This window comes from Bufo bufo, chromosome 11 (assembly GCF_905171765.1).
Source record: "Bufo bufo chromosome 11, aBufBuf1.1, whole genome shotgun sequence".
In the NCBI taxonomy this organism is placed as follows: domain Eukaryota; kingdom Metazoa; phylum Chordata; class Amphibia; order Anura; family Bufonidae; genus Bufo; species Bufo bufo.
In genome coordinates, this window is record NC_053399.1 from 78,159,692 (window position 1) to 78,303,870 (window position 144,179).

A 144,179-nucleotide genomic window follows, 5' to 3' on the forward strand; every position below is an offset into this window, starting at 1 on the left:
AGTTCACCTATGCAGAAGCAGGAACACCTAAGTTTCTAGAGCCTGAGGAAGCTGAGAGAGAGACAGAGGCATGTCAAGGAAGGCAGGAGGTGCTCGGGACAACAGAGGAGGTACTTGATGGAGATAAAACCAAGGATATACGCCAGAGCTAGGGCATTGGACCTTGGGGGAAGAGTTTCTATATTCCAGGATCAGTCAGGAATAGAGTGCAAGCTGCCTGTACTGCAAGTCCTGTGTTTAACACTCTGAAGTCACCTTGCTATACATATATTGCCTGCATCAACTGTATTGAAAATCAACTGTCTGCAAAGGAACTGCGTTTCCGTTATTGTCCCTATATGATGACTACTAAAGTTTGAGTTCTGCTTTAACATCACGTGGTTCCTCAGTTATTCCTGCTATCAGTAAACGGCGTGCCACCATTTAATTGGCACTGGCGTCACAAACATTTCTCATCATCACCTGCCCTTGCAGAGAGTCAGCCGTCTCAGGTTAGTATCTATTGCACTACAACACCCAGGAACATTTCTACACCTAACTTGAGTACGCTGCACCTTCTCTTTTGGCGTCACGAACAGGATACGCACGCTTTCTAGTGCAAGAAGCGTGAACTTTGTGCCTTATACAGTTGCCCTGTGACCAAAGTGACAAATTGCCTGTTTTATTAAAGTGGACTTTGTGGACTGAAAATCCTACCCAAAGTGTACCTAAAACCTCCAAAAAGCGCTGTGCAGTGTTGCGCTATCAAGAGGAAGGAAATCGCCACATCGGAGTGTGGTTTTGTGGACTTTTCATCATCCTGCTTGCTGTCAGTGAATAGATGGCGCTTCTACCAAAGATGGCCGCTGAGGCTACTGAAATAGCTGCTGCGTCATCTTCATCCCGAAAAGGCGGGAAAAATTGGCGCCTTTTTGAGGAAGTTGCGGGAAGGAGTTCAAGGTCAGGCGCCACTGCTTATCTGGACATTTGCATGTCGGCCAGCATGGACTCCGCCTTCCATATACTGGAATACCTGGGGGGCGGCCTCCCAGTGCAATGGGAGGAGCTGGCTGATCTTATTGGCGCCACCCTATCGCTCTCCAGAGAAGGATCGAGCATGTTGGAGAGTGAGCACCGCTTTGCTGCAACGTCCGCGCCTGAAATACCAAAGATGACTGATATTGGTGTAGAGCCAGAGGAGGCTCCACCGACCTACTCTCCGGGACCGGAGAAACCCGCCTGCCCGCCACGGGAGAAAGAACCGGAGCCCTGCTATGGCTCCTGGAGAGACTTCTTTCAGCCCTCTTTCAAGTGGTCTTCACTAATGGCAGAGATCCGGGAGGCCGCTATAAAGCGGAATACAAAGACTAAAATCTATTATGAGGAATTGACCAAGACTATCCATGAACGACACACCGACACCCAACCCCGCCTGGAAAGGAGAAAGGGGTTGGTGGTGTCCTTTGACAAAACCCGTGGCTACGGGTTTATCCAAGATTATCTAACTGGCAGAGACTTATATGTTAACAGAAGATCTGTCAAGAGAGACTACCTCCCTTCCTATCAGCACAGCCTCCGCGAGGGAGAGGAAGTGGAGTTCACCCCTGCCGAGAGCCTGAGAGGCCCTTATGCAACTGCCGTGACCCGTCCCAAGCGAGAACCTGAGGACTGGGAGGCAGAAGAAGACTACTCTGGCTGCGAGCGGGAACCGGAACGCTCTCCAGAGCTGGCCCATCACGCCTTCCAGGAGCGGAGCTCCTTCATTGGGCCTAATGTCTTCTGGCAGCCAACCGTGTTGGAAAAATGGGTGAGCCCTTATCCTTCCCCCGAGCTGCCTCGTCGGGAGAAGACCATACAGGACCTGGAGAACTTAAAAGGACTTCGGGTTACCTTGGAGAACATCCGGAAGGGTCGGAGACCCGATGCGCCACCAGAACCTGCAGAGGCCGAGTCCGAGCCATCGTTGACTGTACCTGCGCCGGCGGCGCCAGCAGATTACAGCGACTCCGACACGGAGAGCATCGGTCACCAGATTGTCCGGCTGGAAGAGAAGTTGCGGGAGCTGCGCAAGATCGCGACCGCCAGGATCCGGACGCCGCCAAAGAAGGACGAGGTAAGGGTGCCTGTCACCACCCGTAGACCACCTTCTGTCACCACCGCTCCGTTGCGGCCCCAAAGAGGACCCGCTATTGCTGTGAACTGCTGCACAGAGCCCACCGGACCGCTTGCGGCGGCGGTACCCAATGCAGCACCACCCACAATCAGTATGCCGGGACCGGTACGGTCCACTCGAGGGTTTACCCCTAGGCCCATGGGGCCAATACCTATTAGGGGCCCCTTTACCTTGCAGCTGCCCCCTGACACCGTTATGTGGGCACATCCTCCTGTAGAGGACTACTACAGGCCGTACTTGCCAGCAGAGCCGGGTAATTATGACATGCCACTGTGAATCAGCCTGCTAGGCCTTTGATTTATTTTGTTAGAAATGATGATGTTGAAAGCTTAACCCTTCCAGGACAGGAGTCCTATGTTTTCTGGTTCTTTGTTGCTGCTGCCAGTTCATCCACGGCTCAGTGGTAGGTGTTAACCACTGAAATCACAAGGTCAACAAAGCCGAGTTTGTTTCCAGGATCTCCTGCCTGCTTTTGCTATCCCACGCCAAGTTGTGCCTGTTCCTTTGTTGCACCTTTTACCCTTACCCCCCTTTTTAGGTTGATCAGGGGTATTACAGCACTTGTTTTATATTGTGCAACTTGATACTAAGGAACCGTGCCCGGAGACAGACTCAAAAGAGCCTGAGCCTCTGAGATTCTTACTCGTTTTAAAGGAAATGTGCCCAGAGATGGACTCCACCGCATGAGAGCCTCTGTGATTTAATAGGAAAATAACCTGGGTACGGACTCATGTTTGTTCTTTGAGCCTCCAAGAACTTTTATACTGTTTTATCTATTTTGCTGTTCTATTATGGACTTATTCATTGTCATGGACTATCCTGGTTATAATGTTACGCTGTGCCAGGTCAGCGCCCCAGTTCCATTCACTATCCTGAGAAGAAGAGAACGACGCCCCTTGTCACCAACCTTTACCTTTGCCAATTGGACCTGATATGAATGTAAATGCAGATGAATTACATATATGTATGCCTGCATGTCTCTTTTTCTATTTCAGGTAGAGATTCCAGTTGGGCGAGCCCTGATGGAGTACGAGGTCGTACTCAGCTTAAAGCAGTGGGGTATGTAGTGTACGGGGACTGTCATGCCCGTCACTACAGAAGGGTCACTTGTGTGCTGTCGTCCCCCCCCTTATTTATGGGGAAGTTGGTATAAGTTATCTTTATAAACTGTAATGCTATGTATTTCCCTGTTACTGTGAAACTTGCATGTACAGGCCTGCTAGGGGTGTCATTCCAGCTCTTAGTCACTAGAGGGAGCTAGGGAGCCCTAGTTTATATAAGGCCCAGTCAGGGAAAGGAAAGTCAGTCTAGTCTAGAGTCTGCAGTCGAGTCTAAAGTCAGTCTACAGCAGTTGGAGTTTAGACTATGTCAGAGTCAAGTCCAGGCCGGAAGCCTGCAGACCAGGAGAGGGTATTGCTGTCCCTGTAACCGGGTTCCAGATGCAAAGAGAAGGTTCCCCTCCTGAGTTCACCTATGCAGAAGCAGGAACACCTAAGTTTCTAGAGCCTGAGGAAGCTGAGAGAGAGACAGAGGCATGTCAAGGAAGGCAGGAGGTGCTCGGGACAACAGAGGAGGTACTTGATGGAGATAAAACCAAGGATATACGCCAGAGCTAGGGCATTGAACCTTGGGGTAAGAGTTTCTATATTCCAGGATCAGTCAGGAATAGAGTGCAAGCTGCCTGTACTGCAAGTCCTGTGTTTAACACTCTGAAGTCACCTTGCTATACATTTATTGCCTGCATCAACTGTATTGAAAATCAACTGTCTGCAAAGGAACTGTGTTTCCGTTATTGTCCCTATATGATGACTACTAAAGTTTGAGTTCTGCTTTAACATCACGTGGTTCCTCAGTTATTCCTGCTATCAGTAAACGGCGTGCCACCGTTTAATTGGCACTGGCGTCACGAACATTTCTCATCATCACCTGCCCTTGCAGAGAGTCAGCCGTCTCAGGTTAGTGTCTATTGCACTACAACACCCAGGAACATTTCTACACCTAACTTGAGTACGCTGCAAACTCCCTTTTGAAGTCGGGCGTCACCAAAACCGGGGACCCACACAGGGCCGACTTCAAAGCTGGGAAAGCCTTTTCCGCCTGCTCATTCCAGTCGACCGTCACTGACTTGCGTCCCTTCAAAAGGCCTGTGAATGGTGCGGCGACTGTAGCAAAATTGGGGACAAACCTCATATAGTACCCCACCATACCCAGGAATGACTTTACTTGCCGAGTAGTGACAGGTCGGGGCCAATTCCTAATTGCCTCAACTTTGTTCACCTGAGGTTTGATCATTCCGCGTCCAATTACATAGCCCAGGTAATTGGTCTCTTCTAACCCCATTGAGCACTTTTTTGGGTTAGCGGTTAAGCCAGCCTTCCTAAGGGAGTCCACTACAGCCTGTACTTTAGGTAAGTGACTTTCCCAGTCGGTGCTATGGACAATGATATCGTCCAGGTACGCCGAAGCGTATCGACGATGTGGACGGAGTACAATATCCATTAGCCTTCGAAACGTAGCGGGAGCGCCATGTAGACCAAAGGGTAATACCCTGTAGTGATACAGCCCCTCTGGCGTGACGAAAGCCGTTTTTTCTTTTGCAGCCTCTGTCAAGGGTACCTGACAGTACCCTTTGGTGAGGTCAAACACAGAAAAATACCGGGCTTGGCCCAACTTTTCAATAAGCTCATCCACTCGGGGCATGGGATACACGTCAAACTTGGACACCTCATTAAGTTTGCGGAACCGCAATGTCCCGTCTGGCTTGGGTATTAATACTATCGGACTGGCCCACTCACTTTTTGACTCCTCGATGACACCCAGCTGGAGCATTAGCTGCACTTCCTCCGTGATGGCTTGTCGCCGAGCCTCGGGTACCCGGTACGGTTTTAACCAGACTTTCGACTCAGGCTCAGTGATAATGTCATGCCGGATTACGGACGTGCGTCCAGGGAGGTCTGAGAACACATCCGTGTTCCGACTAATGAACTCCCTGGCTTCCTGAGCCTGTTTAGAGGAGAGGCTGTCAGCAATTTTCACTGTGGCAGCCGCTTCCCCTGCTTTAGACCGAGGGGCCGAAACCGCTTTTTCTAGGAACCCTGGTCGTGGGCTGTCTTCCATACAGGTTTGCCTTTCCTTCCATGGCTGGAGCAGATTCACATGGTACACCTGCTACGGCTTTCGCCTCCCTGGCTGGTGTACTTTGTAATCTATCTCTCCAATTTTTTCAAGTACCTCGTAGGGCCCCTGCCACCTAGCTAGGAACTTACTGTCTAGAGTCGGTACCAGAACCAACACCCCGGGTTAAAGTTTCGGACCCGAGCCTGCCGATTATAGACCCTACTCTGAGCTCGCTGCGCTGCCTCCATATGCTCCCTAACCAGAGGTAACACTGTTTCCATCCGTCCCTGCATCTGGGTGACGTACTCAACAACACTTTTGTGCGGTGTGGTTTGTTGTTCCCATGCCTCTTTGGCGACGTCCAACAAACCGTGAGGTTGTCTGCCGTATAGCAGTTCGAAGGGCGAGAACCAAGTAGAGGCCTGTGGCACTTCTCGCACTGCGAACATGAGATAGAGCAGAAGAAGGTCCCAGTCCCTCCCATCCTTAGACACCACTCTTTACAACATATTTTTTAACATCTGGTTAAACCTCTCTACCAGGCCATCCGTTTTCGGATGGTACACGGATGTCCGTAATTGTTTTATGTGGAGCAACTTACAGAGTTCCCTCATGACCTTGGACATAAATGGGGTCCCTTGGTCAGTTAGAACCTCCTTAGGCAGACCCACTCTAGAAAACATTTCCATTAACTCCTTAGCTATGAGTTTGGCTGACGTATGACGCAGTGGCACCGCCTCCGGGTACCGCATGGCATAGTCGAGGATGACCAGGATGTGCTGGTGCCCTCTAGCTGACTTCGGTACTGGGCTTATGAGATCCATAGCGATCCGCTCAAATGGAACCTCAATTATCGGGAGAGGGACCAGAGGACTACGGAAATGTGGCTGGGGGCTGGTTATGTGGCAGGTTAGGCAAGACTTGCAATACTCTTCTACCTCTCTGAACACACTGGGCCAGTAGAACCGCTGTAAAATCCGGTCCTGCGTTTTCTGCTGGCCCAGGTGTCCCCCAAGAACATGTTGGTGGGCTAACTCCAACACGAGCTTGCGATATGCCTTGGGCACCACCAGCTGTTCAATATGCTCACCCCGTAGTTTATTTACCCGATACAGCATCTCCTGTTGAACCACAAAACGGGGGAACATAGATTCGGCCCCCGGTTGTTGCGGCTCACCCTCAACTACTATCACATTCTTCCAGGCTCGGGATAGAGTCGGATCCTGGTGTTGTGCTGTACCAAAATTATCCCCAGAGACATTGAGGTCTGCCAGCTCAGGACCCGGCGGCAATTCCTCTACTTCTCCCACCATCACACTTAACGGGGTTGTCTCCCCCTCTTCCACCGAAGTGGCGGTCACCCCTACTGCTGGCCCTTCTGACTCAGGTTCCCAAGGTTCTAGCCTCCCCCCTGAGCCAGGCCACTCTGCTAGGGTTACATCTGTCTCCCGGGTATCCGGCCAGAGTGCCGGGAATCCGGGGAAGTCTCTCCCAATTATCAATTCATACGGTAACTTTGTGGCGACGGCCACCTCATGCATCCACCTGCTGGCCACCATTGACAGATATACCAGGGCGATGGGATACTCCTTTAAGTCCCCATGAATGCAGACAACGCCGACTCTTCGGCCAGTATACTCAGCCGGCCGCACCAGGGAAGCTCTTACCAGGGACACCAGTCTCCCTGAATCCAACAGTGCCACCGCTAGAGTGTCCCCCACTTCCACCTGGCACAGGTGACTATTGTCTACAGTCTAGGAGGTAACTGTGGCACATAGCTTCCTGGCATACAATGAGTGACGGTAGCCATAGTTGGTATCCATGGGTTCACCCCGATGGGGACAGTCAGCTCTTATATGTCCAGGTTTGTGACACCGCCAGCAGACCACCGCGGCTGGGTCTGCAGGGGGTATGTCCCGGGCAGGTTTGGAGTGGAGATTTCCGGGGTTTAACTGGCCCCCTCCCAAAAGAACCCCCATACAGATTTCTGGTGGCCTCATAGCGCTCCACCAGGTCGACCATCTCCAGGGCATTATTCGGAGACACCTGGCCAATCCAGCTGGAGAGGGTACGGCAAAGCCCTCCAAAACACATCCGCCAACAGCCGATCCAACATAGCAGTGGGAGTCAACATGTCAGGCTGCAGCCATTTTTGCAAATGGTGCAGAAGATCATAATATTGTGGTCTGACGGGTTCACCCGCGTTAAATTCCCACTAATGCTCCCTCTGGGCCCGGACCAATACATTCACCCCGAGTCTCACCAGGATCTCACCTTTTACTGTCGGGTAGTCGGCCGTCTGATCATCGGGGAGATCAAACAATACTTGCCGGGGACCAGACGCCAGGAACGGAGCAACGACCTCAGCCCACTGGTCTTGGGGTAACTTTTCCCTCACGGCCACTTTTTCGAAGACCACCAGATAGGTCTCAACGTCATCTTTCCAGGCATCGTGGACATTCTGGGACGCCATTACATGTTGCTATAGCAGCTGGTTCGTTTCTTGTTGCTGCTTGTTAGCCTCCCGCTGCTGCAAGTTAGCTTCCACGAAGGCCTTCACGACCGCCTGCATTTTGTCAGGGGACGCAGGTCGTAACCTTGCCGGCTTAATGTAGGACATGCACTTGTGCCGGAGAAAAACAAAAACTTTTCGGCCTTCAGGCCTGCCTCACTGCGTTTGCCCACATCCGACACCAATTGTGGGGATTTGCTCTGGTAGACAGGCTTGCGGACGCAGTACAGAGGCAATGACAACGTCTTTAACTTAAACAGTGCAGTGTTTTATTCACACAGACGTAAAGTGACAAAATAACAAGTTCAAGGAAAAACAGTCACCTTGAGCCTGGTGTTTGTTCACACCAGGCTGCAGCACACAAGTCCTTGAATGAAGCAGTAGTCCACGTGCTTTTGTCCGCAAACAATGTAGCAGGCCTTAATCCCAGCCCAAACTCTCAGGCTCCAACACCGAGACTGACAGAGCTCCACTGTTAGATGGAGGATAATCCACCCAGCTGAGACTGCTGGCTGGGTTTTTATCCCAAACCAAAACCCGGCCTGGAATCGTGGGGAACAGCCACCCACCCTGCTCTTTGGCTGCTCCCAATAAGAACCGGCCCGGATCGGCTTTACAGCCATACTAACAGCTGAAGTGTCAGCCTGCAATTGCAAAACTGACACTTCAGGGGAAAATCCGGTTCTTACCTCACCGAGGCCAGGAACCTTGGTGACACGTATCTTCTGTCAATGACGGCTCCTTGTTCCTTCCTACAGCACCTACAAACCAGCAGTAAAATGAATTGAGAGGACTATTCCTTGAGTCCTCTCCATTTTGTGCAGGAGCACAGGAGTCCTCTTAATGCATTTTACTTCTGGTTTGTTGGAGCACAACGCCAGAATGCAAATGAGTATGAAGATAAAAAATTACATTACCAGTTACTCTAGTTTGGGGGGTTTCGGAGCTGACACATTCCCTTTATATCAAAATCATAAATCACAGCAGAAGGTTTCTTTCATTGATTTTATTTGCAATGGATTGCGGCAAAGATGTGCGAACGTTTTCGGCCATGTCTGGCCTTCGTCAGGCACTACAAAGGTTATAATAGGATATTTTCAGTAAAACATAGTTTAAGTTCAATTACATCTTTGTATTTCAGTACATATCCATGTTATATTTATATATAACAAACAATTGCCGTCCTCTGATTATCCAGTCATTTTCGGATCTGATACAATGGTAAAATATCTAGTTGTTTGTTAAGGAATGGGAGATATTCCACAGTTCATAAATGTTCTTTATACCTGGTCAATTTGCAGGGTATTACATTCACTGACATCACATTTTTAATAGTACTCTTTGGTATATTATGCGCCATTCGATCTATATAGTAGTCTTATCACAGATGTACAACAAAAATCCTAAATTTTAGAGTAACCATTAAGATAATTACCTTCCTAAACAGTAGTTCCCCTTATAAAACAGGATTAAAGATATGGCTATTAGCTGCTTACCTGTGCCGCTGGAGGTAGAGGAGATGCTGATAGGGTGCAAAGATGGGGGCCTATGGCCACCGAGACGTGCATTGGTGCATGAACGCCAGGACGGTCCTTGCTCTTTTGAAGGAGCTATGAGACCGGCATACAGTGGCGTGGTGGGCGGGACGTGCAGGCAAGTTCGCGCTCGTGAAAGCGGAAGTGAAGGTAAGTGGAATGCACCGCTAGTATCGCGGTGCGTTCCAGCACCCGGAAATGACGGAAGTGGAGGTAGGTGAAGCGCACCGCTCGTATCGCGGTGCGTTCCACCGGCCGGAAGGAGGTGGTACACTGGAGGTGGGTCAAGCTTGCGTTCCACAGGGATACACTGTGTAGATAGCAGTGTGTCACAAAAAGAGGGGATAATGAGACTTAGCTAATTGGCAGTAATACCAGCAAACTAGACAGAAGACATTGACAATAGACAGTAGAAAGAGCTGCCACTAAGTCGGCTTATAGGTATAGCATTAGTATAAGTAAAAAAGGATACCCCCTGCGGCACTGGGTATAGCTTCATATTCATGGAGCCTGAAGGGAATTAAAAAGAGGTGATGTTAGAATATTATGACATATCATAATCCTTGTGATAATAGAGCATCATGGTCAGATGTTAGAGGGGACCACCAAGTACAGTATTGCCAAATGATAGAAATGCATTTATAATCCACTGTTCCGCGGAAATCCCTATAGTTACTGTCCGGATGAAGAGTTGTATTAAATAAAGGCCTGTACCTCGTATTCCCTGTTTAGTCCTTTTGGCGTCATAGTTTGTAAGGTATGAATCCAGAACGCCTCCCTATGTTTCAGTGTCTTGGATCGATCACTGCCTCTCCTGGATGTTGGAATGTATTATTTTATTTGGAATTTTAATTGGGAGATCCTATGTTGCGCCTCATTGAAGTGGTATAGGAGTGGTAGCAATAGATTTTGTCGTCGTATTGTTGACTTGTGTTAGCAAATTCTATCTCTTATCGATTGAGTCGTTTCCCCCACATACATAAGGCCGCAGGGGCGTTTGATAGTGTACACTACGAAATCGGTATCACAGGTAAAATAGCCTTGGAATTTGATGGATTTACCTGTATGGGGATGGGAAATGGTTGATCCTCCTTGTACGTTTGTGCACTGTGCGCAGTGTAGACATGGAAAGGTGCCCGTTCTCTGTGTATGTAGGAGAGTTTGTCTTGGTGAAAGTTTGGATGGTCCTATATCTGCCCTAACAAGAAAATCTCTGAGGTTTTTTGACCCATTCACTTTTTTCAAGTGAATGGGTCCGCATCCGGGATGCGGAATGCCCACGGAACGGCACCCGTGTATTGCGGATCCGCAAATACGGTCCGCAATACGGCAACGGGAAGCACACGTTCGTGTGCAGGGGGCCTAATACACATTCTTACCATCCATTGAGGGTCATTTTCACATGTGCAGTGGATTCTAAAAAAATGAAGAGAAGCTGAATCCTTCCCATATACTGTACTTCCCGTTCCTGTAGGAACTAGTCCTGACTCTGAGCTTGGCTTCACAAACTGCATCAAAACGCTATGGGTCAAAGCACCCTTCCCATAATTTCTGAATAACCCATCTCATTAGAAACGTCTCAATAATTGTATTATATTGAGTAAGCAAAAACAGTCACATAGAAATTCCCAGCGGGATGAAATGTAAGCCTCCCGTTTTGTGTTTATCCCTCAGTAATGTATTCTGTGACACTCCGCAGGATTACGGGGGACCAGGGTGCTGAAAGCTACCTAAAGTGCAAGAGATAAAAATGCATTTAATTAACCGTGCTGTTTAATGAGGCGGCATTAATACACGGGAGCAGAAAGATTGGGAACATGGAGGTCTGAGAGCAAATGCTTATCTATGTACAAATGAATTAATCCTAATGAGTTTCTCATATGAAAGGCCTTTTGACTGAATGTTATCAGATGCTTTGAAGAACACATTTTAATAACTTGGAACACTCTTTTAAAGTCTCTTCAGCAGTAGAAGTTCCCATGCCATTTTTATTATAAACCCCATGAGATCTCAGGTGAATATATTTCCTGCTTTTGTATTGATTGAACTACAGATTATTTCATGCCGTTGCTATGAATTTAATAAGAGTTTTGAATCTTGACCTGCAAATCACAAATAGGAGATGGTAAGGTAATACCTTACTCTTATTTCATTGTTATAGTCGAAAAAACTAAAATAAATGTTTTATTAACAGGTTGCCCAATCTTTCCCTTTTTCTTTTTTTTAAGTATTGGCCATGTTGGGATGCTCTTACATGAACCAGAGGCGAAAGGGCAGAGTTTGAGCAAATTTACTCCAAATTGGGTGGTTTATGGGAGTTTCCTGAACATTTTTTTGATGGTCTTGATGGCCTTTCTGCTGCCTGAGGCTAAAACTAAAACGCCAATTTCTTAACCGAACCCCTTTGCCATGGCCCTTCCGCTGCCCCCCTTCTGCCCCTTCCTGGTGCCGCCTGAGGCGATCGCCTCACCTGGCCCCACTGGTGTTGCACCCCTGGTCATGCGTGCCAGACTAATTACTGTGGAGCAGAACTGCACACATTGTACTGTCAGTTGCCATATATGTGTTTGGCTTCCAGCTTCAGCTGCAGATATCATGGGGCCAAAAACGACATGACTGCTACAGGGGAAGTAGTAGTACGTACTTTAAGGGCTTATGACTTTATTCGCGTCCGATCTGCCTTTATTGCGGAAAACATGCATTCATTTCTATGGGTCCGCAAAAAAAGGGGACAGTGTAAAAAAAGACAGCACACAGACGTCATCCATGTGCTGTCCTCATCTGTATGTCCATTCCTTAAATTATTTGACATGTTCTATTCCTGTCTGTGTTTGCGGATCTGTTTCTGCTATTCAAGTCAATGGTTCTTCATGGGAAAAAACAATAAATTGTATCTGAAAATTCCCTACACACCATGTGGTTCATCAGAGGCATAATACATTCTTCCTGCAGATCTGACTGAAATCCTCTGGATGCCTCACTTGGATGCAGGGAAGCTGAAAACATTGATCATACGGAGATATCCGACACCTGTTTTGGTTGATACCATGTTAAGTACTGCCTGGGAGGCCATCACCCAGGGATTGTTGACCAAGAAGTGGGAACTTGCCAATAGGTCACAACAGCAGAACTGAGTAAGTTCAGCAATATTGGCCTTTTAAATAACACAACCCTGTTGACATACAGCATATGGTGGATGTTGTATGTTTGAAGATGGAGCTTGCTCAGTAGGCGACTTAGCCAATGGGCGCCTGCTGTTTTATAGCAGACAACTGGTGGCAGTGTGTTTAATGGGAGATACAGTGACCAGGTGGTTCACTGCTAAAAGGGATAAATTGTACTTGATGGCCCTTGCATATTGAGAAAGAGAGAATTTCCAGGCTCCTTAGATACAGTTTCTGGGTGTGGGCTGGTTCCACCTCTTAGGCCTCATGCACACGAACGTTGTTTTGGTCCACATCCGAGCTGCAGTTTTTGCGGCTTGGATGCGGACCCATTCACTTCAATGGGGCCGCAAAAGATGCGGACAGCACTCTGTGTGCTGTCCGCATCCATTCCTCCGTTCCGTGGTGTGCAAAAAAATATAACCTGTCTTATTCTTGTCCGTTTTGCGGACAAGAATAGGCAGTTATACAGTATTAATGTCTGTCTGTGCCGTTCCGCAAATTGCGGACTGCAAAACACACAACGGCTGTGTGCATGTAGCCTTAGTTAGTTGAAAGCTATTGTGTTCTCCTGCACCTGTGGTACCACTACTCTAGCGGCAATTTGCTGGTCCTCAGTTTTTTTACCTTTGATTTTTCTTCCCCTGAGAGTCTGGTTTTTGCACCATGGTTTTTGCACTCATTCAATATGACAAAACAGCACTGTGTCTTGTCCTCATTTCTAGGGCTGGCCGTCTATGTTGGGTTGGTTATATGGGGTTGTAGTTGAGATGCACAGGATTGTGTATTAGGTACTCGTAGATTAAGAAACATAGAATATGGACATTGTTCGTATATTAAAAGAATGTGGAATCACTAACCTATAAATAAGAGGTCAGACCAAAAGCCCCCTCCTCCCCTCCCCTTTCCCCACCAAAGTTATACATTTTAGTCACTATGTGGTGCAAATAGATGTTAGATGATGCACCCGTTCAAGTGAATTGGAGCAGCACCGTATTAACCCTTACTGGTCAATATATACAATGCATATCACAAAGTAGTTTTGGTACCAGTATCTGCTGCCGGGGAAAGTAAATAGCTGTTCCTTGAAGTCAGACCCCTAACAGTATAGTATACTATAAAACAAGCTTGCCCATATTTGCTAGATGATGTTGAAGGGTTTTTGCCCACATGTCACAAAAATTCACCTCAATTGTGGAAGTTTTATGGCATCAAATGCAGGGACCTGTATTATTTTTCAGATAGGTTGACATTTGGATCCAAAAGCAGCCCTTGGCTGTTTGATCAATTCGCCCAAGCTCTCCACTGTGTATTGGTCAATCATGGGGGGTGTTCCAGGGTCTTTTACTACCTGGATGACTTCCTGCTGATCGAAGCCTCAGACCAAGTTTCCAATCAGCTCCAGGTACTCCTTGATTTATTCTCAAAATTGAACGTACCGGTTGCCCCGGCAAAAATTGAAGGCCCATCTTCAATCATAACTTTCCTAGGCATCATCTTGGACACTGGTAAGATGGAAGCCAGACTCCCTGATGATAAGCTAAAAAAAATCCAAGATTCCATCAGGAAATCAGTCACGGCCAGGACCCTCCGGTCGAACTCCAGTCACTTCTGGGAATGTTAAACTTTGCCTCAAAGATCATGCCTCAGGGCCGGGCTTTCATTGCCAGACTGCTGCAACTTTTACCTACTGCCTCGGATCAGGACGCCTTGATCCATCTCGACACCGCAGCAACTGCTGATTTACACATGTGGCACCATTTCCTTTCAAACTGCAATGGCATCTCCCTCTTTGTCCCATCTTGGGACCGCAATTCACCCACGGTCTTTTCTGACGCAGCAGCTTCAAAAGGTTTTGCAGCCATTTTTAACAAGCACTGGTTCACAGGTCCTTGGCCGCTTCAGATTTCTTCAGTTCAGAGTTCCATCAAATCCTCTCCACTTTTAGAAATCTATCCTATTGTCGCAGCAGCACAGGTCTGGGGCGAGCTTTGGCGAAACAGGCCAGTCATTTTTGTCACAGATAATCAGGCAGTGGTAGAAATGCTCAACAAAGGCCGTTCCTCTTCTCCGCAAATTATGCCTTTTGTCCGCAAACTAGTGTGCCTTGCATTGCAGTTCAATTTTCATTTCTCGTGCAGATTCATACAGGGTTCAGCAAACACGGCTGCCGATGCCTTATCTGATTTCAACTTCCCCGCTTTCTTTCAGGTAATGCCAGACGCAGATCCATCAGGGGTCCCTCAACCCACCCTCGAGACACTGATAATGGACTAAGCAAGCACGTCAGAACAGCAAAGTCGCTCATCTATAGTTCCTTGTCCCTCCATACAGCCAGGAATTATAAAACAGGGTGGGAAACCTTTAGGCAATTCTCCCTCAGGCATCCACAAGAAAAATTTGATAGAACCACTTACATCATGGCATTCCTGGCTTTCTGTCACACAGAACTTCGCCTGTCTTTCAACACCATCAAGTTGTACTTGGCAGGGGTGCAACATTTTTTTACATTAGATCATCCTGGCAGTCAGTCCATATTTTCTTCTCAAGCCATAAAATCCACTTTGAGAGGAATTCAAAAGAACAGTAATAAGCCATAGTCCAGCAGAAAGCCAGTCACCGGGGCAATGTTCAGGGCCTTTTCCACCTCCCTAGACAATGATCCTTTCGGGCCATACAAAAGCATAGTGATCAAAGCAGCCATGTACCTCAGTTTTTATGGGTTTTTGCAGCCCGGGGAATTTACTAGCTCTCCCGGACGCGAAGGCTCCACCATAGATCAGTTAGCCTGGCATCAGACACATTGCACCCTACTCCTTCACTCCACCAAAACCTCTCAGGTCGGACCACCAGTAAAAATCCTCTATTTCCAGACCTTCAATGATTGGTGCCCAGTTGCCGTGCTCCAACAATTACTCCACGCATTAAAAAACTCCACGCCAGGCAGCCCTCTTCTTCCTTTCAATTCCAAGCATCTCACAGCATCACAGTTCGTTCGCCACATCAGGATCATGGCTTCCGGACTGGGTTTTAATTCAAAGGCCATTTCAGGACATTCTTTTGGCATAGGAGCAGCATCCGCAGCTTCAAGTCATGGGGTACCAGCGCACATTATCCAAAAAATGGGCAGATGGCAATCATCTTGTTTCACGCAATACCTAGGCCATATACTAGATTTACTATACCCTAGCACATATAAACTATATACAACTAAAAAAAGCACTATATTAAATACAATTTACAATTGTAAATACTGTTTATTAGACTTTATGGTTTATATTTTATATATTGAAAGTTATAAAATATATTGAATGTTTTATGTGTAATTATTGTTATGTTATTAAATAAAAATATATAATTTTATTCTTTATGTTGTATGTTAATTTTCTCAACGTTTCATGTGTTTCATTATTTTTTCTCATTTAAATTATATATATATATATATATATATATATATAAAATATATATATATATTTATATAATCTTTATGCACTATATATAATAAAAATATAAATATACTGAAGTCCAGTGCGCTGCAATTTGCATTGTTCAGACTCCACAAATTAGCTAGGTGGTGGAGAATGTAAATGAATGTCTAGTACAGTAGTTTTAGAAAAAGCTTTTGTTTCCATGCACGTCTCTACCAAATAAAGGCTCGGTCTACCCTTCCCCCCTATGGACATTAAATCTGTGCACATTCGGTCCTACAGTAGCAGAACATTACGGTTGATGTTTGCTAGAATTAACGAATATGGAGAATTAGCGCTATATTCGTTATCTTTGTTATTTCTAGGTAGCAGTCTAATAGGAAAGTTTACTACAAAAACAGCAGTTTTTTATTCGCTAACCGATAATATTACTTTGTAATTTAGAGCTTCTGCCGACTTCCGTGCTCATGTAGCGTCCCCATCACCATGGGAACGGCTCCATGCTAGAATGTACTGTCGGATTTGAGAAAGTTGAAATCGCAATGCGGTTAATTCAAGTTCTATAAATCGCATTACGATTTCAACTTAGAGCTTCTGCCGACATCCGTGCTCATGGAGTGTCCCCATCACCATGGGAATGGTTCCATGGTAGAATGTACTGTCGGATTTGAGAAAGTTGAAATCGCAATGCAGTACAGTGTACAGTAGCTGTCTGGTGAACTTCCCTCCCACCCCGCCACCTCCGACACCCGATTTCTTCTTTTTGGCCGCGTGCATGATGAAGGGGACAGTATACTGTACATTAACGTATATTGTCAATGCCACGCAGCTTACTGTAATCTCCGCCACCTCTGTGTTTCACATACAGGGGGGGGGGGGACACTAAGTTTAGGGGAGAACAAACATTAAGGGTGATAGGCAGAGCGGGGAGGGATGACGGGAGCCGAGAAGCCGCTCTGGCCAATAACTACGATAATTTGAATACTTTAACTAAACACCGCCATCTAGTGGCTTTGCTGTGTATTGCTACACTGACGGAGATAAAATCGCGTTTCGGTATTAACGAATTGTGAAAAAAGGGAGCGGTAACGATGATACATCTGTATGTTCCAAATCCGCAGGTTGAAATTTCCAAAGCCTTTACTACAGGGTGGGCCATTTATATGGATACACCTTAATAAAATGGGAATGGTTGGTGATATTAACTTCCTGTTTGTGGCACATTAGTATATGTGAGGGGGGAAACTTTTCAAGATGGGTGGTGACCATGGCGGCCATTTTGAAGTCGGCCATTTCGAATCCAACTTTTGTTTTTTCAATAGGAAGAGGGTCATGTGATACATCAAACTTATTGGGAATTTCACACGAAAAACAATGGTGTGCTTGGTTTTAACGTAACATTATTCTTTCATGAGTTATTTACAAGTTTCTCTTTGTTTACAGCCATTGTCATGTTGCCGAGGTTAACACGTGAGGAGCGGATAGAAATTGTGTTGATGTCTGGTGAACGCAGTAACCGGGTCATTGCAGCAGATTTCAATGCAAGACACCCTACGAGACCACCCATCTCCCATGCTACAGTTAGCAAACTGCTTGCTAAGATTCGTGAAACTGGTTCAGTGTTGGATTTGCCAAAATGTGGAAGCATTAAATCTGTCTCTAACGAAGAAACATCAGTGGCTGTCCTAGCTTCATTCAGCAAGAGCCCACAGCGTAGCACTCGCCGCAGGTCACTGGAGAGTGGCATTAGTCGAACATCCCTTTGGCGTATATTAGCTACTCACAAATGGCACCCTTACAAACTCCAGCTACTGCAGCATCTCAACGTGGATGACCCAGATCGGCGCACTGAATTTGCAGAATGGGCAAAACAAAAATTGGAACAGGACCCTCAGTTTACGCAGAAGATTTTGTTCAGTGATGAGGCAAACTTTTATGTGAATGGTGAAGTTAACAAACAAAACCACCGCTATTGGTCTAACACTAACCCACATTGGATAGATCCCTACAAGACTGTTGGAACAAAAAAATTTATGGTATGGTGTGGTATATGGGGTACAAAGATAGTGGGGCCATTCTTCATCAATGGAAACCTCAAGGCCACTGGATATGCGAAATTGGTACATGATGATGTGTTTCCCTCTTTATGCACTGAAGCTGGCACGTTCCCTGAGTTTTTCCAGCAAGATGGTGCACCACCACATTATGGGTGTCAGGTCCGAGCATTCCTAGATGAACAGTTTACTGGAAAGTGGATTGGTCATCATGGGCCAGTTGAATGGCCCCCAAGGTCTCCCGATCTGACCCCCTTAGACTTTTATCTTTGGGGTCATCTGAAGGCAATTGTCTATGCTGTGAAGATACGAGATGTGCAGCACCTGAAACTACGGATACTGGAAGCCTGTGCTAGCATTTCTCCTGCGGTGTTGCTATCAGTGTGTGAAGAGTGGGAGAAAAGGGTTGCATTCACAATCCAACACAATGGGCAGCTCATTGAACACATTTCATAAGTGGTCAGAAACTTGTAAATAACTCATGAAAGAATAAAGTTACGTTAAAACCAAGCACGCCATTGTTTTTCTTGTGAAATTCCCAATAAGTTTGATGTGTCACATGACCCTCTTCCTATTGAAAAAACAAAAGTTGGATTCAAAATGGCTGACTTCAAAAAAAGTTTCCCCCCTCACATATACTAATGTGCCACAAACAGTTAATATCACCAACCATTCCCATTTTATTAAGGTGTATCCATATAAATGGCCCACCCTGTATATAAGCTAACTAACTATCCATCTACTGTAGTGTGGAAAGCACAGAGCACAGCAATTACACTGCTGTCTCTCTCAGAACTGTAAAAAACTGTAGAAAATGGCTGCTGGGGAGGTTCCTATATAGTAAGGGGTAGGCAACTTTCCTATTGGTTGCTAGGGATGTTGCTAAGCTCAGACAAAGATATTGCAGCCTTCTTATTGGCCAACAAGCAAGAAGGGAAGTTACTGATGAAAAAAATCTAGAATATTCGAAATTACGAATATATATCACAATATTCTAAATATTCACGAATTCTCGAAGTGCCAATATTCGCGCCCAATAATGTTGAAGTGAAACAACCCTCCTCCACCTGCAGCAACCGATAGCTGCACAATTTTGCACTTTTGTGCTGGATCCATAAGAAAATGGAATATGAATGTACTGTAGATTATGTAACCTCTATTGTTTTAGTGGGTAGGTCCGAAAATTTTATTTATTTGACAACATGCAATTGTAAACTTGTAAAGAGCAAAAACAAATGCAAGTAAAAAACTAAAAGTGCATGCAGAATGCACATTCCAGAAGACGACCTGCTTCCCAAGGGTCCTTCGTACTGACCTTGAATACATTGAAAAATGTATTCATTTCTCTTCTCATCTTTTGCTTAATGTTTGATTTACACTCGATTCCTATACCTATGGTCACATTTTCTGTGCTTTTGACTCTAAACCTCGACCATCTATAGAATGTACCATATGTACAGAATTCGAAAAGCTGCCTTTTGAGATTTCAAATTTTTTAATCACCAGTGTTGCATAAGACAAGAAAATATTAGCAAAGATTGATTATTCACTTATGGACCACCAAAAGCAACAAAACCAACAATATACATAAATAATTTGCAGTAAAATCTACAAATCTTGCATTCCATTGATACATTTGTTAAACTCTGCCTCATTTCTGCAAAGGGTGGGGCAAGGCTATGTATGTTTTACATTTTAAATGACTGTATTTTTTTGTACTCTGTTGCAGAATTTCTGTTCAGATTCTGCAAATCATATTCTGCAGGATATACACAATGTGCAAATTCAGCTTAAGGGGATCTGAAAAAAAGTTTCGTTTTCTTTTCAGAAATAGCACCAGTGTTGTCCTAGGTTACATTTGATATTGTAACTCCATTCAATGGGGTTGAGGGAGGTTTTGTAATATACACTCACCTAAAGAATTATTAGGAACACCATACTAATACGGTGTTGGACCCCCTTTTGCCTTCAGAACTGCCTTAATTCTACGTGGCATTGATTCAACAAGGTGCTGATAGCATTCTTTAGAAATGTTGGCCCATATTGATAGGATAGCATCTTGCAGTTGATGGAGATTTGAGGGATGCATATCCAGGGCACGAAGCTCCCGTTCCACCACATCCCAAAGATGCTCTATTGGGTTGAGATCTGGTGACTGTGGGGCCATTTTAGTACAGTGAACTCATTGTCATGTTCAAGAAACCAATTTGAAATGATTCGAGCTTTGTGACATGGTGCATTATCCTGCTGGAAGTAGCCATCAGAGAATGGATACATGTTCTCATTCTGTTTACGCCAAATTCAGACTCTACCATTTGAATGTCTCAACAGAAATTGAGACTCATCAGACCAGGCAACATTTTTCCAGTCTTCAACAGTCCAATTTTGGTGAGCTCGTGCAAATTGTAGCCTCTTTTTCCTATTTGTAGTGGAGATGAGTGGTACCCGGTGGGGTCTTCTGCTGTTGTAGCCCATCCGCCTCAAGGTTGTGCGTGTTGTGGCTTCACAAATGCTTTGCTGCATACCTCGGTTGTAACGAGTGGTTATTTCAGTCAACGTTGCTCTTCTATCAGCTTGATTCAGTCGGCCCATTCTCCTCTGACCTCTAGCATCCACAAGGCATTTTTGCCCACAGGACTGCCGCATACTGGATGTTTTTCCCTTTTCACACCATTCTTTGTAAACCCTAGAAATGGTTGTGCGTGAAAATCCCAGTAGCTGAGCAGATTGTGAAATACTCAGACCGGTCCGTCTGGCACCAAAAACCATGCCACGCTCAAAATTGCTTAAATCACCTTTCTTTCCCATTCTAACATTCAGTTTGGAGTTCAGGAGATTGTCTTGACCAGGAGCACCCCCCTAAATGCATTGAAGCAACTGCCATGTGATTGGTTGACTAGATAATTGCATTAATGAGAAATAGAACAGGTGTTCCTAATAATTCTTTAGGTGAGTGTATATTGTGGAGTTTCCCTCTGGTAGACAGGATTAGCGGATGCAGTACAGAGGCAACAACAAGTTCTTTGGACCAAACAGTTCAGTGTTTTATTCACACTTTAGGCAAGTGACAAAACAAGCCGTCATAAGCAAACAAAAAGTCACATTGCGGTGTTGGTGGTAATTCACACCATGCAGCAATTCTGCCTCAAAGAGTCCATGACCATAGCAGGACCAACCTGTTTTCACGCCAAACAGGTAGCAAGCCTTCATCCAGACACACGGCTCCCACATTCCAACACAGAGACAATGCTTCTGAGCCCAGCTGCCTATTTAAGGACAGCCAGGTGCTGCCAAAACCCGGAGCGGCATTTAAAATCCAGTCCGGTGTTTGACCTCGCTTGGCTGTAAATCAGCCCAGAAGCACATGCTGGGAGGAAAATACCTGTTTCCCAGACCAAACCTCTCACTGTGTCGCAATATTATTATATGTATTAAGGCATTTGCCTGGATTTGTGGGAGGGGCTGAGGTCCGCCTCCAGCCTATTTAGGGCACCCCCCTTACCTGGCTCCTGCACCGTCTGAGGTCTGAGCTTTGTGAGAGGAAGTCGCTTGTTGGAGTTCTGAGGAATTTACCTGCGAGCCCCTGATTTTCTGAGAGCTTTTTCGTCGCCGTCTGGTTCTGGTTTTGGAGCATTGCTGTTCTTTTCCCAGCTTCACTCGGTTCACTGTGGGTCGCGTTTGCCCGTCAAACTGTGAGTTATTTCGTACGGGTCAGCAGGGCCTCACGGTTGCTCCAGTACCGGTTCATCTCATTTCATCAAGGCACATCAATGTCACGGTTTTCATACAAGTCACCATCATTCATTTCTGTCACACCTGTTCATGCGTTCTCATTTACGATCCGCACCACCATTCCGGTCACACACTCTGGCAGCATGCGGCAATGGTTCCTGGTTAAAACCCCCTTTTTCTGTTGTTCTTTTCACACACGCTGCACCCATGTCACGGCTGCCCGCAGCAGTCACCAGCAGCTCATTTCTTAGGCCCTCTGACGTCTCCCCACAGGACCGTCACGCCGGTCAGCTCCCTGATGATCCCAGCCCCATTCCCCGGTTTTGGTTTTTCACCCCTAAAAACATTCATCATGTACACAGCACAGGGGCAGCTGCGATGCACCCCCCCCATTCATTTCACACTTCACTGGGCTCACGGTCGTCCCCTCCCTGTCGCCTCCTGCCTGTTGCCGCTCCTCCTGCCGCGCGGCCGATGGCGCCCGACCGCGTCCTGGGGCCTGGTCTGCGCATGCGCGGCCGGGGTTCTGCGCATGCGCAGCGATTTCGTCGGCGCATGCGCAGTGTCCTGGCGGCCGTGGGGGGGGGGGGGGGGCGACGACTCCGGACGCATGGGTTCTCAATAAATGGATTTCTTTTTCACAGGCTCCACATGTCACTCCTTACAGTTACAAACATCCAAGTGTGTTCCACATGATCAACTTTCACTTCACCAACTCACGTTCGTGGCCCCCCCCCCCCCCCCTCCCGGTCATTCACGTGCGCAGTCACGGGGGCCAGCGGCGGTGCTAACTGCACACCCCCCCCAATTATTTACCTGCACTGGGCTCACCACGGCCGTAACATCCCCTCCCCACCTCCTGCCTGGTCACCGCTCCTCCTGCCGCGCGGCCGATGGCGCCCGGCCGCGTCCTGGTGCCTGGTCTGCGCATGCGCGGCCGGGGTTCGGCGCATGCGCGGCGACTCCATCGGCGCATGCGCGGTGTCCCGGCGGCCGTGCGCGCCGCATCTGTGTTCGGGGGGCCGCCGTCGGACAGCAGGAGTAGCCTCCCAGTATGCCCCTCTAGTTACACACTCCCCAGGAGCCCCAATAAAAGACAGGGAAACGCATCAACACCCATGAAATAAACAGGAAGATCATAAGCAGGCCCTCTTGTCCGAAATCATGTATGATCTTACCAATGCTCTGCTGGCCGGAGGGGCATAGACTTCCCATCCGCACTCAGCTACAAGTGACTGTCTCTATAGGGGTCTTCACCTTTTCACAACTATGTTCCACCCTGGGGATAGGTCATCGGGGGAAAAAAAAAAAAAAAAGCCATTATAATTTGTTGCATCGTAATCAAGGAACGGGTGGGAATTGCGGGGGCACGGTCCAGAAATGTTCCATCAAAATTGCAGGCGCGCACTTTCCGCCTGGGCATGGCCACGGCACGCACTGGTCTCTTTCACACCAGGCGCAAGCTATCATTTCATGTATAACCGCCATGATCCTCCCGGTCATGCATATGTACCACATGCATTTACACTTTTCATCACACTATGTTATGTCTACCCTCCCCCTTATTTTTTAGGCGGTCAACCTATACTGTTTTACACTACCGTGTATCCGGAGAATTTTTCTTGGTACCAGGTACGTTCACCTGCTCATTTACCAAAATCTTCCTTACATTTCGGATGGTCCCGTTAGGGTCAGCGTGCTGGCTTTAGGGGCACGATCATCCCACTAGGTACCCCCCCCCCCTTCTTTGGCTTCGCCGGCAGTTAGTGGTCCCGCGAGGCCGACACCCCGCCTCAAACGTACGGAGGCACCTGCCCAACGCGCCACCTCGTTAGTAAGCCGCCTCGCATGTTGCATAGAGAGGGCCTCACCTGTCACTCCCTTCCCCTAGTCCTGTCTTACAGTCACCGAGAGGCCAACGCTCCTGCCACTACCACGAGTGGCCTCATTACCCCCTCGCGCCAAATCATAGGTAGAGCCTCTCAAAGCCGCTTGGCAATTAGCAGGGCCTCATCTGTCACTATGCAAGTGTAATTTTTCGCCATTTGGCCTAGCTAGCCAGCACGATCCTGCGTGGCCTCAAATTAATCAACTTTTTTATTGTAGTATGTCGCTGGATGGGTTGGAAAACCTCTCCCTACCTGGCACCCCTGCTAGATCTGTCACTGCTACTTCGGGAGACGATCTAGCCAGTCCAGCGTCCATCCGGTCCTGGACAATTCCACGCATCACGGCGGAGTTGAGGAAACGGCATGTTCCCTTCCCCGCCACGGCAAGGAAAGCGGAGCTGTTCCGGCTGCTACGCGCATCAACCAATACTAGCGATGCGGGGGAAGGACCCAGCCAGTCCGGCACCGGGGACATCCATGCCATGCTGGCCTCTCTGATGACATCCATGTCAACGGTCAACGCCAGGCTGGAGAGGCTATAAACGGTCACCACGATCCTCTCCTTGGCGGGTCCGCCACCGGCGGCATTACCGGCACCGGTCGGTTTGCCGGTGATCACACCGTCCACTAGCGTGGAGGACCGGGAAGTCAACCCGGCGCATATGATTCCTGAGCACTTGAAACGGGATATCCTGGAAGGTAAGGATATAAACCTGGCCTCCCTTCTGATTGCCTCCCAGGACGTGGTTGAAAACACGACGTACGCCTATGACGAGGTGTCAGTTGTGGTCAAGTCCAGGGATGCCCGGCTCAATAGGAAATTGACCATTCCCGAATTCGTGTTGGCCTTCGGAATCTACAGAGAGGTCATCTGTGCGGTCTACCCCAACAGAAGGGAGGAATTCGACCTCCACTTACACAAACTGGCGGATTTGGGCAACAAATACGGAGGGTCAGCGTTTTATGACTATCACAGGTCTTTTTCGGCCAAGGTGGCAGGGGCTTTCTCCCAGTACGGAGTCCGCTCCAACTGGGCAAGGATCGACACGGTCATATTTTGTCGCCACTTCGCAGGCCTTAGGACCCCAGCCTGTGCGCACTGCTCCTCCACGGCCCACACCACCAATTTCTGCCCGAACACGTCGGTCAGACAGGGCCCCTCCCAGGCAGCTGGTCCCTCCGGGGTCCCGGAGAGACTGGCCCAGGACAAACTGGGTCGGCCGATCAAATTTCTAGGCAAATCCATGATTTGCAATAATTTCAATGAGGGGTCCTGTAATTATAACGGATGTAAATTGTTACATATATGCACCAAATGTTTCCGGGCACATGCCAAGTCCATGTGTCCAAATAAAATGTTTACAAAACCGTATCTAACAACCATCAACATGCAAGTTTTTACCGCGCTCATGTCGCAACACCCCTCCAGGCATCTCTCAGATTTCCTCGTTTCAGGGTTGACAGAAGGATTTCACACGGGCATCCTGTATATGCCAACAGGCACCCTGGAATGTCCCAATCTTTTATCCGCTCTACGCAACCCCACCGCCATTGACGCCCTCATAGCCCAAGAGGTAACAGAGGGTTTTGTGCTAGGTCCTTTCAAGACTCCCCCATTCGCCACATGGCGCACCAACCCCATTGGCGTCGTCACTGGGAAATCTTCCCAGAAACAGAGGCTCATCATCGACCTATCGGCACCTCACGGGACGGGCAACCCCAGTCTCAACTCCCTCATTCCCTCGGAGGAATTCTCTCTGCAGTATACCACCATAGATCACGCCATCACGGCCATCAGTCAAGCAGGGGTAGGGGCGTGGCTCAGCAAAACCGACATCGCCAACGCCTTCAAATTACTACCGATTCACCCTACACTGTGGCACCTGCATGGCATCAAGTGGTCTGGGGATTATTATTTTTTCTCCCGATTGACCTTCGGGTCCAAAAGCAGCCCGGCCATCTTCGACGTGTTTGCGGAAGCGTTATGCTGGTTGCTATTGAATATAGCAAGGTGCCCGCTGGTTTTACATTACCTTGACGACTTCCTATTGGTGGAAGAAAACACTTCCCCTCCTTCCAGCCTCAGAGCCACCATCAAGCTGTTCAAGGAACTGGGGGTCCCCCTCTCCACCAAGAAGACAGAGGGGCCGGACACAATCATCACCTTCCTGGGTATCCAGTTGGATTCAGCTTCAATGCAAGCCAGTTTGCCGTCCGGGAAGATCCAGGACATCCTCACCCACATAGACGGCTATCTTCAACTCGGCACCTGCAACCGCAGAGAACTACAGTCCCTGCTGGGCTCCCTGAACTTTGCCATGCGCATCATACCCCAGGGTCGCTCATTCATATCACGGCTTCTGCACCTCTTCCCCTTGTTCCTACACGACTCGCACAGGTTGTCCCTGGATGCCCACGCTGCGGCGGATCTGGGAATGTGGAGGAGATTTCTGTCCACCTGGAATGGCAGGAGCTTGTTTCTCCCTCAGCTGTCGGACTCTTCCCCCTCTATCTGGTCAGATGCGGCATCTACCACAGGCTTTGCGGCCATATTTGGGGACGATTGGCTGTGGGGCGGCTGGCCTCCTGAGGTCCAGGGTCTGGAAGGATTCTCTACTACCTCAGCGCTTTTTGAGATCTATCCCATCGTAGCGGCTGCCGTGGCGTGGGGTCATTTATGGGCAAATCTGGCGGTCCGCTGCTACTCGGACAACCAAGCAACCTGCCAGATCATAAACAAAGGTCGTTCTAAATCCCTCACAATCATGAGGTTCATGCGAAGACTTACCTGGCTGGCCGCCAGCAATAATTTTTTCTTGCATTGTTTCCATGTCCCGGGGGTGTGCAATTCGGCTGCTGACAATTTGTCTTGCTTCAAATTTCAGGCATTTCATCAGGATCTCCCATCAGCATCACCCACTGCCTCCAGCACCCCATCATTTCAGCAACTCATTCTGGACTAGAGGCCATCATGCGGCATAGCCAGTCTTTGTCCCACTTTTCACTATCAGTCAATACACATAGAGCATACAACAGAGCGTGCACACTATTCAACAGATTCCTGGTAGAACACAACATCACGCACCCTTTCATCATGACGTCTGTTTTGGGATTTGCTTCTTTCTGCCACCTCAAACTAAAAATGTCATACAACACCATCAAACTATATCTTACTGGCATTCAACATCATATGCTAATCTTGCACCCTAACTACACCAGCTTCATGGCCTCCCACCAAATCAAAACAATACTCAGAGGCATTCAGAAGACGGAACCCGCACGTCCAGCCCAAAGGCTGCCCATCAACAGTCATATTTTCAAGGCATTATCCGACCTGCTGGACGCCACGCCTTTTGATACAAATACCAACGCGGTCATCAAAACTGCTATTTACTTAGCCTTCTACGGGTTCCTGAGGCCCGGGGAATTCACTACCACCTCTACGTCCCAAACCTCATCTTGTCTCCTTGTCTCCCACTTATCTAAACACCTGGATCACTACATCCTGACCTTACCTCACTCCAAGAGTAGTCAGCATTCACCCGTCAACATCTCATATTACCCCACGCACAACAAATGGTGTCCGGTGAGGGTGCTGGACACCTACCGTCAGCTTCACAGGTTCCTACCCTCTCAACCGCTACTTCAACTTCATGGATCGGTGCTCACCACGACCACCTTCATGATCCATGTCAGATCATTTCTCACCCAACTGGGCCTTAACGCGGCCAACTACTCGGGGCACTCCTTTCGCATCGGAGCTGCATCCACGGCCTCCAGTGCCAACATCCCTGCCCATGTTATCAAGAAATTGGGACGCTGGAAGTCGTCCGCTTACGCACGATACATTCCCAATCCAGCGCAAGAGTTAAGAGTGGCTTTCCAAAGCATGTCGGGTTGAGCTGTTTACATGTTTTATTGGTTACAAATAAACTGGTTTATTTCCATTTTTGCCCTCTTCTTTCTTAGGCCTACCTCGTCCTCGGTTTCGGCACACCACAACCGACTGCATTTCTTTCCCTGCATTCCAGGGCTCTTCTCTGTACTACCGTAAGCACCTAACACAAGTATTAAGGCATTTGCCTGGATTTGTGGGAGGGGCTGAGGTCCGCCTCCAGCCTATTTAGGGCACCCCCCTTACCTGGCTCCTGCACCGTCTGAGGTCTGAGCTTTGTCCCTCCCACCACTCCACTCATTTACAACTCATTTCTTTTATGTCTTTTCCTTGGGTGGGCCCTCTTCTTTCTTAGGCCTACCTCGTCCTCGGTTTCGGCACACCACAACCGACTGCATTTCTTTCCCTGCATTCCAGGGCTCTTCTCTGTACTACCGTAAGCACCTAACACAAATTATATATATATTCTATATTTACATTGCCTTGAAAAAGTATTCATATTCCGTTAACTTGTGCGCATTTTTTTCAAATTACACCCACAAACTTAAATGCATTTTATTGGAATTTTATGTAGCAAGTATGTGTGAAGTGAAAAGAAAATGATACATGGTTTTCAAAATGTTTAATAAATAAAAATCTGTATTCAGCCCCTTTTCGCTGCAATTACAGCTACACGTCTTTTGGGGTATGTCTCTACCAGCTTTGCACATCTAGAGGCGGACATTTTTCCCATTCTTCTTTGAAAAATAACTCAAGCTCAGTCAGATTGGATAGAGAGCGTCTGGGAACTGCAATTTTTAAGTCTTGCCACAGATCCTAAATGGGATTTAGGTCTGTGACTGGGCCATTCTAACACATGAATATGATTTGATCGAAACCATTCCATTGTAGGTCTAGCTGTATGATAAGGGTCATTGTCCTGCTGGAAGCTGAACCTCCGCCCCAGTATCAAGTCTTTTGCAGCCTCTACCAGGTTTTCTTCCAGGATTGCCCTGTATTTAGCTCCATCCATCTTCCCAGCAACTCTGACCAGCTTCCCTGTCCTTGCTGAAAAGCATCCTCACAGCATGATGCTGCCACCACCATGTTTCACTGTGGGGAAGGTATGTTTAGGGTGCAGTGGTAGGCTACTTTCACATCTGCATTTCTGCCAGATCTGTCATCGATCAGCAAAAACACATCCGTTAGGATGATACAACTGACTGTATTTGATATAAATGGATCCGGTTGTATTATCTCTAAAATAGCCATGATGGATCCGGCGCTAAAACCATTGTAAGTCAATGGGCGCCGGATCTGTTTTCTTTTGTGTCATAGAAAAAAGGATCCAGCACTATTAATTTGCATTGTGTTTCATGCCGGATCTGCCTTGCTCCGCATCCAATGCTGCATTTTTCTGTCCGGCATGGGAATGCAACTAAACAGAACCAAATGCATTCTAGTGCACTCCTTTCAGTTCAGTTTTGTTCCTATTGACAATGAATGGAGACAAAACTATAGCGTTTTCCTCCAGTATTGAGATCCTATGACGGAAAGGAAAACTGCAGATGTGAAAGTAGCATTAGTTTTCCCCCATACATAGCTTTTTAAATTTAGGTCAAAAAGTTCAACTTTTGTCTGACCTTCTTCCACATGTTTGCTGTTTCCCCTACATGGCTTGTGGCAAACAGCAAATGGGACTTCTTATGGCTTGCTTTTAAAAATGACTTTCTTCTTTCCACTCTTCCATAAAGGCCAGATGGTTGTCCTTTGGACAAATTCTCCCACCTGAGCTGTGGATCTCTGCAGTTTGTCCAGAGTGACCATGGACCTCTTGGCTGCTTCTCTAATTAGTGCTCTCCTTGCCTGGGTGTCATTTTAGGTGGACAGACATACCTTGGTAGGTTTGCAGTTGTGCCATACTACTTCCATTTTCAGATGATGAAATGAACACTGCTCCGTGAGATGCTCAGAACCTGGGATATTTTTTATAACCTTATCCTGCTTTACACTTCTCCAAAACTTTATCCCTGACCTGTCTGGTGTGTTCCTTGGTTTTCATGATGCTCTTTGATCACTAATGTTCAGTAACAAATATCTGAGACCTTTAGAGAACAGATGTAGTTATACTGAGAACAAATTACACACAGGTGGACTCTATTTACTAATTAGGTGACTTCTTAAGGCAATTGATCACACTCAGGGGCATAACTGTAGGGGAAGCAGGGGAAGCGGCTGCTTTGGGGCCCTGACCCAGAAGGGGCCCATCCAGGAGGAGGAGGACTAAAGGATTTGGTCAGGGCCCCCTCAACAGTATTACACAATGAAATTATATACAGTGACAGTATAGACAGTGTAGAAAATGGATGGAAAAGCTGCCGGCCCTGGTCTGAGAGAGCGATCTTTACTAGCCACAGGAATGAGGACGGCATGAAAGGAAGGGGTTGCGAAAAAATTACTGAGGGAGGGGGGCCCCATGCAATAATTTGCTGTGGGGCCTAGTCATTTCTAGCTACGCCACTGATCACACTGGATATTATTTAGGGGTATCATAGTACAGGGGGATGAACACAAATGCACACCACACTTTTTTATTTATTTAAAATATTTAAAACCATGTATCATTTTCTTTTCACTTCACACATACTTGCTACTTTATGTTGATCTATGACACAAAATCCCAATAAAATACATTTAAGTTTAACGTGAAAAAAATGTGGAAAAGTTCAAGGGGTATGAATACTTTTTCAAGGAACTGTATGTATATTCATTTGAAAACAAATGGTGCATAGACAGAAATAGGCAAAAATGTATGGATTACACAGCATTATAATAATTTAAAATTCTGTGTGACCCTGAGAGTCCTAGAATCTTACACTGACATACTACCTTATAAATGGAAATGTGAAAAAAAAGGGGTTAGAATGCCCTTACTGTATGTACTTGCGCAAGGTATCAATAAGCCATATTCTCAGCCCCCACTAGATGGGGCAGAACAACTACAAATGCAATCCAGGTGAAAGGAGAGGTCTAGCCACTACGAGGACAGGGCCAGAACAACTACAAAAGCAATCCAGAGGAATGGACAGATCTAGAGAAAGTCCAGTAGAGATAACTTGTCTGAAAAGGGCTTAGAAGCTCTACAGCACATGTGTCCAGGAGTTAGCCTCCAGTGCCTGGATATGCCTTTAACCCCTTAAGGACATAGGACGTACCGGTACGCCCTATTTCCCGAGTCCTTAAGGACACAGGACGTACCGGTACGTCCTGACTTAAAATCTGTATTCCGGCGCCCGAGGGGTTAAACGGAACGGGATTTCGGCTGAAATCCTTCAGCCGGCATCCTGTGACAACGCCAGGGGGGGTCATGTGACCCCCCCGTGTCGGCGATCGCAGCAAACCGCAGGTCAATTCAGACCTGCGGTTTGCTGCGCTTTTTGCAGTTTCTGATCCCCGCGGTCCCTGACCGCGGCGATCAGAAACTTTAGAGTGGCTAAAATCTATATTTTTCACCCCCCCCTGCACCCCTGCATGATTTGATGCCGGCGGGTGGTGCGGGGGGGGTGTCGCATGCGGTGGGGGCGTTGCGGGAGGCGGGCGGTGCGGCAGGCGGGATCGCGATCCCCCGCCCGCCTCCCCATGAATGATCGTTGGCTTCTAGTGGGTATACCAGGGTGCCAGCACATTGCTGGCACCCTGGTATAAACGGCTGACATCTGTGCAGATGTCAGCCGTTTAACCCTTTCCATACCGCGGTCCGTACGGACCGCTGTATGGAAAAAGTTAACTGTCATCGGTCAGGGAGCTCCCTCCCTCTCCATCGGGGGGCTGCTGTGCCTTTGCAGCCCCCCGATGGAGAGGGAGAGAGCCCCCAGAGAGCCCCCCTCAGCCCTGTGCTTACCCTTCCCCGTCTGCGAAGTTCTGAGCAGACGGGGAGGGTTCCCATGGCAACAGGACGCCTGCTCAGGCGTCCTGCTGTCCATGGTGCTGAACAGATCTATGCTGAAAGCATAGATCTGTTCAGTGTAAGTAAAATACAGTACAGAACAATATATATTGTACTGTACTGTATTATACAGACATCAGACCCACTGGATCTTCAAGAACCAAGCGGGTCTGGGTCAAAAAAATGTAAAAAAAAGTGAAAAAAGTTAAGATAAAAAAAAATAACATTTATCACTGAATAAAAATTAAAAAAATAAAATAAACTACACATATTAGGTATCGCCGCGTCCGGAACGACCTGATCTATAAAATGGTCATGTTACTTTCCCCGCACGGTGAACGCCATAAAAATAAAAAAATAAAAACTATGAGAAAATTGAAATTTTGCCCACCTTACTTCCCAAAAAAGGTAATAAAAGTGATCAAAAAAGTCGCATGTACGCCAAAATAGTACCAATCAAACCGTCATCTCATCCCGCAAAAAATGAGACCCTACTCAAGATAATCGCCCAAAAGCTGAAAAAACTATGGCTCTTAGACTATGGAAACACTAAAACATGATTCAAAAATGAAATCATTGTGTAAAACTTACATAAATAAAAAAAAAGTATACATATTAGGTATCGCCGCGTCCGTATCGACCGGCTCTATAAAAATATCACATGACCTAACCCCTCAGATGACCACCGTAAAAAAATTAAAATAAAAACAGTGTAAAAAAAAGCCATTTTTTGCCATCTTACGTCACAAAAAGTGTAATAGCAAGCGATCAAAAAGTCATATGCACCCCAAAATAGTGCCAATCAAACCGTCATCTCATCCCGCAAAAAATGAGACCCTACTCAAGATAATCGCCCAAAAACTGAAAAAACTATGGCTCTTAGACTATGGAGACACTAAAACATTTTTTTGGTTTTAAAAATGAAGTTATTGTATAAAACTTACATAAATAAAAAAAATGTATACATATTAGGTACCGCCGCATCCGTGACAACCTGCTCTATAAAATTACCACATGATCTAACCTGTCAGATGAATGTTGTAAATAACAAAAAAAAAAACGTGCCAAAAAAGCTATTTCTTGTTACCTTGCTGCACAAAAAGTGTAATATAGAGCAACCAAAAATCATATGTACCCTAAACTAGTACCAACAAAACTGCCACCCTATCCCGTAGTTTCTAAAATGGAGTCACTTTTTTGGAGTTTCCACTCTAGGGGTGCATCAGGGGGGCTTCAAATGGGACATGGTGTCAAAAAAACAGTCCAGCAAAACCTGCCTTCCAAAAACCGTATGGCATTCCTTTCCTTCTGCGCCCTGCCGTGTGCCCGTACAGCGGTTTACGAACACATATGGGGTGTTTCTGTAAACTACAGAATCAGGGCCATAAATAATGAGTTTTGTTTGGCTGTTAACCCTTGCTTTGTAACTGGAAAAAAAATATTAAAATGGAAAATCTGCCAAAAATTTGAAATTTTGAAATTGTGTCTCTATTTTCCATTAAATCTTGTGCAACACCTAAAGGGTTAACAACGTTTGTAAAATCAGTTTTGAATACCTTGAAGGGTGTAGTTTCTTAGATGGGGTCACTTTTATGGAGTTTCTACTCTAGGGGTGCATCAGGGGGGCTTCAAATGGGACATGGTGTCAAAAAAACAGTCCAGCAAAATCAGCCTTCCAAAAACCAAATGGCGCACCTTTCACTCTGCGCCCCGCTGTGTGGCCGTACAGTAGTTTACGGCCACATATGGGGTGTTTATGTAAACAGCAGAGTCAGGGCAATAAAGATACAGTCTTTTTTGGCTGTTAACCCTTGCTTTGTTAGTGGAAAAAATGGGTTAAAATTGAAAATTAGGCAAAAAAATGAAATTCTCAAATTTCATCCCCATTTGCCAATAACTCTTGTGCAACACCTAAAGGGTTAACAACGTATGTAAAATCCGTTTTGAATACCTTGAGGGGTGTAGTTTCTTAGATGGGGTCACTTTTAGGGAGTTTCTCCTCTAGGGGTGCATCAGGGGGCTTCAAATGGGACATGGTGTCAAAAAACCAGTCCATAAAAATCAGCCCTCCAAAAACAAAACGGCGCACCTTTCACTCTACGCCCTACTGTGTGCCCGTACAGTAGTTTACGGCCACATATGGGGTGTTTCTGTAAACGGCAGAGTCAGGGCAATAAAGATACAATCTTGTTTGGCTGTTAACCCTTGCTTTGTTAGTGGAAAAAATGTGTTAAAATGAAAAATTTGACAAAAAAATTAAATTCTCAAATTTCCTCCCCATTTGCCAATAACTCTTGTGCAACACCTAAAGGGTTAATAATGTATGCAAAATCAGTTTTGAATACCTTGAGGGGTGTAGTTTCTTAGATGGGGTCATTTTTGGGTGGTTTCTATTATGTAAGCCTCGCAAAGTGACTTCAGACCTGAACTGGTCCCTAAAAATTGAGTTTTTGTAAATTTCTGAAAAATTTCAAGATTTGCTTCTAAACTTCTAAGCCTTATAACATCCCCAAAAAATAAAATATCATTCCCAAAACAATTCAAACATGAAGTAGACATATGGGGAATGTAAAGTCATCACAATTTTTTGGGGTATTACTATGTATTACAGAAGTAGAGAAACTGAAACTTTGAAATTTGCAAATTTTTCCAAATTTTTGGTAAATTAGGTATTTTTTGGTGCAAAAAAAAATAATTTTTTTGACTTCATTTTACCAGTGTCATGAAGTACAATATGTGATGAAAAAACAATCTCAGAACGGCCTGGATAAGTCAAAGCGTTTTAAAGTTATTAGCACTTAAAGTGACACTGGTCAGATTTCCAAAAAATGGCCTGGTCCTTAAGGTGAAAATGAGCCCGGTCCTTAAGGGGTTAAGCAGATTGATCACCTACGTCAGAATCTATTCTCCACATCCCACATTGGATTTTGTGGATGTGTACTTGTAAGAACAGCAGCCTGTTCAAAATAGGTGCAGAAGAATTTGCCTGCCGGACCGCCGTCTAGTTGCATCGCATTGTCTAGTTCAGCAATCTACATTGGAAATCCCTTTCATCACTGTAAGTATATGATAAAAGGGAAGAATTTATATAATTTGTCCATAAGAACAAAGGTTCTTACCACAAGGTTTTATACATGTGATAGAAAATTTATATGCTGAAATGGTCCTTGTGGCAATGCCTTTGATCGCCAAACAGCTAGACCTGTAATTCACTGTGCCGGACCACCGTCTAGTTGCATTGTTTAGTCTAAAATATCCACTCCATATCTGGATGCTTATGTCAGAGTCTGCTAGCAAAGGGCAGAGCAAAGAACTCTTTTTGGCCTATTAACAATCTGTGCAGCCATGAGACCCGTAACTTCGGTGCATTTTGTGTATCAATTGCAGTCTGTGCATTATGCGAACTGTCCTGACCTCTTTAAATAGTAACTTAGTTTGTAAGGCTCAAAAAAAACATCTGTCCATGCAGTTCAGCCTGTTATCCTGCAAGTTTTTCCAGGGGAAGGCAAAAAAGCCCTGTGAGGTAGAAGCCAATTCTCCTCATTTTAGGGGAAAAAATTCCTTCCCAACTCCAATTAGGCAATCAGAATAACTCTCTGGATCAATGTCCCTTCTTCAGAAATCTGGAGTTTGAATTCTTCTGTAAAGAACTGTTCTGCTCCCCAACTGCCTCATAATTTCTTCCTGCACTACTTCTACACTGCAAAGTGTTGGTGTCATGACGAACGAGATCCTGCACCTCAAAACCTTCAGCATCAAGAGCACCTCAACCCTCATCAGGTAGGAGAACCCCAGAACTATGTTGCGTAGGGCTAACAAGGTCTCAGTTAACCCACTGGGACATCCAATATTTGCTAGCAATGACAATTTTTTTCCATTTTTGTTTTTCTTTGCTTACAAGGACCCTTCCTCAGGACAAGTTAATAGCACACCTTGCGGGCTGTATTCGCAAATTCATGGGATCACTCACAGTTCTGCAATCTACATTGGAAATCCCTTTCATCACTGTGATTAGATGATAAAAGGGAAGAATTTATATCATTTGTCCGTAAGAACAAAGTTTCTTACCACAAGGTTTTATACCTGTGATATCAAAATGTTGAAATGGCCCCTGTGGCAAGGCCTTTGATCACCAGACAACTAGACCTGTAATTCACTGTGAAGGAAAGGGTTGATGAGCATTCATCTGCAATAAAGAACTTTAAAGAGCAAAAAGAGAACATAGATTTGTGGAGATGGGAGCAGCCGGGCATATCTTGTCACTGAGCTACACAGGCAGGTAATGGAGCAGGTAGAGGTCAATGACAACGAAGGAATAGACCGCAGGTGGTTGTTACAACAGGAGGTGTTCTGGATTGTTAGGTTGAAGACGATGCACCTGGGGGCACTACAATTCTAAATAGCACAATTACACATAACAAGAACACCTCTTCTGGGGTACTGCAGTAGGCTTTCCTGAAGAGGTGGATTTTATGGTTCATTTGAAGGTTTTCAATTTGGGGGAGAGTCTGATGTGCTGGGGTAATAAGTTCCAAGGTTTGAAGGATGCACGTGAGAATTTTTGTAGACGACTGTGCGAGGAACAGTCAAGAGGAGAACAAAGAAGGAGATACTGTGAGAATCGGAGAGTACGTGTGGGGATATATCAAGAGAGTACGTCAGAAATGTAAGGAGGGGGCAGATTGTGGATGGCATTGTATGACATTGTTAGTATTTTGAACTGTATTTGCTAAGCAATGAGAAGTCAGTGAAGGGATTGACAGAGGAGAAAAAAAAGGGAGAGGTGGATTAACCGGACAGCAGAGTGGAGGACTGATTGGAGGGAGCAAGAATATTAAATGGGAGACCACAGAGGGGAATGTTGCAGTAGTCCAGACGGAAGATGATGAGGGCATGCACTAGTATTTTATTTGACCCTTATATGGAGGAACATTTTCAGATTTCAGTTTTTACTGTAATTTGTCAAACGTTCGCTTACTGGGGAAATCATCAATCACTGGATTAAAAATTCTAACACCCTATAGAGCGCGCACATATTTTGTGGTCCCTACACAACATAGTGGCCAACATTTACTATTCTGCCCCAATACTTGGTGCATTTTTGTTCAAAATGTTGCAAATCTTTTGGTCCTTGTGACTAGAGATGAGCGAATTGAAGTTGACGAAGTGGAATTCGACCCGAATTTCAGGTTTTATTCGATTTGCACCGTTAATGGTAACGAATCGCTTTTTTTTTTGGCTGCTGCACGTGTTAGGACATGGAGCAAGGAACTCTGGGAAGGCAGGATCACCCATAATGCCATGCATGCAGCCAATCAGCAGCCTGTGATGTCACAGCCCTATAAATAGCCTCAGCCATCTTGGATTCTGCCATTTACCAGTGTACTTAGTGCAGGGCGAGACGTCAGCAGGCGCTAGGGACAATGTTAGAAAAAACTTCATTGTGCTAAAAAAAACTATTTACAAGTGCAGGGAAAGATTATTCTAGGTGTAGGGAAAGGATAGGGAGTAATCATTCCACAGCTTTTATGTAGAACAGGGTTCAGTAGGGGAGATTACAGCCTGGGTAATAGGAACAATCCTATTACACCTTGCTGCACTGACTGGGGATCCAAATTGCCATAATACAGCTCTGTAATTCCAGAAAACCGTTCTTGTTATTTGGGTGCAGGTGCTGTTTGATAAAGCCATTAACAGGGTTTATTAGAAGGAAATATTTCTACATCTTATTTGCCCTTGTGTGGTGCAGTTATACGTTCTAAAGCATTTTTTGGCTTGTATTAGTGGGAAAAAAAGGGCTTATTAGCTGTTGTGTGGTAAAGTGCGAAAATTACAGCCCTTGTTGTGGTTTATTAATGGCAAAAGAAAAATATATTTGCCGTTTAGAGGTGCAGTTATATGTTCTAAAGCCCTTTTTGGCGTGTATTAGTGGCATAATAAAAATATATTTGCCGTTCAGCGGTGCAGTTATATGTACTAAAGCCCTTGTTGTCGTGTATTAGTGGCAAAAGAAAAATATATTTGCGGTTCAGCGGGGCAGTTACATGTTCTAAAGCCGTTTTTGTCGTGTAATAGTGGCAAAATAAAAATATATTTGCCGTTCAGCTGTGCAGTTATTTGTTCTAAAGCCTTCTGTGGCGTGTATAAGTGGAAAAAAATAAGGGCCTATTTGCCGTTCAGTGGTGCAGTTATTTGTTCTAAAGCCTTCTGTGGCGTGTATAAGTGGAAAAAAATAAGGGCCTATTTGCCGTTCAGCGGTGCAGTTATATGTTCTAAAGCCCCTTTTTTGTGTGTATTACTGGGAGAAAAAGGGCTTATTAGCTGTTGTGTGGTAAAGTGTTAAAATTACAGCCCTTTTTGTCATGTAATAGTGGCAAAATAAAAATATATTTGCCGTTCAGCGGGGCAGTTATATGTTCTAAAGCTCTTTTTGTCATGTATTAGTGGTAAAATAAAAATATATTTGCCGTTCAATGTTGCAGATATTTGTTCTAAAGCCTTCTGTGGTGTGTATAAGTGGAAAAAAAAAAAGGGCTTATTTGCCATGTGCAGTTATATGTTCTAAAGCCCCTTTTTTGTGTGTACAGTCGTGGCCAAAAGTTTTGAGATTGACAAAAATATTAGTTTTCACAAAGTTTGCTGCTAAACTGCTTTTAGATCTTTGTTTCAGTTGTTTCTGTGATGTAGTGAAATATAATTACACACACTTCATACGTTTCAAAGGCTTTTATCGACAATTACATGACATTTATGCAAAGAGTCAGTATTTGCAGGGTTGGCCTTTCTTTTTCAGGACCTCTGCAATCCGACTGGGCATGCTCTCAATCAACTTCTGGGCCAATTCCTGACTGATAGCAACCCATTCTTTCATAATCACTTCTTGGAGTTTGTCAGAATTAGTGGGTTTTTGTTTGTCCACCCGCCTCTTGAGGATTGACCACAAGTTCTCAATGGGATTAAGATCTGGGGAGTTTCCAGGCCATGGACCCAAAATGTCAACGTTTTGGTCCTCGAGCCACTTAGTTATCACTTTTGCCTTATGGCACGGTGCTCCATCGTGCTGGAAAATGCATTGTTCTTCACCAAACTGTTGTTGGATTGTTGGAAGAAGTTGCTGCTGGAGGCTGTTTTGGTACCATTCTTTATTCATGGCTGTGTTTTTGGGCAAAATTGTGAGTGAGCCCACTCCCTTGGATGAGAAGCAACCCCACACATAAATGGTCTCAGGATGCTTTACTGTTGGCATGACACAGGACTGATGCTAGCGCTCACCTTTTCTTCTCCGGACAAGCCTTTTTCCAGATGCCCCAAACAATCGGAAAGAGGCTTCATCGGAGAATATGACTTTGCCCCAGTCCTCAGCAGTTCATTCACCATACTTTCTGCAGAAGATCAATCTGACATAATGATCTCTAGCCTTGTGCTCGTCAACATTCTCACCTGAGTTAACAAGACGATTAGTATTAAGGCTGATTTCAGCCTGTATTTGTGGGCAGGGCGTTTGCTCCCCATATATACCTGCCAATTCCTTCCCTCAGGTGGTGTGTCTCACTTGCATCTGTAGGAAGAGCCACACCTAGCTGCCCAGCAAGCTTCACGTCTGTTTTTTCTCTTCAGTACGATTCTCTGCACAGTGCGACATTCCTGAGAGAAGTTTTCGTTCTCAAGAGGAGCCACATCCAGCTGCCGGCACGTGCAAGCATCACGGTTGTTTCAAAAGTTTCGGTTCGCTACACGGTATAGTGCAATACTTAAAGTGTTTTTCCGGTCCGTCACCAGGTAAGTACTTGTCCAATGGAGCGTGCCGTATACTTGCGGCCACGGGTCGGTCTCCCCTTCTCGCGGATGGCGTGCGGTTCATGGTGGAACGCACACGTCACCGCCGGGCCTCCACAGGCATGTTCAGCCGAGCGCCGAAGAAATGACCCTCCTGTACACGTCCACCGCTCGCTCTGCCTTCCGGAGCTCCTACGGTGGCAGGAAATGGGCAGTCGGGGGTAGCTATGTTTAGTTAGGGAAAGAGTACAAGTCTAGGTTCCCCTTGAAAGGCACACACGTCCGTCCACTCCAGGCTCGCACTGGGGGACCGCACATCCCAGTCCTAGCAGGGTCGCAGGCACGGGGGTTCCCCTTCCCCTCCCTGCAGCGGCCATGAGCGCGCCACATGTCCATTCGGAAATATCCGCCCCAGTTTAAAAAAAAAAAAAAAAGGGATAATAAAATCATTGCCCCAGCAGAGACGCTATATAGCAGAGGCGGCACAGGTGGGAAGCAGTGGGCATTGTTGCCGGCGTTACGCCAAGCTGCGGCGGCCCAGCTTTCAGCCTGTATCAGGGGCAATTTTGGTGTGCGTATTTACATATATTAATCAACAGCACATGGGCCAGTAAGCTACTTGGTCCCTGCAGGTCAGAATTGTGTCTCGGCATGGAGGCAGGGATTCACTCTGCCAGCAGGTGTCAGGGGTACAAAATTGCGCGTGGCAGGTTCCCCGTTTTCCAAACGCAGGTTTGGCTGGGAAGATTCGTCAGTGGCGCGCGATCAGTTTAGTTACCACATATACCGCGTACTTAAATTATCTGTCGCCTGGACCACTCAGGCCAAGATCAATATTGTACGTCACCTGGATCGTCCAGGTCGTGTTTAATGTTGTATGTCACCTGGATCATCCAGGCCAACTTTAGCGTTGTATGTCATCTGGATCGTCCAGTCCAACTTTAGCGTTGTATGTCACCTGGATCGTCCAGGCCGAGTTTAACGTTGTATGTCACCTGGATCGTCCAGGCCGAGTTTAACGTTGTATGTCACCTGGATCGTCCAGGCCGAGTTCAATGTTGTATGTCACCTGGATCGTCCAGGCCAACTTTAGCGTTGTATGTCACCTGGATCGTCCGGGCCGAGTTCAATGTTGTATGTCACCTGGATCGTCCAGGCCGAGTTTAACGTTGTATGTCACCTGGATCGTCCAGGCCGAGTTTAACGTTGTATGTCACCTGGATCGTCCAGGCCGAGTTTTAATGTTGTATGTCACCTGGATCGTCCAGGCCGAGTTTTAATGTTGTATGTCACCTGGATCGTCCAGGCCGAGTTCAATGTTGTATGTCACCTGGATCGTCCAGGCCAACTTTAACATTGTATGTCATCTGGATCGTCCAGGCCGAGTTCAGTGTTGTATGTCACCTGGATCGTCCAGGCCGAGTTTTAATGTTGTATGTCACCTGGATCGTACAGGCCGAGTTTTAATGTTGCATGTCACCTAGATTGTCCAGGTTCAGCTACCACTGATACCATGTCACATCATTTATCTTGCCTCCGGGTCCCGCCAGGATGAGCCAAATGCTGGGCGACATCTGGACCTTCAATTTAGCCATTATTGTTTCCACGCCATATGTCATATTGAGTCCGCCACACCCCACTCCAGGCCATCCGGGCTCGGTTCTTAGTTAGGAGCCTCACGGATGGTCAAGGGGTCTCACGGTCCTTATCCTATCCCCACGGGTACGTTATTCAGTTTACTTTGTTTTCCCCAGATTCCTAGAAGCGTCTCCGGCCATTATCATTCTAAAAACAGGCAAAGCCCCGCAAGGAGATGCCCGACGCGGACCCCACGGGTGCCACAACCCCGGCATACAACACCCCAGTGATGGATTAGAATCTCTGATCCATAACACATCTGATAACACAATCATTAGCCCCAAATATGTCCAGGAATTATAAAGCGTTGAAAGCGTTTGAGAGTTTTAGACTTCTCTATCCTCAGGGCGGCCGCGACGAAATATCTTACTTACTGGCGTTCATAGCCTTCTGCCATTCCCAACAAAAGCTCTCATATAATACTATCAAATTATACCTAGCAGGCCTTCAACTCCATTTTATGCTCAGTAATCCAGGTTCTTCTTCTATCTTGTCCAACCAGGTCATCAAGGCGGCCCTCAGGGGAATGCAGGAAAATGCAAAACAGGCTGCCACCCGCAGACAGCCGGTGTCCGGCAAGCTGTTCAGGGATTTGTCTTCTGCCCTGGACGGCGATCCTTTTTGGCCCTTGACCAGCACGGTCATCCAAGCGGCCATGTTTCTAAGTTTTTACGGGGCTTCCTCCTGCCAGGAGAGTTCACTGGCAGCTCTCCGAGACCCGGCGGTCTTCGCAAAGAACAACTGTCGTGGCACTATAACTATTATGTACTCAGCATTCCGTCAACCAAAACAAACCAGACAGGGCCATCCACTGAAATTAAATATTTCCCTACCCGGAATAATTGGTGTCCAGTCCAGATTCTCAATAAATTATTGTCCCTGTTGCATACAGCGCCTCCTGACAGTCTGCTCCTGCCCTTCAAGAACAAACCCCTCACTTCAAACCAATTCACGTCCCACATCCGCTCTCTGGCGGCAGGTCTGGGGTACGACCCAGGAGCCATTTCGGGTCACTCGTTACGTATCGGGGCGGCATCGTCAGCTTCGAAACACCAAGTCCCCGCTCACGTTCTTCGATCCATGGGGCGCTGGAGGTCATCTTGCTTCAACAGATACATTCCGAATCCACACCGGGAAATTTCTCAAGCTTTTCAGTTGTTGGCGTTATAGGTCATGCAGGCTGGAAGAATATGAATAAACCAGTGTAGACAACATAGTGTACTTGTCTTTTTGCCCTCTCCAGGCTTACCCACGCTCGTGGCTTCCGGCACAACTCAGCCATAGTTCAGGTTCGGCATGCCTTACCCACGTCCAAGACGCATTTAGCCATGCCCATAAGTATTAAGGCTGATTTCAGCCTGTATTTGTGGGCAGGGCGTTTGCTCCCCATATATACCTGCCAATTCCTTCCCTCAGGTGGTGTGTCTCACTTGCCCCTCCCTCCCACCCCTTTTTTCACACACTCCAATAGGGTACGCCCTCTCCAGGCTTACCCACGCCCGTGGCTTCCGGCACAACTCAGCCATAGTTCAGGTTCGGCATGCCTTACCCACGTCCAAGACGCATTTAGCCATGCCCATAACTGAAATTATCTCAGCAGGTCCATTAATGACAGCAATGAAATGCAGTGGAAAGTTTTTTTGGGGATTAAGTTAATTTTCATGGCAAAGAAGGACTATGCAATTCATCTGATCACTCTTCATAACATTCTGGAGTATATGCAAATTGCTATTATAAAAACTTATGCAGCAACTTTTCCAATTTCCAAAATTTATGTAATTCTCAAAACTTTTGGCCACGACTGTATTAGTGGGGAAAAAAGGGCTTATTAGCCGTTGTTGGTGAAGTGAGAAAATTACAGACAGGGTGTTTTCATTTCCGGGCTCATCAAAAAGGAGAAAACACACATATAATGTAACTTCATCCCTTATTAATAAAAAGACATACAACACACAGTATCTGTTCAGCGGTGCAGTTATTTGTGTGGTGAAGTTAGAAAATAACAGACTTTTTTGGGGTGTTTTAATTTCCTTTTTATTTATTTATTTGATCTAACTCTAGTATGTCAGACAGAGACGTGCCAGGCCATGCACAGGGGAGTGGCAGAGACCTAAATGTTTCTGGCGCAGGCAGAGGTCACAGTAGAGTAAGGGGCCGTGGCAGCAGGGGTCACTTCGAGAGGCCTGAGCTCCCAGTGTCAGCTAGCGGTCATGTCTTAACCAGCAACCCAGCGGTTTTTGAATGGTTGACTCGATCTTCGACTTCGTCGCAAGTGACATCAGACACCCCCAGCCAAAAGTTGGTGGGTTTGTCAGACACAACCCTTAGTTGGCAGTCCCTGTGCCCTCACCTGTCCTTAACCTGCCTCTGTCCTTTTTCGTTCCCTCAGCCAGAGAAGTATTGTATGCTGTGAGCTCAGCTCCACTATACAGTGAGGACGAGCTACTAGAAGACAGTCAGCAGCTACTGGCAAGCCAAGATGTGGAGGAGACATCCGCAGCTTCCTCCACTAGGCAGGCAAGTAGTGATGAGGAGAATGGCGTGGGAGCTAGTGTTGCGAGCGGTCAGGCTCCTGACCCAGAGATGGTTGAGGAGGACATCAGTGACATGCAGACAGTACTCGATGATGATGATGTAGCTGATCGCACTTGGGAGCCGGCTGACGAAGGGGCTTCATCATCATCTGGAGAAGAGGGTGGCAGTGTAAGCCGTGTACCGGGGTGGGCTCCCCAGGATACAGCGAAGTCACAAATGAGGAAAGCAACTCTGACACCAGCTTTTGCAAAAATGGAATTTTTCTAACACGTGATAATAAACACAACCACAAATGCTGAGAACATAAAATAAATTTACATACACCCAGCCCGAAGGCTAAGACCTCTGTGTTCCACAGCACAGCGCCCTCTGATGGATGCCAGCGGAAATTTCTCGGTAATTTACCTACTGGCAGGCACAACTAAAACTGCCTCGCCATACCTATTATGACCCTGAAACAAACACGAACAATTGGTTGGGTGCTTAGTACGGGCTGGCCTGTGGTGCAACACAACAGTTTACAATCTTAGGGTCCATTCACACGTCCGTTTTTTCTTTCCTGATCTGTTCCGTTTTTTCAGGAACAGATCAGGACCAGATCTGGACCCATTCATTTTCAATGGGTCCTGGAAAAAATCGGACAGCACAATGTGTGCTGTCCGTTTCCGTTGTTCCGTTCCGCATGTCCGAAAAAATATAAAACATGTCCTATTCTTTTCCGCAAAAATCGGATCCTGGACCAATACAAAGTCAATGGATCCGCAAAAAACGGAAGACATTCGTATGTCATTACGTATGTCATCCGTTTTTATGCGGATTCCGTTCCTGGAAATTAGGCTTCCTCCCCAGTATTATGTGACCAGTGCAGCCCCCCTCCCTCTATATTCATTGGTGGCCAGTGCGGCAGTGCGGATTCCCAGTAAAGTTTTCTACAGATCTGATTTTTCACTTCGTGAAAAACTCAGATCCGACAGTATATTCTAACACAGAGGCGTTCCCATGGTGATGGGGACGCTTCTAGTTAGAATATACTGAGAACGATGTACATGACTGCCCCCTGCTGCCTGGCAACACCCGATCTCTTACAGGGGGCTGTGATCTGCACAATTAACCCCTCAGGTGCTGCGCCTGAGGGGTTAATTGTGCATATCATAGCCCCCTATAAGAGATCAGGGGCTGCCAGGCAGCAGGGGGCAGACCCCCCCTCCCTCCCCAGTATTAAATGTGCCCAGTGCGGTCTCACCTCTCCCCCCCCCCCCCATCATTGGTGGCCAGTGCGGATTCCCAGTATTAATAAATGTGCCCAGTGCGGTCTCACCTCTCCCCCCCCCCCATCATTGGTGGCCAGTGCGGATTCCCAGTATTAATAAATGTGCCCAGTGCGGTCTCACCTCTTCCCCCCCCCCCCCATCATTGGTGGCAGCGGAGAGTACCGATCGGAGTCCCAGTTTAAATCGCTGGGGCTCCGATCGGTTACCATGGCAGCCAAGACGCTATTGCAGTCTTGGCTGCCATGGTTACTTAGCAATAAATACAAGCATTATACTTACCTGCGACTGCGAGCTGCGATGTGTGTCCGGCCGGGAGCTCCTCCTACTTGTAAGTGACAGGTCTGTGCTAAAAGCAATGCGCCGCACAGACCTTTCACTTACAAGTAGGAGGAGCTCCCGGCCGGTCAGACATCGCAGCTCGCAGGTAAGTATAATGCTTGTATTTATTGCTAAGTAACCATGGCAGCCAAGACTGCAATAGCGTCTTGGCTGCCATGGTAACCGATCGGAGCCCCAGCGATTTAAACTGGGACTCCGATCGGTACTCTCCGCTGCCACCAATGATGGGGGGGGGGGGAAGAGGTGAGACCGCACTGGGCACATTTATTAATACTGGGAATCCGCACTGCCACCAATGATGGGGGGGGGGGGGGGAGGTGAGACCGCACTGGGCACATTTATTAATACTGGGAATCCGCACTGGCCACCGATGATGGGGGGGGGGGGAGGTGAGACCGCACTGGGCACATTTATTAATACTGGGAATCCGCACTGCCACCAATGATGGGGGGGGGGGGGGGAGAGGTGAGACCGCACTAGTCACATTTAATACAGGGGAGGGAGGGGGTCTGCCCCCTCCTGCCTGGCAGCACCTGATCTCTCACAGGGGGCTATGATTCGCACAATAATTGTGCGGATCACAGCCCCCTGTAAGAGATCGGGTGCTGCCAGGCAGCAGGGGGCAGTCATGTACACAGTTCTCAGTATATTCTAACTAGAAGCGTCCCCATCACCATGGGAACGCCTCTGTGTTAGAATATACTGTCGGATTTGAGTTTTCACATGTTTCCGTTTTTTGCGGATCCGCAAAAAACGGATGACATACGGAAACATTTTCAGGAACAACGGATCCGCAAAAAACGGACCGAAAATCGGGATGTAGAAAAATACGGACGTGTGAATGTAGCCTTACTGTGCTCTATAGTATTCCCCCTCCCATAACTAGTCCAGTAGCACGTGCCTGATTATTACTCCTGAGCAAAACGCCGAACTAGGTGTTTATCAGCTCTCAAATGCGCAATGTCCAAGTTGCTGGTGCTGCAGTCCCTCCCTTTCCAAGTGGTGGACTCTGCACCTTTCAGAGAACTGATGGCTTGTGCCGAGCCGAAGTGGAGAGTCCCAAGCCGTCATTTCTTTGCCAAAAAGGCAGTACTAGCCCTGCACACACATGTAGAACAGAAGGTGGGCCAGTCCTTGAGCCTGTCGGTGTCTGCCAAAGTGCATGGCAGCACCGACGTGTGGAGCTGTAACTACGGTCAGGGACAATACATGTCCTTTACGGCCCACTGGGTGAATGTGGTTCCTGCACAGCCACACCAGCAACTTGGCCAGGTGACACCGCTTCTGCCTCAACGTTCTCACGCCATTGGTCCTGCGTCAATGTCCGCCTCTGCCTTCTCATCCTCCACCGTGTCCTCAGCCTCCACTGCAGGGACAATTCACAGTGCCCCTCCAGTATACCACATGTGCAGGGCACGTCGGGGTTCTGCACCTCATTTGCCTGGGGGAACAGAGTCACACAGGGGAGGAACTGCTCTGTGTCCTTCATCAAGAAATCGAATCCTGTCTTTCTCCTCGACAACTGAAAATTGGAACAATAATGTCACGGTGCGCTCTGTGCGGGGTTCCAGGAGGCGGGGATGGTTAGGGCGCCCGTTCCCGTAGTAACCGAAATAGGTCTGAGCGCCGAGCTGCTCACTGGGCGCTCGGCTGGATTGGAACTTGGGAGTCATGTGGCGCTGGCCAAGTCACATGACTCCACTGGCGCCCTATTTAAACAGGCAATATGCTGGCCACAGATTGCCTGTTATTGAGGTCCTTCCTGCGATTACTTACCTGGTTTGTTGTTCTCCTGCTCGTGTTCTACTTCCCATCCATCTCATCCCTTGGTCTTGACATTCCCTCCTTGTTCTGACTTCGGCTTCTTCCTGACGATCCTCTGCTTGCTCCTCTGGTATCTTGCTGCTCTCTTGGTTATAGACTCGGTTCGTTTGACTACTCTGTTGTGTGTTTTGTCCGTCTTCCCTGCACTTATCCTAGTTGGGGGTTTGTCGACCAGTTGTCCCTTGTCACTAGGACTTGCGAGGCAAGTAGGCAGGGACAGGGGGGTGGGCTGAGCTAAGTGGTCACTTCCCCCACTCCCTGTGTGTGTGTGTGAAAAATGGTGACCAACAACGGGAAGAACATGGTGTCGACGCTGCGTCAAGGAGGGCTGAGCCATGCGCCCTGCATGGCACACGTGTTCAATCTGGTTGTCAAGCGGTTCTTGAAGTCTTCCAACCATCTGCAAGACATACTAAAAATGGCCAGGAAACTGCATGCACTTCAGCCACTCGTATACCGCAAAGCATACCCTCCTTGAGCTGCAGTGGCAGAATGGCATGCCCGTACATAGGCTGATATGGCACGTTTCCACTCGTTGGAATTCCACCCTCCATATGTTGGACCGACTATACAAACAGAGAAAGGCCATAAACGTTTTCTTGTTGATTCAAGTGGACAGGAGTACTCCCCTGTGTAACTTCAATGTCAGCCAGTGGCAGCTCATGCGTGACACCTGCCGTTTGCTCAGGCCCTTTGAGGAGGCCACGTTATTTGTCAGTAGCCAGGCCAATGGGATGAACAATGTCATTCCACTGCTTCATGTCCTTGAACAGATGCTGGTAATTCTGGCTGGTCAGGGGACTGGAGACGTGGCGCCTACATCTCATGGCCACATGAGCCCTGTGGCGGATGAACAGGAGGAGGAGGACAATGGAGCACAAGCAATGTGTAGCGAAATGGGTGTTTTTTTTACACAATTGACAGGAGAGGAGGAGCAGGAGCAGCCAGAGGAACTACAGGGCAATGAGGAAGATGAGGCAGAGGATGCAGACACACCATGGCAATATGCAGTGGAGATGGAGGCAGGGAGTCCCTCTGAGTCACTTGCACAAATGGCCCAATGCATGCTAACTTGCTTGCGTATTGACAGCCGCTACTGGTCCAAAATGGGGGACTTTTTTACACCCGCTGAGAGGGAGGACAAACTGAATTACTCTATAGTAGTTCAGTTTGTCCTTCCTCTCAGCGGGTGTAAAAAGTCCCCCATTTTGGACCAGTAGCGAGGGTCCAACAAGGTGGAGAGCCAGAAGTCATCCCTCTGCCGAATGGTAACAATTCGGCTGTCACTACGCACTACGACATCTTATGTAGTCAGTTGGCTGCTGCCTATCTGTGCCCCATTGTCCATCCTCTCGCAGGTCTGACTGGGGGGGGCCCTCTGCTCTCCCTTTCCACTGCCATGGCTGCTGGGGAGGGGTGCGGGGGCAGGAGCAGTACCAGCTCCATCAGCAGCAGCCTGAGTCTAGAGTTGCTGATGAGCAGCTTTCTTCACCCGCTTAGCAAAGAAACTACTCACCAGCAGCTAGACATAGATCAGAACCTGAACCAGCAGGTGGTGGCATACTTGGAGTGCACCCTGCCAGCCGTCATTAAAGATCCGCTGGACTACTGGGCAGCCAAACCGAGTTTTCCCTGGAAAAGCTGTCCTGCCCGGCCAGTAGCTTGGCATCAGAGCAAAATGTGGAGAGTTTGACCTTTGTCAAGATGAATCAGGCGTGGATCAGCCAGGATTTCCACCCACCAATGCCTGATGCATCAGACTAGATCATCCATGGTGCCACACCAACATTTTGACAAAAGAGACCGGTTTCTTCTGGCTACCTGCCTCAGCTACTATTCTGATGCTGCCACCCACCTGATGCCACAAATCTGATGCCAATTGCTCTTTCTTTCACCCACCATCTTCAGCTGGTACTGGTATTGCCACCCACTCTGTCACCAGGTCACTATGTGGTCTCCTGATGCTGCTGACACTTCCACACTATGTCATCTTGCCACTCTTGGTCTCCCCATGCTGCTGCCACCACCACACTATGTCACCATGCCACTCTGTGGTCTTCTGATGCTACCGCCACCTCCACACTGTCATTGTGACACTCTGTGACCTCCTGATGCTGCTGCCACCTCCACACTATGTCACCTTGCCACTCTGTGGTCTCCTCATGCTGCTGCCACCTCCACACTATGTCACCTTGCCACTCTGTGGCCTCCTGATGCTGCCGCCATCCCCACACTGTCATTGTGCCACTCTGTGGCCTCCTTCTGATGCTGCCGCCACCTCCAGCCTCTGACATTGGGCCACTCTGTGGTCTCCTCATGCTACTTCCACCTCACAACTATGTCAGAGGGCCACTCTGTGGACTCCTCATGCTGTTCCCACCCTCCCTACTTCATGACTGGGCCACTATTTTGCCTTTCGGCCTTGCAGACATCATCATTTATTTGACCCTTCTTCTGATCCTGTCTGTGTAGCAGCTGTAAGGCCTGTATGGTCCCATCAGAATTGGCTTGTGATTTGGTAGCCAAAAGCAGGAGTGGCCACAGAACACAGAAGACATGCAAATATTCCATTCACGTGTCATCTCTGTTTTAGATCCACTCTTGTTTTTTTTGGCATTAGCAATACTGATGGATTACTGACCAAATTCTGAACGAGTGAAGGCGTATGCTGAACAGACAGGATCAGTTTTTTTGGGGTTATTGTTCTGACAGTTCAGCGGAAGGGCAAAATAATCAGTGACGTCAACACAACCTTACTGCTGACACCCTCTCCACTCTGTCGGGGGGCTCTACTTGTATAAGCATTTATTAGAAAAGGTTCTGTAGACATCGATGTGGAATCAGCTGACGATGGTGTAAAATGAGTGCGCTTCTTCTTGGCACTAACATCGACCTGTAAGGCTGAGTTCATACTTGAGTTATTTGGTCAGTTTTGGCCCCGTGACAGTTTTGGCCTCAGTTTTGGCAGACATTACCTGCGCTACATCTCCTGTATAACGTTTACACATCGTAAATATCTGTGACATTCAGTGTAATTTATTTGAGCATACACTTACAAAACATGCGCTACTGTACGTTTGACATACTTGCAAGCATATACACTCACCTAAAGAATTATTAGGAACACCTGTTCTATTTCTCATTAATGCAATTATCTAGTCAACTAATCACATGGCAGTTGCTTCAATGCATTTAGGGGGGTGGTCCTGGTCAAGACAATCTCCTGAACTCCAAACTGAATGTCAGAATGGGAAAGAAAGGTGATTTAAGCAATTTTGAGCGTGGCATGGTTGTTGGTGCCAGACGGGCCGGTCTGAGTATTTCACAATTTGCTCAGTTACTGGGATTTTCACGCACAACCATTTCTAGGGTTTACAAAGAATGGTGTGAAAAGGGAAAAACATCCAGTATGCGGCAGTCCTGTGGGCGAAAATGCCTTGTGGATGCTAGAGGTCAGAGGAGAATGGGCCGACTGATTCAAGCTGATAGAAGAGCAACGTTGGCTGAAATAACCACTCGTTACAACCGAGGTATGCAGCAAAGCATTTGTGAAGCCACAACACGCACAACCTTGAGGCGGATGGGCTACAACAGCAGAAGACCCCACCGGGTACCACTCATCTCCACTACATCTCCACTAGGAAAAAGAGGCTACAATTTGCGCGAGTTCACCAAAATTGGACTGTTGAAGACTAGAAAAATGTTGCCTGGTCTGATGAGTCTCGATTTCTGTTGAGACATTCAAATGGTAGAGTCCGAATTTGGCGTAAACAGAATGAGAACGTGTATCCATCCTCTGATGGCTACTTCCAGCAGGATAATGCACCATGTCACAAAGCTCGAATCATTTCAAATTGGTTTCTTGAACATGACAATGAGTTCACTGTACTAAAATGGCCCCACAGTCACCAGATCTCAACCCAATAGAGCATCTTTGGGATGTGGTGGAACGGGAGCTTCGTGCCCTGGATGTGCATCCCTCAAATCTCCATCAACTGCAAGATGCTATCCTATCAATATGGGCCAACATTTCTAAAGAATGCTATCAACACCTTGTTGAATCAATGCCACGTAGAGTTAAGGCAGTTCTGAAGGCAAAAGGGGGTCCAACACCGTATTAGTATGGTGTTCCTAATAATTCTTTAGGTGAGTGTATACCATTTAATGTGCTCAAGGCGAGCAGTAAGAGATGGGGAAGTGGCCGTGCTGCTGATGGTGCACGCAGAGGCCATGACCCTGGGTGCGGTGAAACTGTGCCTGCTGCCAGAGCACAAGAAACACACTAATCCACGATACCTAGCTTCATGTCCCAGTTTGCAGGGCGGTGCAGGATACCACTCTCAAAGTCACACCAGTGCGACCAGGTGGTCGGTTGGATTGCAGCAGCAGATAATGCTTCCAGATTAAGCACCACCCTGTCTTCAACAAAGTCCAGTCTCAGTAGCCAAGAGTCTGGTCAACAGAATCCTCACCCTGATCCTCCTTCCTCCCACCATGGAGAGTCTTGGCAAACAAGTGATCCCACACTCGGATCTTCCGTGGAGCTCTTTTTATCGTCATTCCTTGATTTGGGCCTCTTGCTAAGCCCGCTTGAAGAGTGACATGAGGAGATCTTGTGCACTGATTCCCAAACTATTGAGCATCCAAGGTCAGGAGAAGATGACGATGGGGAATGGCAATTAGTATTTCACGAGGTGGATGATGATGATGAGACACAGTTGCCAATAAGTCAATGGCAATTAGTGTCTCAAGAGGTTGATGACGAGGATGAGACACAGTTGTCAATAAGTGAGGCTGTTGTTAGGTCAGCAAGTCAGGAGGATGACCAGAGTGAGGAAGTGGAAGAGGAGGTGGTGGACGTTTAAATCACTTACCCAACCTGGGAAGGTGAAAAGCCGAGCGAGGATTCAGTACAGAGGGGGAGGGATCCACAGCACCACAACAGGCTGGAAGAGGCAGTGGGGTGGCAAAAGGGAGAAGGCGGGCCACACCAAACAGGCTCACAACTGTTCCCCAGAGCACACCCTTGCGGTAATCTCCAAGGGGTAGGTGTTCCTCAGTCTGGCGCTTTTTTGAGGAAAGTGTGGACGATAAAAGAATTGTCATTTGCAACCTGTGCCATACCAAAATGAGCAGGGGCGTGAACACTAGCAACCTCACCACCACCAGCATGATCCGCCACATGGCATCAAAGCACTCTAATAGGTGGGCCAAACGCCTGGGTCCACAATCAGTGTCTGCGGGTCGCACCACTGCCTCCTCTTTCTCTGTGTTACGTGCTGGCCAAACCCCTGTCCAAGATGCAAGCCCGGATGCCTCCCGCTATGCACCTGGACCTTTGCAAGCACCATCAGCTAGCACATCCACTTGTGTGTCCCAGCGTAGGGTACATATGTCAATACCCCAGGCCTTTGAACAAAAGCGCAAATACCCAGCCACCCACCCACAGGCCATAGCACTAAATGCAAACCTTTCCAAATTTCTGGCCCTGGAAATGTCATTTAGGCTTGTGGACACTGAGGCTTTCTGCAGACTGATGGCAGCGGAGGTCCCTCGTTACTCAGTCCCCAGCCGCCACTATTTTTCCTGGTGTGCCGTCCCCGCCTTGCACCAGCATGTGTGCTGTAAAATCACCCGTGCCTTGACCAACGCAGTTATTGGGAACATCCACTTAACGAATGACTTTTGGCCAGGGACGCTACATTTCCCTGACGGCACACTGGATGAACGTTGTGGAGGCCGGGACAGAGTCGTACCCTGGGATGGCATATGTGCTACCGACGACAAGGATTGCTGGCCCTACTTCCATCAGGATTTCCACCACCACCTACATTAGTGGCTGCAACCCCCTTCTCCACCTCCTCCTCCACCTCTGAATTCTCATCTTGCAGCACCAGTCACACATCAGTCAGTAGCTGGAAGCAGCGTAGCACTGCAGTGGGGAAGCGGTGGCAGGGTATAAGGGACAAGACTGAGCTGTGGCTTTCACAACTCAACCTACAACCAGGCATGGTTGTGTCTGATAATGGCCGTAACTTGGTGGCGGCTTTGGAGCTCGGCAAGCTCACACACATACAATGCCTAGCCCACGTGTTCAATTTAGTGGTTCAGCAGTTTCTCAAAACCTACCTAAATTTGCCTGAGCTACTGGTGAAGGTGAGCCACGTGGGTGCCCATTTCCAAAAGTCATCTACAGCTGCCGCCGGTCTGGCAACGCTGCAGCAGCGCTTGCAATTGCCAGCTCACTGACTGTTGTGCGACGTGAGCACGCGCTGGAACTCCACGTTCCACATGTTGGCCAGGCTTTGTGAGCAGCAGAGGGCAGTAGTGGAATACCAGCTGCAACATGGTCGTCGCCTTTCTAGTCAGCTTCCGCTCTTCACAAGCGACAAGTAGGCATGGATGTCTGACCTCTGTGAGGTTTTAAGCAACTTTTTGAGGAATAAACGCAGATGGTGAGCAGCGATGCCGCTATTATCAGCGGAACCATCCCACTTCTGTGTATACTGAATCGCTAGCGTTTTTTCAGAGCGGGTATTTAGTGCTGCTGGGGGCATAATAACTGATAAGCGCATCTGCCTGTCAACTGAAAATGCTAACAGGTTGACTCTTTATCAAAATGAACAAGGCCCGGATTACCCCTGACTTCTCTACTCCACCACAGCTGAACATAAAGACACTTTAAATGTGGCTTTTATGGTGTATTGAATACACTGTATTCCCATACACCCCTTCCACCACAAAAAAGGGTATATGGTTCAATCTTCCTTTTCTCGTTGTCCTCCTCCATCATATCAACATGCTTATTAGGCTGCCCTCGCTCCTAATGTTTTAGAGGGTCAGCTCAGCAGCAGACCCTTACCCCTAATGTTTTAAATGGTCAGCTCAGCAGCAGACCCTCGCTCCTAATGTTTTAGAGGGTCACCAGCAGACACTTGCTCCTAATATTTTTGAGGGTCACCAGCAGGCCATCAATCATAATTTTTCAAGGTTGTGTATAATGACCTCCTTTATGTGAAATAAGGGGTGTATTGGAGTGTTGGTTCAGTGTAATTTTTGGCCGCCCTTTCACTTAGTGCATAGGGTTTATGAGTGTAGGAGTCCCACTACCGGAACAATTGTACCACAATGTGAATGAGGCCCTCCTTTATGTGATATACATGTTGTATCGGAGACCTCTTCCTTGTAATTTTTGGCAGCACTTGCACTTTATATACAAGTAAATATACAGGAATTTTACAGTGGCGTAGGGATCGCCATAGCAGCCATAGCAATGGCTATGGGGCCCTACGCCACTGGGGGCCCGCCGCCGACTGAGGATTAAAAAAATAAAAATCAAATTCATGTGGCCAGCGGGCCGGCCGTGGTGCTGTGATAGGGGGCGGATAGGGGGCAGTCGGACTCGGAGCTGGAGGGCGGAGGTAGAGAGGCAGTCTGGGAGGTGATTGGCCGGAAGTGGAGGAGGCGGAGTCGCAGACTTGGAGCGGCACTTTCAAGAATAGGAAGCTGAGTGCGAGGTGAGCTGCTGGAGTGTGGGTGGGTCAAGTGCCGGGGCCCACTGCTCCTGGGGGGGCCCACTGTGCCAGCTCACTCCTGCAGCTGCATAGGCCCCAAATGTCGCTGCCTGCATGTCCCGGCTTGTGATAAGCCCGGCCATGCAGGCAGTGTGCTGCTGCCTCTCATTCACTGACTGTGCGATGCTGCCTCCTGGCTCCGCCTCCTCACACAGCCAGGGAAAAGAGCTCGGGAGCCTTGAGAGAGAGACACTTGCAGGAGGAGGGGCCGGGTCCCAGGAAAATAACCCTATCATTGCCTCCTCCTTCTGCAGTCCTCCTGACATGCCCCACGTTCTTCTGTGATCACCAGAGGGTGACCAGTGTGGCTGCTCCTGCCTTTCTACCATCCCTGCAGAGTTGTTTCCTGTCCTGCTTGCTGCTGGCCTGTCTTCAAGCTAGTAAGGTCCTTTTTTTCTTTTTTTTCCTTCTTTTGTCCAGTTGTTTCATTTTAACCCCTTGAGGCTCAGCCATGTCACAGTGACTGAGCTTTTTCCATTAGCCAAATAGTGAGTCTCAGCCAGCACCACTCCCCTCCCATGATGTCCCATTTACTTCTAATTAGGACACGCTGTAAGATTTAGCATGGAGAAGTAGTACTTGTCCATGCTAAATCTTTAGAGCGTGTCCTTAGTAGGTGTTGTCAGTAGTTACTGTCACTCAGCGCTGCTGTCACCACCAAGTATCGCTGATGACATACCTTTAGGGTCTAGTCACACGACCGTAATTCTGGGTCCGCCTCCGTAATTTCAATAGGGCTGCAAAAGATGCGGACCGCAACAGTTGTCAGTGTTCCCTGTACAGAGAGAGAAGGGGGCCCGTATAGAAAGGATCAATATGAGGCTTCGTTCACATCACCGTTCAGCCATTCCGTTCTCCTGCTCAGTTTAGGAGCAGGAGAACGGAAAGGACGGATTCGGAACATAACGGAGCCTACGGATCCCATAGACTATAATAAAGTCTGTTAGGTTTCCGCTCAGAAGATGAATTTGGAGCAGAAACAAAAGTAGTGCATGCAAGACTTTTGTCTCCGCTTCAAAAATCTTCTTCTGAGCGAACACCTAACGGACCCCATTATAGTCTATGGGGTCCTTAGGATCGGTTCGGCTCAGTTATGTGCCGAATCCGTCCTTTCCGTTCTCCTAGTCCTACATGGAGCAGGGGAACGGAAATGCTGAACTGTGATGTGAAAGAAGCCTGAGTTGTCACTGGGTTTTCACCGCTGTCTCAGGCGGCTGCCTGCATGGCACAGCTTATGAGAAGCCAGGCCATGCAGGCAGTGTTGTGCTCCACTCACTATGCGGTGCTGAGCTGAGACAATGTATGGAGCGGACTGCGGCGGTGAGCCTGCCCCATACACAGCCGGTGCTGAGACAATGTATGGAGCGGACTGCGGCGGTGAGCCTGCCCCATACACAGCCGGTGCTGAGACAATGTATGGAGCGGACTGCGGCGGTGAGCCTGCCCCATACACAGCCGGTGCTGAGACAATGTATGGAGCGGACTGCGGCGGTGAGCCTGCCCCATACACAGCCGGTGCTGAGACAATGTATGGAGCGGACTGCGGCGGTGAGCCTGCCCCATACACAGCCGGTGCTGAGACAATGTATGGAGCGGACTGCGGCGGTGAGCCTGCCCCATACACAGCCGGTGCTGAGACAATGTATGGAGCGGACTGCGGCGGTGAGCCTGCCCCATACACAGCAGGTGCTGAGACAATGTATGGAGCGGACTGCGGCGGTGAGCCTGCCCCATACACAGCAGGTGCTGAGACAATGTATGGAGCGGACTGCGGCGGTGAGCCTGCCCCATACACAGCAGGTGCTGAGACAATGTATGGAGCGGACTGCGGCGGTGAGCCTGCCCCATACACAGCAGGTGCTGAGACAATGTATGGAGCGGACTGCGGCGGTGAGCCTGCCCCATACACAGCCGGTGCTGAGACAATGTATGGAGCGGACTGCGGCGGTGAGCCTGCCCCATACACAGCCGGTGCTGAGACAATGTATGGAGCGGACTGCGGCGGTGAGCCTGCCCCATACACAGCCGGTGCTGAGACAATGTATGGAGCGGACTGCGGCGGTGAGCCTGCCCCATACACAGCAGGTGCTGAGACAATGTATGGAGCGGACTGCGGCGGTGAGCCTGCCCCATACACAGCCGGTGCTGAGACAATGTATGGAGCGGACTGCGGCGGTGAGCCTGCCCCATACACAGCCGGTGCTGAGACAATGTATGGAGCGGACTGCGGCGGTGAGCCTGCCCCATACACAGCCGGTGCTGAGACAATGTATGGAGCGGACTGCGGCGGTGAGCCTGCCCCATACACAGCCGGTGCTGAGACAATGTATGGAGCGGACTGCGGCGGTGAGCCTGCCCCATACACAGCCGGTGCTGAGACAATGTATGGAGCGGACTGCGGCGGTGAGCCTGCCCCATACACAGCCGGTGCTGAGACAATGTATGGAGCGGACTGCGGCGGTGAGCCTGCCCCATACACAGCCGGTGCTGAGACAATGTATGGAGCGGACTGCGGCGGTGAGCCTGACCCATACACAGCAGGTGCTGTGACGATCTCGCCATCGTATAAGTGTCTGTCCATATGTATGTCCCTGTCCCTGTGTGGGTGTGTGTCTGTCACCTGTGTCTGTGTGTCTCTCCCTGTGTGTCACCATCACCATGCCCACAGTGTTCCTATGTCTTGACACAGCTGCAACAGACATTCTGTGCGGGGGAAGAAGAAGATGGAAGAGGAGGCAGCGCCGCCAGTATGGAGTCCGTGGGAGAGACACAGGGAGGCAGACTAAGGATGCAGGTACCACTACTACATGATCTACACTAGTGTTATCTGTGGTTTTTACATAGGACTGCAGGTAACACTACCACATTATCTACACTAGTGTTATCTGTGGTTTTTACATAGGACTGCAGGTACCACTACCACATGATCTACACTAGTGTTATCTGTGGTTTTTACATAGGACTGCAGGTAACACTACCACATTATCTACACTAGTGTTATCTGTGGTTTTTACATAGGACTGCAGGTAACACTACCACATGATCTACACTAGTGTTATCTGTGGTTTTACATAGGACTGCAGGTAACACTACCACGTTATCTACACTAGTGTTATCTGTGGTTTTTACATAGGACTGCAGGTAACACTACCACATTATCAGCTCTAGTGTTATCTGTAGTTTTACATAGGACTGCAGGTAACACTACTACATTTTCTGTACTCAGATAGCCAGTACTGTGTTATCTGTGTTGTTACATAGGGCTGCAGGTGATATCTACTACATTATCTATACTCAGAGAGTTATCACTATGAGACCGGTAGAAATGTGAAAATAAATACAAGATGGATCTGTCTGTCTGCATGACAAGCGGAGAGACAGATCCGTTCTTGCAATGCATTTGTGAGATGGATCCTCATCTGGATCCGTCTCACAAATGCTTTCAGTCACATCAAAATCAGCGGATCCGGCGGGCAGTTCCGATGACGGAACTGCCCGCCGGATCACACTGCTGCAAGTGTGAAAGTAGCCTAGGTGGCTGTTTCTTCGCCAAAATGCCATTAACCATTACCACACCACACAAATAAATAAATAAATAATGCAGCTGCGCGAGCAGGTATATGTGTGAATAGGGAAGATGCTGAGATCCGGCTGTACCTCAAGCCTGGCAGGCACAGCTGCATTATTTAAAGGGGGGGGGGGGGCCCATAATTTTTTTTTGCTATGGGGCCCAGTCATTTATAGCTACGCCCCTGACAGAAAAGAATGTTTCTTAACAATTTTTCCTCTAAAATCGATATTATCTTCGTTATTGTGCGTATTATTGTCAGTCTGTAAAAGTGGCGAACTACTCGGACAACATCGTTCCCAGCAGCGACCTGGGAGTCCAAGATGCATCCAGACATCCTCCCCATGCGGTTCCAGAACCATTTCGGTGTTGTTTCCATTAATTTCTGACCTTTTCCTGTGAATCAGACATCCTCCCCTCTTCAGAGCAGGGGGTGCCAGGTTTAATGCTCAGGTTCTCCCATTGACTTCCATTGTGCTCGAGTGCTCAGTAGAGCACCCGAGCATTCCGATTGTGTTCGACCCGAGCATTCCGATGTGTTCGACCCGAGCACCAGAGCACCTGAGCACTTTGGTACTCGATCAAAACACTAATAGTGATGAGCGAAGTATTGAAAAATTTGATTTGGCTGCTTCGCCGAATTTCACAAAAAAATTCACTTTGTGACAAATTACGCGCATTTCTTTGTAACTAGTGGGTGCAATGACAGGGAGCGGTGCTGTAAAGGGAAGTTATTTATAGAGGGTCTGTTCATTGCTAGCCCTAGAACCAGAAATTGGAAGAACGTCTCAGCTATAGTTCATTGTTATCAACCTTTTAGAATTTACACAGTCAATCAGAATACAAGCCTCCTGCAGCCATGCTTCGGGGAGTTTGTCAATCGCACTTGAATAGTTCTACTACCGCCCTGCACTACATTACATTGTGTCCCTCTGCTCAGAGCTTTTTATTCTGATTATAAAAGCACAGCCAGAACATAGCACCAAGATTATCAATGCTCAATCTTCTACTGAAGCTAATACGTGAAATTATAAAATAATGGTTTATTTTGACCTGGGCTATAGCATTTATACCACAAATAAATGTGATGCTGTTACATAAACTCTTTAGATATGGTATCAGATCATAGACATGTTTATAATTCACTAATGCTTCCTATGAAACTGAACCTAGTAGGGGTTATTTATTAAGGGACTAAAATAGTCGCAAGTCCCTTAATAAATAACCCCTACTAAAAGTTCCTTTTCCTTTACACCCTTGACAGCACCCTGAGAGACCACCTCCAATCCAGGACAGGAACATCTATGGAGAGCTTTAAAAGGAGGAACTCCCTCTATAACAATAGTAATAGTTCCTGTTTCCTGTCCTACTGAATGGGGACTGTGGAGAGTTTTACCAGGATGCAGGACTTCAGTCCATATTATGGTTAGAGGTTACCTGGTATGGTGTAAGACTACTTTGAGAGCCACCTGTTGAAATCTGGGGGATTTCATTGGCTGGCCCTGATGATTGTCTGGCTGATGTTTACTGTCATCCCTGGATGACCAGGAAGTTATCCAGGTTCGTTGGTTGTTCCCCGCCATGTCTTCCCTTTTGCTGAATGCACCTCTTTATCTGAACCCACAGGTAATTGCGTCTCTGACTTGGTGGTTAGACCTAATGCATTTAGCTTAGGAGATGCCCTGGTTCTTTCAGGTTCAAATTTCAATCACCACAGTTGCCAGGGGTGAGGTGCACATTCCCAACTGGGGTTTCTTCAGGGTCGTTGGAGCCTCCTAGAAAGTCAGGATTCTCAGAATGCTTGAGAATTAAGAGTGGTTCTTTTTGCCTTGGGAGGGTCCTTGACCAGGATAGCAGGAAGACATGTTAAAATTATGTCAGACAATGCAACAATTGTAGCGTATCTCAACAGACAGGAGGGAACCAGATCACAAAGTTTGATGCCATTTTTTGCATGCCTAGTGCTGTCCGCATTTCCATTCCAGGTGACATCATTGTGCTTTCCATATCAGTATGTCTGGATGACATCTGTGTTCTGTTCACATCTATATATCCATAGAACATATGTATTTCTGGTCCACAAAATGCAGTCCACAGACTCATTGAAGTTAGTGGGTCTGTAAAAAATGCAAATTGCACACACAGATGGTATCTGTATTTTGTGGCTCCACGGTTTTTAGACTACAAAATGGATGTGCTTGTGTGCATGAGGGCTACCTGCTTTGTTATAGCAAGACAATAGAAGAAAACATCTCTGCACTTATTGCTAGACTTTGCTGCTTCTATAATAGTTGTTTGTAAAATTCAGAGCAATTTTTATTTGACAAAAGATTAAATTCCTCGCTTCTCCTCCGAAAGTGTTAGTAAACACATTCATTGCTTCTACTTCATAATTGTCTATAACAGAAAATCAAATAATAAAATACTCAGGCTATTTAAGTAAAACAGAATTCATTGTCAATAAAGTGAGCCTACAGTTACACAACATTACAATTACTCCTTAGGAAGCGGTAGATGTGCACTTGTTGAGCAGTAATTACAGCTAGAAAAAGTACAAAGGAGAGCGACTAGACTGATAAGGGGCATGGAGGGTCTTAGTTATGAAGAAAGATTAAAATAATTAAATTTATTTAGTATTGAGAAGAGGAGTCTAAAGGCGGGGGACATGATTAACCTATAGGAATATAAATGGACCATACAAAAAATACGGTGAAAAACTGTTCCATGTAAAATTAAAAGACAAGGGGGCACTGCCTTTGACTGAAGAAGAAAAAGTTCAGTCTCCAGAAGCGTCAAAGCTTCTTTACTGTAGGAACTGTGAATCTGTGGAATAGACTTCCTCAGGACGTGGTCACAGCAGGAACAGTGGACAGTTTCAAAAAGCCACATTCTTATCAGTAAGTTAAGGATTGAGCTTTGAGTGTTTATAAGGTCTAAGAGCAGAAGTAAGGAGCCGTCAGCTAGCTATCTGATGGAGCATAGAGAAAATTCTGATCCTGCTAGTAGAGCACCTCAGCTCTGTGCAGAGAAAACAACTTTTCTGACAGAAGAAAGGTTCATGCTGACTAAAGGCTGGAGCTAGCTGACCTTCTGTCCCAGAAGACTGGTACCCTGGCCAACGGCCAGAGGGCCACGGTCTGTGGCTTAGAAATCCGGCTGACTCCTTGGTCACAGGGTTGGTGACCCATAGTCTGTGTCTCAACATCTCCATCGCAGTGTCTTCTTCTGGTCACTCATGCAGGCTGGCATGAGTCTCTTCTAAGCACTGTTCCCTAATTGCAGAACACTAGGGGCTCTGACTGCTCTCCTTATATACAATTTCTGTCGGAACTAGAAACTTCTAGTGGAAGGGGTGGAGTGGAGAAGCTCAGCACAAACAAATACAAATAATTCTCATCTCTCATAGACTTGCATTAGACCTTCAATGATACTCAATGACAATGACACAGCATTTTTTCCAGACAAAGATAGGTCTTCAGACTAGGGTTGTCACAATGCCAACATTTTTATTTGATTTTGATACCATAAAAAAGTATTGCGATACTTAATACCTTTTGATACCATGCGAGAGAAACAAATGGAGCGCTGTCCACACCTTTTTACGGCCCTGTTGAAGTGAATGGGTCCATATCCGACCTGCAAAAAAGTGTAGATCAGGTGCGGGGGGAAAATACAGCCGTGTGCTTGAGCCCTAAGTGTTGTGGTACTAAACTGGTGTACGCAAGGTGTTACATGATGGGGTTAATATGAAGTACAGGGCCAACCGTTCCAAGTGATAAAACCCCCTTTTCCCTTTTAATAACCTTAACAAGTATCCATTTCCTTGCATAATGGGCAACATGTGGTTAATGCATAAGGTAAATGAACAGTTACTTGCTATTAAGTTATCGGCACATAGTTTTATGAATTTGGACCTCCGTGTGCCTCACATTAATAGTAAGAGACCTCATCTGTATCCTGTAGCTAACATTAACCCCATGTTACCCATTATTTAAAGGGGTACTTGGGGTCCACTTACTATTAATGTGAGCCACATGGGACCCAGCTTCAAAGTCTCTGCCCCCTTAGTGTTTTCATGGGTGGCAGTGGCGGCCTTGTCACAGTGGGGAGGGAGGGACTCCCTTTCTCCTTCTCCATTGTCAGGCTGATGAGAACATGGCGCACGTCTGGCTTTTTCCCTCCAAAACATGCTCTTCTTTAAAGTGGTTATCCAAGACCTATAAAGCCCCCTATATACCCGGGCTCCTCACACAGGTTGTACTTACCTTACTCCCTGGCACCCCTGTCGCTTCTGATGCCCACATGGCCGGTGCTGTATCTCCCCGTCGCGCTGATTAAAACCACCAATAGCAGGCGGTGACAGGAACAATCCTCCATAGCGTCACCAGCTATGCTAGGGAGGCTCGTTCCCGTCGCGGCCTGCTATTGGCTGCCCCCTCATCGACGGATGTTTTCATCTGTGCGATGGGGAGATGCAGTGGCAGCCGTGCTAGCATCAGAAGCGATGCGGGAAGCAAGGTAAGTACACCTGTGTGAGGGGCCCGGGAATAGCTGTGAATAAGTACTAGCTCCTCATTATTAGCTAGAAAGTCCCAAAAGTATCTCAGTATTTATTATCCCTTTCCACAGTGCTATGCAAACACAGTGCAAATAAACAGGATATACAGGGTGGGCCATTTATATGGATACACCTTAATAAAATGGGAATGGTTGGTGATATTAAACTTCCTGTTTGTGGCACATTAGTATATGTGAGGGGGGAAAATTTTCAAGATGGGTGGTGACCATGGCGGCCATTTTGAAGTCGGCCATTTTGAATCCAACTTTTGTTTTTTCAATAGGAAGAGGGTCATGTGACACATCAAACTTATTGGGAATTTCACAAGAAAAACAATGGTGTGCTTGGTTTTAACGTAACTTTATTCTTTCATGAGTTATTTACAAGTTTCTGACCACTTATAAAATATGTTCAATGTGCTGCCCATTGTGTTGGATTGTCAATGCAACCCTCTTCTCCCACTCTTCATACACTGATAGCAACACCGCAGGAGAAATGCTAGCACAGGCTTCCAGTATCCGTAGTTTCAGGTGCTGCACATCTTGTATCTTCACAGCATAGACAATTGCCTTCAGATGATACGAGATGTGCAGCACCTGAAACTACGGATACTGGAAGCCTGTGCTAGCATTTCTCCTGCGGTGTTGCTATCAGTGTGTGAAGAGTGGGAGAAGAGGTTTGCATTGACATTTGTAGGTGGTCATAAACTTGTAAATAACTCATGAAAGAATAAAGTTACGTTAAAACCAAGCACACCATTGTTTTTCTTGTGAAATTCCCAATAAGTTTGATGTGTCAAATGACCCTCTTCCTATTGAAAAAACAAAAGTTGGATTCAAAATGGCCAACTTCAAAATGGCCGCCATGGTCACCACCCATCTTGAAAAGTTTCCCCCCTCACATATACTAATGTGCCACAAACAGGAAGTTAATATCACCAACCATTCCCATTTTATTAAGGTGTATCCATATAAATGGCCCACCCTGTATATCACAAGAAACATATAAAAATGCAGTTACACAGTATTAAGCAGTATAAGTCAGTGCAACTTACCCTATAAAGTAAAATAAAGTAAGGAGTTAATGACTTTGCATAGGGGAAATAGTGGCAAATGTCCACAAATGTCCACACTTCAAAGTACTTCTGCTTCAGGGCACCACACCTGTCTTTCTGTCTGCGACTTACTGTTTTACATTAGATGGGTTTTTGGGTGTCTGAGAAGGTTTCTGAACATATATTACAAACTGTCAAATGTTCTCATGCGCTCATTATTTATACAAACTATAATAATATGTAGGTACACATTAAATATATTGAAAGTTTGTTAAGCTATATACAGTGCCTTGAAAAAGTATTTTTGTAATTTTTCCACATTTTCTCATGTTACACACACAAACTTAAATGTATTTTATTGGGATTTTATGTGATAGACCAACACAAAGTAGCAAGTACAGTATGTGAGAAGTGAAAACAAAATGATATTGTTTTCAAAACGTTTTAACAAATAAAAATCGGAAAAGTTTGACATGCATTTGTATTCAGCCCCCTATACTCTGATACCCCTAAATAAAATCCAGTGTGACCAATTGCCTTCAGAAGTCACCTAATTAGTAAATAGAGTTCAACTGTGTGTCCTTTATTCTCAGTTCTACAACTACAGCTGTACCTTAAAGGCCTCAGAGGTTTGTTAGTGAACTAACAATACAACTGCAAACCTACCAAGATATGGCCGTCCACCTAAACTGACAGCCAAGTAGGGCTGCAACGAGTACTCGACTAAATCGAGTAATTCAACACAAAAAAATCCTCGATGCCAATTTTTTGCATCGAGGATTCGTTTGTGTCATGTGACCAAGGGGCGGAGTGAAGTGCTTGCTATTACTCCCGCTCCGTGGTCTCCCGCTGCGCTCGTAATACTCACCTTTCTAGCAGGGGGGGCTCTGGACACTCCACAGCACGTCCATGTTCCCGCGCTACACTGACCTCCTGTCAGGAAGAGCAGGGGGGGCGCTGCTGGCACAATGGGGGGAGCGTTGCTGGCACAAGAGGGGGAGAGCTGCTGGCACAAGGGGGAGAGAGCTGCTGGCACAAGGGGGAGAGAGCTGCTGGCACAAGGGGGAGAGAGCTGCTGGCACAAGGGGGAGAGAGCTGCTGGCACAAGGGGGGAGAGCTGCTGGCACAAAGGGGGAGAGCTGCTGGCACAAAGGGGGGGAGAGCTGCTGGCACAAAGCGGGGGGAGCTGCTGGCACAAAGGGGGAGAGCTGCTGGCACAAGGAGGGGAGCTGTTGGCACAAGGGGGGTGGAGCTGCTGGCACTAGTGGGGGGAGCTGCTGGCACAAGGGGGGAGAGCTGATGGCACTGGGTGGAAAGAGCTGAAAGCACTGGTGGAGTGGATCTAATAGCACTGGGGTGGGGGAGAGCTGATGGCACTGGGTTGGGGGAGAGCTGATGGCACTAGGGGAACAGAGCTAATGGCACGGGGGGGGGGAAGAGGGCTAATGGCACTGTGGGATAGTGGAGCTGATTAGTGTTGAGCGAACTTCTGTTTTAAGTTTGGCGTCTAAAGTTCGGCTTCCGGTTAGCGAAGAATCCCGATATGGATTACGAATTCCGTTGTGGTCCGTGGTAGCGGAATCAATAATGGCCGATTATTGATTCCGCTACCATGGACCACAACTGAATTCGGAATCCATATCGGGATTCTCCGCTAACCGGAAGCCGAACTTTAGACGCCGAACTTAAAACAGAAGTTCGCTCAACACTAGAGCTGATGGCACCCGGGGGGAACTGCTGCACTTGGGCTGATCGCACAGGGGGGAACGAAGGGTGTTGGGGATTGATGGTAGGGGGTCTGATGAGTTTTTATAACGGAAAACAGTCTATTAATTCATTTTTTCCTATTAGATTATTCGAATAATCGTAAAAAATAATCAATCGAATCGTTTACTGCAGCCCTACAGCCAAGGCAAGGTGAGTACTAATTAGACTAGCAGCCAAAAGGCCCATGGTCACTCAGGAGTAGTTGCAGACTCAGATGAGACAAAAGTTGAACTTTTTGGCCTAAATGCAAAACGCTATGTGTGATGAAAAACTTACACTACACATCACCCTGAACACACCATCCCCACCATGAAACATGGTGGTGGCAGCATCATGCTGTGGGGATACTTTTCTTCAGCAGGGGCAGGGAAGCTGCTCAGAGTTGATGGGAAGATGGATGGAGCTAAATACAGGGCAATCCTGGAGGAAAACTTAGTAGAGGCTGCAAAAGACAAGACTGGGGCGGAGGTTCACCTTTCAGCAGGACAACAACCCTAAACATACAGCCAGACCTACAATGGAATGGTTTAGATCAAAACATATTCATGTGTTAGAATGGTCTAAAGTCCAAACCTAAATCCCCCTGAGAATCTGTGGCAACTAGAGATAAGCGAATCGACTTCGGATGAAACATCCAAAGTCAACTCGCATAAAACTTAGTTTAGAATGTATTGGCTTAGATGAGCCGAAGTTATTACTTTGCAAAGTTTTGCGAGACTTCGCGTAATAACTTAATAAATTGATTTTTTTCTGTTCACTCCGTACAGTATTGAAACAAAGTTTTATGCGAATTGACTTCGGATGTTTCATCCGAAGTCGATTCGCTCATCCCTAGTGACATGAGCTTGAGCTATTCATCCAATGTGACTGAGCTTGAGCTATTTTGTAAAGAAGAATGCACAAAATTTTTTGCCTCTAGATGTGCAAAGCTGGTAAAGACTTGCAGCTGTAATTGCAGCAAAAGGTAGTCCTACAAAGGACTGACTCAGGGGGGCTGAATACAAATGCACACCACACTTACCAGATTTTTATCTGTTAAAAATGTTTAAAACCATGTATTATTTTATTTTCACTTCACACATACTTGCTACTTTGTGTTGGTCCACCACATAAATCCCAATAAAATACATTTAAGCTTTTTGGGTGTAACGTAAAAAAACCTGGAAAAATTCAAGGAACTGTACTTGCTGTAATTATTTTTCTAAGTGGGAGATATACAATAAACCTTGAGTTATAGTGTTGAGCGGACACCTGGATGGGTTCGGGTTCGACAGGTTCGGTCGAACTTCACACAAAAGTTCGAGTTCGGGACCCGAACTTGACCCCGAACCCGAACCCCATTAAAAAAAATGGAGACCCGAACTTTTGAGGACTAAAATGGCTGTAAAAGTATCATGGAAAGGTAGCTAGAGGGCTGCAAATGGCATCAAAATGTGGTTAAGAGCATGGCAAGTGCTCTGCAAACAAATGTGGATAGGGAAATGACTTTAAATAACATAAAATACGCAAAAATAAAATATAATAATCTTGATCTTGGAGGACGAGGTCCATATGGAGTAGGAGGTGGAGGAGGCAGTGGATGTGGCGGTGTAGGTGGAAGAGGCGGTGGAGAATGAAGAGGTAGCCTACACTGCTTTTTGGTTTTATTTTTTATTGTTTAAATTAGGGTACACCCTTAAACATTGGGCAATATAATATGTTATAACCCCCTCCAGCCGTGCTAAACAAACGTTCAGACAATACACTGGCTGCAGGGCAGGCCAGCACTTCTAAGGCGTAAAGGGCAAGCTCAGGCCATGTGCCCAATTAGGAGACCCAGAAGTTGAAGGGGGCCGACCCATCAGTCAGTACATGTAGGCATGTGCACAGATACTGCTCCACCATGTCGCATGTCCCCGTGATGTCCCCTATCCAAATGGATATCTGCTCTATCAACTTTCGATGTTCTTTTCTGCGCCTACCATGTTGATCACGGTTATCGGCGAATCAGTGTTCCACGCCGGAGAGGGAGCGTGAGAAAGGGAGACCACATCCAACGGAGGCCAAAGGCTGCAATGTGATCAAGCTGAAATGTGGGACAAATTATTAAAGCAGAAGGATCGAATGAAAGGGCCAATTAAAGACGAATTTTAGAAATTTAAGTCCCTGTCACCTATGCAGAGCAGGGGTTTTTCATCACCAGAAATGAGTTAATGTCCCCCACCAATGGAACAGATGATTTAAAAAAAATTCGGTCCCTGTCACCTATGCAGAACAGGGGTTTATTCACGTCAAAAATGGTAAAATGTCACCCAATAATGTAACAGAAAAATGTGTGAAATTTATGAACCTGTCTACTAGGTAGAGCAGGGGTATATCACAGCCAAAAATTGGTGAATTTCACCCGAAAATGTAACAGACAAATGAGTGAAATTCGCTTACCTGTCTACTAGGTTAGAGCAGGGGTATATCACAGCCAAAAATTTGTGAACTTCACCCGAAAATGTAACAGACAAATTAGTAAAATTTGTTTACCTGTCTACTAGGTAGAGCAGGGGTATATCGCAGCCAAAAATTTGTGAAATGTCACCCGACAATGTAATAGAAAAATTAGTGAAATTTTTTAACCTGTCTACTACAGTGCTGCCCATAATTATTTATACCCCTGGCAAATTTTGACTTAAAGTTACTTTTATTCAACCAGCAAGTAATCCTTTGACGGGAAATGACATAGGTGTCTCCCAAAAGATAATAAGACGATGTACAAGAGGCATTATTGTGGAAAAAAAACATTTCTCAGCTTTTATTTACATTTGAGCAAAATGTGTCCAGTCCAAAATTATTCATACCCTTCTCAATAATCAATAGAAAAGCCTTTATTGGCTATTACAGCAATCAAACGCTTCCTATAATTGCAGACCAGCTTTTTGCATGTCTCCACAGGTATTTTTGCCCATTCATTTTTAGCAATGAGCTCCAAATCTTTCAGGTTGGAGGGTCTTCTTGCCATCACCCTGATCTTTAGCTCCCTCCACAGATTCTCAATTGGATTCAAGTCTGGACTCTGGCTGGGCCACTCCAAAACATTAATGTTGTGGTCTGCTAACCATTTCTTTACCACTTTTGCTGTGTGTTTTGAGTCATTGTCAAGCTGAAATGTCCACTGGTGCCCAAGGCCAAGTTTCTCTGCAGACTGCCTGATGTTGTCGTTGAGAATCCTCATGTTTTGCTCTTTTTTCATGGTGCCGTTTACTGTGATTAGGTTCCCTGGTCCATTGGCTGAAAAACACCCCCAAAGCATTAGGTTCCCACCACCATGTTTGACAGTGGGGATGGTGTTCTTTGGGTTGAAGGCTTCTCCTTTTTTACGCCAAATGAAGGAAACATCATTGTGACCAAACAATTCAATTTTTGTTTCATCTGACCATAACACAAAAGAACAGAAGTCTTCTTCTTTGTCCAGATGAGCTTTTGCAAAGGCCAAGCGAGCTTTTGTGTGCCTTATCTGGAGAAGTGGCATCCTCCTTGGTCTGCATTGTGCAGTGTCCGTTGGATTGTCTGCCTTGAGACATTGCCACCAGCAGAGCCCAGATTCACCAGGATGGCCTTGGTGGTGATCCTTGGATTCTTTTTCACCTCTCTAACTATCCTCCTGGCCAGCACAGGTGTCACTTTTGGCTTCCGACCACGTCCTCTGAGATTTTCCACAGTGCGGAACATCTTGTGTTTTTTGCTCAAATGTAAATAAAAGCTGAGAAATGTTGTTTTTTTCACAATAATGCCTCTTGTACATTGTCTTATTATCTTTTGGGAGACACCTATGTCATTTCCCGTCAAAAAATTACTTGCTGGTTAAATAAAAGTAACTTTAAGTCAAAATTTGCCTGGGGTATGAATAATTATGGGCAGCACTGTAGGTGTTTTTTTAATAACAAAAGATAACAGCAGTATCTAACGCGTGTATTTCACACTGACAGATGCAGCATAGGCACCAGATGTAGGGCGTTGCCAAAAATGGGTGCTTTTTTAAACCCAGAAAATTATTGCAGTATTCAAGCTTGTATTTAACAATGACAGATGCAGCAAAGGCTGCAAATTTTGTATTTTGCCCAAAAATGGTGTTTTTTAATAGCAGAATATAACAGTGGTATCTAACACTTGTATTTCACACTGACAGATGCAGCAAGGGCTGTAAAATTGAGTATTTTGCCCAAAAAGTGTGTTTTTTAAAACCCAGAAAATTATTGCAGTATTTCAAGCTTAAATCTCACACTAACAAAACCTGCATAGGCCCCAGATGGAGGGTATTGGCAAAAATGGGTGCTTTTTTAAACCAAGAAAATTATTGCTGTATTTCAATCTTGTATTTAACAATGACAGATGCAGCAAACGCCGCAAAATTAGGATTTTGCCCTAAATTAGTGTTTTTTCAATAACAGATGTGTCACGGCGGACGTGCACAGTTAAACAGATAACACACCAACCAGGCTCTGGACGAGAGACAGGGGAAGGGTCACCTCCTAATTAATCCCTGACCTCTTTCCCTGCAATGCTCAGCCCACAGACAAAACTTGATGGTAGATTTGCTGTGTCCACCAGCCTATACTAACAGAACCCTGAACTCCCTGAGATGGTGAAGTGGGGAGAAAGGAGCAGCCTGCTCGCACAGAACCTGGATGGGTAAGATGACATAAACAACCAAACAAGAAAAGACACTTATCTGCTGAGAGCAGGAACAAACAGCCAACCTTCCTTCCAAACTTCCCAGACAATAATGAACAGTATAATCCGCTCAGGGCACTGGGCAGAGGAGCTATTTAAACTAATGACTCCACCCAGTGCACCTGATGAGTGGCGGATCCAGCACGACTCCAAAACAAACACTAAACTCATGCTGCAATCCTGGCCGACCTCCGCACATCGTCAGAGTGGGGCATGACAGTACCCCCCCTTCTACGGGTCACCTCCGGACACCCCGGACCAACCTTATCCGGATGGGACCTATGAAAAGCCCTCACCAGTCGGCTGGCGTTGACATCCGACGTCGGAACCCACATCCTCTCCTCAGGACCGTATCCCCTCCAGTGAACCAGGTACTGGAGGGAACCCCGCAGAACTCTTGAGTCGAGAATCCTGGAGATCTCGAACTCCAAGTTTCCCTCGACCAGAACAGGAGGAGGAGGCAATGGCGATGGTACCACCGGTTTAACATATTTTTTTAGTAAAGACTTGTGGAAGACATCGTGGATCCTCCAAGTCTGCGGCAGATCAAGTCGAAATGCCACAGGATTGATCACAGCAGAAATCTTATATGGACCAACAAATCTTGGACCCAGTTTCGAAGATGGCATTCTCAACTTGATATTCCTAGTGGACAACCACACCAAATCACCCACACACAGGTCCGGACCAGTCACACGTCTCCTGTCAGCCATTCGTTTATACCTCTCACCCATCCTCTCCAAATTCCCTTGAATCCCCCGCCAGATAGAGGATAAAGCAGAAGAGAATCTCTCCTCCTCTGGCATCCCGGAGGAACCCGACCCAGAAAAGGTACCAAACTGAGGATGGAAACCGTATGTGCCAAAAAATGCCGACTTACCCGCGGACTCCTGCCTATGGTTATTCAATGCAAATTCTGCTAAGGGCAAGAATGAGGACCAGTCCTCCTGATTCTCAGCCACAAAACACCTCAAGTAGGTCTCCAGGTTTTGATTGGTACTCTCCATCTGACCATTCGACTGTGGATGAAAAGCCGACGAAAAAGAAAGTTGAATGCCAAGTCGAGAGCAGAACGCCCTCCAAAACCTGGAGACAAACTGCATGCCCCTATCAGAGACAATATCCGAAGGAATACCGTGCAATTTAACAATATTATCCACAAAAATCTGCGCAAGAGTCTTAGCGTTAGGCAGACTTGTTAGTGGTATAAAATGAGCCATTTTACTGAAACGATCGACTACCACCAAAATCACTGTTCTCCCGGAGGAACTCGGTAGGTCCGTAATAAAGTCCATGGACAAATGTGTCCAAGGACGAGATGGAATAGACAATGGAAGAAGTGAACCAGGCGGTCGAGTATGAGCAACCTTAGACCGAGCGCAGGTTTCACAAGCTGTCACGTAATTCTCAATACTCTTACGCAAACCTGGCCACCAGAACCTCCGGGACACCAGATCACAGGTGGACTTACCACCAGGATGTCCAGCAAAAACAGTATCGTGATGTTCCTTGAACACCTTGTATCGTAGGCCCTCAGGAACAAACAACCTCCCTGGGGGACACGAACCAGGAGCCCCCTCCTGAGCTCCCAACACCTCCATCTCCAATTCAGGGTACAGAGCGGAGACCACCACTCCATCCGCCAAAATCGGCGCTGGATCTTCTGAATCACCTCCCCCATGGAAGCTGTGAGACAAGGCATCTGCCTTGACGTTCTTGACCCCTGGACGAAAGGTAACCACGAAATTGAACCTGGCAAAAAACAATGACCATCTGGCCTGTCTAGGGTTCAGACGCTTGGCAGATTGCAGGTAAGCCAAATTCTTATGGTCTGTATACACAGTAACAGGGTGAGAAGCCCCCTCTAACCAGTGACGCCATTCTTCAAAGGCCAACTTGATCGCCAACAACTCCCTATCTCCAACATTATAATTCCTCTCGGCGACCGAGAGCTTCCTGGAGAAGAAGGCACACGGGACCCACTTGCCAGGAGAAGGACCCTGCGAAAGCACCGCCCCAACGCCCACCTCTGATGCATCAACCTCGACCACGAATGGCTGAGATACATCCGGCTGCACCAGAATGGGAGCAGACGCAAAACGCTCCTTAATAGCTGAAAAGGCCTGCAATGCCTCATCCGACCAGACAGAGACATCAGCGCCCTTCTTGGTCATATCAGTAAGAGGTTTGACTAGCGTGGAATAATTAAAAATACATTTTCTATAATAATTCGTAAACCCCAAAAATCGCATCAAAGCTTTCTGATTCTCCGGTCGGTCCCACTCCAGAACCGCCCGGACCTTTTCGGGGTCCATACGAAAACCAGAATCAGAAAGCATGTATCCCAAAAATGGAAGCTCTTGCACCGCAAACAAACATTTCTCCAATTTGGCGTATAACTTATTCTCCTGAAGGATCGTCAAAACCTGTCTCACATGATCCTGATGGGTCTTCAGATCAGGAGAATAAATTAAAATGTCATCAAGGTAGACTACTACGAACCTCCCCACCAAATGATGAAAAATATCATTGACGAATCGCTGAAATACCGCTGGCGCATTCGTCAACCCAAAAGGCATTACCAGGTTCTCAAAATGAGCCTCGTGCGTATTGAAGGCCGTTTTCCACTCATCCCCCTCCTTGATCCTGATCAGATTGTATGCTCCTCTCAAATCCAACTTGGAGAACACCTTGGCTCCAACAATCTGATCAAAAAGATCAGAGATCAAAGGCAGGGGATATGGATCCCGGACTGTAATACGATTCAGCTCCCGGAAATCCAAACACGGTCTCAGTGATCCATCTTTCTTCTTCACGAAGAACAAACCTACAGCTACTGGAGACTTAGATGGTCTAATATGACCCTTTGCCAAACTCTCGGCGACATACTTTCGCATGACCTCTCTCCCGGGTCGAGAGAGGTTGTAGAGCCGAGACTTAGGCAACTTAGCCCCCGGAATGAGATTCACAGGACAATCATAGTCACGATGAGGGGGCAATTCCTGAGCCCCACCCTCCGCAAACACGTCCGAAAAATCTGAGAGATACTGAGGCAAGGCCGTAACGGACACTACAGAAATAGATGTGACAAGACAATTATCCGAACAAAACTTGCTCCAACCAATGATTTGTCTCGCCTGCCAGTCTATAATTGGGTTATGTTTAGACAACCATGGCAACCCCAAAACTATTGGAGCTGGCAAATCCTTCATGACGAAACAGGAAATGATCTCAGCATGTGAATCACCCACCCTTAAATGAATATCATGAACAACGTGAGTAAGGCTCCCTTGAGAAAGAGGGGAAGAATCAATGGCAAAAACACGAATCTCGTTCTCTAACGTGCAAATACTTAGTCCCAAACCCTCAAGAAACAGAAAGTCAATTAAATTTACCCCAGCACCACAATCAAGAAAAACATCAACAAACACATTTCGAGACTCTAGCGCCACCATAGCTGAAAGGAGAAAACGGGAACTGCAGGGAACTTGCATACCAGTCTGCTCTACCACACCATTCATACTACCAAGTGTGAGGGAGGGTTTTTTTTCTTTTTCTTTTTTCTTTATCACTCTCCCCTGTGGTTCGACATACGGACAAGAAAAAACAAAATGACCCCTCTTTCCACAAAAGAAACATAAATTGTGCGCTTTACGAAAGTCTCTACTATCCGAATGGAAAGATATCTGACCTAACTGCATGGGTTCCTCTCCTAGCCCAGAATAACAAGCAATATCTCCCTGGGCAGCTGGTGGAACAAAACCACATGCGGGAGGAATCCCCTGCACAGAGGGACCCATACACCTCTCTCTGATACGTCTATCCAAACGTATCGCCAAAGACATTGCGTTTTCCAAAGTATCTGGGTGTTCATGAAAGCCAGAGCATCCTTCAACCTTTCAGATAACCCCTGACAAAACTGGCTACGTAACGCGGGGTCGTTCCACCCTGACTCAGTAACCAGGGCCGGCGCCACCAGTAAGGCGAATTAGGCAGTCGCCTAGGGCGCCATTTAGCAGGGGGCGCCCGTTGCAGTGTGTAAAAAAAAAAAAAAAAAGTGGTTATACAAGGCCGGCCGGCAGCGCCCCTCATGCTGCGCCGGCTGAGCGCTCACCGCTCTAAAGAATCTTCGGCCGCCGGCTCAGTGCTGCACAGCCTGCCTGCGCCTGCTGTCATTCTGTGTCTGTGCTGTCCGTGGCCGAGCTCTGTTCGGTCCGCGGTACAGGAGCTTTTGTTTCCTGTACCCGGCCGGACTAACAGGAAGTGCTCACTTAGTGTGCACTTCCTTTCAGTCCGGCCGGGTACAGGAAACAAATGCTCCTGTACCGCAAACCAAACAGAGCTCGGCCACGCTACACTAGAGGTGACCGGGGGGGGGGGGGGGCTGCTGCAATAAGAGTGACAAGAAAGGGGGGGCTGCTGCAATAAGAGTGACAAGAAAGGGGGGGGGGCTGCTGCAATAAGAGTGACAAGAAATGGGGGGGGCTGCTGCAATAAGAGTGACAAGAAAAGGGGGGGGCTGCTGTAATAAGAGTGACAAGAAAGGGGGGGGCTGAAATAATGAGAGTGACAAGGAAGGGGGGGGCTGCAATAAGAGTGACAAGAAAGGGGGGGCTGCAATAATGAGAGTGACAAGGAAGGGGGGGCTGCAATAAGAGTGACAAGAAAGGGGGGGGCTGCAATAATGAGAGTGACAAGGAAGGGGGGGGCTGCAATAATGAGAGTGACAAGGAAGGGGGGGGCTGCAATAATGAGAGTGACAAGGAAGAGGGGGGCTGCAATAATGAGAGTGACAAGGAAGGGGGGGCTGCAATAATGAGAGTGACAAGGAAGGGGGGGGCTGCAATAATGAGAGTGACAAGGAAGGGGGGGCTGCAATAATGAGAGTGACAAGGGAGGGGGGGGCTGCAATAAGGAGAGTGACAAGGGAGGGGGGGCTGCAATAATGAGAGTGACAAGGAAGGGGGGGCTGCAATAATGAGAGTGACAAGGAAGGGGGGGGCTGCAATAATGAGAGTGACAAGGAAGGGGGGGCTGCAATGAGAGTGACAAGGAAGGGGGGGGGGCTGGAATGAGAGTGACAAGGGAGGGGGGCTGGAATGAGAGTGACAAGGGAGGGGGGCTGGAATGAGAGTGACAAGGGGGGGGGCTGGAATGAGAGTGACAAGGGAGGGGGGGGGCTGGAATGAGAGTGACAAGGGAGGGGGGGGGCTGGAATGAGAGTGACAAGGGAGTCCCCAGAGCGCTCACCGCTCTAAAGAATCTTCGGCCGCCGGCTCAGTGCTGCACAGCCTGCCTGCGCCTGCTGTCATTCTGTGTCTGTGCTGTCCGTGGCCGAGCTCTGTTCGGTCCGCGGTACAGGAGCTTTTGTTTCCTGTACCCGGCCGGACTAACAGGAAGTGCTCACTTAGTGTGCACTTCCTTTCAGTCCGGCCGGGTACAGGAAACAAATGCTCCTGTACCGCAAACCAAACAGAGCTCGGCCACGCTACACTAGAGGTGACCGGGGGGGGGGGGGGGGGCTGCTGCAATAAGAGTGACAAGAAAGGGGGGGCTGCTGCAATAAGAGTGACAAGAAAGGGGGGGGGGCTGCTGCAATAAGAGTGACAAGAAATGGGGGGGGGGCTGCTGCAATAAGAGTGACAAGAAAAGGGGGGGGCTGCTGTAATAAGAGTGACAAGAAAGGGGGGGGCTGAAATAATGAGAGTGACAAGGAGGGGGGGGGCTGCAATAAGAGTGACAAGAAAGGGGGGGCTGCAATAATGAGAGTGACAAGGAAGGGGGGGCTGCAATAAGAGTGACAAGAAAGGGGGGGGCTGCAATAATGAGAGTGACAAGGAAGGGGGGGGCTGCAATAATGAGAGTGACAAGGAAGGGGGGGGCTGCAATAATGAGAGTGACAAGGAAGAGGGGGGCTGCAATAATGAGAGTGACAAGGAAGGGGGGGCTGCAATAATGAGAGTGACAAGGAAGGGGGGGGCTGCAATAATGAGAGTGACAAGGAAGGGGGGGCTGCAATAATGAGAGTGACAAGGGGGGGGGGGGCTGCAATAAGGAGAGTGACAAGGGAGGGGGGGCTGCAATAATGAGAGTGACAAGGAAGGGGGGGCTGCAATAATGAGAGTGACAAGGAAGGGGGGGGCTGCAATAATGAGAGTGACAAGGAAGGGGGGGCTGCAATGAGAGTGACAAGGAAGGGGGGGGGGGCTGGAATGAGAGTGACAAGGGAGGGGGGCTGGAATGAGAGTGACAAGGGAGGGGGGCTGGAATGAGAGTGACAAGGGGGGGGGCTGGAATGAGAGTGACAAGGGAGGGGGGGGGCTGGAATGAGAGTGACAAGGGAGGGGGGGGGCTGGAATGAGAGTGACAAGGGAGTCCCCAGAGCCAGACCAAGAGCCAGACTGCAGCCAGAGACCAGATCATCTTATTGTCCTGGTGGTAAGTAGACAATGCAATATGTTTATTATGTAATTGTTTAGTTATTAATACTACATTGGAAACTAATTTACCTCACATTTAGGGTCCATTCACACATCCGTGTGTGTTTTGCGGATCCACAAAACACGGACAGCGGCAATGTGCGTTTCGCATTTTGCGGGCACTAAAAGAATATGCCTATTCTTGTCCGCTATTGCGGACAAGAATAGGACATGTTACATTTTTTTCAGGATCGGAATTGCGGATCCCATAGAAATGTATGGGTCCGCAATTCCGTTCCGCAAAAAGAGACAGCTACAAGAAGCTGGATTAACCCTAAGGGAAACATAGCAGTTCTTTTAATTTAAAAGCTGAGAAAGGGGAGGAACATATGTGATGTCATGATATGGGCAGATCATCTGATAAGGGGGGCGGCGGAAATTTTTATCTTGCCTAGGGCGGCAAAAATCCTTGCACCGGCCCTGTCAGTAACCCACCTCCTAAACTCTGTGTAGTAAACCTCAGCAGTATGTTTACCCTGTAGTAAGTTACGTAATTTTGACTCTGCCATCGAAACTCGATCTGGGTCATCGTAAATCAATCCCAGGGCTTTAAAAAATTCCTCCACCGACCGGAGAGCCAGAGAACCGGGCGGCAGGGAAAAAGCCCAGGATTGTGCGTCCCCTTTCAGCAAAGACATGACGATACCCACCCTCTGATCCTCATTACCTGATGAAAATGGGCACAATCGAAAGTACAACTTACATGATTCCTTGAAACGGAAAAAATCATCAGTACCCCCTGCAAATTTCTCCGGAAGAGCGACTTTAGGCTCCCCAACAATTTGACCTGTACCTGAAGCCAACACCCTCTGACACTGTGTGACCGTACTACGTAGATCCGCAACCTCCAGGGACAAACCCTGCATGCGGTCAACCAGTGCATCAATTGACGCCCTCACATAAACACCGAGAAATGGCGGTCACAGTATGGCGGATTATAATGTCATGGCGGACGTGCACAGTTAAACAGATAACACACCAACCAGGCTCTGGACGAGAGACAGGGGAAGGGTCACCTCCTAATTAATCCCTGACCTCTTTCCCTGCAATGCTCAGCCCACAGACAAACCTTGATGGTAGATTTGCTGTGTCCACTAGCCTATACTAACAGAACCCTGAACTCCCTGAGATGGTGAAGTGGGGAGAAAGGAGCAGCCTGCTCGCACAGAACCTGGATGGGTAAGATGGCATAAACAACCAAACAAGAAAAGACACTTATCTGCTGAGAGCAGGAACAAACAGCCAACCTTCCTTCCAAACTTCCCAGACAATAATGAACAGTATAATCCGCTCAGGGCACTGGGCAGAGGAGCTATTTAAACTAATGACTCCACCCAGTGCACCTGATGAGTGGCGGATCCAGCACGACTCCAAAACAAACACTAAACTCGTGCTGCAATCCTGGCCGACCTCCGCACATCATCAGAGTGGGGCATGACAATATGACAGCAGTATCTAGCACTTGTATTTCACATTGACAGATGCAGCAAGGGCTGTAAAATTTGTATTTTGCCCAAAAAGGGTGTTTTTTAAAACCCAGAAAATTATTGCAGTATTTCAAGCTTAAATTGCACACTGACAAATGCTGCATAGGCCCCAGATGGTGGGTATTGCCAAAAATGGCAGAAACGAGCTTCCACAGCGGGAATTAACCCCTGGAGGTCGAGAGAATCAACCCTTCAAGGATGAAGAGCAAGAACCCCTGGAAGACGAGCATTAACCCTGGACTGTCTGAGTAACCCTTTCCCTACCCCTTAGATCAACGGGCATTAACCCCATCAATATTAACCTCTGACTAATCCTTTCCTTATACCCCTGCATTCCCTGAGCCCTATATCCCGGTACCCCTACTTAGCTATAACCCTGCCCTATATTGGTAACCCTGGCCTGCATCGTATTACCCCTTGCAGTGCCACTATTAACCCTTTATACCCCATAGGGACAGCGTATAGCCAGGTGGGTGGGCACTGCTAATATTGTGTGTATTTAAGTGTATGTCTAGATAGATTGTGGGGTGGAATAAGGAAATTGTGTTGTGTTAGCATAGTCAGGTTTTAAAGTGTTGTTAATGTAGTGCGGTGTGTGTCTATATGTATATATATTTGTATAACCTGTGATATAAATATATCTAGATATAGCAGAAATAATATACTGTAAGGCTTCTTTCATACTAGCGTTTTTCTTTTCCGGCATAGAGTTCCGTCACAGGGGCTCTATACCGGAAAAGAACTGATCAGGTACAGTGGGGGAAATAATTATTTGACCCCTCACTGATTTTGTAAGTTTGTCCAATGACAAAGAAATGAAAAGTCTCAGAACAGTATCATTTCAATGGTAGGTTTATTGTAACAGTGGCAGATAGCACATCAAAAGGAAAATCGAAAAAATAACTTTAAATAAAAGATAGCAACTGATTTGCATTTCATTGAGTGAAATAAGTATTTGAACCCTCTAACAAAAAAAGACTTAATACTTGGTGGAAAAACCCTTGTTTGCAAGCACAGAGGTCAAACGTTTCTTGTAATTGATGACCAAGTTTGCGCACATTTTAGGAGGAATGTTGGTCCACTCCTCTTTGCAGATCATCTCTAAATCCCTAAGGTTTCGAGGCTGTCTCTGTGCAACTCTGAGCTTGAGCTCCCTCCATAGGTTTTCGATTGGATTAAGGTCCGGAGACTGACTAGGCCACTCCATGACCTTAATGTGCTTCTTCTTGAGCCACTCCTTTGTTGCCTTTGCTGTATGTTTTGGGTCATTGTCGTGCTGGAACACCCATCCACGACCCATTTTCAGTTTCCTGGCAGAGGGAAGGAGGTTGTCGCTCAGGATTTCACGATACATGGCTCCGTCCATTTTCCCGTTTATGCGAATAAGTTGTCCTGTGCCCTTAGCAGAAAAACACCCCCAAAGCAAAATGTTTCCACCCCCATGCTTGACGGTGGGGACGGTGTTTTGGGGGTCATAGGCAGCAATTTTCTTCCTCCAAACACAGCGAGTTGAGTTAATGCCAAAGAGCTCTATTTTGGTCTCATCAGACCACAGCACCTTCTCCCAGTCACTCTCTGAATCATTCAGGTGTTCATTGGCAAACTTCAGACGGGCCTGCACATGTGCCTTCCTGAGCAGGGGGACCTTGCGAGCCCTGCAGGATTTTAATCCATTGCGGTGTAATGTGTTTCCAATGGTTTTCTTGGTGACTGTGGTCCCTGCTAATTTGAGGTCATTAACTAACTCCTCCCGTGTAGTTCTAGGATGCTTTTTCACCTTTCTCAGAACCATTGACACCCCACGAGGTGAGATCTTGCGTGGAGCCCCAGAGCGAGGTCGATTGATGGTCATTTTGTGCTCCTTCCATTTTCGAACAATCGCACCAACAGTTGTCACCTTCTCTCCCAGCTTCTTGCTAATGGTTTTGTAGCCCATTCCAGCCTTGTGCAGGTCTACAATTTTGTCTCTGACATCCTTGGACAGCTCTTTGGTCTTTCCCATGTTGGAGAGTTTGGAGTCTGCTTGATTGATTGATTCTGTGGACAGGTGTCTTTTATACAGGTGACTAGTTAAGACAGGTGTCCTTAATGAGGGTGACTAATTGAGTAGAAGTGTCTAACCACTCTGTGGGAGCCAGAACTCTTAATGGTTGGTAGGGGTTCAAATACTTATTTCACTCAATGAAATGCAAATCAGTTGCTATCTTTTATTTAAAGTTATTTTTTCGATTTTCCTTTTGATGTGCTATCTGCCACTGTTACAATAAACCTACCATTGAAATGATACTGTTCTGAGACTTTTCATTTCTTTGTCATTGGACAAACTTACAAAATCAGTGAGGGGTCAAATAATTATTTCCCCCACTGTATATCCCCATGCATTCTGAATGGAGAGTAATCCGTTCAGGATGCATCAGGAGGTCTTCAGTTCAGTCATTTTGACTGATCAGGCAAAAGATAAAACTGTAGCATGCTACGGTTTTATCTCCGGTGAAAAAAACTGAAGACTTGCCTGAATGCCGGATCCGGCATTTTTTTCCATAGGGATGTATTAGTGCCGGATCCGGCATTCAAAATACCAGAATGCCGGATCCGTCCTTCCGGTCTGCGCATGCGCAGACCTTTAAAAATGAGAAAAAAAATAAATACCGTATCCGTTTTGCCTGATGACACCAAAAAAAATTTGCCTGATGACACGGAAAAATGCCTGATCAGTCAGAAAAAATGATATGCGTTTGCATACAGTTTGCCTGATCAGGCAGGCAGTTCAGGCAACGGAACTGCCTGCCGGAATCAAACAACGCAAGTGTGAAAGTACCCTAAACTTGCTATTGTTTAATAAATACTTTATTGTTTGAGTACTTTTATCGCCGCCGCAAAGAATAAATAGGCGGAGTCAACTATTGTTTATTTACATCTATTTATTAATAATTGATATTAACCCAAAATATTAATAATTAATATTCCCTTTTACACTCTATTTAAAAAACCTGGAGTACAGGATAAATCTCTGACATTCTCCCACCTGGCATACAACGTTGATAAATCCTCCCCGTGAATTTTTGGGAGAAAAACAATAGGTGTGTAAGCAGCAGTCCACAACAAGATCAGACATTGAACATCGTCAACAGCATAGAGTTCCGTCACAGGGGCTCTATACCAGAAAAGAACTGATCAGGCATATCCCCATGCATTCTGAATGGAGAGTAATCCGATTCAGTTCAATATTGAAAACTTGCTTTTGTGTTGCTGCTCTTTATTGCGTCATTATTTGGATGTGCTGACCTGTTTGATTTTTACATTGTGTTTCCGTATGGGCATGTATTAACTGCCAAAAATATTTTACCATTAGACATTTTAGTCTAATGGTAATTTTCTAGCTTTAATTCCTTTTAGCTAGCGTACATTTAGTCTTTCTGACATTTTTACTTTGAAAGCTTTTCTACACAATATTCTGTAAAGACAAAAGAAATACCACTTTGTTCTGTTCACTATGAAGCTGGTAGATATTGTTTCAGTCTATTTGGGATTACATTTGCTAAACACTAACCTTTTCTCATTATTGGGGAAAATCAGCTTTGCATTATCAGACCTCTGGACAAGAACGTGGACCCAATGTGTCACTTTTAAATCTGCTGGTGGTGCTAAAATTGGTTTCCTAAAGATATTGAAGACCTAGTCTTAGAAAAGGTCATCAATATCGCATTGCTTGGGATCCAACACCCAGCCATTTGAGGCAGCCACCACCCACGCAGGAACTAAAACAGAATAGGGCAGGAAGAGCAGCTCATCTAAATGGGAGCTGAGCTTAAGTAACCTGGCATGGCCACTATGCAATGGATGGAGATGTGCTTCTGGCTCCATTTTCAGTGCAATTTCTGGCAGCGGCAGCAAACAGCTGATCACTGGAGGTGCGAGGTGTTGGACTCCCACGGATAGGTCATCAATATCTATAACCCCAAAAAAAACTTACGGTTTGCAGTAATCAGATGTACTGAGCCAAAGACTCAGTACCACCTAACTGACCTGTATCTAACTCTTTAAGATGTCACCCAGCTGGCATGCTCTTTGCTCTGAAAAGTCTTCAGCAAGCCACGGAGGAGCCGGAGTAGAAGATAAGAGTGGCAGTGGCACACCCTGGTTCTGGGGCTCCTGGAAACCAAAACCAGCAGTGAATTCCAAAAAGAGAAGTAGTATCTGTCCTTTATACTTTCTCTCCTTTCATGATCTTAGCTTCAAAAACTTTCTGACTGTGTGGCCGCACCCCTAGAAAGAAGCTGCCCTGTAGATGAGCTGTTGTCAAGAGTGGTAGCTCTACATGGTCCACTCATTTCCACTTCAGAGGCCATGGTGTCCCATGGAATATATATGGCCCCATGCTTTCTAGATAAACCCAATCAGCTTCTTTTCTTACTAAACCTTACCAGCTCACTTGAGCTGTGGGGAATAATGCTGCTAATAATGTATCTTACAAAGTGAAATACAGTTTTCAAGAACTAAATATGCATATGCAGAGATATTTTAAAGCCTATAAGTCTTTAAAGGGTGCAAAATTAGAAAATACATGTCTGCTTTCTTCCAAAAACCTGTGCCACATTTATCTATTAGTTTTATCTGTGGCATTGCAGCTCAGCTACACTGAAGTGCGGGGACTAAGCTGCAATACCTGACCTACGGCGTATATGTACAGCAGAAGTCGGGTCTTTAAACATGGTGCCTGCTCAGATGCTGACCAGACGCCATATCGGCGAGGCGCCTGCTGTTCTATATAGCAGGCACCCGGAGGCAATGTCTGTGATTGGCAATAATGTCAATAACGGACATTTAACCCGTTAAATGCCATGGTCAATTGTGACCACAGTATCTGAAAAAGTCTTTACCTGGAAGCACTGTGCTCCTTGGGCTCGAACAGTCCCCCGCTCCGAGATTGAGGGAGTCATTTGGTTGCTATGGCAGCCTTGGGCCCTCTGAAGGATCCGTGGCCTACCAAAGCTGTGTCCATAGGAACATAATGAATCTTCCATAGACTGCAATGGTAATTTGCATGTTACAGTGACTTGATATAAGTGTAAAAATGAGTTTAAAAAAGTATTTTAAAATATAAAAAAATATATAAAAATGCAATTCACCCTCCTTTCCCCATATTAAAAATATAAATTAATAAACAATAAAAAATAAACATAGCACCGCCGTGTCCCTATTAAATCTAAATGTATACATAATGTAAAAAAAATCTAAATGGCTCATTTGCTTTTTTCACCTTCCAAAAAAAAGTGATAAAAAAGCCACACACACTCCAATATGGTATCAATAAATAAAAAAAAACTCACACAGCTCTGTAGACAGAAATATATAAAAGTTATGGGGGTCAGAATATGGTGATTCAAAGAAGAAACTTTTTCTCCAGTTTTTATTTTTTCTAAGTATTAAAACACAAGAAAAACAATATAAAATGTGGAATCACAGTATTTATACTGACCTGAAGAATGAAAGTAACAGGTCAGTTTTACTGCATAGGGAACACCATAAAAATAAAACCCATAAAACTGTGGTGGAATTACAGTTTTTTTCCAATTCCACCCTTTTTGGATTTTTTTGCCAGCTAGCTTTCCACTACATACCGTAGACAATATTAAAAGGTGTCATCATGAAGTGCAACTTGCCCCACAAAAACCAAGCCATTATGCAGCTATGTGAAATGAAAAAATAAAAATGTTATGGCTCCAGGAAGGCACGGAGTAAAAAAATGAAAACAAAAAAATGGAAAATATCGGTTTTGAAGGAGTTAAATAAGCACATGTTTTTTTTAATCTCTTCTGCATGTTAAATCGGCAGTATGGTACACATCTGATATTATTAGTTCTGATTTAATGGTGCTTAAAAAATATCATAGCCCATAGTTTAAAGCCAGTGATCTCCTAATTATCTTTTCACCTTGGACTATATAAAAATGTTGCAAAGCCCGAGGTGTAACTGTGTTGCGGTATTGTCTTAAAGTACACTGCTCAAAAAAATAAAGGGAACACAAAAATAACATCCTAGATCTGAGTTGATTAAATATTCTTCTGAAATACTTTGTTCTTTACATAGTTGAATGTGCTGACAACAAAATCACACAAAAATTAAAAAATGGAAATCAAATTTTTCAACCCATGGAGGTCTGGATTTGGAGTCACACTCAAAATTAAAGTGGAAAAACACACTACAGGCTGATCCAACTTTGATGTAATATCCTTAAAACAAGTCAAAATGAGGCTCAGTAGTGTGTGTGGCCTCCACGTGCCTGTATGACCTCCCTACAACGCCTGTGCATGCTCCTGATGAGGTGGCGGACGGTCTCCTGAGGGATCTCCTCCCAGACCTGGACAGTCTGTTGGTGGATAGAGCGAGACATGATGTCCCAGATGTGCTCAATTGGATTCAGGTCTGGGTAACGGGCGGGCCAGTCCATAGCATCAATGCCTTCGTCTTGCAGGAACTGCTGACACACTCCAGCCACATGAGGTCTAGCATTGTCTTGCATTAGGAGGAACCCAGGGCCAACCGCACCACCATATGGTCTCACAAGGGGTCTGAGGATCTCATCTCGGTACCTAATGGCAGTCAGGCTACCTCTGGCAAGCACATGGAGTGCTGTGCGGCCCTCCAAGAAATGCCACCCCACACCATTACTGACCCAATGCCAAACCGGTCATGCTGGAGGATGTTGCAGGCAACAGAACGTTCTCCACGGCGTCTCCAGACTCTGTCACGTCTGTCACATGTGCTCAGTGTGAACCTGCTTTCATCTGTGAAGAGCACAGGGCGCCAGTGGCGAATTTGCCAATCTTGGTGTTCTCTGGCAAATGCCAAACATCCTGCACGGTGTTGGGCTGTAAGCACAACCCCCACCTATGGACGTCAAGCCCTCATATCACCCTCATGGAGTCTGTTTCTGACCATTTGAGCAGACACATGCACATTTGTGGCCTGCTGGAGGTCATTTTGCAGGGCTCTGGCAGTGCTCCTCCTGTTCCTCCTTGCACAAAGGCGGAGGTAGCGGTCCTGCTGCTGGGTTGTTGCCCTCCTACGGCCTCCTCAACGTCTCCTGATGTACTGGCCTGTCTCCTGGTAGCGCCTCCATGCTTTGGACACTACGCTGACAGACACAGCAAACCTTCTTGCCACAGCTCGCATTGATGTGCCATCCTGGATAAGCTGCACTACCTGAGCCACTTGTGTGGGTTGTAGACTCCGTCTCATGCTACCACTAGAGTGAAAGCACCGCCAGCATTCAAAAGTGACCAAAACATCAGCCAGGAAGCATAGGAACTGAGAAGTGGCCTGTAGTCACCACCTGCAGAACCACTCCTTTATTGGGGGTGTCTTGCTAATTGCCTATAATTTCCACCTGTTGTCTATCCCATTTGCACAACAGCATGTGAAATTGATTGTCACTCAGTGTTGCTTCCTAAGTGGACAGTTTGATTTCACAGAAGTGTGATTGACTTGGAGTTACATTGTGTTGTTTAAGTGTTCCCTTTATTTTTTTGAGCAGTGTATAAAAAGGAAAGGCTAATATATGGGTCATCCTGACCTCTTTCAATGGCAATTCACTAAATGCAAAGAAACATAACTCAACTTAAGAAAATTAAAACTGAGCGTGCCTTTAAAACAATGGTTATAAGAAGCCCGCAGGAAAATCTCTTTCTTTTGCTGGGACGTCACTGTCACAGCGCTCAATCCCATGTGTCCTCCAAAGCTGCGGAAATTCTATAAACAGATGCATAAAGCACCCTATGGTTTAGTGAGGAGAAATTAGAAGAGAATTCCATGACACCCACGGTGAGACTGGTAGAAGAAAGCGTGCACACCTTCTGCTTACATGGCTGTCATTGCATCTGATAACAGCAGGGCTTCCTGCCTATGACTGGCACAGCTGCTCGGATATTATAGAAGACGGTGTTATTTATGGATCTAGAGAAATATGATGTAGGTTTAGTGTCTGCGAGATGTTGACACGTGTCAGCTCATAGTTATATAACTGGGATCTGTCAAGAGTAAGTCAACTTGTCAAATAAAATGCTGATTATTTTCTTTTGTGTTTCTTTACTGTCGATGATTGATTGTACCTTCAAAGTAAAAACCTATGGCCGACAATTTTGAGTTACTGCTCAAAATGAATTTTAGAACATTTTTCTTCTTTTTATTTCAAATACAGTGCTATAAAATACAAAGAGTAAGGCCCCTTTCACACGGGCGAGTATTCCGCGCGGATGTGATGCGGGAGGTGAACGCATTGCACCCGCACTGAATCCTGACCCATTCACTTCAATCGGGCTGTGTACATGAGCGGTGATTTTCACGCATCACTTGTGCTTTGCGTGAAAATCGCAGCATGCTCTGTATTCTGCGTTTTTCACGCAACGCAGGCCCCATAGAAATGAATGGGGTTGCGTGAAAATCACAAGCATCCGCAAGCAAGTGCGGATGCGGTGCGATTTTCACGCATGGTTGCTAGGTGACAGTCTATACACTGTATTATTTTCCCTTATAACATGGTTATAAGGGAAAATAATAGTATTCTGAATACAGAATGCTTAGTTCGTGATCAATTGAGGGTTAAAAAAAAATAAAAAAATTAACTCACCTTCTCCTCTTGTTCGCGTAGTTCCCGGTCTCTTCTTTACTTCTCAAAAGATGAACTACCGGCTAGGACCTGTGGTGACGTACCATGTGATTGGAGCATGTGATCTGACGTCACCAAAGGTCCTTTAGCCCACAGCTCATCATTAAAGAAGTAAAGAAGAGACCGGGAACTACGCGAACAAGAGGAGAAGGTGAGTTTATTTTTTATTTATTTTTTTAACCCTCAATTGATCACCTACTAAGCATTCTGTATTCAGAATGCTATTATTTTCCCTTATAACCATGTTATAAGGGAAAATAATACAATCCACACAACACCTAACCCAAGGGTACCAAACATGCGTGATTTTTCTCATAGAAGTGAGTGGGGCTGCGTGAAAATCGCAAGCAAGTGCGGATGCGGTGCGATTTTCACGCACGGTTGCTAGGAGACGATCGGGATGGGGACCCGATCATTATTATTTTCCCTTATAACATGGTTACAAGGGAAAATAATAGCATTCTGAATACATTCTGAATACAGAATAGCATTCTGAATACAGAATGCATAGTACAATAGCGCTGGAGGGGTTAAAAAAATAAAATAAAAATAATTTAACTCACCTTAATCCACTTGCTCGCGCAGCCGGCATCTCTTCTGTCTTCTTCTTTGCTGCGTACAGGAAAAGGACCTGTGGTGATGTCACTCCGGTCATCACATGATCCATCACCATGGTAAAAGATCATGTGATGGACCATGTGATGACCGGAGTGATGTCACCACAGGTCCTTTTCCTGCAAAGAACAAGTCAAAAGAGATGTCGGCTGCGCGATCACGTGGATTAAGGTGAGTTAAATTTTTTTTATTTTTTTTTAACCCCTTCAGCGCTATTGTACTATGCATTCTGTATTCAGAATGCTATTATTTTCCCTTATAACCATGTTATAAGGGAAAATAATAACATCTACACAACACCTAACCCAAGCCCGAACTTCTGTGAAGAAGTTCGGGTTTGGGTACCAAACATGCCGATTTTTCTCACGCGAGTGCAAAACGCATTACAATGTTTTGCACTCGTGCTGAAAAATCGTGCATGTTCCCGCAACGCACCCGCACCTTTTCCCGCAACGCCCGTGTGAATGAGGCCTAATAGACACATAATTGCATATTACATAAGAGTTTCCCTCCCCCTGAGCCAGCAGCTCAGAGGGAAAGAGAAGTTATAATCTTTCAATACGGAGTGGAGAGTTTGGACAGAAGTTTAAATGGGTTATCGGAGTTAAATAAATATATGGCCTTATGCTTTATTACCTACCTAACAATAAATTTTCCGATTACTCTATATGTTTTCTTTATGTCCTTTCTTCTCTAATGTTGCGGGTCACATGACCCGCGACGTCATCCTGCCTGCTCCCGGCTCTGACGTTTCGTGTACAGGCTTATCCCTGCTTGAGGGAATGGCCTGGCTCTGTACATGAAACGTCAGAGCCTTCTGGTCACTCCCCCCTCCCTCTGCCTGCCGGCTGGATGCTGTGAGGATCGCGCATGCGTGATCCTTACTAGTGCCGGAAGCCTTGTGTGCCCGCCACCCTCCCTCTGGGTATAGCTGCAGGCAGCCTTGTTTCATTACTGTGAAGCGCCATCCCCGGTCGCAAGCGCCGTCCCTGTCCGAAGCGTCGTCATCCATCAGACCCTCAATCCATCCCCCACCATCCACAGAAGTAACTACTAAATACCTGCCCAGCTAATAAAGATATATATATATATATATATATATATATATATATATATATATATATATAGAGAGAGAGAGATAATGATTTATATCTCTATATACATATACAGGGTGGGCCATTTATATGGATACACCTTAATAAAATGGGAATGGTTGGTGATATTAACTTCCTGTTTATGGCACATTAGTATATGTGAGGGGGGAAACTTTTCAAGATGGGTGGTGACCATGGCGGCCATTTTGAAGTCAGCCATTTTGAATCCAACTTTTGTTTTTTCAATAGGAAGAGGGTCATGTGACACATCAAACTTATTGGGAATTTCACATGAAAAACAATGGTGTGCTTGGTTTTAACGTAACTTTATTCTTTCATGAGTTATTTACAAGTTTCTCTTTGTTTACAGCTATTGACATGTCGCCGAGGTTAACACGTGAGGAGCGGATAGAAATTGTGTTGATGTCTGGTGAACGCAGTAACCGGGTCATTGCAGCAGATTTCAATGCAAGACACCCTACGAGACCACCCATCTCCCATGCTACAGTTAGCAAATGCTTGATAAGTTTCATGAAACTGGTTCAGTGTTGGATTTGCCAAAATGTGGACGCATGAAATCTGTCTCTAATGAAGAAACATCAGTGGCTGTCCTAGCTTCATTCAGCAAGAGCCCACAGCGTCGCACTCGCCGCATGTCACTGGAGAGTGGCATTAGTCGAACATCCCTTCGGCGGATATTAGCTACTCACAAATGGCACCCTTACAAACTCCAGCTACTGCAGCATCTCAACGAGGATGACCCAGATCGGCGCACTGAATTTGCTGAATGGGCAAAACAAAAATTGGAACAGGACCCTCAGTTTACGCAGAAGATTTTGTTCAGTGATGAGGCAAACTTTTATGTGAATGGTGAAGTTAACAAACAAAACTACCGCTATTGGTCTGACACTAACCCACATTGGATAGATCCCTCCAAGACTGTTGGAACAAAAAAATTGATGGTATGGTGTGGTATATGGGGTACAAAGATAGTGGGGCCATTCTTCATCAATGGAAACCTCATGGCCACTGGATATGCGAAATTGCTACATGATGATGTGTTTCCCTCTTTATGCACTGAAGCTGGGACGTTCCCTGAGTTTTTCCAGCAAGATGGTGCACCACCACATTATGGGTGTAAGGTCCGAGCATTCCTAGATGAACAGTTTCCTGGAAAGTGGATTGGTCATTGTGGGCCAGTTGAATGGCCCCCAAGGTCTCCCGATCTGACCCCCTTAGACTTTTATCTTTGGGGTCATCTGAAGGCAATTGTCTATGCTGTGAAGATACAAGATGTGCAGCACCTGAAACTACGGATACTGGAAGCCTGTGCTAGCATTTCTCCTGCGGTGTTGCTATCAGTGTGTGAAGAGTGGGAGAAGAGGGTTGCATTGACAATCCAACACAATGGGCAGCACATTGAACACATTTTATAAGTGGTCAGAAACTTGTAAAAAAACTCATGAAAGAATAAAGTTATGTTAAAACCAAGCACACCATTGTTTTTCGTGTGAAATTCCCAATAAGTTTGATGTGTCACATGACCCTCTGTCACGGAACCATGAACCAGACGTACAACAAGAGATAAGTGAAAATAAGAAGGCTTTATTGAAAATAAAGCTGTAAAGCAAAAGTCCAAACGGATGGTGAAACCGAGCAGAGTCTTTGCGAAGCCAGAGGTCAGGAACCAGAAGGGTAGTCAGACGAAGCCAGGATCAGGAACCAGCAGGGTAGTCAGACGAAGCCAGGATCAGGAACCAGCAGGGTAGTCAGACGAAGCCAGGATCAGGAACCAGCAGGGTAGTCAGACGAAGCCAGGATCAGGAACCAGAAGGGTAGTCAGACGAAGCCAGGATCAGGAACCAGAAGCAGCAGCAGCAGTCTTAGAAGCATGTGAACACAAGAGGACCAAGCAAGGAACTGAAGCCACAGACCTCCTATATATATGAGCTAGGCATCCAGCTCCTCCCAGGGGAAGGAGGAGCCGCAGGGTGGAAGGCTACAAGAAACCCAGAAACCAAGATGGCCGCCAGCACATGTCAAACGAAGGAGAGCAGCAAGCAGGTAAGACCATGACAGTACCTCCCCCTCAAGGGCCCCTCCTCCGCGGAGCACAAAACGGTTTCTGAGGGAAGCGTGCGTGGAAGGCTCGGAGCAAGGCAGGAGCATGGACATCTGCGGAGGGAACCCAGGAACGCTCCTCTGGACCATAACCATGCCAATGGACCAAAAACTGCAACCGACCGCGGACCAGGCGTGAGTCCAGGATATTGCTCACCTCATATTCCACACGATTGCCCACTTGGACCGGACGAGGCCGAGGAACCGAGGAAGTGAAACGATTACACACCAGTGGCTTCAACAGGGAGACATGAAACACGTTGGAGATCCGCATGCCAGGAGGAAGCGCAAGGGCATAGGCTACCAGGTTTACCCTGCGAAGCACTCGGAAGGGACCAACAAAGCGAGGCGCCAGCTTGGGAGTGGGCACTCGAAGGTTGAGGTTGCGGGTGGACAACCATACACGGTCTCCGACCTGGTAGGAAGGAGCAGGCGCTCGTCTGCGATCAGCCTGGAGTCTCTGGCGCTGCGCAGAGACCTCAAGGGACTTCTGGATCTGTACCCAAGAAGCACGTAGGACGGAAAGGTGATCCTCCACAGCCGGAATATCCTGGGGAGAGAATACCTCCGGTAACACGGCAGGTTGGAACCCATAATTGGCCATGAAGGGAGACGTCCCAGAGGAAGAGTTCACCGCCGTTTCCTGGCAAACTCAGCCCAAGGCAGGAGGTCAACCCAATTGTCTTGGTGATCGGAGACATAGCAACGAAGGAATTGCTCCAAGGCCTGATTGGATCGTTCTGCGGCCCCATTGGACTGAGGGTGGTAGGCCGAGGAGAAGGAGAGATGAATCCCCAACTGGGAGCAAAAGGCGCGCCAGAACCTGGACACAAACTGACTCCCCCGATCCGACACAATCTCCTTAGGCAAACCGTGCAACCGGAAGACCTCCCTGGCAAAAATCGTGGCCAACTCTTGTGCAGAGGGTAACTTCTTGAGAGGAACACAGTGGCACATTTTGGAAAACCGATCCACAATCATGAGAATGACCGTATGGCCTCGGGATGCAGGGAGGTCCACAATGAAATCCATCCCCAGGTGTGACCATGGACGCTCCCCGGTGGCTATGGGTTGCAGAAGGCCCAACGGAAGGTGCCGAGGGGACTTACTCTGGGCACAAACGGAGCATGCCGCTACATATGCGGCGATGTCGGAACGTAGGGAAGGCCACCAGAACAGACGTGAAACAGCCCAGGACAGCTGATTCTTTCCAGGATGCCCCGCGGTCTTGGAGTTATGGTAGGTTCGCAACAACCGAGTGCGCAACTCCTCAGGCACAAAACATCTGCCGTTGGGTCTCCCAGAGGGAGCACCAAATTGAGCCGCCAAAATCTGCTCACCCAGGGGAGAGGTCAGGCTGGTGCGAATGGCGGCCAGGATCTGATTCGGAGGTATGACCGAAGTCGGAATCGACTCCTCCCTGGACAGCTCGGACTACGTAATTAAAACGTGACAAGAACAGAGCCCATCTGGCCTGACGTGGTGTCAATCTCTTGGCCTCAGAAAGGTAGGTCAGATTCTTGTGGTCCGTCAGGATGAGAACCGGAACCACCGAACCCTCGAGCAAGTGCCTCCATTCTTTAAGGGCCTGCACGATGGCCAATAACTCCCTGTCACCAATCTGATAGTTGCACTCCGCGGAAGACAGTTTCCGGGAGTAAAACCCACAAGGAAGCAGAGGACCCTCTGGTGTTCTACGCTGAGACAGAAGGGCGCCTACTCCCGTCTCAGACGCGTCCACCTCGAGGACAAAGGGCAACCCAGGGTTGGGATGCGACAGAATCGGAGCCGACACAAAGGCGGACTTTAGGGCCTCAAAAGCTCGGATGGCCTCGAGCGGCCAGACCTGGGAATTACTGCCCTTCCTGGTCAGATCCGTGAGAGGCTTGGCCAGCATGGAAAAGTCCCTGATGAACTTCCGATAATAATTGGCGAAGCCCAAAAAGCGCTGCAGGGAACGAAGACCACTGGGCTGGGGCCACTGTAAGACAGCCGAAACCTTCTCAGGATCCATGGAGAACCCCTCAGCGGAAATGATGTAACCTAAGAAGGTTACCTGGGATCGGTGAAATTCGCATTTCTCAAGCTTACCGAACAGCTTGTTCTCTCGTAACCGTTGCAACACTCGTCTGACATCCAGAATGTGGGCCTCCATGGATTCAGAATATACCAAGATGTCATCCAAATAGACTACCACACACTGCTGCAACAGGTCACGGAAAACATCGTTGATGAATTCCTGAAAGACTGCGGGCGCATTGCACAACCCAAAGGGCATAACCAAGGATTCGTAATGACCGGTCCTGGTGTTAAACGCGGTCTTCCACTCATCGCCCGCCTTGATCCTTACCAGGTTATATGCCGCCCTCAGGTCGAGTTTGGTAAAGACCGTGGCCCCTTTAAGGCGATCGAACAGCTCGGAAATCAAGGGTATCGGGTAAGCGTTCTTGATCGTGATGCGATTGAGACCCCTGTAATCGATGCAAGGCCTCAACTCACCGCCCTTCTTTTTCACAAAGAAAAATCCAGCCCCTGCCGGGGACGAAGATTTGCGAATGTGTCCGCGTGAAAGCTCCTCCCTCACGTACTCCTCCATGGCCTCATTCTCCGCTACCGACAGTGGATAGACTTTGCCACGAGGAGGAACGGCACCAGATTGTAACTCTATGGCACAATCATATGGGCGGTGCGGAGGTAGGGCAACCGCGCGCACCTTATCGAATACATCCCGGTACTCCTCATATTCAGGAGGCAACAGAGAGTCCGAGGAAGTACACAGCAACTTGACAGACCCATGGATGCAACTAGCCCCACACTGCGGTGACCACGAGAGGATCTCGACCGATCTCCAATCGAAAGTCGGATTATGCTTCTGGAGCCAGGGGTACCCCAAGACCACCGAGTAGTGTGGAGACGAAATAACCTGGAGGCAGACCGACTCTCTGTGAACGGCACCAATGGCTATCCCCACTGGAAGGGTCTCATGAGTCACGTGTGGCGGCAGAAGGGGTCTGCCGTCTATCACCTCAAGAGCCAGTGGGGAACCTCGAGCCTGCAGAGGAATGGAATTGGCGGCAGCGAACACACTATCAATGAACAAACCACCAGCACCAGAGTCCACCAACGCCTGGGTCGTCACCGAGCCCCCGACCCAGGAGAGGACAACAGTGATCAGTGGTTTGTCAACACGGGAAACCGGGGACGAGGAGACTCCACCCAAGATCTGCCCCCGACAGGATCTCAGGGTGCGAGCGTTTCCCGGACGGTTCGGACATGCCAACCGAAAATGCCCACGGAGACCACAGTACATGCATCGGCCCTCACGTCTCCGGAGTGCCCTCTCCCCCTCGGACAGGCGAGCAAACCCCAGCTGCATGGGTTCACCCCCAGACAAGTCATCCCCAGGAGGCGTGGGAGGAGAGGGAGGCACGGGTGGGACAGCAAACGTAGGCACCAATCTGTTAGAAGACCTCCGCAGGTTCTCCTTAAAGGAAGGTCTCTCCCTGAGTCTGGTGTCAATCAAAATCAGGAAAGAAATAAGAGACTCGAGCTCAACTGGTAGGTCCTTAGCTGCAACCTCATCCTTCAAGGCATCCGAGAGACCATGAGAGAAAGCGGCGACCAGAGCCTCATTATTCCAGCCCACCTCTGCTGCCAGGGTACGAAACTCAATGGCGTATTCAGCTACGGATCGTGAACCCTGTCTGATGGACATAAGGAGCTTCGCAGCAGAGGCAGCACGAGCCGGCACATCGAATACCTTCCGAAGAGAAGCAACAAAACCGGAAAACTCGGCAACCACCGGATTGTTGTTCTCCCATAAAGGGCTGGCCCAGGCCAAGGCCTTGTCCGAGAGCAGCGAGATCAAGAAGCCCACCTTTGATCTCTCAGTAGGAAAGGCATGTGGCAGCAACTCGAAATAAATGCCCACCTGGTTAAGGAAACCTCGGCACTGAGTTGGCTCTCCCCCAAAGCGCTGTGGAAGAGGGGCAGAACCGGTCATACCCCAAAACACTGCAGGCGCAACAACAGGTGTCGGGGTAGACTCTGGCGCAACAACCGGAGCGGCAGTAGGAGCGAGCCCAGGAGCGACAACCGACCCATCGGCAACGGGAGCGAAATGAGCCGTGCGTTCAAGCAGGGTTTGCAACGCCACAGCGAACCGACCCAACAGGTGATCCTGCTGATCAAGTCTGGCAACCAGCGTGAGTAGCGAGGATGGCCCTGTACCGTCAGAATTCATGGCTTGGTCCTAATGTCACGGAACCATGAACCAGACGTACAACAAGAGATAAGTGAAAATAAGAAGGCTTTATTGAAAATAAAGCTGTAAAGCAAAAGTCCAAACGGATGGTGAAACCGAGCAGAGTCTTTGCGAAGCCAGAGGTCAGGAACCAGAAGGGTAGTCAGACGAAGCCAGGATCAGGAACCAGCAGGGTAGTCAGACGAAGCCAGGATCAGGAACCAGCAGGGTAGTCAGACGAAGCCAGGATCAGGAACCAGAAGGGTAGTCAGACGAAGCCAGGATCAGGAACCAGAAGCAGCAGCAGCAGTCTTAGAAGCATGTGAACACAAGAGGACCAAGCAAGGAACTGAAGCCACAGACCTCCTATATATATGAGCTAGGCATCCAGCTCCTCCCAGGGGAAGGAGGAGCCGCAGGGTGGAAGGCTACAAGAAACCCAGAAACCAAGATGGCCGCCAGCACATGTCAAACGAAGGAGAGCAGCAAGCAGGTAAGATCATGACACCCTCTTCCTATTGAAAAAACAAAAGTTGGATTCAAAATGGCCGACTTCAAAATGACCGCCATGGTCACCACCCATCTTGAAAAGTTTTCCCCCCTCACATTTACTAATGTGCCACAAACAGGAAGTTAATATCACCAACCATTCCCATTTTATTAAGGTGTATCTATATAAATGGCCCACCCTGTATATCTATATACTTCATTTACATATGTATATAGAGATATAAATCAGTAAACATATATCTCTATATACATATACAGATGATATATATATATAGATATATGTATATAGAGATATGTATTTACTGATCTATAGCTCTTTATACATATATATCTATATATACCACCTGTGTGTGTGTGTGTGTGTATATATATATATATATATACACTGCTCAAAAAAATAAAGGGAACACAAAAATAACACATCCTAGATCTGAATTAATTAAATATTCTTCTGAAATACTTTGTTCTTTACATAGTTGAATGTGCTGACAACAAAATCACACAAAAATAAAAAAATGGAAATCCAATTTTTCAACCCATGGAGGTCTGGATTTGGAGTCACACTCAAAATTAAAGTGGAAAAACACACTACAGGCTGATCCAACTTTGATGTAATGTCCTTAAAACAAGTCAAAATGAGGCTCAGTAGTGTGTGTGGCCTCTATGTGCCTGTATGACCTCCCTAAAATGCCTGTGCATGCTCCTGATGAGGTGGCGGACGGTCTCCTGAGGGATCTCCTCCCAGACCTGGACTAAAGCATCTGCCAACTCCTGGACAGTCTGTTGGTGGATAGAGCGAGACATGATGTCCCAGATGTGCTCAATTGGATTCAGGTCTGGGGAATGGACGGGCCAGTCCATAGCATCAATGCCTTCGTCTTGCAGGAACTGCTGACACACTCCAGCCACATGAGGTCTAGCATTGTCTTGCATTAGGAGGAACCCAGGGCCAACCGCACCAGCATATGGTCTCACAAGGGGTCTGAGGATTTCATCTCGGTACCTAATGGCAGTCAGGCTACCTCTGGCGAGCACATGGAGTGCTGTGCGGCCCTCCAAAGAAATGCCACCCCACACCATTACTGACCCAATGCCAAACCGGTCATGCTGGAGGATGTTGCAGGCAGCAGAACGTTCTCCACGGCGTCTCCAGACTCGTCTGTCACATGTGCTCAGTGTGAACCTGCTTTCATCTGTGAAGAGCACAGGGCGCCAGTGGCGAATTTGCCAATCTTCTCTGGCAAATGCCAAACGTCCTGCACGGTGTTGGGCTGTAAGCACAACCCCCACCTGTGGACGTCGGGCCCTCATATCACCCTCATGGAGTCTGTTTCTGACCGTTTGAGCAGACACATGCACATTTGTGGCCTGCTGGAGGTCATTTTGCAGGGCTCTGGCAGTGCTCCTCCTGTTCCTCCTTGCACAAAGGCGGAGGTAGTGGTCCTGCTGCTGGGTTGTTGCCCTCCTACGGCCTCCTCCACGTCTCCTGATGTACTGGCCTGTCTCCTGGTAGCGCCTCCATGCTCTGGACACTACGCTGACAGACACAGCAAACCTTCTTGCCACAGCTCGCATTGATGTGCCATCCTGGATAAGCTGCACTACCTGAGCCACTTGTGTGGGTTGTAGACTCCGTCTCATGCTACCACTAGAGTGAAAGCACCGCCAGCATTAAAAAGTGACCAAAACATCAGCCAGGAAGCATAGGAACTGCGAAGTGGTCTGTAGTCCCCACCTGCAGAACCACTCCTTTATTGGGGGTGTCTTGCTAATTGCCTATAATTTCCACCTGTTGTCTGTCCCATTTGCACAACAGCATGTGAAATTGATTGTCACTCAGTGTTGCTTCCTAAGTGGACAGTTTGATTTCACAGAAGTGTGATTGACTTGGAGTTACATTGTGTTGTTTAAGTGTTCCCTTTATTTTTTGGAGCAGTGTATATAGACACCAGACATGTCACCCATTGAGCATAGTTGTGCGAAGTTGCAGAATATTGGCAGGAACTGGAACACGCTGTCGTATACGCCGATCCAGAGCATCCCAAACATGCTCAATGGGTGACATGTCTGGTGAGTATGCTGGCCATGCAAGAACTGGGATGTTTTCAGTTTCCAGGAATTGTGTACAGATCCTTGCAATATGGGGCCGTGCATTATCATGCTGAGGTGATGGTCGTGGATGAATGGCACAACAATGGGCCTCAGGATCTCGTCACGGTATCTCTGTGCATTCAAAATGGCATCAATAAAATGCACCTGTGTTCGTTGTCCATAACATACGCCTGCCCATACCATAACCCCACCGCCACCATGGGCCACTCGATCCACAACGTTGACGTCATCAAACCGCTCACCCACGCGACGCCACACACGCTGTCTGCCATCTGCCCTGAACAGTGAAAACCGGGACTCATCCGTGAACAGAATGCCTGTCCAACATGCCAGACGCCATCAAATGTGAGCATTTGCCCACTCAAGTCGGTTACGACGACGAACTGCAGTCAGGTGCAGACCACGATGAGGACTACAAGCATGCAGACAAGCTTCCCTGAGAGGGTTTCTGAGTTTTTGTAGAAATTCTTTGGTTATGCAAACCAATTGTTGCTGCAGCTGTCTCAGACGATCATGGAGGTGAACATGCTGGATGTGGAGGTCCTGGGCTGGTGTGGTTACACGTGGTCTGCGGTTGTGAGGCTGGTTGGATGTAGTGCCAAATTCTCTGAAACGCCTTTGGAGACGGCTTATGGTAAAGAAATGAACATTCATTGCACGGGCAACAGCTCTGGTAGACATTCCTGCAGTCAGCATGCCAATTGCATGCTCCCTCAAACGTTGCGACATCTGTGGCATTGCGCTGTGTGATCAAACTGCACATTTCAGAGTGTCCTTTTATTGTGGACAGTCTAAGGCACACCTGTGCAATATTCATGCTGTCTAATTAGCACCTTGATATTCCACACCTGTGAGGTGGGATGGATTATCTTGGCAAAGGAGAAGTGCTCACTAACACAGATTTAGACAGATTTGTGAACAATATTTGACAGTAATGGGTCTTTTGTGTATGTAGAAAATGTTTCAGATCTTTGAGTTCAGCTCATGCAAAATGGGAATAAAACCGAAAGTGTTGCGTTTATATTTTTGTTCAGTGAATATAGATAAAGTATATAGATATATATTGTGGTGTCTCACAGGGTAAAGTAGTTGAGGGTGTATATGTGTCTCCCAGGTTCCTAACATACGCTGAGGAGTGCTATTTAGGAAGGGGTTAAAAACCTAAGCCTGGGTCCTGATAAGCTCCACATGGCGAGATGGTAGATAACTAGGCTGGCAGCACACTTGGTCAGAACTTTCCTGGGAGTGAGAGAAGCCACATCTCACTGAGAGACCCTGAAGGTCCAGAGAAAGGAAAACCGCATATATCACAGGTTGCTGTTCAGACTGGGTGTCTATTTTGGGTGGACTGAGGCTAGCTCAGCCCCGTCCTAGTGAGGGACCCACTGTTTAGTTAGGGCCTGGACAAGGCTAGGTGTTTTGTTTATGTTTTGGTTTATGCAACCTGTGGAAATAAAACTGGCAGAATGCCAGTTTAAATACACTTCTGTCTCCTGAGTCCTCCTTGTGCGTAAAAGCCTGACGATTCCCCCCCCTACCTTTCACCCCTGGCAAGGTGAGCTTGCAAGATGGACTGCCACAATTGGTGGAGGATGCGTGCAGTCACAGCCAGTTGCTAGGGGCAACGTCCGGTAAAAGTGTGCAGGGAATTAAAGGGCCAGTAGACCAGCAAAGGTGGAAAAAATTTTCTTGCTGCCCAGAGAGGCTCCTTGTCACGGTGGGGAGTGGGGGATCAGCCTGGCCAAAAGGAGTAATAAGGGAGCAGGTCACCTCCTACAGCGTCCCTAATCCTCTCCGTGACTCCTCACCGTATGAGCAGACCCCGATGGTAGGACGACTCATACACAGGATTCCTAGAGACCCTGAGTCGCCCTGGTAATCCCTCACCAAGGAGCAGGGAAGAGCCGACCTGTTCATCCCAGTCATGGAGGAACAGGAGTCTCTATCTGAGGCCAGGCTGCAAGGAGAGGGGAACACATACAGCCAGGGGTCGAGTCGAGGGGGAACGGGTGGGAACGGCGTTCCTGCACTTTTTTCACAGCAGGAACACCGTTCACGTTCTGGGCCGGCGCTTCCATAAGGCAGACCAAGCGGCTGCCTTAGGGCGCACTCTGCACAGAGAAAGGGGTGGGCGGAAAAACTAACTTTTTTTTTTTTATCACTTACTTGCCAGCAGCGCTGCCGGGCGCCCTCCCCTCCCCAGCCAGTGTTCACTCTGTCTAAGCCGCAGATAGGAGCAGGAGGCTGCTGATTGGCCAGTATCAGCTAGCTGCCCTGCCATTGGTCCATCCTTTTACACCCCCTTCTCCCTGGAGCTGAACACAGCAGGAGGCAGGCGTTCTCACAGTGGATCATGTGACCATGAAGGAGCATGTGACCAGTGACGTCACAGACCTCCTTCTAACAAATCCATTCGAGCATCTACCCAGCATGTATGGCAGGACTCTGCTGAGCAAAGACCATGTGCCCAGGTGAGGTGACCACAGAAGTGCCCTGGCATCTGTCTGCTGCTGGAAGCTCAATGTGGAGCTTTATGAATGTAAAAACTAATAGCCAAGAGGCTAAAGAAACCCTGCTTGTCTGCTTCTGACCCTAATCTTAACACATAACGTTCATTTGATTGCAATCTACCCTAACACCTAAAGGGATTTTTTAAAGCCTGCTGTTTCTCTAGAAGATGACCTTATGCTGATAGTAGTGTTAATAGAGTCTCAAGGTCTGTAAAAATAGGGTAACTGCTTTTATAGACCCTTGAGACTCTATTAACACTACTATAAACATAAGGTCACCTAGAGAAAGAGCAAGTTAAAAAAAAAAAAATTCCCTTTAGGTGTTAAAACATAACTTATTTGATTGAACACCTAAAGGAAATCAAATAAAAAACCTGCTGTTTCTCAAGATGACCTTATGTTGATAGCAGTGGTAATAGAGTCTGAAAGGTCTATAGAAGCAGTTACCCTATTTTTACAGACCTTTGAGGCTCTATTAACACTACTGTCAACATAAGGTCATCTAGAGACACAGCAGGTTTTTAAAAAGATTTTTCCTTTAGGTGTTACAGCAATCAAATTAAAGTTATGTTTTAACACCTAAAGGAAAAACATAATTTAAAAAAACCTGCTGTTTCTCAAAATGACCTGATGTTGATAGTAGTGTTAATAGAGTCTCAAAGGTCTGTAAAAATAGTGTACCTGCTTCTATAGACCTTTGAGACTCTATTACCACTACTTTTAGCATAAGATCATCTGGAGAAACATCAGGTTTTTTAAATTATTATTTTTTCTTTAGGTGTTAGAGCAATCAAATGGAGGGGGAGAAATGTGACATGGGTGAGGATGGGGTTACATGATGGGCCGGAGACAATGTCTGTAGTCTGTCTGTGCCATGGACGGGGAGAAATATGACATGGAGGGCTGATGGCTGACATGGGGGTCTGATCTGAGGCATTGGGGCTGTGCCTGCGAGCTGAGGTCTAATTAACATTGCGGGTCTGACCTGAGGTGGAATGAAAAATATTGTTTCCTATTATCCTCCTCTAAAACCTAGGTGCGTCTTATGGGGCGAAAAATACGGTACTTGCTTGCTCCTCCTCCCAACCTCCCCTGCCCTTTGTGTACGCCGCGCGCCGTGACGTCACGCGGAGGCATTTGGGTGAGTTCCCACACTTTTTTTCCCAGGACTTGACCCCTGCATACAGCTATAGAGATGGCAGGTAAGTGAAACCAGTAACACACTTACCTGCCACAGACACACTGAGTGGAACCCGTGCACTAGTGCTGCTGTCCACACCAACATTAAAGGACACAGCACACACCACAAACCACACAGGAACCCAGGACATCCATAGCTGCAATAAACATAAGACAGGGGAATGTCTAGTAAACATGTTAGACACCAAACACCACCAGACATGTAACACGAAACTAGACATACACACACCCTGAACATAACCCACTCCATACAAATAGTGACAGGAAGGGAAGGAGACACCGGGATAACATTGATGACCACAAGGGTGGCCCTCACTGGACAGATGGTAAAAGCCAGGAACAGTGAACCACCAGCATACACCAAGGCTGGAGGAACCCTCAGCTTGAGGCATCCAGCAGAGGCTAAATAGCCCAAGCAGCCACCCCCACACACACACACACACACAAACCCACTGTTCACAAAACACTAGGAAGGGAGTTAACCCTTCCAACACCAGACAGAGGAAGGAAGCCACTTAAAGGGGAAGTGCACACACAAGCATGCCAAACCACACGTTACCACCGGCAACAGCATGCGTGGCAACCATGTCACGGCAATCACCCAGAAGGCCAAGACACTGCCACCGCATGCTCTCACAGCAACACATTGCCGTGGGCAACCGCAAGTGTGGTAACAGTGGCACAGCGCAAACCAAAGGCCGTGACACTCTTGGCATGGAGGATATGGTAAAAGCTTTGCTGCAAGCTACTGCAGCCCAGCACCATGCAAACAAAGTACAGCAGGAAACTAGTCGGCAGACGGAGTATCTGGCGCAGTCTATGGCAATGCAACTTACCGCTCTAACCGAGATGCAAAACAAAGATTGTGCTGTTTTGACTGAGGTGGTGCAGCGCTTTGCAGATCGGAACCCTGAGACGACTGAATGTGGCCCCATGGGGAAAAGGGACATATGTGCTGGGAACTACCTACAAAAGATGGCCGCCACGAATGATGTGCAAGCTTATTTGATGATCTTTGAGCGCACAGCTGAGCGTGAAAGATGACCACCAGTGGGCGGGGTTGATAACCCCCTTTCTGAGTGGGGAGGCTCAGAAGTCTTTTTATGATTTGGATCCTGCAGACGCTCAGGATTGCCGTAAGCTGAAAGCGGAGATTTTGGCCCGGTTGGGAGTCACTTTGTCGGTTCGGGCCCAAAGAGTGCACCATTGGGTTTTTCAGGTGGACAAACCAGCTCGCTCCCAAATGTACGACCTGATACATTTAACCAAGAAGTGGTTACAGCCAGATGTTTTGTCGGCTACAGAGGTCATCCAGCATGTCGTAGTGGACAGATATCTTAGAGCCCTTTTCCCCTAAATATTCAAGTGGGTTACCCATAGTGACCCTAACGATGCAGATGCATTGGTCTCCCTGGTGGAATGATATGCAGAGGCAGAGGACCTGATTCATAAGTCCCGGCTAACACAAGAAAGTGCCGAGCAAGGGGGTACTTCTGCTAGGGAGGGGCCTAAAAAGGATGCAAGGTCAAAATCTGAACTCTGGCCGGAACAGTCAGAAAGGTCCAAGACTGACTTTCAGAGATCAGAACCTATTAAATGCTTCCGGTGTAAGGGACCAGGACATATTGCTGCTAACTGTCCTTTAAATTCTGAACCCATGCAGTGTGATATGAGTACTATGCCAATGTGAAATCTATGTTTGCCAAAGTGGTTTGTTCTGCTGGGACCACTGAAAAGGTTGACAAACACCTGTGTCCGGTATCCGTAGAGGGGAGAGAGGTGCAGGCTCTCCTGGATACTGGCAGTATGATCACATTAGTCAAAGCCAATTTGGTAAACTCCAATAGCGTACAGACCCAGACAGTAGGGGTCAGCTGTATTCATGGGGAAACTCATGAGTATAATACGGCATGGGTTGTCATAGGAACTATGCTCAAGCAGGCACTTTGTCAGTTAGCGATAATACCCACACTCATGTTTAGAGATGGCCTTGCGGTTCACCCGGCGGTCGTTTTGTGGCGAACTTTGCTAGTTCGCGGTTTGCCGAACGGGGGAAAATATGGCGATTAGAGATGTCCCGAACTATTCGCCGGCGAACAGTTCCCGGCGAACATCGCTTGTTCGCCGCGGTGGGCAAACATATGCGATGTTCGGTCCACCCCCTATATGTCATCATTGAGCAAACTTTGACCCTGTACCTCAGTCAGCAGACACATTGCAGCCAATCAGCAGCATACCCTCCCTCCCAGACCCTCACACCTCCTGGACAGCATCCATTTTAGATTCATTCGGAAGCTGCATTCTTAGTGAGAGGAGGGACAGTGTAGCTTCTGCTGATTCAGTAGGGAAATCGATAGCTAGGCCAGTGTATTCAGTGTCCACTACAGTCCTGAAAGACTCATCTGATCTCTGCTGTAAGGACAGCGTCCTGACAGCACCCCAAAAAGCCCTTTTTAGGGCTAGAACATCAGTCTGCTTTTTTTTTCTTTTTTTCCTCTGTAATTTAATTGCAGTTTCCTGCCAGCGTGTGTGTCAGGCTCACAGCGTATACTGTGCCCACTTGCCCAGTGCCACCACTCATATCTGGTGTCACAGTAGCTTGCATTTAAAAAAATATATATATTTTTTTTTGACTGTCATATAATAGCAGTCAGTTGCCTGCACGCTAGGGTTGCCACCTTTTCTTCAAGCCAAACCCGAACAGAAGGGAGGGAGGGCCCCCTTCCAGGCCCCGCCTCCAGCCACGCCCATGTCCCGCCTCCAACCATGTCCCGTCTCCACCCTTGGTCGCTGTCGCACCGCGATCGTATCGCCCCTGATCCCACGCCTGCGCCGTCCCGTTTAGTATTCGGCGCAGGCGCGGGATTTACGGGACGAAGAGGAGAACTCGGACGTCAATCAACTGGACATGGGCGTGCCACTGCCAAAGGGTGAATAGACGGAGCCTCTAGGTGCTGCAGGAACGCCCTCATAGCACCTAGAGGCTCATTAGCATATGATAAGTCTTTATTTTAAGAGAACGGCGGCAGCGGCAGGCAGGGAGTTATGTACTGCTGACATCAGCACATCGCTAATGTCAGTCAGCTACATAACATAACGTTTTTTCTGATGATTGACAGATTCAGAAACCTGTTTAAAGGGCTTCTGTCACCCCACTAAACTCTTTTTTTTTTTTTTTTTCGGCTTCTTATAATCCCTATACTGCGATATATGAATACATAATGTTATTAGTCATTTTGGTTCAGTAGATAATGAATAAAACAGATTTTTATAATATGTAAATTACCTCTCTACCAGCAGGCAGGGCGGTTACTTGCTGGTAGCATCCGCATCCTCCTATCATAATGACGCCCCCTCCTCATGTTGATTGACAGGGCCAGCGAACGCGATCGTCCTCTGGCTGGCCCTGTCTGCTATCAAGTTATTGCGCCTGCGCCGTAGCGGTCTTCAGTCGGCACAGGCGCACTGAGAGGAGGACGCTCGCTCGGCCGCTCCTTCCTCAGTGCGCCTACACCAATGACGTCACATCTACACCCGGCGCAGGCGCACTGAGGAAGGAGCAGCCGAGCGAGCGTCCTCCTCTCAGTGCGCCTGTGCCGACTGAAGACAGGTACGGCGCAGGCGCAATAACTTGATAGCAGACAGGGCCAGCCAGAGGACGATCGCGTTCGCTGGCCCTGTCAATCAACATGAGGAGGGGGCGTCATTATGATAGGAGGATGCGGATGCTACCAGCAAGTAACCGCCCTGCCTGCTGGTAGAGAGGTAATTTACATATTATAAAAATCTGTTTTATGCATTATCTACTGAACCAAAATGACTAATAACATTATGTATTCATATATCGCAGTATAGGGATTATAAGAAGCCGAAAAAAAAGAGTTTAGTGGGGTGACAGAAGCCCACACTGTTACATACAATTACACAATTCAAATGTTTTATATTTCTACCTTTTTAGAAGTGAGTGACAGACTAGGACAGGTGTCAGGACTCAGGAGTCAGGACTGTCTTGGTCAGGTTGTCTGCAGGCAGGGCACAGTGGGCACTACATGGGCAGGCTGCTGGAGCTGGACTGGAGAGGAGAAGAAGAATGATTTCTCCCACGGAGCTCCCTCTGCCTCTCTCTCTGATGTCATCACTTCCTTATCAGAGAGAGGGAGGGAGGGACTAGGAGGCAGGGGAGGAGCGAGGGGAGGAGCCTGAACAGTGAGTGAACACAGCGCTGCCTGGCATCACTGTACTGTAGTGTGTAGACTGGAGGAGGGAGGAGGGGAGGCTCGGGAGCGCTGCGCTCAGCTGATCACCCGGAGTGACAGCTTAAATATGCGATCGGAGTCTCGGTCGGACCACACTGCAGTTTGAATGAATAATCCTGTGCCCGGGTCTAAGAAAGGCTTGTACCCGGGCACAGGATTACAAACCCGGACTGTCCGGGTGAATCCCGGACGGGTGGCAACCCTACTGCACGCGCTTGTGTGTTTCATGCCCTGCAAGTGCATAGTGTCACCAGCGCAACTCATATCTGGTGTCACAGTAGATTACATTTAACGAAAAACAACAATTTTGACTGTGAATAAGTAGCAGTCAATTGCCTTCACGTGTTTGTGTGTTTCGTGCCCTGCAAGTCCATAGTGTCAACGGCGCAACTCATATCTGGTGTCACAGTAGCTTGCACGCATAGTACAACTAAACTAATGTAAAAAAAATGACAGGCAGAGGCAGGCCACCCCGCAGGGGCCGTCGTGGTCGTGGTGCTGTGATTCCCTTTGGCACTAGAATAATGCCCAGTGTTCAGAGGCCACGTACCCTGAACTCGAAAAGTTCTGAGGACATAGTTGACTGGCTTACACAGGACACCCAATCTTCTACAGCTTCCTCTCGGAACCTTGACGCACCATCCTCCTCCAGCTCAGCTTCGGGCACCTCTCAAGTTACCACTCGCCCGCCTGCCGCCACCACCAACACTAGCACCACAGCTGCTTCACTTGATCTGTCAGAGGAGTTATTTACACATCAGTTGGAAGAAATGAGTGATGCGCAACCATTATTGCCAGAGGATGTAGATAACAGGGATATGTCTCAGTCAGGCAGCATTACACACATGGACGTATGGTGTGATGATGATGATGATGTTGTACCCGCTGCTGCTTCCTTTGCTGAGTTGTCAGATACAAGTGAAGCGGTTGATGATGACGATGTGTCCGTGGATGTCACGTGGGTGCCCGCTCGAAGAGAAGAAGAACAGGGTGTCACGAGGGTGTCAAGAACCACGCCTGACTCCGTTATACCAGGGGTCAGCAAGTCGCAGCGGTTGGCTGCACGCTCTATGTAAGATAGGGCTGTTTCCTTATGGTAGCTTTCTGGATTTTCTTTGCAAACCCTTTTGGCTCACTCAGGGATCCGTAGCTCCTTCTCCTCAGCTGTTCCTTGTCCAGCACTCCCAACCTCCTTATATTCCCCTCTCACACTTCTCTGGTTGCCAGATATAGAGCTTCCTGCCTGGACATCTATTCTGACCCTCTGGAGCTGTGTTGCTGCGTTCTCTGGTAGTTGGTCCAGAACGCTACCCTCCGGATCCCTGTTGGACCTTTTGTGGTCTATTATGGTCGCCCACCTGGGTGTATGTGTTTGTCTGTTTTGTCTATCCTCTCCCTGGTGTTTCCCTCTTAGTGACAGTGGTGCGGACTAGCGATTCCACCGGCCCGTTCACTATCTAGGGCTCATTTTAGGGAAAGCCAGGGTTTAGGCACGTGATCGCCGCACGGGTGAGGAACCCGTCTAGGGACGTCAGGGCAGTCAGGTGCCAGCCGCAAGGTGAGTTAGGGGTCACCACCTTTCCCTCTCCCTTGGACAGGGCTTTCCCTTTTTCCTCCCTGTGTGTGACGCCGGTCATTACACAGGGGGAAAGTTCAGATGGGGAGACAGAGAGGAGGAGGAGACGAGTTGGAATCAGGGGGAGGTCGTCACAAGGAGCTAGTGGCACAGTCAGACAGCATGCATCGGCACCCGGGGTCAGCCAGACAGCACGCCAATCAACGCATGCTGTTGCCACCACCAGAATGCCGTCATTGCAGAGCTCAGCAGTGTGGCATTTCTTTTGTGTATCTGCCTCTGACAACAGCGATGCCATTTGCAACCTGTGCCAAAAGAAACTGAGTCGTGGGAAGTCCAACACCCACCTAGGTACAACTGCTTTGCGAAGGCACATGATCGCACATCACAAAAGCCTGTGGGATCAACACATGAGTACAAGCAGCACACAAACTCAAAGCCGCCATCCTCCTCCTGGTCCAGCATCTTCAGCCACGTCAACCACTGCTGTCCTCCTTGCCCCCTCTCAACCATCCGCCACTCCGTCTCTCGCCTTGAGCAGTTCCTGCTCATCTGCCCACAGTCAGGTGTCTGTCAAGGACATGTTTGAGCGTAAGAAGCCAATGTCACAAAGTCACCCCCTTGCCCGGCGTCTGACAGCTGGCTTGTCGGAACTCTTAGCCCGCCAGCTTTTACCATACAAGCTGGTGGAGTCTGAGGCCTTCAAAAAATTTGAAGCTATTGGGACACCGCAGTGGAAGGTACCCGGCCGACATTTCTTTGCACAAAAGGCAATCCCCAACCTGTACTCGATTGTGCAAAAGGAAGTCATGGCATGTCTGGCACACAGTGTTGAGGCAGGAGTTCATCTGACCACTGATACCTGGTCTGCAAAGCACGGTCAGGGCAGGTATATCACCTACACTGCGCATTGAGTAAACCTGCTGACGGCTGCCAAGCATGTAATGCGTGGCTCTGCAGAGGAGTTGGTGACACCGCCACGACTTGCAGGCAGGCCTGCTGCCACCTCCTCTACTCCTCCTACTCCATCCTCTTCCATAACCTCCTCGGCTGAGTCCTCTTCTGCTGCTGCGTCTTGCTCCACATCAACTGCAGCTCCCAGGGGTTAGTCCACATCCCGGATGCGACAGTGTCACGCCGTCTTGGGGTTGACATGCCTGAAAGCAAAGAGTCACACCGGACCAGCACTCCTGTCCGCCCTGACTCCGCACCAACTGGATATCGGCAAAGTGGTGTGTGACAACGGAAGCAATTTGTTGGCGGCATTGAATTTAGGCAAGTTGACACATGTGCCGTGCATGGCACATTTGTTGAATCTGATTGTACAACGCTTTGTGCATAAGTACCCAGGCTTACAGGACATCCTCAAGCAGGCCAGAAAGGTGTGTGGCCATTTCAGGCGTTCCTACACGGCCATGGCGCACTTTTCCGATATTCAGCAGCAAAACAACATGCTAGTGAGGCGCTTGATTTGCGACAGCCCGACACATTGGAATTGAACACTCCTAATGTTTCACCGCCTGCTCCAACAAGAAAAAGCCGTCAACGAGTATTTGTATGACCGGGGTGCTAGGACAGCCTCTGCGGAGCTGGGTATTTTTTTGCCACGTTACTGGACGCTCATGCGCAATGCCTGTAGGCTCATGCGTCCTTTTGAGGAGGTGACAAACCTAGTCAGTCGCACTGAAGGCACCATCAGCGACATCATCCCATTTGTTTTCTTCCTGGAGCGTGCCCTGCGAAGAGTGCTGGATCAGGCCGTAGATGAGCGTGAAGAGGAAGAGGAAGAGTTGTGGTCACCATCACCACCAGAAATAGCCTTATCAGCATCGCTTGCTGGACCTGCTGCAAAGCTGGAAGAGGAGTCAGAGGAGGAATGTGGCTTTGAGGAGGAAGACCAATCACAGCAGGCATCCCAGGGTGCTCGTTGTCACCTATCTGGTACCCGTGGTGTTGTATGTGGCTGGGGGAAAGAACAGACCTTCAGTGAGGACGAGGAACGGGACATGAGTAGCTCGGCATCCAACCTTGTGCAAATGGGGTCTTTCATGCTGTCGTGCCTGTCGAGGGACCCTTGTATAAAAAGGCTGAAGGAGAACGACCTGTACTGGGTGGCCACGCTACTAGACCCCCGGTATAAGCAGAAAGTGCCTGAAATGTTACAGAATTACCAGAAGTCGGAAAGAATGCAGCAGTTCCAAAATAAGTTAAAAAGTATGCTTTACACAGCGTATAAGGGTGATGTCACAGCACAACGGGAATCTAACAGGGGAAGAGGTGAGAGTAATACTCCTCCTACCACTACCACGCCGGCAAGGACAGGACGCTTTACAGACGTGTTGTTGATGGAGGAAATGCAGAGCTTTTTAAGTCCTATGCATGGCCACAGCCCTTCGGGGTACACCCTCAGAGAACGACTCGACCGACAGGTAGCAGACTACCTCGCCTTAACTGCAGATATCGACACTGAGGAGCGATGAACCCCCTTGCAGGCTTGACCTGTGGCCTGAGCTATCCCAATTTGCGATAGAACTTCTGGCCTGCCCCGCTTCAAGTGTCCTGTCAGAAAGGACCTTCAGCGCAGCAGGAGGTATTGTCACTGAGAAGAGAAGTTGCCTAGGTCAAAAAAGTCTAGATTACCTCACCTTTATTGAGATGAATGAGGCATGGATCCCGAAGGGACTGACAGTGGGCGATACATTTGACTAAAAAAGGCCTGGTGATGAGATGAGCTGCCCTGGGCTAACAATGGTCCACACGCTGCTGTATTTTATCTCTGCATGCCGGTTGACTTGCGTGACTTCTCTGCCACCAACTAGGGTTCAAGCCGCAATGTTTTAGTACACTTTCTGCCTGGAAAACATACATTTTTCTGGCTGCAACAATACCTAATTTTTCAGGCATGTGTACATGCCTAATTTTTCTGGCCTCTGGTGCTGCACTGTGGCTGCAAAAAAAAAAAAAAAAAGGCACATACATGTGTCAATTCCCCTTCGTGATTGTTACCTTGTTGTGGTGAAGGGGCTGGCGTATCACAATGAAGCGACCACATCTATGAGTGTGTTGGCAATGGCAATGTTGGCACACCCCAGATGATAAGGTCGTTGCTTCAATGAGAACAGACCAAAAGTGATCGGCTGGATAATTTTGCATAGAAAAAACATTAATTTTCTTTGTGATCATCTAAGGTGATCAATAAAGCCTACTAGGCCAACAATGGGCCCACACTGCAGAATCATTGTTTTCTGGGTCACTTAACTGTCACTGAACTACCTCAGCACGACCAGAGGCTTTGAAAAACTCCCATTGCCTGCAATCTCCCAAACGTGCGCACGAGCACAGTCATCACTACACCAAGATTGACGCATAGAGGAATAAAATTTATGTCATGAGTGTGTCAACTATTGACAACTCTTTGCGGTTGTCTAAAATCTATTCCATACACGTCCCCTGATAGGGGACGTAACAGGGATTAAACTGATATGAGTGGTGTGTTAAGTAGTACTATTCCTATCTGGTGGCACAGTACATTGCACGGCGCACGCGCAGTGCCCCAAATTGGAAGTAGGAGGACCAACCAAGCATCTTTTTCCATCTCCCGGTTCCTAAAATCTATTCCATACACGTCCCCTGATAGGGGACGTAACTGGGATTAAACTGATAGGAATAGTACCACTTAACATACCACTCATATTGGGATTGCACAGTACATTACACGGCGCTCGCGCAGTGCCACAAATTGGAAGTAAGAGGACCGACCAAGCATCTTTTTCCATCTCCCGATTCCTAAAATCTATTCCATACACGTCCCCTGATAGGGGATGTAACAGGGATTAAACTGATAGGAATAGTACTACTTAAACACACCACTCATATCTGGTGGCACAGTACATTGCAAGGCGTACGCGCAGTGCCACAAATTGGAAGTAAGGGGACCAACCAAGCATCTTTTTCCATCTCCCGGTTCCTAAAATCTATTCCATACACCGGCCCCTGATAGAGGACAAAACAGAGATTAAACTGTTAAGAACAGATTTTTTTTTTATTTAAACAAAAGAGGACAGCCTCTGCGGAGCTGGGTATTTTTTTTGCCGCGTTACTGAACGCTCATGCACAATGGCTGTAGGCTCATGCGTCCTTTTGCGGAGGTGACAAACCTGGTCAGTCAAACCCAAGGCAACATCATCGACCTCATCCCATATGCGTTTTTTCTGGAGCGTGCCCTGCGAAGAGTGCTGGATCAGGCCGTAGATGAGCATGAAGAGGATGAGTTGTGGTCACCATCACCACCAGAAGCAGCCTTGTAGTCGAATGCTGGACCTGCGGCAACGCAGAGAGAGGAGTCTGAAGAAGAGGAGTCAGAGGAGGAAGGTGGCTTTGAGGAGGTGGAAGACCAACCACAGCAGGCGTCCCAGGGGGCTTGTTGTCACCTTTCGGGGACCAGTTATTCCAAACAATTTAGGAATGTTAGGTGATTTATGCCCTTTATGGATTAAAACCCGACTCTGCGTCAACTACGTAATTTTTCATGGGAGTTTTGCCATGGATCCCCCTCCGGCATGCCACAGTCCAGGTGTTAGTCCCCTTGAAACAACTTTTCCATCACTATTGTGGCCAGAAAGAGTCCCTGTGGGTTTTAAAATTCGCCTGCCTATTGAAGTCTATGGCGGTTCGCCCGTTCGCGAACATTTCCGAAAATTCACGTTCGCGAACGGAAAATTTTATGTTCGCGACATCTCTAGTTCTGAATGGCATATGTGCAGAGGAATAGCCTGGGAAAGCTGAGTGACCCCCCCCCCCCTCCACACATACACCTCTGCACTGTCCTCACCTACAAGCTGTGACTTACTTCATTGCTGGTGGGGTTGTGGCAATCCAGAGGAATCAGGTGGGAGGCGGAGCTAGCAGGTGGGAGGCGGAGCTAGCAGGCGGGGCTAGCAGGCGGGAGACAGTTAGGAAGATAGATGGGGGCGGGGACTCTCCTCCACTGCGGGCCCCCCTTCCTCACGGGCCCCATAGCAGCTGCGTGGCCTGCCTATATGGTAGGTATGCCACTGATAGTAATACCTTTAAAAATAGTAATTACTTTACATTCCCCATATGTCTACTTGGATCATTTCGAAAATTACATTTTATTTTTTGGGGACGTTAGAAGGCTTAGAAGTATGGAAGCAAATCCCACTTTTTAAGGACCAGTTCAGGTCTGAAGTCACTTTGTGAGGCTTACATAATAGAAACCACCCAAAAATGACCCCATTTTAGAAACTACACCACTCAAGGTATTCAAAACTGATTTTACAAACTTTAAAACACTAGTGATACACCGGCGCTTGCACTGAATTAAACTGACGCAGCGGTACCGCAACGGTATCGCCACCGTTGGAAATCAAATAAATGATGTGTACAATATATGTGTTAGGTACTGCGCGACCTATACCCCCTATTGCTTTCTTTACCAGTGTGGCACCATGAAGGTACGCAGTAACTATTACAGAAACTTACAGTTTAATTGGAATGTCTTTATCCTGGATGTTCCTCTGTAAGCGCTGTTCTCCTGCGTCTTTCTAGTTTTCTTCTTTTTTTCTTTTTGATGAGCAAAGGTGTAGGGGGCTGAGCCCTAGTGGTAATGACTGTTTTTCATAAAAATGTGGAGCTTGCCCCGGCCGGTGGCACAGCTCGTGGTTAAAAGGAGCCGCTTGTTCGTGCTCGCTCGGAGCGCTGCGTGACGTCACGGCAGTGGCTACGGTGGACCAGGAGGACCAAAGTTTACTCCAACGCGTTTCGATTAGTTCGCTAATCTTCGTCAGGGATGATTCCTCTGGCTCCTGGTGCTACTTTTAAAGGTCTGTATCTCCTCCCTTCCTTAACTCCTGCATCCCTGGCATTCTTGATTGATGTTTAGTTGAAGGCAAATAATTCTATCTCTGAGTTTAATCCCGAGGGTACCAGAGTATTTAAGTTGAATATCCAGCGGCTTTCTGATCTGGACATTTTCTTAATAAAATCTCCTCCTCTTTTATCTTTTTTAACCATTTCGATACCACAGAAAGTGGTGCCGCTGTAGTTTCCTCCGTGTTTATCCTTTATAATGTCTAGAGAGTGGGTGGCCCTCATATTTCCTTCCTATGTTGTAAATATAGATTTTACAAACTTGTTAACCCTTTAAGTGTTCCACAAGAATTGATGGAAAATGGAGATGAAATTTCAGAATTTCACTTTTTTGGCAGATTTTACATTTTAATCCATTTTTTTCCAGTAGCAAAGCAAGGGTTAACAGCCAAATAAAACTCAATATTTATTACCCTGATTCTGCGGTTTACAGAAACACCCCACATGTGATCGTAAACTGCTGTACGGGCACACGGCAGGGCGCAGAAGGAAAGGAACGCCATATGGTTTTTGGAAGGCAAATTTAGCTGAACTGTTTTTTAGATGCCATGTCCCATTTGAATCCCCCCTGATGCACCCCTACAGTAGAAACTCAAAAAAGTGACCACATTTTGGAAACTACGGGATACCTGGTTGTTACGGACGTGGCGATACCTAATATGTATACTTTTTTTATTTGTTTCACTTTAGCACAATAATAGTAGTTTTGAAGCAAAAAATAATCATATTTTAGTGTCTCCATAGTCTGAGAGCCATAGCTTTTTTATTTTTTTGACCGATTCTCTTAGGTAGGGTCTAATTTTTTGCGGGATGAGGTGACTGTCTGATTGGTACTATTTTGGGGGGCATACGCCTTTTTGATCACTTGCTGTTACAATTTTTGTGATGTAATGTGACAAAAATGGCTTTTTTTTTTTTTTTTTACGGTGTTCACCTGAGTAGTGAGGTCATGTAATATTTTTATAGAGCTGGTTGTTACGGACGTGGCGATACCTAATATGTATTTTTTTTAATGTATTTTACTTTAGCACAATAATAGCAGTTTTGAAACAATAAAATTGATGTTTTAGTGTCTCCATGTTCTGAGAGCTATAGTTATTTTATTTTTTAGGCGATTGTCTTAGGTAGGGGCTCATTTTTTTGCGGGATGAGGTGACGGTTTTATTTATACCATTTTGGGGGGCATACGCCTTTTTGATCGCTTGGTGTTGCACTTTTTGTGATGAAAGGTGACAAAAATGGCTTTTTTTACACTGTTTTTGTTTTTATTTTTTTATGGTGTTTATCGGACAGGGTGGATCATGTGATATATTTATAGAGCCGGTCATTATGGACGTGGCGATACCTAATGTGTGTTTTTTATTGTAAAATAAGGGGAAAGGGGCATTTTTTTTTTTTTACTTTACTTTATTTATGACATACACTTTTGGGGGTCTGATCCCCTCTGCAATGCATTACAATACATCTGTATTGTAATGCATTGCCTGTTAGTGCATGACACAGAGTCATACACAAACAGGTTGCCTAGGAGACGGGCCTGAGGCTGAATCTCCTCGGCACCCGTAGAAGGCAGTTCCGGATGCCGTGCAAGGCATTGGGCAGCCTCTGCACGGCATCGGGCTGCCTTGTGTCGCATCGGGTCCCCGCCACAGCAGCGCGGGGACTCGATGCAATCCTTCACCCGACACAAACCTCTTCTATGTCGCGGTCATTTGCATCCATTTGGTTTCCCTGCCTGCTGAGGAGGATTCCATTGCTTCGGATATCGTGATAACCGTGAGGAGAGGTCACTTCGCTATCAAAGAAAGGAACGACATTGGGCCCCATCGCGCTCTTCTACGGACTGTAAGCGGTCCACCTGGACCACTAGGATAAAGGGGGTGGCACCCAACTGTGAAGTTAGGGTCAGTTAGGGATAGTTTTGGGAATATTATTCATTCAGTGTCCGTACTGCAGAAGCGGATGTAGCAAAAGTGGAAACTATTGCAGAACCTGCCTTGAATTGTTCATGCGATACTGTGTATTTTGCTTGTCCTTCTCCCTTTTTACCTGTAGCTTGCCTTTGTTAACCTTTAGTAAATGCATTTTTCTTGAACTTGACCATTGCGTGTGCTTTCTTTTCTGGTTGCGGAGCCCAAGCCACCTTGCCTTGCCCTCGGTTCACAAGTCCTTATGACGAATCAGTAGAATCTGAACTGATGTCCTAATGTAATTTGGATGCCAGTAAGATAGAATGTGCAGCCATCAAACCAATCAAAATCTGATACCTCCATTATTCTGGAATCATTGCCAGTTACAGGTTTGTGCCTTGTGCCTGACCTGTTGTGATCTGACTGTCCTGACTATTTGGATTTTCCACTGTAACACACCCTGATCCTGCCTGACTATATCTATAGTTTTTTTAAATGTCAGATTAGAATTCAAGAAAATATAACTTTCCAAGACGTACGGTACTGTTCATAAATATCCTACAAAGAAGTAATATAGGGCTTGTCCAAGCTTTGAAGCTCTTAGACATTTTAGGGCAGCCCCCTTCCTCTCAGCCAGACCTGTGGGGGAAGCATACTTACTTATTCCCCACTGCTAGGTGCCAGCTCCTTCAGTCCACCATGTTCCGGTCCCTGCGGTTATATACAGAAACAAAAAAAAGACAAAAAACAGTGCCTCATGTGCAGTATGTCTGGACTAAAAAAGATAGGAAATGGTGCGTATTGCGCTTACCGGATCCTGTTGTGAGGAGTCACAACAGCTATAGAAGCCTTGCTGGTGTTTGCCTTCACCGGCTTAAGGGGATGCCTTGCTGCTGCTTGGTCCCGTCGCCACGAGCTTCAGGGGTAGTCGATTTGAAGGTTGAAGAAAAATAGGACCACTTTCTGGCGCTGTAGGCATATAAATCGATCCGCACGATGGCTTGGATGTTTTTTCTTTTTCTTTAAAGAGGACCTTTCACCGATCCTGACATTGTGAACTAAGTATCATGATATATACAGCGACGCCCAAGGATCTCACTGCACTTATTATCCCTGGGCGCCGCTCCGTTCTCCCGTTATGTCCTCCGGTATGTTCGGGGACTTGGTTATAGTAGGCGGAGACTTAGGGGACTTGGTTATAGTAGGCGGAGTCTGCCCTTGTTCTGCTGGGCGTCTCCTTTTCCTAGGCTGTAGCGCTGGCCAATCGCAGCGCAGAGCTCACAGCCTGGGAGGTTTTTTTCTCCCAGGCTGTGAGCTCTGCGATGCGATTGGCCAGCGCTACAGCCTAGGAGAAGGAGACGCCCAGCAGAACAAGGGCAGACTCCGCCTACTATAACCAAGTCCCTGAACATACCGGAGGACATAACGGGAGAACGGAGCGGCGCCCAGGGATAATAGTAAGTGCAGTGAGATCCCTGGGCGCCGCTGTATATGTCATGATACTTGATCATGATACATGATACTTGTTCACAATGTCAGGATCGGTGAAAGGTCCTCTTTAATGATAATAAAGCTGTCTACATGATTCAAAGGCGTACAGCCCTCTTCCTCAGAACAGTATACCATACTGTCCTGAGGAAGAGGGCTGTATGTCCTTGAAACGCGTAGACAGCTTTATTATCATTAAATAAAAAGAAAAAACATCCAAGCCATCGTGCGGATCGATCTATATGTCTACAGTGCTGGAAACTGGTCCTATTTTTCTTCAACCTTAAAATCGGTCCCTGTGGTTAGGGAGAGAAGGGGGTGCCCAAAAGGGTTTTAAAACTGGACAGCCACTTCAATTATTGATGTTCATTCGAATGAAAATTTTCGAATGACCAAGTGTTTCTTGTAAAATATTACTATCTTCCAAGGGTTAACATGACAATGCACTTTGATTTTTCACTTATTCCTTTGAGATTTTCTTTCAGACTTCGGGATAGTAGTAGTTTGCTTTTTTCCCTTTATTTGAGAACATAAAAGGCAGACCAAGCCATTCAGAAAAGCAGAGCAATTGATTGAGGACTTTTTTCAGTGTCCTAGGCTGATTATTCCTCTATGACAATTAAGATAAATGTAAAATGATTGATCCCAGCAAATGACAGCCAATAAAACTCAATCATAGAATATAATCATGAGACACTTCTAAATCCAAGGTCTGCTTTCAAAGGGGATGGAAGAGTGGGCTTGATTACATAGTACGTATTATTTCAAGCTCGTTTTTCATGCACGTGAGCCTAATATCATGAAACGGGAGTTACACGCTGAATGCTGACCCGTTCATTTCAATGGGTCTGTGTACATGAGCGTTTTTTTTTCACGCATCAGTTCTGCGTTGCGTGAAAAATGCAGCATGTTCTATATTCTGAGTTTTTGGTAAATGGGGCTTCAGTGAAAAACGCATTGCATCCGGAAGCAAGTGCGGATGCAATGCGTTTTTCACTGATGGTTGCTAGGAGATGTTGTTTGTAAACCTTCAGTGTTTTATCACGTGTGTGAAAAATGCATCAAAATGCATTGCACTCGCTCGGAAAAAAATGAACGCACTTGCAGATAAAACTGACTGAACTTACTTGCAAAATGGTGCGAGTTTCACTGAACGCACCCTGAACGCATCCGGACCTAATAGTCATGCTCATGTGAAAGAGGCCTTACGTTTTTAAAATTTTGTGGCCTTCACCAAATTTAAAAAAAAGTTCTCCCCCATCATTCTGCACTCAATACTCTATAATGACAAATTGAAAACAGAATGTTAGAAATCTTGGCTAATTTATTGAAAAGGAAAAACTAATATATTGCATTGACATAACTATTCAGACTCTTTACTCAGGACTTAGTTGAAGCACCTTTGGCAGTGATTACAGCCTCCAGTCTTGAGAATAATACCGCAAGGTTTGCACACCTGGATTTTGTGATTTTCTTCCATTCTTCTCTGCAGATCCCCTCGAGCTCTGTCAGGTTGGATAGGGATGGACAACAATATTAAGGTCTCTCCAGAGATGTTCGATTGGGTTCAAGTCAGGCCTCTGGCTGGGATAATCAAGAACATTCAAAACTACTCCTGTGTACAGTCGTGGCCAAATGTTTTGAGAATGACACAAATATTAGTTTTCACAAAGTTTGCTGCTAAACTGCTTTTAGATCTTTGTTTCAGTTGTTTCTGTGATGTAGTGAAATATAATTACACGCACTTCATATGTTTCAGAGGCTTTTATCGACAATTACATGACATTTTTTGCAAAGAGTCAGTATTTGCAGTGTTGGCCCTTCTTTTTCAGGACCTCTGCAATTCGACTGGGCATGCTCTCAATCAACTTCTGGGCAAATTCCTGACTGATAGCAACCCATTCTTTCATAATCACTTCTTGGAGTTTGTCAGAATTAGTGGGTTTTTGTTTGTCCACCCGCCTCTTGAGGATTGACCACAAGTTCTCAATGGGATTAAGATCTGGGGAGTTTCCAGGCCATAGACCCAAAATTTCCACGTTTTGGTCCCCGAGCCACTTAGTTATCACTTTTGCCTTATGGCACGGTGCTCCATCGTGCTGGAAAATGCATTGTTCTTCACCAAACTGTTGTTGGATTGTTTGAAGAAGTTGCTGTTGGAGGGTGTTTTGGTACCATTCTTTATTCATGGCTGTGTTTTGGGGCAAAATTGTGAGTGAGCCCACTCCCTTGGATGAGAAGCAACCCCACACATGAATGGTCTCAGGATGCTTTACTGTTGGCATGACACAGGACTGATGGTAGCGCTCACATTTTCTTCTCCGGACAAGCCTTTTTCCAGATGCCCCAAACAATCGGAAAGAGGCTTCATCGGAGAATATGACTTTGCCCCAGTCCTCAGCAGTCCATTCACCATACTTTCTGCAGAAGATCAATCTGTCCCTGATGTTTTTTTTGGAGAGAAGTGGCTTCTTTGCTGGCCTTATTGACACCAGGCTATCTTCCAAAAGTCTTCGCCTCACTGTGCGTTCAGATGCGCTCACACCTGCCTGCTGCCATTCCTGAGCAAGCTCTGCACTGGTGGCACTCCGATCCCGCAGCTGAATCCTCTTTAGGAGACGATCCTGGCGCTTGCTGGACTTTCTTGGACGCCCTGAAGCCTTCTTAACAAGATTTGAACCTCTTTCCTTGAAGTTCTTGATGATCCTATAAATTGTTGATTGAGGTGCAATCTTAGTAGCCACAATATCCTTGCCTGTGAAGCCATTTTTATGCAACGCAATAATGGCTGCACGCGTTTCTTTGCAGGACACCATGGTTAACAATGGAAGAACAATGATTTCAAGCATCACCCTCCTTTTAACATGTCAAGTCTGCCATTTTAACCCAATCAGCCTGACATAATGATCTCCAGCCTTGTGCTTGTCAACATTCTCACCTGAGTTAACAAGACGATTACTGAAATGATCTCAGCAGGTTCTTTAATGACAGCAATGAAATGCAGTGGAAAGTTTTTTTGGGGATTAAGTTAATTTTCATGGCAAAGAAGGACTATGCAATTCATCTGATCACTCTTCATAACATTCTGGAGTATATGCAAATTGCGATTATAAAAACTTAAGCAGCAACTTTTCCAATTTCCAATATTTATGTAATTCTCAAAACTTTTGGCCACGACTGTATTCTTGGCTGTGTGCTTAGGGTCATTGTCTTGTTGGAGGGCGAACCTTTGTCCCAGTCTGAGGTCTGGAGCACTCTGATCAGGTTTTCATTAAAGGGACACTGACAGGGCCAATAAGCATATTGAGGTGTATATATATATGGCAGTACAGGTCTTATAATGGGTATTACAATCATCTAAGTATCCCCCCTGTCCACCTTATACATACAGTAAACTTAAGTTTTATAACCTGCTCCAACGGTCTTCAATCTGCCCAAGGGGCGGCGTTTCACCTCTCTTGCGCCCAGCCAGCCTCCCCCAACTGCCGCTTTGAAGCGCCGCCCAGCTCATGAATATTCAGTTTGGTGGGCGGCTTCTGCGGTCCCCGCTCTGAAGCGCTGCACTTAACAGTGCCCGGCGCATGCGCCGGATCTTGTGAAGTCGGGGACAGTAAGCGCCGCCCAGCGAAGTTAATATTGATGAGCTGGGCGGCGCTTACTGTACCGGACTTCACAAGATCCGGCGCATGCGCCGGGCACTGTTAAGCGCAGCGCTTCAGAGTGGGGACCGCAGAAGCCGCCCAGCAAACTGAATATTCATGAGCTGGGCGGCGCTTCAAAGCGGCAGTTGGGGGAGGCTGGCTGGGCGCAAGAGAGGTGAAACGCCGCCCCTTGGGCAGATTGAAGACCGTTGGAGCAGGTTATAAAACTTAAGTTTACTGTATGTATAAGGTGGACAGGGGGGATACTTAGATGATTGTAATACCCATTATAAGACCTGTACTGCCATATATATACCTCAATATGCTTATTGGCCCTGTCAGTGTCCCTTTAAGAATATCTCTGTAATTTGCACCATTCAGCCTCTCCTCAACCCTGACCAGTCTCCTTGATCCAGCCATGGAAAACACTTTCATCATCTAGATACTGCCACCACCATGCTTCACTGTAGGGATGGTATTGGGCAGGCAATGAGCAGTGCCTGCTTTCCTCCAGACATAATGCCTAGAATTGAGGCCAAACGTTCAATCTTGGTTTCATCAGACCATAGAATCTTATTTGTCACAGTCTAAAGGCTCTTTAGGTGCTTTTTTGAAAATTCCAGATGGGCTTTCATCTATCTTTTACTAAAGAGACGCTTCTTTCTGGCCACTCTGGATAAAGCCTAGATTGGTGGAGTGCTGCAGTAATGGTTGACCTTCTGGAAATTTCTCTCATCTGCAATCAAGATCTTTGTGACCATTGGGTTCTTAGTCACATCTCTTGCCAAGGTCCTTTTTCCCTGATCACTTAGTTTGGGGTGATGACCAGCTCTAGGAAGAGTCCTGGTTGTTCCAAACTTCCTCCAATTAAGACTTACAGGGGCGACTGTGCTCTTGGGAACTTGAGAAGAGAAGATAAGAAGGTCCAGAACCTCTATCCAGGCTATGCTGACATGTCAGTAAGGTATTCACTATTTATGGCATGATACTTTACTGCTGTGGAAATGATTATTGCCTCCAACACCTACCACACTTTTAGATGGATGGGCCATTGGTATCTAAGATCTTATGCAGCCATCAGTCTGGGAGCTGCAGAAGAAGTTAAAGAGGACCTTTCACAACTGTACAAAATAAAAACTAACTAGATCAGTGGGCAGAGCGGCGCCCAGGGGTCCCCCTGCACTTACTAGTATGTCTGGGCGCCGCTCCGTTCGCCCGGTATAGGCTCCGGTGTCTGCGCTTCCTCTGACTGATTTCTTGTATGAGGTGTGTCCCTTGCTGCAGCGCTGGCCAATCGCCAGGCTATGAGCTGTGCGCTGCGATTGGCCAGCGCTGCAGCAAGAGACGCCTCATACAAGTTTTTATTTTGTACAGTTGTGAAAGGTCCTCTTTAACAAGAACCTAACTGCATACCTGGGGTTCTGTTTATAGACTGCAAAGTGTCTTTATTTATTGCAACCTATGGCCTGGCTATTGATTCAACTATACAGTTGCAAGAAAAAGTATGTGAACCCTTTGGAATGATATGGATTTCTGCACAAATTGGTCATAAAATGTGATCACAGTCTGCTTAAACCAGTGCTTCTCAAACAGGGGGGGCGCCAGGCTCCATAAAGGGGGTCTCGTTCAGGGCCGACCTTTGGGGTGTGCAGGCTGGGCGCCGGGCGGCAGACAGCTCGCAGTGTAATATGCGGCAGGGAGATGAGTGCTTCCATTGTGGAAGCGCTCATCTCCCTTCCTCTGGACGTGATGTACGGGGCGGGGGAGGGACTGGGAGGAGGAGCTGGGGGCCGGCAATAGCGGTGGGGCGGTGCGGTCACTATAGCCCCGCCCCACCGCTCCCTCCGGTATACTAATATAAAATGTATTATTGAATTAAAAGTTATTAAACATGCCCCCCTCACTCCTAATAGTACCGTGTATCCGAATTCCTTCTGTATAATGCCGGCAGGCAGGCCGGGCGGCCGGCGCGTCCCTCAGTGATGTCACGTGCCTGCGCCGCCTGCTTTATGAATGAAGCAGGCGGCGCAGACAAGTGACGTCACTGAGGGACCCGCCGGCCGCCCGGCCCGCCTGCCGGCATTATACAGAAGAAATTCGGATATACGGTACTATTAGGAGTGAGGGGGGCATGTTTAATAACTTTAAACGGCGGCGGCGGGAATACGGAATCTGTGGATGACACAGTTAAGGGGTGGGGGTCTGTGGATGGCACTGTTATGGGCTGGGGGGGCACTGTGGATGGCACTGTTATGGGGTGGGGGGTCTGTGGATGGCACATATATAACAGTGCCAGCCACAGATCCCCCTGTAACAGTGCCAGCCACAGATCCCCCCCCCCATAAGTGTCCGTCATCCACAGATCCCACCATACTATTTACAGTCGCGCGGGGGGTGCGAAATGTTTTCTTCTTCCTAGGGGGGGCATGACAGAAAATAATTGAGAAGCACTGGCTTAAACTAATAACACACAAAGAATTAAATGTTACCATGTTTTTATTGAACACACCATGTAAACATTCACAGTGCAGGTGGAAAAAGTATGTGAACCCTTGGATTTAATAACTGGTTGAACCTCCTTTGGCAGCAATAACTTCAACCAAACGTTTCCTGTAGTTGCAGATCAGACGTGCACAACGGTCAGGAGTAATTCTTGACCATTCCTCTTTACAGAGGTCATGCCACAGCATCTCAATCGGGTTGAGGTCAGGACTCTGACTGGGTCTGTTGCAACACCCATCTTCTGTTGAGCTTCAGCTGGTGGACAGATGGCCTTAAAGGGAACCTGTCACCGGGATTTTGTGTATAGAGCTGAGGACATGGGCTGCTAGATGGCCGCTAGCACATCCGCAATACCCAGTCCCCATAGCTCTGTGTGCTTTTATTGTGTCAAAAAAACGATTTGATCCATATGCAAATTAACCTGAGATGAGTCAGAGCTTGAAAATATGACTCTTCTCTGGTCACACAAGTAAGATATGACTCTTTTATGTTAATTTGCATAAAAGGCGGGAAGTACAAAAATGCATAATACTGTCATGGCCATGGTCATGGTTGTGACTCCTGTAACCACATGCAGTTGCCTGCGGTCTTGGTGTTGTTGTCAATCACAGGTGAGGGCCGCTAGTATGTTGCCTCACCTGTGGTTGCCGCTGCCAACATTGTGTATGTGGCAGCAGAGCAGCCTGAGCGGTGCTAGGCAGCTTGCTGCAATAGGCATGCGGTTGCCCCTGGCAACCTCTCTTTTTATAGGTGTGCCTTTTATCGGTGTGCACGGGGTGTTATAAGTGTGTGTGTGCACTTCCCCTTTAGGTTGATGTCTTCCCTTCCCTGGTGTTGGAAGGGTTAACTTCCCTCCTAGTGTGTGTGTGCACTGGGTGTGTCTCACTGTGGGTGTGACTACTTGGCCCTATAAAGCCTCAGTGAATAGCAGTAGTCAGGGGGGGTGCTTCAGCCATGCTTGCTGGAGACTTCCTCCTTGTTACTTACCATCTGCCAGTGAGGGCCACCCTGGTGGTCATACTGTCACGGCTGAGGATGGGGAAAACCCTCAGCCGTGCGGTATCAGCAGACAGAGTCGCTGCAAGGCCAGGACAGAGAATTAGGGAGCTGGTCACCTCCTACACATCCCTAAATCTGACCCTGTCTCCTATCCGTATGAGCCAACCCTGAAGGTAGGAGGGCTCATACTCCGGAACCTGATATTCCTGCTCGCTCTCAGGGTGGCCCTGGACTAGGAGCAGGGTAAGACGACCCGTTCCTCCTAGACACGGAGGAACAGGAGTCTCACTGGCCAAGCTACATAGAAAGGGGGAACATAAACAGACATATGGCAATGACAGGTAAGTGAGACTAGTACCACACTTACCTGCCACAGACACACAACCTGGAACCCACGTGCAAGTGCTGCTATCCACAACCAAGACAAAAGGACACAGCACACAACAGACATCACACGGGAACCCAGTAAACCATATGCTGCAATAACAGCTAAACCATAAACTAATACCAGACATAAAGTTTACTGGGTTCCCGTGTGATGTCTGTTGTATGCTGTGTCCTTTTGTCTTGGTTGTGGATAGCAGCACTTGCACGTGGGTTCCAGGTTGTGTGTCTGTGGCAGGTAAGTGTGGTACTAGTCTCACTTACCTGCCATTGCCATATGTCTGTTTATGTTTCCCCTTTCTATGTAGCTTGGCCAGTGAGACTCCTGTTCCTCCGTGTCTAGGAGGAACGGGTCGTCTTACCCTGCTCCTAGTCCAGGGCCACCCTGAGGGCGAGCAGGAATATCAGGTTCCGGAGTATGAGCCCTCCTACCTTCAGGGTTGGCTCATACGGATAGGAGACAGTGTCAGATTTAGGGATGTGTGGGAGGTGACCAGCTCCCTAATTCTCTGTCCTGGCCTTGCAGCGACTCTGTCTGCTGATACCGCACGGCTGAGGGTTTTCCCCATCCTCAGCCGTGACAAATACTTATTGAATTTGTCTGCAAATGAAATGAAAAGTGTAATTTATATGTTTAGGGTAGCACAATGAACATTTAGAAATGCTCAGTGAGGGTAGCATAGTGGAGGTGACAGGTTCCCTTTAAGTTCTCCTTCAAAATGTCTTGATAAACTTGCAAATTCATTTTTCCTTCGATGATAGCAATCCGTCCAGGCCCTGACGCAGCAAAGCAGCCCCAAACCATGATGCCCCCCTTTGATTGGACAACAGGCGCATTCTCATTCTGCCAGCTACAAAAATCCATAAAAGGTATGGAATCTCATGATAGGTGGTGAGTTGCAGCCGATAAACTGATCTGCACCTGCATTGCAGTGGCCAAAAAGCAAAAACCAGAAAATGCATAGCTCCGTCGGTGCCTGCTGCTGCCCCGCTCCTCCTTGTAGTCACGAGAACCACACTACTCCCCCAGATGGCTCTGTCAGTCTGCTGGTGGTCCAAGTCTGCTTGCCCTCCTCTTCCAGCCAGCGGCAGTCCCAGGCACTGACGCCTTTTGCATCTTCTGTGCCGCATATGTAGACCTCATGAGGGCATGTGCTTGTTCCTGGCCCCTAAAAGGGCCATAGTGTGCACATCCGAATCCTTCCTCAGCTTCCCCAGAAGGAAGGGGTCTGAGCTTTAGGTTTCTTGTTTCTGGTTAACTATTGAAGGTGTTATTCTGTCTGATTACCTGTGCACCAAACTTGCCTGCCCTGACCTTGGCCTGTCTCCTGACCATGTATATTGCCTGACCGCTCGGTGCATTGCACTGGTTTCTCTGACGCCCGTGGGTCAGCTGCCAACTACACTAGGACCATCTCAAGTAGTGGCCTGGTGGCTTTCCTGCAGCGAAGACCGGATCCCTGTATAGGGGTTAAAAAGTAAAAACCAGGGGACCAACAGGATAATACCCTTAGAGTTAGCCCAAAGCCAAAATGGTTAGTTGGTACAGTGAGTCCACACCCATTTCCCAATAAACAGTGCAGCTGACCTCCATTCAAGTGGAGGTTTTTTGAAGAAACCAGCCATGGACAACCCATTTATACTATGATATGTTTATATGCTATTAAATTTTGGATGCTGCTTCTTCCCTCTGCTCTCTTGACTTGTCTACGTTTTGTAAACTGTTTTGAAAATCTTTTTCATGCAATTTTGACTGTGTGGTTAAAAACATTTTATCTAAGTATACCCTTACACAGCTGCCAGTAAAATATAAACCTAATGCACAAGTCTGAAGGCATCTCTATCAATAGACTAGAATAGTGCATGGTATGATCGGGAAAAATCATAGCATGCACCATCCAGCTGTGATTTTCCCTTAATATTCATTAACCAAAATGAGTGGATGTGGACATCATCTCTGGGTGGTCCTTATAAAAAGCTGTCCATGTTCACAGGCTGGAGCACAATTTAGTTTAACATAACCTATCTGAATGAGCCCTAACTCATGCTAGATGACCATTTTTACATAATTTTTTTTTTGTTATACTTTCGTGTCAGTGTGTAGACTAGGGTCTACTGTGTGACAGGCTGAGGAATCCTCTCTGGAATCCTCAGTTGGCAATGTACATATGGGTCATATACCAGCCTCATCTTTCTCCTCATCTGATTAAACTAGCTGTCTCCGTTAAACTAGCTGTAGGTAAGCAGTATGAGGGTTAAATCTCCAGACTTGTAGCTACAATAAACAAAAGTTAGTGATAAGGAGAAATGAGAAGCAGCAATAAGGTGATAGACTTCTACTCCCCCCTCCTCCCTGACACCCTAGGCATGTGCCTTATCGTAAATACAGTCCTGGCTACAGGCTGCTCAGCGCTGTGCGATTCTGGTGGATGTCAAAAAATTACCGTAGTTCACATCAGTGCTAATGGTTTCTGTTTGTTCTGTTCCAATAAAAATGCTTCCACTTTTATCACCATTGATTTTAATAGGTAAAGTTAGCCTCTGTCGTGCTCCGTTTTAGGGCTCATTCACACGACCGTATATTTTTTCAGTTTCTGTTCCATTTTTTTGCGTACTGTATACAGAGCCATTCATTTCAATGGTTCGGCAAAAAAAAAGCTGAAGTTACTCCGTGTGCATTCCGTTTCCGTATTTCCGTTCTGCAAAAAATTAGAACATGTCCTATTATATTGTCCGCATTAGGATAGTACAGTTTTTTTAAAGGGCCAGCTGTTCCTTAAAATACAGAATGCACGCGGATGTCATCCATATGTTTTGCGGATCTGTTTTTTGCGGACTGCAAACTACATATGGCCGTGTGAATGAGCCCTTACTCCGTTTCAAAACGGAGAGTTATGTACTAGCATTCTACACCAGTTTTGTAACAAAGAAATGTCGTAAAGTATGTCAAAAGTGCCGTTTTGCAATAAAATTTTTAAATTTTTATCTTTTTTTTTTCAAGACTTTTGCCACTTTTAGGGTAGGAGGAGGTGGGCCGCAGGAGGGAACTCCACGGCCTGATTCAGAAAACTGGCGCACATTACACCACAGATCTGCTCCAGCTCCTGGCTGAAGTAGATTTTTGTTCTGGCGCATGGACAGCAGATGATGCAACAAATTTATCAAGAGGTGTGTGCCTCTTAATAAATCGGTAGAATCTTCCACCAGCAGGATTTTTACTAAGAGTGGCATGTGAAATGCTGTTCTTTAGTAAATGACCCCCATTGTCCGCAGGAATATTTTCTCCTGTCAAAAATAACGGAAACATGATGGAAATGAGCTTTCTGATTTTATTTTTTTCATCAGTGACGTTAATGAATGGTGGATAGAAATAGAAGGTGTTCCGTTTATATCAGTTATTCAATCACATACAGACACCTAAAGCTAAAATTTTTAAGTATTGGTGTTAAATACCTGCCACAACAGGAAACCAGTAATGCGTCATTTCAGATGTAGAAATGATGCACTTGATGAGACGAAATAAAAATAAATTCTGAGAAATAATACATGAATACATTATGAATTTCTATATCTATGGGCAGGGCTGAATGCGTCTTGGACGTGGGTAAGGCATGCCGAACCTGAACTATGGCTGAGTTGTGCCGGGAGCCACGGGCGTGGGTAAGCCTGGAGAGGGCGTACCCTATTGGAGTGTGTGAAAAAAGGGGTGGGAGGGAGGGGTAAGTGAGACACACCACCTGAGGGAAGGAATTGGCAGGTATATATAGGGAGCCAACGCCCTGCCCACAAATACAGGCTGAAATCAGCCTTAATACTTATGGGCAGGGCTGAATGCGTCTTGGACGTGGGTAAGGCATGCCGAACCTGAACTATGGCTGAGTTGTGCCGGGAGCCACGGGCGTGGGTAAGCCTGGAGAGGGCAAAAAGACAAGTACACTATGTTGTCTAAACCGGTTTATTCATATACTTCCAACTCGCATGACCTATAACGCCAATGACTGAAAAGCCTGGGATATTTCCCTGTGTGGGTTTGGAATGTATCTAATGAAACAAGATGATCTCCAGTGCCCCATGGAACGAATGACATGAGCAGGGACTTGGTGTTTCGACGCTGACGAAGCCGCTCCGATGCGACACGAGTGACCCGAGATGACTCCTGGGTCCTACCCAAGGCCTGCTGCCAGAGAACGGATATGGGACGTGAATTGGTTTGAAGAGAGGGGTTTGTTTTTGAAGGGCAGGAGAGGACTGTTACGAGGCGCTGTCTGTAACAGGGATAATAATTTGTTGAGGATCCGAACTGGGCACCAGTTATTTTGGGTAGGGAAATATTTAGTCTCCGTGGGTGGCCCTGCTTGGTTTGTTTTGGTCAGTGAAAGGCTGAGTACGAAATAGTCATTATGCCACGACAGCTGTTCTTTGCGGAGACAGCCATGTCCCGGAGAGCTGCCAGTGAATTCTCCTGGCCGGAGGAAGCCGTAAAAACGTAAAAACATGGCTGCTTGTATTACCGTGCTGGTCAAGGGCCCAAAAGGACAGCCATCTAGGGCAGAAGACAAATCCCTGAACAGCTTGCTGGACACCGGTTGTCTACGGGTGGGAGCCTGTTTTGCATTTTTTTGTATTCCCCTGAGGGCCGCCCTGATTGCCTGGTTTGAAAAAAAAATAATAAAAAATAGAAGATCGACCCAGATTACTGAGCATGAAGTGATGTTGGAGGCCCGCTAGGTATAATTTGATGGTATTATAAGAGAGTTTAAGTTGGGAATAACAGAAAGCTATGAACGCCAGCAAGTATGATGTTTCGTCACGGCCGCCCTGAGGGTAAAGGAGTCTAAAACTATCAAACGCTTTCAACCCGGCTCTGGAATTCCTGGCCGTATTTGGGGCTAATGATTGACTTATGAGGTGTTTTGCTGTCGAAATCAAAGACTCTAGCCCATCACTAGAGTGTTGTGTGTCAGGATTGAGGCTCCCGTGGGGTCCGCGACGGGCATCTCCTGAAAGAAAACCAAAAAATTAAATCTAGACAGTGCATCTGCTGCTACATTTCTTTGACCCTGAGACATCGTGGATCCGCCTTTGACTGAACCTGACTTTGATGAATGACTTGATCTGGATTGCCGCGAACAGAAAAAACCAACAATAAGAGCTAAATAAGGTATATACAGACTGGGATATGCAAGGATAGAACCTCCCAGTGCTATTACCCTCGTTGCGTATGACTTACCTTGCGGGACTTTTAGCCTACTTTGAGAATGATAGTGGCCGGAGTCACTTCTAGGAATCTGAGGGAAAACATTTAAGTAAACTGAATAACGTAGCCGTGAGAAAAGGATGGGGACCGTGAAACCCCTTGATTGTCCGGAAGGCTCCTAAAAGCCGAGCCTGGACAGACTAGAACGGGGTGTGGCGAACCCAATATGACATATGATGTGGATACAGCAGTGGCTAACTTGGAGGTCCAGTTGTCACTCAACATTTAGCTCATCCTAGGGGTAACCCGGACAGGACAAATGGTGTGACATGTTATCAGTGGTAGCTGAACCTGGACAACCTATGTGACGTACTACATTAAACATGGCCTGGACGATCCAGGTGACATACTACATTAAACATGGCCTGGACGATCCAGGTGACGTACTACATTAAACATGGCCTGGACGATCCAGGTGACATACTACATTAAACATGGCCTGGACGATCCAGGTGACATACTACATTAAACATGGCCTGGACGATCCAGGTGACGTACTACATTAAACATGGCCTGGACGATCCAGATGACATACTACATTAAACATGGCCTGGACGATCCAGGTAACATACTACATTAAACATGGCCTGGACGATCCAGGTGACATACTACATTAAACATGGCCTGGACGATCCAGGTAACATACTACTTAAAAACGTGGCCTGGACGATCCAGGTGACATAACATTAGATTTGGCCTGGACGATCCAGGTGAAATACCATATTGAACATAGCCTGGACAATCCAGGTGACATACAACATTGAACCCGGCCTGGACAATCCAGGTAACATACTACGTAAAACTCGGCCCCGTATGATCCAGGGGACATATAAAAAACTCGGCCTGGACGATCCAGGTGACGTGTTACATTGGCTCGTTTGAAAAACTAACTGCGTGTCACAACAATGGCTAAATTGAAGGTCCAGTTGTCGCCCAACATTTAGCTCATCCTGGCGTGACCCAGAGGCAAGATAAATGATGTGACATGGTATAAGTGGTAGCTGAACCTAGACTATCCAGGTGACATACAACGCTAAAGTTGGCCTGGACGATCCAGGTGACATAACATTAAACACGGCCTGGACGATCCAGGTGACATACAACGCTAAAGTTGGCCTGGACGATCCAGGTGACATACAACATTAAATTCGGCCTGGCGATCCAGGTGACATACAACGCTAAAGTTGGCCTGGACGATCCAGGTGACATAACATTAAACACGGCCTGGACGATCCAGGTGACATACAACGCTAAAGTTGGCCTGGACGATCCAGGTGACATACAACATTAAATTCGGCCTGGCGATCCAGGTGACATACAACGCTAAAGTTGGCCTGGACGATCCAGGTGACATAACATTAAACACGGCCTGGACGATCCAGGTGACATACAACGCTAAAGTTGGCCTGGACGATCCAGGTGACATGACATTAAACACGGCCTGGACGATCCAGGTGACATACAACGCTAAAGTTGGCCTGGACGATCCAGGTGACATACAACATTGAACTCGGCCTGGACGATCCAGGTGACATACAACGTTTAAAGTTGGCCTGGACGATCCAGGTGACGTACAACATTGAACTTGGCCTGAGTGGTCCAGGCGACAGATGATTTAAGTACGCGGTATATGTGATAACTGAACTGATCGCGCGCCGCTGACGAATCTTTCCAGCCAAACCTGCGTTTGGAAACAGGGAGCCTGCCACGCGCAATTTTGGACCCCTGACACCTGCTGGCAGTGTGAATCCCTGCTTCCATGCCGTGACACAATTCTGACCTGCAGGGACCAAGTAACTTACTGGCCCATGTGCTGTTGATTAATATATGCAAATACGCACACCAAAATTGCCTCTGACACAGGCTGGAAGCTGGGCTGCCGCAGTTTGGCGTAACGCCGGCAACAATGCCCACTGCTTCCCATCTGTGCCGCCTCTGTTATATAGCGTCTCTGCTGGGGCAATGATTTATTATCCCCCTTTTTTTTTTTTTTTTTTTATCTGGGGTGGATATTTCCGAGTGGGCATGTGGCGCACTCAGGGAGGGGAAGGGGGACCCCCGTGCTTGCTACCCTGCTTGGACTGGGATGTGCGGTCCCCAAGTGCGAGCCTGGAGTGGACGGACGTGTGTGGGAGGTGTTGCGATCAGTGCTCGGCTGGAGGAGGGCAGGCGGAAGTGGATACGTTCCACCTTGAACCGCAGAACCTTTGTGGAGGAGTGCTACTGCCCGTAGCTGTGAGTAGGCGGGAGCTCATGCTCCAAGAACTTACGTGTAACGACCTCTCTTGATATCGTGGCGCTGTGTAGCGAATCGCACTTGAACAACCCGACGTGAAGCTGGAAAAAAACAGACGTGAAGCTTGCATGGCAGCTGGATGTGGCTCCTCCTACAAAGTAAGTGAGACACACCACCTGAGGGAAGGAATTGGCAGGTATATATAGGGAGCCAACGCCCTGCCCACAAATACAGGCTGAAATCAGCCTTAATACTTGGCTGCATACAGAAATATATTTAATAGGTTATCTTCAAATTAAAGGACAGGTAGAAATGTCCCATTTTTATACTTGATTAGATACTGTTTTTGATTGCATACTAAAACTAAAATGCTTATACATGTATGGATGCAGGTGGATGACGATAATGACAATGAGGAACGTGGTGCAATAGAGTTCTTTACTGAAGATCAGGATAATGCAACAAACAGCCTGACAGGTGCAACCAGCACTCAAGCTACATATAAATAAGAAATATATATATATGGTGGGGATTTGCTCTGGTAGACAGGGTGTGCGGACACAGTACAGAGGCAAATTACCAGTTCTTAAATCAAACTTCCATGTTTATTCACACATAAAGCAAAAACAAAACTTCACTTTGCAGTCTTGGCGTTAGTTCACACACAATGGAAAGTCCACATACTGTAGCAGAAATCACCTTGTTGGCAGTGCTGCCTTCAGCAGTCCATTGATTAAATGGCCAAAGAGAAAAGGGGAGAAGGCGCTCATAGGTGGTGGTTGACAAGATATGTTGTTATTTGTTCCTAGCCACTGTGAGTGGTTGCTACTCACCTTGGTTAGGTTGTACTTTTGGTAGTACAGTTCTGGTGGAGGTAAAATCGTGGGGTGATGTGGATTGGTGCAGCCGATTAACGTCCAAGTTGACCATGGGCGGGAGCCAAGCCGCCACTTTGGTGCGAATTGTGGTGTATGGGGAGGGGGCTCGTCTGCACTGGGTTCATGCAGTGAGCGGGTGGACACAAGGCGCAATTCACAACCCAGTTGAGGATACGAAGTATTTTTTATTTTTTAATTAGCAAAGACGACGCGTTTCGGGGTACGCAGACCCCTTTATCAAGTCTGCTTGGTGATGCGGCCGGTGAGTGTCCTCCCCTACTCGTCGCGGCTTAGCCCCCCGCGGGCGGAGGGAGGACACTCACCGGCCACATCACCAAGCAGTGCGGACCGCCATACACCCCCCAAACAAGGGATCTCCAACAAGAGTGACCTCAAATTAGCCTACGGTGACAAGGATACAGACTTGAAAGGGGTCTGCGTACCCCGAAACGCGTCGTCTTTGCTAATCAAAAAATAAAAAATACTTCGTATCCTCAACTGGGTTGTGAATTGCACCTTCTGTCCACCCGCTCACTGCATGAACCTAGTGCAGACGAGCCCCCTCCCCATTCAGCAGTCCATAGCAGGCTTTTAGGGGGCCTGTTTCCCTTACAGACGGGTCTCAGCCCTCCAGCACGGCACAAGCCTTAGATCCCAGCACACACACACCTCCTGAGATCCACTGTCAGACTGAGGTAATTCTCCTCACCTGGCAGTGCTGGCTGGTTTTTAGGCCTGGCAAAACCCACCCAACACTTTGACTACTCCCAGTAAGAGCCATCCCGGATCAGCTATACAGCCATACTAAGTATTAAGGTGTCAAACAGCAACTGCTGCTGACACATAAAAACTGGCTCTTACTCCACTGAGGCCAGGAACCTCGGGGACACGTACCTATCATCCACGATAGTTCCTTGTACCTTCTTACATCAGTCAGAACCTCTTTAGGTAGCCCCACTCGGGAGAACATTTCTATTAGCATCTTAGCTATCAGTTAAGCCGATGTATGTCGCAGTGGCACCGCCTCTAGGTACCAAGTGGCGTAATCTAGGCCGACCAGGATGTGTTGGTGTCCTCTAGCGGACTTCGGTACTGGGCCTACGAGGTCCATCGCGACTCGCTCAAACAGTATCTCGATGATTGGGAGAGGTACCAAGTGACTGCGAAAAAGGAGATGGGGGCTAGTTGCTTGGCAGGTCGGGCAAGACTTACAGAATTCGTCCACCTCTCTAAACACACTGGGCCAGTAAAACCATTGTAGTATCCGGTCCTGTGTTTTCTGAATTCCCAAGTGCCCCCCGAGAACATGTTGGTGGGCTAACTCTAAACATGAGTTTGCGATAAGCCTGGGGCACCACTAACTGTTCAATATGTTCACCCTGCAGTTGGTTTACCCGATACAACATATCCTGATAAACCACAAAAACGGGGAAACACTGACTCTGCCCCTGGTTGTTGTGGTTCACTATCTACTATTAATACATTTCCCCAAGCTTGGGATAGGGTTGGCTCTCGGTGTTGTGCAGTACCAAAATTATCCCCAGAGACATTAAGGTCGTCCAGCTCAGGCCCCGGCGGCAAGTGCTCTACATCTCCCACAATTACCTTCAGTGGGGTTGTCCCCCCCTCCTCCACCGAAGTAGCGGTCACCCCTACCACTGGCCCTTCGGCCTCGGGTTCCCAGGGTTCTGGCCTCCCCCTGGAGCCAGGCCACTCTGATGGGGTTACCCCTGTCTAATTGGTATCAGTCACTCTCGTAGCAGGCCACAGTGCCGGGAAGTCTCTCCCTATTATAAGGTCATAGTGTAAATTTGTGGCAACTGCCACTTCGTGAGTCCAGCTGCCGGCCCCTGTGGTTAGAGACACCAGGGCGGTGGGATAGTCTTTTAAGTCTCCATGGATGCACATGACCCCGACTTTCTGGCCAGTATACTCCGCTAACCGTACCAGGGGAGCCCTTACTAGGGACACCAGACTCCCTGAGTCCAGCAGAGCCTCCGCTGGAGTGTATCCCACTTCCACCCGGCACAAGTGGTTTAGAGTTTCTGGGGTACCTGCTGCACACAACTTCCTGGCATATAACGACTGACGGTAGCCATAGTTAGTATCCATGGGTTCCACCTAATGTGGACAGTCAGCTCTTACATGGCCAGGCTCCTGACACCGCCAGCAGACTATTGGAGCCAGATTCGTAGGGGGTACATCCCGGGTGGGTTTGGTTGGTACAAGTTGAAGGGTTTGGGATGGAGATTTACGTGGTTTGACTGCCCCCCCTCCCAAAAGAACCCCCGTAAGATTCTTAGTAGCCTCATAGAGCTCCACCATTTCCAGGGCATTACCAGGAGACACCTGGCCGATCCAGTGCTGGAGAGGGGGTGGCAGAGCCCTTCAGAACATCAGCCAATAGTCTATCCAGTCATGGAACTCAGCACATCAGGCTGTAGCCACTTTTGCAAGAGGTGCAATAAGTCATAATACTGGTGTCTCGCAGGCTCCTTCGGCTTAAACACCCACTGATGTACCCGCTGTGCCCAGACAAAACACATACACCCCCAGTCTTGCCAAAATATCACCCTTAACTTTTTGGTAGTCGGCCTCTTGATCGTCCGGCAAGTCGAAATACACTCGCTGGGAATCGGATGCCTCGCGTTGGAGCAGGTTTGTCTCCCGCTGCTGCAGATTAGCCTCCATGAGGGCCTTCATAACAGCCTCCATTTTGTTGTGGTGCACTGGTTGTAATATATTTGCTTTAATGTACAACATCCAACCGTGCCTGGACCCAGTACAGAGGCAAATGACCAGTTCTTAAATCAAACTTCCGTGTTTATTCACACATAAAGCAAAAACAAAATGTCACTTTTCAGTCTTGGTGTTAGTCCACACACAATGGGGCACTATATATGGGGCATTTTATACTTGATGACTTTTACAGAAGAAACTGTATATTGTGGGGCACAGTGTATGCTATATGTGTATAACATAAACACATTACAGTTACTTGGCTTGACCCTTGGGGATCTCGGACACCACTTCAACACTTTGGCTGGGGGGCTCGGTGGAGCTGATGTGTTTTATCCTAATGAGTAAGATTTCATAATAAGGATTTGGAGAATGGGCAGAGGGATAGCAGAGCAGGGAGAGGCTGGTGCTGCTACTAGGGGGTCATACCATGGGGGAGTAATAAAGCCCACCATAATGCCCCCCCCCCCCGTATAAAATAATTCTCCTTATAATGTGACCGTGCAAAAAATACTCCCTTCTAATGCCCCCAGTTGAGCTAATGTCCCCATAGTGCCCCATAATGTGCCAGTATCAAATACCCTTATATAGTGCCCCCAGTAAATGCCCCCAGAGTGCTCCTCTCCCCCCTCCCTCCTAGTGCCCCCATAATGTACCAGTATAAAATGCCCCATATATAGTGCCCCAGTAGATGCCCTCAGTGTCCCCCATAATTTGTAAGAATAAAATACCCCTTCTCAGTGCCCCTGTAGATGACCCCATAGTACTCCTCTCCCTCCTTCCCCATAGTACCCACCATAATGTGTCCCAGTATAAAATTCCCCTATACAGAGCCCCCATATAAAATAACCGTTCTTTGTGGCCTCAGTAGATGCCCCTATAGGGCCCACCAATAATGTGGCAGTAATAAGTGCCCCCAATAATGTGCCAGTAAAATGTGCCCTCATAGATGCCCCCCAATCATGTGCCAGTAATTAGAGCCCCCCACCATCATGTGTCAGTAACAAGAGCCCCCACATCTCATGTGCTAGTAGCCAGAGGACCCCCCTATCATGTGCCAGTAGCCAGAGGCCCCCCTATATCATGTGCCAGTAGCCAGAGCCCCCCCCCATATCATGTGCCAGTAGCCAGAGGCCCCCCTATATCATGTGCCAGTAGCCAGAGCCCCCCCATATCATGTGCCAGTAGCCAGACCCCCCCTATATCATGTGCCAGTAGCCAGACCCCCCCTATATAATGTGCCAGTAGCCAGAGCCCCCCCTATATCATGTGCCAGTAGCCAGAGCCCCCCCATCATGTGCCAGTAGCCAGACCCCCCATCATGTGCCAGTAGCCCCCCCTATATCATGTGCCAGTAGCCAGAGCCCCCCTATATCATGTGCCAGTAGTCAGAGGCCCCCTTTATCATGTGCCAGTAGCCAGAGGCCCCCCTATCATGTGCCAGTAGCCATAGCCCCCCCTATCATGTTCCAGTAGCCATAGCCCCCCCTATCATGTGCCAGTAGCCATAGGCCCCCCTATCATGTGCCAGTAGCCATAGGCCCCCCTATCATGTGCCAGTAGCCATAGGCCCCCCTATCATGTGCCAGTAGCCAGAGCCCCCCCATCATGTGCCAGTAACCACCAGTATTGTACACAAAAAAATAAAAATAAAATACTTACCTCCATGTCAGCAATGCGATGCAGGCCTCTTCCGGCCTGTGTCCCGCGCGATGACGTCATGGCGCCGCCTGCATCGGCCTCTGATAGGCTGCAGGCACTAGGCCGGCAGCCTATCAGAGGAAGGGGATGGGACACACCTCTCCCTCCCCTGCCCTGCTGCACATCCATCTGTATCGCTGTCCTGAGGACGGCGATACAGATGACTATGGAGATGAGCGCTTCCACAATGGAAGCGCTCATCTCCCTGTGTGACTGTCCTGTCCCCACTGCCCCCACAAAAATATAGTTAGTTGTGGGCCGGCGTGGGGGGGGGCCCTAATGACTCGGGGGCAATTGCCCCCCTTGCCTATATGGAAGTGCCGACCCTGGATGGTAGGATGATTTGTCCAGAAGATGGGAGGATGATGGAAAAGTAGTAAACTAAGATTTTTTTTTGTTAAACTACAGAGATGAGAAATGGATAAAAAATGGTGGTCTGGTCTGAAAGGAGCAGATGAGGAACGAGAACATCTACATCAAAGGAGACACTGGATGTAAGAGGTATGGGGCGCTGTATTAGGCCTCTAGCACACAAACGTGTTTGCCCCGTGGCCGTATTGCGGACCGCATTTGTGCCGTATTGGGTCCGCAAATCCGGAGATGCGGAATGGAAGCACGAAACCACTACGGAGTGCTTCCGTGGGGTTTCGTCCCGTACGTCCGTTCCGCAAAAATATAGAACATGTCCTATCTTTTTGCAGAACGGCCGGATCGCGGACCCATTAAAGTGAATGGGTCTGCGATCTGCTGCGGCTGCCCCACGGACGGTGTTCGTGCATTGCGGCCCGCATTTTGCCGGCCGCAGCATGACCACGGGGCGCACACGTTTGTGTGCAAGAGGCCTTAGGCCTCCTGCACACGACCGTTTTTTTTCCCCGTTTACTGTCCGTTTTTTGCGTTCTATATACGGTCCGTATACGGAACCATTCATTTCAATGGTTCCGCAAAAAAACGGAATGTACTCCGTATGCATTCCATTTCCGTATTTCCGTTCCGTTTAAAGATAGAACATGTCCTATTATTGCCCACAAATCACGTTCAGTGGCTCTATTCAAGTCAATGGGTCCGCAAAAAAACAGAACACATACGGAAATGCATCCGTATGTCTTCCGTTTCCGTTCCGTTTTTTGCGGAACCATCTATTGAAAATGTTATGCCCAGCCCAATTTTATCTATGTAATTACTGTATACTGTATATGCCATACGGAAAAATGGAACATAAACGGAAACACAACGGAAACAAAAAACGGAACAACGGATCCGTGAAAAACGGACTGCAAAGCACTGGATATAGAATTTGGCCCACACTGTAGCATCCTGGCCCCAGACTTCAGGTCACACTGTGCGTGTTCTGAATTCTGGGGGCTCACACCCATTCAGTGGCGTAGCTTGGGTTGCCAGCACCCGGGGCAAGCCAAGTATTGCGCCGCCCCCATCCCCCCCAACATGTGACCACGCAATTTATTATTATTTTTTTATACAAAAAATGCAGTAGATCTCACCCGCAGTCCTATGTAACACCACAGATAACAGTGATAACTCTGAGTACAGATAATGTAGTAGATGCATGTGAGGCCCCAGAATTCAGAACGCGCACACGTGTGACCTGAAGTCTGGGGCCAGGCTGCGGTAGTGTGGGCCAAAATCTATATCCACCCCCCCAAAACTTATATTTGGATGGACATAACCTACGTTGCTATGAAATATACAGGAGAATACTGCACCATACCTGTTACATCCAGTGACATCTCCTGTGATGTAGACTTTCCTCAGCATCTTCATTCGGAGATAACACCGCCATGATACCTTCTTTCAGCCGCGTCTCTGCAGTTTCACAGCATTTTTTTTAGATTCCTCACTTTACTATCATCCTCAGATAACAGACCTCCCCTCCCCCCTATTGCCCATAAGTATAATGCCCTCTGTATAATAATAATTATTATTATTATTATTATAATGGCCCCCTCTGTAGTGTTATTGTAATAATTACGGCCTCCTCTGTATTAGGCAACATTCACACGTCCGCATCCGTTCCGCAATTGTGCCGAATGGGTGCAGACCCATTCAATCTCTACGGACAAGAATAGGCATTTTTATAGGGGTGCCGGCCATGTGTATTGCGGATCCCCCTTCAGCCCCTCCGGCATACAGTCCCATGTAAGATACAACCTTCCCCCTGCCTTCAGCCCCTCCAGCATACAGTCCCATGAAAGATACAACCCCCCGCCACCTTCAGCCCCTCCAGCATACAGTCCCATGAAAGATACAACCCCCCGCTGCCTTCAGCCCCTCAAGCATACAATCCCATGTAAGACAAATCACTTCCCTGCCTTCAGACCATCCAGCATACAGTCCCATGTAAAATCCATGACTCTTCCTGCCTTCAGCCCCACCAGCATACAGTCCCATTTAAAATATTATCACCCCCCCTGCCTTCAGCCACTCCAGTGTGAGATTGTGAAACAGCTATTTCTGCATAATGTCTTTACTTAAACTGTCATTTGGCATTCCGGGCACTAGAGGCCACTGTTTTGCAGCTACAGCAGCACACTCTGAGATTTAAATATGCAAAACAGATGATGACTCATGCTGATGACTCATGCTGCTGCCTGTGAGTGAACCAGGAAGTGTGTTGATCTGGCATGGTGGAAAGATTGTGCTGTGAGGGACTGAATCCGATTCCATCCTGGCTTGCAGATGTCCGGCAGTTAATGGACACTCAGAAGAAGGAGAGTAGCTGTAATATCCTTTCTGTATCCAGCTCTTTTGAAAGAGGTTGTCCCAGGAAGACTAGTCCAGTGTGTGGACAGAAGGCCTCTCTATCAAGCAAGGCCGCACGGTTGCTGAGAAGTTAGTGGCCATCTCTGGTAGGCTGCATCCTTGGGCCCAGAACGGACACAGGTCAGTACACCTGGTTACTGATTGCAATATATTGTGTGGCGCCTGAAGTTACAGAGACTAGCCTAGGCCTAGCATTAGTTAGTCAGTTAGGATTTATATAGTTTTTGCTAGGCTGTACTGTACTGGATTGCAGCACAGTTATTGACTTGCAGGCTCTGCTGCGTTTGCCACCGGCTAGGGGTGTCCTCTGTAGCGGCACAGCACGACTTGCAGGCTCTGCTGTGTCCGCCATCGGCTAGGCCTGTCCATTGGGCAGGGACATTTACTGTGGGTCCGGGATATAGCGTTTCTATGCAGGTTTGTATTGCTTTGGTGATGCTTATGTAATTACTTGTCGTTTAAGTAAAGTTTTCTGTTCTTGCATATTCAGCTGGTGTCAGTGTCGCTTTCTTTGTCTGTGACTTCGCTGTATTCTGGGGAGCCTACCCCGGTACACGGCTTACACCAGCATACAGTCCCATGTAAATAATATCACCCCCCCTCTCTTCCGACCCCTCTAACATGAAGTCTCCAGTACAAAGATAATGGGATCGATCTCTGTACTGACCCCTGATATATTTATACATATTAATTAGATCTCCCCTCAGTCGTCTTTTTTCTAAAGTGAATAACACTAATTTTGATAATCTTTCAGGGTACTGTAGTTGCCCCATTCCAGTTATTACTTTAGTTGCCCTCCTCTGGACCCTCTCCAGCTCTGCTATGTCTGCCTTGTTCACAGGAGCCCAGAACTGTACACAGTCCTCCATGTGTGGTCTGACTAGCGATTTGTAAAGTGGTAGGACTATGTTCTCATCACGGCATCTATGCCCCTTTTGATGCAACCCATTATCTTATTGGCCTTGGCAGCAGCTGCCTGACACTGGTTTTTGCAGCTTAGTTTGCTGTTTATTAAAATTCCTAGATCCTTTTCCATGTCAGTGTTACTCAGTGATTTACCATTTAGTATGTACGGGTGACTTGCATTATTCCTTCTGTAGTAGTATACTGTCCTCTGCAGTGTTAATTACTTTACACAGTTTAGTGTCATCTGCGAAAATTGCTACTTTACTATGCAAGCTTTCTACAAGATCATTAATAAATATATTGAAGAGAATAGGGCCCAATACTGACCCCTGAGGTACTCCACTAGTGACAGTGACCCAATCTGAGTGTGTACCGTTAATAACCACCCTCTGTTTTCTATCCCTCAGCCAGTTACTTACCCACATACAGACGTTTTCTCCCAGTCCGAGCATTCTCATTTTATATACTAACCTTTTATGTGGTACAGTGTCAAATGCTTTGGAGAAGTCCAGATACACGACATCCATTGATTCGCTGCTGTCAAGTCTAGAACTTACCTCCTCATGTAGTAAAGTCTACTGTCTGTAATAAACATGCATTTACCGTACTGTCTCTGTCCAAGCTTTTTAGTAGTTTTCAACCTTCTGAATGTATTTAATACCTCCTTCTCTTTGGGAATAATCCCAGGGCCAACCTGATTTTCTTTTCTGGACAATTTATTTAAAATTCACAGACCGTCAACATTTTTTATATATACATTGGAAAACCATTCTGAATGACAAGGATTGTAAGTAATAGAGAGCTACATCTCAATATACTGATATGAATGCATTAGCAGTCTTTAGGGTAAAAATAATAATTTATTCACAATGACCTGCTCAAGTACCACCAGCCTCAAAAAACCACGGACACATCTATTTTTTTTTTCATGTACACTGGAAAAAAGTGCAGCTGTTGACCTGTGCCCATGCTGCAGACTGCAAATTTGTCTCACCTTTTATTTTCCAAAGACCCACACTTTGTCTAAAACCAGTCCTGAGGACTAGTGATGAGCGGAGGTGCCATATTCGATTTCGCGAATATTCGATTGAATATTCGTCTTATATTCGTCGAAATCGAATATTCGTCATTATTCTATTTATCGTGAATAATATACGATTTAATTATTCGCGTATTGCGATTTTTCTTTTGACAGTATAAGGCAACGTTCCTATGACTATGGCTAGGCTAATATGTGTATTTTACGAATATTCTATATATAGCTATAACCTCGTCTTTTAGAATATTACGAATATTCTAAAAGACGAAGTTAAAGCAATATATAGAATATTCGTAAAATACACATATAGATTGTAATTTAGCTAATATAGTGCTATAATCTTTTTTTTTTTTGTCAATTTTTTTTGCCTCTTCTGAACTTCAATTTTGGAAAATATGTACACTATTAAAAATATTACTATAGCACTATAATAGCTAAATTGCAGTCTATATGTGTATTTTACGAATATTCGCTATATTGCTATAACTTTGTTTTTTAGACTATTCGTAATATTCTAAGGCCTCATGCACACGACCGTTGTTGTGTTCCGTGTCCATTGTTCCGTTTTCCGTGATTTTCTGCGGACCCATTAACTTTCAATGGGTCCGTTGAAAACTCGGATAATGCACCGTTTGTCATCCGCGTCCGTGATCCGTGTTTCCAGTCCGTCAAAAAAATATGACCTGTCCTATTTTTTTCACGGACAACGGTTCGCATTCAAGTCAATGGGTCCGTGAAAAAACACGGAGGCACACAAGATTGTCTTCCGCGCCCGCGCATCCGCTTCCATTTTTTTCCTATCATATGCAAGGCAAACTTGACTTAGATTTTTTTTTCACTTTTTATGTCTGGTGATCCTCCAAAAATCAAGGAAGACACACGGAAACAAAAACAGAAACGGATCACGGAACAACGTAATAGCTTTTTGCGGACCGCAAAAAAATACTGTCGTGTGCATGAGACCTAAAAGACGAAGTTATAGCAATAGAGCGAATAAATTCGTTATTTAAAATATTCGTCTTTTTTTTTTCCAATGTGTACTGTTATTCCACTTTGGCATACTGCTCCCCGACAAGCGTCCCCGTAACCATGGGAACGCCTGTGGGTTAGAATATACCATCGGATCTGAGTTTTCATGATCTAAGGGAAAACTCAGATCCGATGGTATTTTCTAACCCACAGGCGTTCCCATGGTGACGGGGGCGCTTGTCTGGGAGGAGTATGCGAACAACTGTACAGATAGGAAAAAAATAATGCCAAAATTCTAAATAACGAATATATTCACTATATTGCTATGTATTTGTTTTTTTAGAATATTGGTCATTTTATTTTCCATATGAAAACATGATTCCCCCCTGCTTAAGTTGCTTGTGGGCCAATGCCTTATTGACCCACAAGAAAGAAGCAGGGAGGAATCATGTTTTCAGATGTTAAAAATGACGAATATATAGCACTATATTCGTAATATTCGCAAATTTACAAAGTTACGATATTTGCGATTAATATTCGCTATTCGAATATTCGAGCTCAACACTACTGAGGACAGCAGTAAAGAAAACAACATCAATAAATATCATAAATATCAAACTAATAATAATAATAATAATGTTATAAATACCATACCAATTAAAAAAACTTGTAGAAAGTCAAAGTTCCAAAACACTGGGACTCATAATGATCAAACCAAAAGAAAAATCTATCTTCTACATCAGGTGTCAGCAACATCCGGCACTCCAGCTGTTGTCAAACTTCATCTCCCAGCATTCCCCTTTTCCTTTTATGGGGGTTCCAAAAACAGTGAAATAATTTTGCATACTAGGAGTTATAGTTTCACCTCAGCTGGAGTGCTGAAGGTTGCCGATCCATGTTCTACATGGTGCTTCTTAGCTTCAGAACGGCAAATTGACACTTTCTACGCCCCTTGAGAAAGCAGAGCGAAACGCGCGTCAGGGTGCGCTCCCTAGAGGTTTAGGCTTGATCTCCCTATTCTACACTATCAGGTATTGATCCGGTATTTGTTGTTATTTGGCTGTATATGGGTTGTAATATATGCAATTGGTTTTCCATGCTATTATCCCTTTACCTTTTTGGCTTATGTAACTCTTGCAGTTTTTACCTGTACTATTTGGAATGGACTTCCTCCTTTTGTTATTGGAGGAGTCCCTTATGTCTTTTTATGCATTTTGCTGTTAAGCCATATTGATTACTCCTGCTGCTACATATTCATTCATACTTTCAATTATTTATATATGTTGTCTTTTATGATGTCATTTAATAAAATATGTCATGATAATACAGTTGCAAGAAAAAGTATGTGAACCCTTTGAAATTATATTAATTTCTGCACAAATTGGTCATAAAATGTGATCTGATCTTCATCTAAGTCACAACAATAGACAATCACAGTCTGCTTAACCTAATAACACACAAAGAATTAAATGTTACCATGTTTTTATTGAACACACCATGTAAACATTCACAGTGCAGGTGGGAAAAGTTAGTGAACCCTTGGATTTAATAACTGGTTGAACCTCCTTTGGCAGCAATAACTTCAACCAAACGTTTCCTTTAGTTGCAGATCATACGTGCACAACGGTCAGGAGTAATTCTTGACCATTCCTCTTTACAGAACTGTTTCAGTTCAGCAATATTCTTGGGATGTCTGGTGTGAATAGCTTTCTTGAGGTCATGCACACAGCATCTCAATCGGGTTGAGGTCAGGACTCTGACTGGGCCACTCCAGAAGGCGTATTTTCTTCTGTTTAAGCCATTCTGTTGTTGATTTACTTCTATGCTTTGGGTCGTTGTCCTGTTGCAACACCCATCTTCTGTTGAGCTTCAGCTGATGGACAGATGGCCTTAAGTTCTCCTGTAAAATGTCTTGATAAACTTGGGAATTTATTTTTCCTTCGATGATAGCAATCCGTCCAGGCCCTGACGCAGCAAAGCA